At 42.2% G+C, this 113681-nt stretch overlaps 1 long non-coding RNA gene across 3 annotated transcripts; it reads right to left on the reverse strand.

Annotated features, from left to right (window-relative positions):
• Window positions 1-15148: 15148 nt before the first annotated feature.
• Window positions 15149-86158, reverse strand: LOC134479685 (uncharacterized). Of its 3 annotated transcripts, none has more exons than XR_010053294.1 (2): window positions 85108-86158; window positions 15149-15291 (listed from the first exon to the last, which is right to left on the reverse strand). It is a non-coding gene; the product is annotated as an uncharacterized LOC134479685 (long non-coding RNA). The 3 variants fall into 3 exon arrangements; XR_010053295.1 differs by lacking the exon at window positions 85108-86158 and adding an exon at window positions 16253-17243; XR_010053293.1 differs by lacking the exon at window positions 15149-15291 and adding an exon at window positions 82571-82864.
• Between the last annotated feature and the right edge of the window lie 27523 nt (window positions 86159-113681).

Below are 113681 nucleotides of genomic sequence, written 5' to 3' on the forward strand. Positions count from 1 at the left end.
GCTAGAAGCAGGAAAGGATTGGGGGAGAATGCAGGGCAGGCTGTTTAAAGTCAGGCTTAGAATGGGACATTTTGCCTCATCCACTCCTTATCAGCCAAAAGCTCAGGCAAAAAAAAACCCCAAAAAACAAAAACAAAAACAAAAAAACAAAAAACCCTGGAGGTAAGTGCTGGGCATTCAGTCGGGTTAAGGTTAAACACTGCATACACTGTTTGCTTGGGATAGACCAGGCATCTGTCCTAAGCAATCCCACATAGTAATTCATTTAAACCCCACAACCACCCTACAAATGTGGTACCATTATCCCTACATGTAGACAGGAGAATGAAGACAAGTGGTAAACCCAGGGTCACCCAGCTTCAAGTGGATTTGAACACCATCTGATAGAAATGCTCGCACACACACACTGTAGGATTTGACCTTTCAAGTCGGGGGTGGGGGGTGGTGAAACACAGCCAAGGAGTCTGGCTCACTAGGCATCCTATGTAATACAGTGCAGGACTAATTAGAGGCGAAAGGAAAGTTCCCAGAGGTCTGTGGACAGTTGTCTTAACCTTTTTGTTTTCTTTCTCTATTTATATTTTTATTAAAACCATTTGTGGTAAGCCTTTTACCATTAATTTTATTTTTTTATTTTTTCCTCCATCTTTATTAAATTGGGTATTTCTTATTTACATTTCGATTGTTATTCCCTTTCCCAGTTTCTAGGCCAATATCCCCCTAACCCTTCCCCTCCCCTTGTATATGGGTATTCCCCTCCCCATCCTCCCCCCATTACCACCCTCCCCCTAACAATCACGTTCACTGGGGGTTCAGTCTTGGCAGGACCAAAGGCTTCCCCTTCCACTGGTGCTCTTACTAGGCTATTCATTGCTAGCTATGAGGTCAGAGTCCAGGGTCAGTCCATGTATAGTCTTTGGGTAGTGGCTTAGTCCCTGGAAACTCTGGTTGCTTGGCATTGTTGTTCATATGGGGTCTTGAGCCCCTTCAAGCTCTTCCAGTTCTTTCTCTGATTCCTTCAACGGGGGTCCTGTTCTCAGTTCAGTGGTTTGCTGCTGGCATTCACCTATGTATTTGCCATATTCTGGCTGTGTCTCTCAGGAGAGATCTACATCCGGTTCCTGTCGGCCTGCACTTCTTTGCTTCATCCATCTTGTCTAATTGGATGGCTGTATATGTATGGGCCACATGTGGGGCAGGCTCTGAATGGGCATTCCTTTAGCCTCTGTTCTAATCTTTGCCTCCCTATTCCCTCCCAAGGGTATTCTTATACCTCTTAAATCTTCATTTGTAAAATTAAGATGAGAATTCCATCTACGTACTTGGAAAAGACAGGCTTCAGACAACTCCCATAGGCTGAAACTCTCTGAGCCCATTACTTCAAGCCATTCTGATGAGATGGGTTCTTGGGCAGCCTTGGTGAACTGAACTGTGTTCTATGTCTGTGTAAAACTGGGGCATGCTCCTGGCACAGGAATGACAGACCCAGGTGTCACTTCCTGTCTATTTCAATGCTGCTGACACCAACTGGGGTCAAAGGAAGGGATCTCAGCTCTGGTTTGATACTTCAGATAACGGGACACAGCCTACAGAGAAACGGAGCTGATCAGTGCTCCAGGAGCTGCTTGAAGATCAGCAGGATGTGGAAGATGAGAAGTCGGGGAGATACATTTCCTGCCAATCCTCTGCAAATCCCCAGAAGGACCACATTGAATTTTCATAGTCAGAGTTTGACAGAAGACTCATTCTTATTTTAAGGGCCTCTCTGCCTGGTCTCTCTACCCATTTCCTTACTCGTCAATGCCAATTTCCTTTACTGGAAATAATCTTTCAACTTTATAGTTCAACATGAAGCCACAAATCCAAAGGACTAGATGAGGTAATGTTTAGTTTGAACGGGTTTCAGCAAAGCGTCGTTAATGAGCCTTCCCTTGCTTTGATAAGGCAAAGGAGTGAAAGAACCGGAGGTCTCCCTGCAACTAAACAAGTCAAGTCTGTAAGGGTGAGAAGAACTACTAATGATGAAAACAGTTCAGCAAGATTATAAGAAGGAAACACTATCTGTATCCAGGGGAAACGCCACCCCATGTCTAGCGTGGTGTGCTGCCCCTTGGAGCTTTAGTAGAAGGCAACTATGTCACGCAAGCAAGCACAGCAGCTCTTCTCTCACTTAATGAACTTCTCCTGAGTTAATTTTCTCAGTTGTTTTCCGTTTGGTCTGTAATGGAGGCATTGATTGTAATGTGGTAGGATGTCTCCGCTATAAAAATCAAGTCTAGGAAATACAGCCCCAGTCTATCTTATAACTAAACGTTGTGAGTGTATTTCCCGGTTGATGTGACAACCTGTGCACTACGACGGAACAATGAGAAAGTAGAAAATTCACGAAAGACACCTCCTTCCTCAGAAAAGGCTAAGAAATAAAGCGCACATTATGGCCTGGAGGTGCTCCAGATGACGCACTTAGATTTTTTTTTTAAAGATTTATTTATTTATTATATATAAGTACACTGTAGCTGTTCAGACACACCAGAAGAGGGCATCAGATCTCATCACAGATGGTTGTGAGCCACCATGTGGTTGCTGGGATTTGAACTCAGGACCTCTGGAAGAGCAGTCAGTGCTCTTAACCACTGAGCCATCTCTCCAGCCCCCGACGCACTTAGATTTTAAAGGAAACTCCTGGGCCCTGGAGACTCAACATGAAGTTGGGAATTAGGCTCACAGGGTTAGGATCCCTGTGGCCTTTTGTACAGGATTTAGCATTTTTGACCTTCAGCATCTTCTGAGGTACATGAGGAGCTACAGGACCGGACACATAACCTGGAGAGATCTGAAGTAGGGCGACACTCTCTGCTTCTTCTTAGATGTTTGTTTTCGAAGCTAGGCATTAGGATATCAATTGGCCTGCCCCTAGAGGTATGGCAGGCATGGCTGCTGTGTCACAAGAACACAGGAACACAGGCTCTCCTCCCCTCCATTTTGTCCTTACCACTGGCAGCAGACAGGAGAGTTGGCCCTGATGAGGTCATGAGAGCAGGAGCACCAGACCTGCCCCTCACCGGCTGCAGCACTAGGGAGAGCAGGCCCGTACCTCACCTGGACAGCACAGTAGGAGCTGGTCCTGGTTGCAGAAGTTGCTGGTAAGGATGAGAGATGGGGAAGAGTGTGCAGGGCGGCCAGCTCAAACACCTCTCAGGCCCAGGTCCAGGGTTTTGAATTGGCGCACCCCGATATCTACTCTGTTGATGAACTGCTGGGGTGCATGAATGAGCAGGTCCTACAGATGCAAAACTACAGAATCTCCATGACACATGGAGACAACAGGATAGCTGAGAGGAGTCCCAGTGAGGTTTCGGTATTGATACAGTAGCAGAAGCCAGAGGCCTCTACTGGCCATTAAGTCATTGCAATGAACATTGGGCAAGCAAAAGTGGGGGACACTGTGACACACTACAACTTCCACAACGAGATGTTTTTTTCTCTCTGTTGTAAGGCAGATTGCAAGGGTGGAGGGCCAGTACGAGGTGAGAGATGTGTGGGATTGGGGTGCATGATGTGGAACTCACAAAGAACCAATTAAAAAAAATTTTTTTTAAAAAGAATACCAACTTCTGGGCCGGTGCGATGACTCAGCGGTTAAGAGCACTGACCGCTCTTCCAGAGGTCCTGAGTTCAATTCCCAGCAACCACATGGTGGCTCACAACCATCTGCCACGGGATGCGATGCCCTCTTCAGGCAGGTGGATGTAGATGCAGCAGAACTCTCATACATTAAATAAATACAATTAAAACAAAAAGGAATAACAACTTCTGTATGCCTAGGAAATTCCCTGTTATTTGAAAATCACGTATGTTTTAGTGTCTGAAATTTTGTGTGTAATTCAGTTTTGGGTTCTTGAAAGGTGTGTGATGGCTGCCATTGCCAGCACTTCGCTGACTTTCAGCCTAAGGATGACTTAGGAAGCGACTTAGTCTTACAACAGACGCAGGTGTCTGTTTATGAAAATACAAGGTGAGTTCAGTACCAGAGAGACGTAGATTATGGAGGCTGCAGTGTTCATCTTCTGGAGTTTCTAAGGAGTTGCTGCTGACATACAAGGTTCTGGAAGTGTGAGTCTTTCTCATAGCAACATTGCGGGGTGCATCCTTTAGCTTTCCACGTATGTCATGGCAGTTATAGCTTTAGCAAAGCTTATTCATCTTTCTAAAGATAGTGTTCTATTCTAGTTCCATATACTCTGAGACTCTGTCCCCTTTCAGCTCTGGTGAATAGCATGAATAGGCCAATCAGAGTCTCTGCCCTCTGCCACAGCACTCCCCACCCCCTCCCCATATACACATACTCCCTCTCTCTTTAGAATTAGTATGTAAATTATAATTATGTATCATGTGACCTCTTAAACTTTACAAGCTTAAGGAATCATGAAATTCCTTTTCATAACGGAAGAATCCAGTTTCACACGTTGGGAGTCCGTCCATTTTCAATAACTACTTCCACAAGATATGGAGACAGATCACCCTTCAAGAGGCCATGGTTCTGCCGGTTTGTAGTGGCACACACCTTTAATCTCAGCACTCAGGAAGTAGAGGCAGGCGGATCTCTGAGTTCAGGGCCAGTCTGTTCTACAGATTGAATTCCAGCATAGCCAGGGCAACACAGAGAAACCCTGTCTCAAACAACCTGAGAGAGGGGGGTGGGGAGATATGGATAAAGTGACAGGAGAGCTTCCAGGAGGGAATGATGAAGCTGTATCAGAATGAGAGTACCCGCAGTAGAAGGAGAATGCTCTGTGTCTTCTTCTGAGAGTTGGCAGTAGTAAAAATCTCTTTCTAATTGATATCATCAAATATGTAAACACTGTGAATGGAGACACTTCCTTAGTGATTCACGTTCCCACTTTAACTTAAAAATTCTTTCCTTATTAGCCTCACCGCTGTAATGGGAAAAAAGCCTCAGAAAATAGGAACATGCACACACACACACACACACACACACACACACACACACACACTCACTCACTAACATACACACTCACACACACACTCACATACACACACACACACACACTCACACACATACTCACACATACACACACACTCACACACAGGGCCCTGTTCAGGAGATTCCACTGTCTTTGTTTTAAAAGGATTCACCTCCTATATATTCATTGCCACCAATTTGAAAAATTGCTGGATAACTTTTTTAAAGGGCGTTACCTAAATTTTGTGGAACTTTGATAAAGATTCCAGTTAAACTTTGGTTTAATTGCAATCCAGAAGAAAACTTAAGGCGCTAACATTTCTCGGGGTTGTAAGCAGTGATTTGAACAACGCCAGGTTTCCCTTCTACCTCAGATATTGGAGAACATTAAATGGAGAGGACAAAGTTTCGGTGGACCGGGTATACCGGAGTTAAAGTGCTAGAGGAGTGTCACGGTGAACGCAATGTGGTCTGTGGTCATTGAAGATAAAATAAACGGTAACGTTACTGCAGGAAATACTGTAACCGCCACAGTGTTACATCCAAACAGTGCCAATTCAGTCAAGTAACACATGGTGCACCGGGGTGCGATTTAATGTTCCAGAAGATTTTCATGAACTTGAAAGTCAAATTGCCTAGACCCAAGAGGAACCAAAGATGTTTTGTTCGATATTTAAAAATATGGAATAATAGCAAGTTTGCCTGAGGAAATAGCACTCTTATAATTGCATTACGAAGTCCATTACAGAAGACAGGAAGGTGAAACACACTAGAACGCTTGGACAGTGTCAGCCATGAGGAGGCACTTACCGGGTGGGGACTCATACACGGCTGGCACAGGTGGGAGGTTCGTAAGGGAAGACAAAACAGAAGATAAAGAACGAGTTAACTCTCCTTTGCCTACTGTAGTCTGTGGTACAGATGCCACAGGCCAAGAAATAAGCAAAAAGTAGAACTTAGAAATAAGTAGTCTCCCCAGGCCAGCGGCAGCGAGCCAGTCAGGGGAAATAGGCCCCTTTCGGGTTATTCTTGGTTGTGACTGACCCTCCTGTCTCTAAATGTGGCAGATATTTCCTCACTGGGAAGTGCCCCAGAGCCACAGAAATGATGCCATTACTGGAGCTGATTGAGAAAATTCAAACGTGGGGGGGGGGCGTTGTTTTGTATCGCTAACGGTTACTTTCCATGGAAGAGAGTCTGCGAGTTATTCTCCCTGTACGCAGTGCGCGAGCATAAGGGAAACTTTTTCTCTCTGAGCATCCTCCCACTCATCAGTGGGCAGCGCGAACCTTGAACTTAGGGCCTACCACTTGATTTCCAGAAGTCGAAAGCGCGTTTTAAAGCCTGGGCGGCGGAACAACGAACGCTGCTGTCGTAGGGTTGATGGGTTGGGTAAAGCAAGCATCCTAGTGAAACACTGAAGCGCCTGTCCTAGGTGAAAAGGTGGGACCTGGGAAACTAATCGAATCCAGATGCAGTGTGAGAGGACGGCTAATCAAATCCAGATGCAGTGGGAGAGAATGCAGTGTCCTGGGCGGGCTGCTGTTGTAGCAGCGGAAGGACCAACGCTCTACAAAGAGGAAGGATGCCATGATGCAGGGACAAAAAGGGGGTCAGGGAGTCGGCAGGGGTGCTCTGAGCCACTGGGGGAACCCTCGTGCCCCAGCGGGTGCTGTACCGTTATTGTACTGTTGTCACAGGGTCGATTCATTGTCCTGAACACTCGGTCATGAGTCAGTCAGTCCAGAACAAAACCTTAGTGTGATCGCCATCCCCACATTCTAGACGGTTCACGAAGGCTCAGGGAGGTTAAATGAAGAATTACTGGTGTTGAAATGGAAGACCACGGTCTTAAACTTCTTGCTCCATCTCTCTTCATGCACGCGTTATTCCCGAAGGTGGGGACATTATGCCATCGCAGACAAAACCACTCTGTGAACTCCAAAGCATAAGGCTCTGATAGAATGAAGGCTATTATTCAGTGCAGTGCAGTGTCAGCTCAGTGTAGCTATTGTCACCAACCTGACACACCTTCCTCGAGCGTTAGCCCTATCCTGCAGGGAACTGGAATCCCAAGTCCTTGCTTTTAACTGTAGAGCATTTCTGTCTGCAAGTTAAAGATGGGGAGTGGGGGTTAATGGGGGATAAATTAATTGGCTTAATCCCTGGCTTATGAAAAACCAAGGTTGTTATAACCTAGTTAAATATTTTGAAAATTATTCACATATAAAATGAAACTGTCAGGTCTTTCTCCACCTCCCTTCTGAGTCAGGTCTGAAGGCAGGCAGGAAGCCACCGAGGAATTGTTCAGGACCCACAGCCTGCTGGCAGGCGGTCCCGGCATATACTTGCTGACACAGCTCAAACGTCAAACTTGAGTAGCGTTTTTTTGCTTCCAAAGGAGACCTTTAAAAATACTTCCCTTTAGCAAGTAACCACAGGAGAGGTTATACTTTGAGAAAACAAGCTGAAATAGAGAAGATAGGGTTTTCTGAAAATATTATTTTACTTTTTACAAGTCAGAAACCATATGGAATTTCCCCCCTCACACAGCACATGGATGACTTTGCCTGGCTTTCTGGAAACCTAAGCCCCTCCAGACTCCAAGCTCAGTAGCGTCTAGAGATGAGATGCTGTCTGGAACAGATTCTGCCAAGACGGGGCTGTCACCCAGGACCACTCTCAGGAAGGATGGAGGTCAGAGACATGGTATTTTGACCCATCGTGTCTTGTCCTGGTCTTGCAAAATCATAATTTATCTAGTGTTGGTCTAGTAAGTCATTCCTCGTGTCCTTAGCTTCTGAGGGTTACTGAGGATAGGAGAACAGCACACTGTTTGGCCAGACTGTGTCACAGCTCCCTACAAAGCAGGCAACCAGATTAGAACAATGAGGCACGGTGGCCACAGTCCTCATTTGGTGTCCTATGGCTTCCTCTATCTGAGGTATCTGTTGAATGCTAATTTTAAGAGGGCATGGCTGGGGGAGGGGTGCAAAGAAAGTAAGTTTTTTTTAAATTTATTTATTCTTTTTTTTTTTTTTTTTTTTTGGAAGCTGGGGACTGAACCCAGGGCCTTGCGCTTGCTAGGCAAGCGCTCTACCACTGAGCTAAATCCCCAACCCCTTTTATTTATTCTTTTATGTTATGTGTACACTTGCTGTCTTCAGACACACCAGAAGAAGGCATCAGATCCCATTACAGATGGTTGTGAGCCACCATGTGTTTGCTGGGAATTGAACTCAGGACCTCTGGAAGAGCAGTCAGTGCTCTCAACCGCTGAGCCATTTCTCCAGCGAGTAAGTTGTTTTTCATTGAAGGGTTTTTATTCACAATGTCAGAAGCAGAGTTGTATCTCACAAAGCCATGTAAGCTGGGACGAGCCGGCATGTATATCCAGTATTATATACCGTTCTTCCATATACAGGCATTCATATCTGTGGATGTAACCAACATCAGATAAGAAAAATTTAGAGCCAGGTGAGGTGGTGAAATCCCAGCACTCGGGATGTGGAGGGAAGCCCATCGGTACTGGTTTAAAGGTCAGCCTGGGCTTGCATGAGTTCTGGGACAGACTGGGGCTACAGAGTGATATCCTGTGTCAAGGAAGCAAGAGAGGGAAGGGGGAAGGATGGGATGGAGGAAAGAGAAGGGAAGCAGTAGATTGATTGCTGGGGGAAACTGCATCTGCACTAATCATGGACTGATGGCTTGCTTGCTACCCTAGGATAGTGAATGATGTTTATTTACATACCATCTGTATTGCACCGGGTGGTATGGGTACGCTGAAGGTGATCTGAGGCGTATGGAAGGATATATTCATCTTATCTTGTGAGTCTTGAGTATCTATAGATTCTGGTGTCTACAGGGACCTGGAACCAATGCCTCAGGTACCCAGGGAGAACTGTATAGTCCTGTGATGTCTGGGTGTGTTCTACGAATCATTCCTATAGCCCAGTCTCCAACCTGGCTCTAAATGCAAGGTTTCCCCTTGTATCAGCTAGAAGTCACTTGAAGCCCCATCACCCCAACTTTCAATGGCTTAAACCCTCTCCCTGTTATATAGGAAGGTCTGCCGGTCCAGCTGTGCTTGGCTGACTGCGCTGGGCTCTGCTCGTATGTTTGCCCTTAGCCGGTGGGTTGGTTAAGAGAAGGCTGGTTTTGGAAGGCCTCTGCTGACTGAATGTGCTCCATGTGTCATCTCACCTCCAAGCTCAGACATTTCCTCATGGGGAAGGCAGAAATCCAAAGCAGAGACAACAAGGCATGCGTGAGGACTCTTGTCACTAAGCTCTATCCCGATCAGTCATCTTTTCTGTTGCATAGCGAGTTATGTCACCAGGCTGGGCAGAGAGCTAGAGTTCACCAGCTGACGGGAATAAATTGTGAAGCTGGGTGGATTTGGGTTTGGACAGGTGGGGGGGGGGGGCTGAGCAAACTGAGCAGCATTTACCTGCAGTCTCCCTTGGCCTGGGACTGGATCCTGAAGGGAACAGTTTGTCTTTGGTGACTGACCACTTTCTCAAAGGTGGAAAGACTATGAAGAGATCATTGGATCTGGGGTTAAATGACCCAGATTTGAATCTCAGCTGTACCATTCCCTTACCACATGGTTTACTTTTTTTATGTTTCTTTTTTAAGTTTTTAAAAAAGATTAATTTGGTTGGGGATTTAGCTCAGTGGTAGAGTGCTTGCCTAGGAAGCACAAGGCCCTGGGTTCGGTCCCCAGCTCTGAAAAAAAGAACCAAAAAAAAAAAAAAAGATTAATTTATTCTATGTATATTAATACACACAGTTGCTGTCTTCAGACACACCAGAAGAGGGCATCAGATCCCATTATAGATGGTTGTGAGCCACCATGTGGTTGCTGGGAATTGAACTCAGGACCTCTGGAAGAGCAGTCAGTGCTCTCAACTGAGAAGCCACCTCTCCAGCCCATTTTTTCCAAAGCATTAATTTGCTCATTTTCACAAAGGCTTGACAACACCTGACCAAGTGCTTCCTCAGAGTTTTGCCATGTAGACACCCTCGTGTATTTAGTGAGGTAGGTTAAATGCTCTTTCTGAGTTCCCAGACCCTTCTGATGTCCCTCAGCACCCCCTGCATCCACATTTCTGCCCTCTACAAACACCTTCTGTTCCCCCTTTGTTTTCTTCTCAACTTGGTTTGGACACTTCCCAGTTTCCACTTGCTTTCCCTCATCAAATAGTAAGTCTAATTTTTTTTTCTCTCTCCTTGAAATTATTTAGAGGAAATTGACAAAGTACTTCAACAAAATCAGTGATGTTGTTTTGGGATAAAATTGGCATCTTGGCATCGATCTTCTGAGACAGCAGACACCTTCACACGCTGACTAAGCTCCCCCTGGGAATTCAGAAGAGTTTGCACATTCTGCTTTAATAATAAAAAAAACTCCCTCTTTAATGAGTTCCATCGAAGACTCTAGACACATTCTTCCTCCCCCACTCGACTAGAAATGAAGAGCCCTTGTGCTGGCACTGCCTGGGTGCTGGTTTGTTGTTGTTTTGTTTTGTTGTTGTTTTGTTTTGACCCTCCTCTATTATGCTTTATTGTTCTCATCTCTAAACTGAGGAGTTGATGAAATGTGACAAATTGGCCTCACCAGGCCTTTTCACCAGGCAAATTATGATATTCTAGAGAATTTACAAAGCAGAGCAAGACAATCTGGAAATAAAACTATTTCTCCATGGTGTGTTGTAGAGAGACAGTTATTCTGCAGCTGCCGGCAACAGAGATGGGAGGAAAATCTAAATCACAGGTAGCATAGCTGCTTGTTATCGAGTAGGGCCAACAAGGACAGTCCAGGCTGGCAGTGTGGCTGAGTAAGAAGAGGCGATGTCCCCAAAGCCTGATGATCTAAGATCAATCCCCAGGACATACAAGATGGAGGGAGAGAACAAACTCTCCTCTACAAATGCCATGATGTGTGCCTTTCACACACACTAAATAAGTAAAACCATGTAATTTAAAAAAAAAATCCTGGGCTGGAGAGATGGCTCAGAGGTTAACAGCACTGGCTGCTCTTCCTGAGTTCAATTCCCAGCAACCACATGGTGGCTCACAACCATCTATAATGGGATCCAGTGCCCTCTTCTGGTGTGTCTGAAGACAGCTACTGTGTACTCATGTACATAAAATAAATAAATAAATCTTAAAAACAAAAACTATTAAAAAAAATCCTTAGGAGGCTGAGATGGCAGGATTGGGAGTTCGAGACCAACCTGGGTTACATGGTGAGATCCCATCTCGAAAGCAAAACAGCTAAAAGCAATTAAAAAAAACCTTACTTTTCCATTTTGATTTCAGTTGTAGGGTTTTTATATTACCATGGACATTTAGGACCATATAGGAGAAATGCCTGTGTAGAAGAAGGCATCATGGAGAAAGAAAAGCTGAAAGGAGAAAGGAGAAGGAAAGATAGCCGTGTTTATTGAACCTTGCACGCCCAGAAAGAAATGGTCACAGAAGCCTGCCCTTGGCAGAAAGTGTTTAGTGTCTTCTGAATTCCTGGTCTCTTTTTCTCTAAGCTTTTCTTTTCAGCTGCCCCTCTTAGACAACACAAAACTGAAGCTTTTAGATATGCTCGATTTGGGGGTGGGGTTGGGAGTCCTTCCTCTTTACTAAACTTCTACAGCACTCATCCACTTTCCAGCTGGAAACTGGAAGGTGTTAGGCTAGTCTTAGATTAATTGAAGCATTCAGTGTCTGACACTGGAGACATCGCTAATGGAAGTTATCTAAGAACGCGCTACCCATTACAGTTAATGGATACATGTCACCAGTCAAAAATGATCAATGCGTGAGGAAAAGTTTGAACTCTGTGCTACAACCTTGGAAGAGCTTTGGAAACATGAAACACACCAGATAAGTCTTTTTAGCATCCATTCCTTTTCCCTCAAAGTGCAGTCAGTAGGGTGAAAAATTAATCCCTCAGAATGCTTGACTGATGGAGGTTGTTCTTGTCTTCACTTTCATTCTTGCACGGAACTCTTCAAGTCGAGCAAGTTGATGCTGGCCGGACAAGATGAAATACACTACATGGGATGAAAGCTCTTCTTTTACATTAGTGAAAATTTCCAATAGCAGGTGTTAGCATGGATTTGCTAGTCATAGGCTCAGTATATAACATGATCCATAGACATGATCCTTCTTACATAAATGACACTAACGATCATCTCCACATTCTCCTCTCCCCAAGTCCCTAGCAACATCCGCCTTCCTCTCTTCTGATGAGTTCGACTATTTCTGATACTTTGGGTAAGTAGAATTAAGTAGGATTTCTCCTTCCATTGCCAGTGTATTTCACTTACCATGACATCTGCCAGGTTTATTGTTGTTCTTCCAGCTTTCCAGGTACCCTTCTTTTTTGAGCCCAAATAATGTTTCGTTATATTTTATGTAGTCACTCATTAATCTTTATATCCCTTTACTTTGAATATTATAAACATTGTGGTGATAAATATGGTCATGTCTTTCAAGAGCCTGATTTTAGTAATCATTGATATTACCATGCTACAAACACTATGACCCACAGTAATAGCCACTTGCCTGCAAGATATACGGGTACAATAGTGGCATAAAGGTTACAAACGTTACAGAAGTAGCTGACCATGTTTTTAAAAGGCCCACTTCAAAAGATAGACTCCACTCCTGAAACTGCTAAAGTGACCTAGAACCTAAGAGTAGATAAGCCGAGGGGAAAACCTAACACCATTATTCTACTAAGGGAACATAGCGGTAGAATGACTACTGACATATTGCCATACTCTATAACAATGCCTTAGTCAACCCTCCTTAGAGAAGCGTCTCTGTGGTTCTGGGTTCCACCTCTCCTCTCAGGCTGTTCAGGCGCAAATAGCTCAGAGAGGACTGAGCAAAGGACGGAGTCCAAGGCCCACTTCTCCCTCCAGGGCGTCAAACTCTGTACTCCACTGCATGCTAGGCTGGAGGGGTGAAGCCGAGTCCAGGATGAATGAGGCCCACAGAAATGCCAGGATAGTATTAAACATCTTAGAAAAGGAGTAGAGGTCCGGTGGCTGGTGCAGGGTCAGGTGGCCTGTGCCTTGGGTCCTGGGCGGTGCGGTAGCAAGGTCGGGTCTCTGAACAATAGGAACTCGCTAGGCAGGTAAGTCAAAAGGACCAACGATGAGTGTTTACGGGGAGAGAGACCTCCTCCATGTGTTCCAGCTCAGTAAAAACAGACCGTCTCAGACGATCCTTGGTGAAATAGTTTATGCTCTTTATTCCAGGTGGACAGGGTCTATATGAGCCTTGGGGAGTGGGGTGGGATTTGGGAGGGAAATGCATTCTAATCGCCGGAGGCTAAGATGTTTGTGATGCTCTATTTGCATGGAGGGGAATTCCAGGTACTGGGCTATGTGACTGACTACCTGTGATCACCTGGTTGGGAGTTGCATGCTCTGAAACAGGCATGGAAGGAAGCAAGGAGGGAGTTAATCCCACTCCTGCCATCCTCAGGATGAGAATTAAATCTCAAATTTTGAGATTTCCGGTCCTTTGGGGGATGGTCCACGTGCTCCCCTCTTCTCCTTAAAGCAAATGAGATAAACTCAGATATCCACAGCTGAGCAGTGTACAAAGGGCACTCATCCCGAATGGGATGCCTTCACGAAACCCCTCCCCTCAAGGCTCAGGCATCTGGGAGGGAGAGGAAACAAAGATCAGAAGAAACAAAGGGTGTTGGGGGGTGGGGGTCGCTCAGGGCTGGAGAGATGGCTTAGTGGTTAAGAGCACTGACTGCTCTTCCAGAGGTCCTGAGTTCAATTCCCAGCAACCACACAACCATCTGTAATGGGATCTGATGCCCTCTTCTGGTGTGTCTGAAGACAGCTACAGTGTACTCGTGTACATAAAATAAATATACATCTTTAAAAAAAAAAGAATCAGAGGTGGTAGATGACTCCCCAGAAACGGTGTTTTCAGATAGAACAAGGGCTAATCTATATATGAACTCAATGTGGCACTATGCACAGGACATGCACCATGCACAGCCTCAAACCAAATGGGGTTCTAGCACTGTGAGAGAAGTAGACACACTGCTAGCCAAGAAGATAACTGCAGTTACTACTAATGGAAAGTCTCTAGGTGTGTTAACCTCTCTCCAGGGCAGGCACTGGGCCCAGGAGTTGGCCAACACAAAAAGTGTGTGTGGTAATGAGTGGAGCTTTGTTTCCATTTTTGGCATTTTACTTTATTGTCTAGTTGGTTTTTTGGGGAGGGGGTGGAGAGAGAGAGAGAGAGAGAGAGAGAGAGAGAGAGAGAGAGAGAGAGAGAGAGAGCTGGGCCTCTTTCACAGCCTTGGTGGGAGTATGTAAATGGTACAGCTACTATTTTTGTATGAAGTTGCCAACAAGAGAAAAAAGTATAGCCACATGAGATCCAGCAGTCCTATTTCTGGTATTTATCCTTCCTCAACTCCTTCCAGATCTTCCCTTCCATACACACACAAGAAAATCTTGATCTTTGAATTCCCCACTTTCTTTTGCTCTATCATCCGAGTGCCTGTGCCTGTGGTTTACGGCTTTGATTACTCTCGGTCGGATGCCGAGAGTAGAAGTAACTCTGCAGAAATGGACACGATGGGTGTCCTCACCTCGCTTCCAATCTCAGGGGGAGAGATTTTTGTGACTCGTTATTGTGACGGGTGTGATGGTCCTTGCTTACTGAGAACTCAGTGCAGGCAGCGTACTTGACCCACCGTCTTGTCTAATGTCAGCCCATTACAAACTCAATACCATCCTCATCTATTAATCAGAAACTGATTTGGGTGATTTAAATGACTTGCTCAGATCACAGAGCTAAAAGGCAGGAAAGATGACAGAATTGCCCTGGGATGGACCGTGTTTTAATAATGGATATAAAGAGACTTGACCTATAGGCTGTGCTAGACAGACCCTTAGGATGCTAATATGCAGACCTTAGAGTATGAAGTTAATCATAAAAGAAGTTAACTGCCTCCAGGAACAAAGTCCAACACTCTTTAATATCCAGTACTGGCTATTTCAAAATTTATAAGATAAGGTCTCCAAGAAGAAAACTATCATACGTATGAAGAAACAGGACAATACAACCCATAAAGAGAAACTAAACAAAAAAAAATCTAGAAATAACAAATTAAAGGATAGCAATTCATAAAAATGATTTATTTTATTTTAATTATATAGAATTTTAAATTGTGTTGGGGGGGCGGAGGTGTCCATGTGGAGTCCTAGGAGTGCATTTGCCCAGAGTCCAGAAGAGGGCATCATATCCCTTGGCAGTAGATAAGTCTGTAATAGCAAGTTTTTGAGTGACCAAACTTAGGATCTCTGTAAGAGCAGCACATGCTATAAACCGCTGAGTCAGCCATCTTTCCCAGGCTCAATATAGTAATGGTAAAAGCAGTTCGTATAAATATGCTCACTATGCTCTAGAATTTAAAAGCTGGCCTTGGCTCTGTTCAGGGTCAAAAGAAGAAATAAAATTCAGAAAAAGATAAACAACTGCTGCTGCTGGTGGTAATGGTGGTGATGGTGGTGGTGGTGGTGATGGTGGTGGTGGTGGTGGTAGTGATGGTAGTGGTGGTGATGGTGGTGGTGGTGGTGGTGATGGTGGTGTTGGTGGTGATAGGGGTGGTGGTGGTGGTGGTGGTGGTGGTGATGATGGTGATGGTGATGATGGTGGTGGTGGTGGTGATGGTGGTGGTGGTGGTATCGGTGGTGGTGGTGGTGATGGTGGTGGTGGTATCGGTGGTTGTGGTGGTGGTGGAGGAGGTTGTGGTGGTGATGGTGATGGTGATGATGATGAGGATACAGGTTCATAACAATCCTTGTCTATAAGATCCACAAAGTTTTAGAACCCAAAATCTTTAAATAGTGACAAATTCAAGCCTGAAACTATGTATCATAATATAATGTGTGTGAATGTTGACATGTCAGTGCAGAAATAGCAGTGCATTTGGTTTTGGGGTGCTGCAGCTATCATAGACAATGCATCTTATTCACCTTGTTTCTGTTTTGAAATACAAACTAAACCCCTCTGAATTAGGAAGTTCACATAGCTTTAGAGATCCCAGCAAGGAATTGGGGTACGACAATGTGACCAATTTGTAGTAAGGACTTCTAACATCCAAGAAGCTATTCTAAGCACTTTATATTTGTTTAATCACTTGACTAATTAGCATAATTATAGTGTTTCCAAAACTGAGGTGGTCAGGATCTACCATCCATGACCTCCCACAGGAAAACTTACACAAAAGCAAGCGCAGACAAGCGAGGCGCAGCATAGTCTCGGGATCCGTGCTCACTGAGAAAGACAAGCCTCAGATGGATCTACTGCTCAAGGGAGCACATTTTCAAATCCTTAACCTTCCTGAGGAGTGTCCTAGGCACACACAGAGAGAGGCAAGGAGGAGAAAGCATCCAGCTATTCCTGGGCTGTGTTCTTGTGACCCATAGGAATAAAAGGAAGATATGCAAAAGAGAAATAAAATAGAAATGCATTTCAGCGAATAATCATACCAGTGGGCAATCTCTAGTCTGTAACTCTAACAGGTCGCCTAGCAAGTATTCTTCTTGACTAACAAATGTATATTAGGATATAATAATCACTTGTACAAAGTGAAACTTTTTTGAAACAAGGTTTCACTCTATGTAGTCTTGGCTGGCCCAGCACTCACAGAGATACACTTTCCTCTGCCTCCAGGGTACTGGGGTTCAAGGTGTGTGCCACCATGCCTACTAAGTGAAACTTTTATCTAAAGGGAGTTTGCTTTTCTACAGAGTGCTGGTATTTATTGGTTTCTAAGGATACATGAGTGAGGAAAGAAGTCACATTTAATAACCACATTAATCCTTTATTTGTTTCCTGCTACACAGATCTAAATTAAATCAATGGAAAACAGATTTTCATGTCCAGCTTGAATAGTAAAATACCACCAGTTAACCTAATACCCCATATTCCTACCTGTGCAACGTTATGTAGAAAAGGACTCAGTTGAGAATTGTTTAGCTCTGTACCTCAGTTTTTATAAAGATTTATTTATTTTATTTATATGAATACACTGTAGCTGTTTTCAGACACACCAAAAGAGGGCATTGGAAACCATTACAGATGGTTGTGAGCCACCATGTGGTTGCTGGGAATTGAACTCAGAACCTCTGGAAGAGAAGTCAGTGCTCTTAACTGCTGAGCCATTTCTCCAGTCCTGTACCCCATTTTTAATAGGATTATTTGATTCTCTGGAGTCTAATTTCTTGAGTTATATATATATATATATATATATATATATATATATATATATATACATATATATATATATATATATATATACATATATATATATATATATATATATATATATTGCATATTAGCCCTCTATCAGATGTAGGATTCGTAAAGATCTTTTCCTAATCTATTGGCTACCATTTTGTCCTAATGACAGTGTCCTTTGCCTTACAGAAGCTTTGCAGTTTTATGAGGTCCCATTTGTTGATTCTTGATCTTAAAGCATAAGCCATTGGTGTTCTGTTCAGGAAAATTTCCCCTGTGCCTGTGTTCAAGGCTCTTCCCTACTTTCTCTTCTATTAGTTTCAGTGTATCTGGTTTTATGTGGAGGTCCCTGATCCACTTAGATCGATTTGCATTCTTCTACTCTTAGATCGATTTGCATTCTTCTACATGCTGACAGCCAGTCAAACCAGCACCTTTTGTTGAAAATGCTATCTTTTTCCCACTGGATGGTTTTAGCTCCTTTGTCAAAGATCAAGTGACCATAGGTGTGGGTTCATTTCTGGGCCTTCAATTCTATTCCATTGATCTACCTGCCTGTCTCTGTACCAATACCGTACAGTTTTTATGACTATTGCTCTGTAATATAGCTTGAGGTCAGGGATGGCGATTCCCCCAGAAGTTCTTTTATTGTTAAAAATAGTTTTCACTATGCTGGGTTTTTTTGCTTTTCCAAATGAATTTGCAAATTGTTCTTTCTAACTCTATGACGAATTTTAATGGGGATTGCATTGACTCTGTAGATTGCTTTTGGCAAGATGGCCATTTTTACTATATGAATCCTGCCCATCCATGAGCATAGGAACACTCCTCCATTTTTGGTGGGATTGCAGACTGGTACAACCACTCTGGAAATCAGTCTGGAGGCTCCTCAGAAAATTGGACACAGTACTACCTGAGGACACAGCTATACTACTCCTGGGCATACAACCAAAAGATGCTCCAACATATAACAAGGACACATGTTTCACTATGTTCACAGCAGCCTTATTTATAATAGCCAGAAGCTGGAAAGAACCCAGATGCCCTTCAACAGAGGAATGGATACAGAAAATGTGGTATATTTACACAATAGAGTACTACTCTACTATTAAAAACAATGACTTCATGAAATTCTTAGGCAAATGGATAGAACTAGAAAATATCCTGAGTGAGGTAACCCAAGTCACAAAAGAACATAAATGATATGTACTCACTGATGAGTGGATATTAGCCCAAAAGCTTGGAATACCTAAGAAAAAAAAATCACAGATCATATGAAGCTCAAGAAGGAAGACCAAAATGTGGATGTGTCGCGTGCCCAATGTCCCGCCAGCAAGAACGACTCGCGGCAACAGGATTCTTCTGCGAGCAAGCCTTTACTGTGTTACAGCTCTTCTCAGTGTTACAGCTCTTCTTAGTGTTACAGCTCTCTTGAACAGGGACCCCAAGCAGCAAAGTCGCTCGACTTATATACACAACAGTATGCTAATTATCTCTCAGGGATTGGTGGGGCATGGATCACCCCACTACTTGTCCTCCAGGGATTGGCGGAGAATGAATCACCCCATTAGCATGGTACCGCCCCTCATTAGCATATCAATGGCCAACTGACACCTGGTGCAAAAACCGCACATGTGCAGTACCGTTGTTCACCACTGGAGGGCGCCCTACATCTCATCATCGTATGGCCGCCCTAGCAAGGGGACAAGCCTGCACATGCGCAGTAAGTTGTCAACATCCAGACAAGGCTGGATGTCGGCGCCATCTTTGTTTCGCCGGGCCGCTCTCTACATCGATGCTTCAGTCCTTCTTAGAAGGGAGATCAAAATACTCATAGGAGAAAATACAGGGACAAAGAGTAGAACAGGGACTGAAGAAAAGGTCATCCAGAGACTGCCCCACCTGTGCCTCCATCCTATATGTAGCCACTAAACCCAGTTACTGTTACTGATGCCAAGAAGTGTTTGCTGTCAGGAGCCTGATATGGCTGTCTCCTGAGAGGCTCTGCCATAGCCTTACAGTTACAGATAAGGATGGTTGCAGCTAACCATCAGATTGAACAAGGGGACCCCAGTGGAGGAGTTAGAAAAAAGACTGAAGGAGCTTTATGGGTTTGCAACCCCATAGGAAGAACAGCACTATCAACCAATCAGACCCCACCAGAGCTCCCAGGGACTAAACCACCAACCAAAGAGTACACACGGAGGGACCCATGGCTCCAGCCACAGATGTAGCAGAGGATGGCCTTGTTCAGCATCAATAGGAGGAGAGGCCCTTGGTCCTGTGAAGGCTCATTTCTCCAGTGTAGAGGAATGCCAGGGAGCTGAGGTGGGAGTGGGTGGGTGGAAGTAGGAGCATCCTCATTGAAGCAGGGTGAGGTGGGAAGGGGATGGGAGGGGGGAAGGGGATATCATTTGAAATGTAAATACATAAAATATTCAATAAAAGTAAAATTAAAAGAAAAAAAGAGGCCACAGTTAGGTGACTTATCACCAAACCACACTGAGCCCACCCTTGCAGGCTTGGCATCCACAGGTAACATACGTCCTCAATTTTAAAACTGAGGTTAGAGTCGTCACTTCCCTTGCCCGCAACACAGTAGGAACAATAGGCAATTTATCATAATTGAGAGAGGAGGTGGCATTCCCTTTATTCATCCTTTGGGACTAAAACAAGTCCATGGTGAAATCCATCACTGTCATTCAATCCTTAACAGTGGTTTACACAAACAAAACAAACGTTGTTTGAAGCTGCAAGGCTAAATGATCTACTGGAGTTGAAACAAGAAACACAGATTTCCCATTCAGTATGTCAAAAGCAACCACTGACTCATGTCTTCTAATTCATTTAGTGCCCCAGTACAAACTCTTATTTCCAGTATACAAGAGAGAGAGAGAGAGAGAGAGAGAGAGAGAGAGAGAGAGAGAGAGAGAGAGAGCCAAATGAACCATGACACCCTCAACCCACTTGTGGCGGTTTGTATATGCTCAGCTCAGGGGTTGGCATTATTAGAAGGTGTGGCCCTGTTGGAGTAGGTGTGGCCCTGTTGGAGTAGGCATGGCACTGTGGGTGTGGGCTCACCCTAGCTGTCTGGAAGCCAGTATTCTGCTAGCAGCCTTCAGATGAAGATGTGGAACTCTCAGCTCCTCCTGCACCATGCCTGCCTGGATACTGTCAGGTTCCTGCCTTGATGATAATGGCCTGAACCTCTGGACCTGTAAGCCAGCCCCAATTAAAGGCTGTCCTTATAAGAGTTGCCTTGGCCATGGTGTCTGTTCACCCTAAGAGACCACCTATGAGCAAAGAGGTTTATCCAATGTAGGAAATATAGATGTTACATCATCAAATTCGGTTCAGGAAAATCATGTGGGATATTTAGAAAGGATTGTATTGCCTGCTGCTATACTAGATTCCCCTGCAGCAAACTCCCACATGAAGATCTCTGTGCAGGAACTGTTCTCTTGGGAGATGGGTTAAGGGGTCAGGGGCACAAAGAAGAAAATGAAGCAAGAAGGTTGTGAATTCGGCAGACTGATTTCAGTCTGATGCTACAAGGGATCTCTGGAGAATAGCTGCAGCCCCCACACTGTGTTCTAAAACAAGGAAGCTAACTCTAGACTCCCGAGGTGATCACTCACTAGCTTAGCTTCACACTAGAGCCTCAGTTCTCAATCTATGGGTTGCAACCACTTTGGGATAGAACAACCCTTTCACAGGGGCTGCCAAAAACCATCAGAAAATATATTTATGTTACAATTCATGACAGTTGCAAAATTACAGTTATAAAGTAGCAATGAAAATAATCTTATGGTTGGGGGTCAACACAACATAAAGAACTTTGTTAAAGGGTTACAACATCAGGAAGGTTGAGAACCATTGTCCAGAGGGTCACAGACCCTCAGGATCTTCTAGGTCTCTGTCTGTGGGCACGGCAGCCCCAGTAGACTGAGACTGGTGTTGTGAAGAGTCAGGGGAAGGCAGAGGAATTATTACATTAAAGCTGGAAGCAGGGTTTAGAAGCAACGGAAGAGGTCCAGGGAACTAAGTGAGAGGCAGCAGGTTCCCCACTCAGGAAATATGGAAGAGTGACATCATCCAGACAGCAAAAGAGGATGCTGCAACATCTGCTCCTGGTATAACCAGCAGTCTGAGTTGTTAGTGTGATTTGATTTAGATCTGTGCTTTAGTAAGTGGACAAATAAAGAAAAGAAATAAGGAACCAATTAAATATTTCCTTAGCCATCCATCTTTGGGAACAAGGAAACAATTACTTAGTAATTAATAACATTGCATTCACATACAAAAAATACCTTTAAAGAGCTTAGACACTCAGGTGAGAGATCTTGGATACGACAATAAAAGTACATTGAAGAAGCGTGAGGGCAGTGCTGTACTGTCTGCAGCGGCTTCCCTGCCCCCCCAAAGCCCTAGCAGCATAGCAAGGTAAGATACCTGTCTGCCCCAGAAGGGAGAATGAAGTGAACAGTCGACGTTGCTGTGAACTGGGGCTACTGGCTTTTCTCCTATAGCTTCAAGCATCAGAAAGAAATATACAGACAGAAGCCCTGCACCAACCCTTAAGATATAGGCTATAAACATGCCCCTGCCTGGCTGGCCCCTTTGCCTCAGGCACTAGGCTTTCTCTCACAGAGCTTACCCAGAGACAAATAGAACTCCAGCCTCACACTGGTCCTAGGATGGCACCAACAGCCTCTAGCTTTAAAATAGTCTGTCTCACCCTGGGATCCCTGCTGGCTCTGTGGACCCAGACTGACTTCAAGTCCTTGCAAAATGCAAGTAAGTTCCAGATACTAATTACCCAGTCCTGTGGCCACAGGTTTTAGTGATATCAGAAACCAGGTCAAAAGGCGAATAGTCGGGGTTGGGGATTTGGCTCAGTGGCAGAGCGCTTGCCTAGGAAGCGCAAGGCCCTGGGTTCGGTCCCCAGCTCTGAAAAAAAGAACCAAAAAAAAAAAAAAAAAAAAAAAAAAAAGACGAATAGTCAACTGTTGGGAGTCAACACCTTGGAAGATCCCAGTGTCAGTTTGGCTACCATGGACCCAGAGACCAGAATGACTACTGTATACTCAGGTTCTAGACCAGCTCTTGTAGAGCCAGGCCTGGCCCTGAAAATTCAAGTGACAAACCAAGAGGAAGTCCTCATGAGCTGGGTTCAATGACTATTCTGGTTCTAGGTCCGCCTCTGGGGATCTCCAGGCACGGGCAGGTATCCTTATGCATGTTCTAATGCATCCACAGTCTGGACAGCAGTCTCACTTGCCCACTTGGGTATCAGAACACCTTGCCCAAAACAAACCCACCACAGTGTTTTGAGACACGTGAAGGATGGTGACTGTCAAAACAAGTCTCTAAGACTGGCAGGTATGGTCTTCTAATATGCAGACACCAATTCATGGGAGTCTTGTCCCCTGTGGCAATACAGATGAACCTGGAAAGCATGATGCTAAGACAAACAAGCCAAGGAAACACCAAGACAAATTATTCTGTATGCTGTCACTTATGTCTTAGGAGGTTGCTGTGGTAACCGAGAGTACCATGGTTTCCTGGGATTTGAAGAGATGTATACTTTACAGTTATAGAATGAGTACATTCTAAAGACCTAATATACACTGACATGACCATTGTTAATGGCAATGTATTGTATAATTGATATACGCGAGAACTCAAATGTTCTACACACACACACACACACACACACACACACACGTAACTAAGTGATGTAATAGGTAACTTATCTCTACTGAAATTGATAAGTATCAAAACACACACTGTATACCATAAATATGTATCAATCAATTGTACCTCAGTCAAGGTAGAGACATGACATGCATTGTCATGCTGTATATATCCCTCCTCTTAAAATTCTTTATAAATTTTGATTCTTATGCCCAGGCATGGTAGCACAATGTCTTTAATCCCAGCACTCAGAGGCAGGCAGATCTCTGAGTCTGAGGGCTGCCTGGTCTTCACAGTAAACTACAGGGTAGTCAGAGACATAGGGAGCAATCAATGGGGAGCAGTCACGGTAAATTGAGTTTTTCTTTAAAGGAAATAGCAAAAGGTTACATGCGAAACTTGTGTATCTTTTACCATGAAGCAAGGCAAACACCTGCTAGTCTTAACTAGATAATGAATTGCTTAATGAGTTAACGTGGTGATGGATTACATTAGGGTAAGGAGGTAGTTTAGGACTGTAGCTGTCAAGGAGTAGTTAGCTGTCGATGTAATCAGAAATCTGGGAAGAATAAATTATAATCCAGATGTTGTAATGTTAAGTTTTATAAAAAAAAAAAAGAGCTAGGAATGTGTTCGATAGAGCTAGGTATGGTGAGTAGAAGAGGGTGGCTCTGCAGACCCATGCTGGGGCATTCCTTCCCCCTGAGTGTAGAGTGTAGAATGCGGTTTATTTAGGGCATTGGAAGGGAAGTTGAGAAGGGAGTAGAGGCATGGGGGAGGGGAGAAAGACAAGACAAGACAAGACAAGACAAGACAAGACAAGACAAGACAAGACAAGACAGACGTCTAAGACAAGAAGTTAGATGTCTCATATTGCTTAAGACAAGGTTGAGTCATTTCTACCATGTTCCCCCACAGGAAAAAGCTTCTCATCTTCTGAGCCTGATGGCCAGACTGCCTCTACCCAAGTTACGTTGGAGAACACAGGGCCTGGGAAAACTGTTTAGGTAGTGAACTGTAGACCAACCTCTGTCACTTTAATTAATATATGTGTTAGCATTCCTTCTAGGCTCTGTCCAACAGTTAACTGGCAACAGTCAGGTAGGCCTGGCTTACTATAAATGGGGCTGCTTGCATCCTCGTTCTCTTATTCTCTCTTACTCTCTTCTCTGCCTGACCCCTTTCTTACTCTCTCCTCATTCCCTTTCCTCTTTCCTCCAGAGCCATACTCACTAGCTGGCTAGAGCCTCTTCACCCACCTCTTAATTCCACAGTTTAAACAATCACCTCACTTCAACATATACTAAGTGAACTCAACGTGATCGACAAGTACAGTGGGTAGAGGAGATTGGGGGTAAAAAGGTGACAGGAAGTGTCACACAGATAGCTTGGTCCAGCAGAAAATCTGCAATGGCAATATCTGAACAAGGGCCAAGGAAATGAGAGCTTAGCCATAAACATATACGGAAAAAGAGAGTTAAGTTCCAGGAAAGTCAACAGAGGGGAAATGAGAGGCAGCAGGAGTTTGTAAAGAATTATTTTGCCTGCAGCATGGGGAGCCATTTAAAGATATGAAAACAAAACCGAAATTTGTTTGAGCAGAACTAGAAAAGAAAATCAAATACATATGTCTTAGATGTGCTCAGTTTGGAATGACATTCAGACTGATCTATCTAAAGTAGATACAGTTAAAGCAGTAAGATATATAATACAGCATATTTTTAGATTTTTTCTAAAGCACTAAGTCATATGCACATGGCATTATCTCAGGCTTGGGTGAATCCTACACCAAGTGTCATTCAGATACTTGAATCTTGTGGATAATATTTCTGCCCTTGACCATTTTTGCCTGACTCAAACCCTCCAGTAATAACTGTTTCAACACCATCCTCAGAAGCAGAGTACTACATACCAAGACAATTCTGACCAGTAGGAAATCTTCTATGTGAAGATTGTGATGGTCTAAATGAAAATGGCCCCCATAGGATCATGCAGAGTGGCACTATTGGGAGGTGTGGCCTTGTTGGAAGAAGTGTGTCATGGGGGGGAGGGGCTTTGAAGTTTCAAATGCTCAAGCCAAGCCCAATGTCACTCTCTTCCTGCTGATCCAGATGTTCAACTCTCAGCTGACTTTCTACTACCTGCCTGCAGCTATGCTTCCTGTCATGATGATAATGGATTAAAACCTCTGAATGACAAGCCAGCCCCAGTTAAATGTTTTCCTTCACAAGAGTTGCTTTGGTCATGGTGTCTCTCAAACCAATAAAACCCTATGACAATGATAATATATATCAGGGCCCTTATAAATTCTACCTGCTAGTGTTAGCTTTATCCTTTGGACCCTGCAAAGGTTATCTATCCAAGTATGCATTTACACAAAGAAACAGAAAAGAAATTTCAACTCCTTACAAGAAATATGCAAATTGAACTCTTCTAAATTAGCTTGAGCAGGCCAAGATGGAATGAAGCTATGAAATATAATTAGAGAGAAATCTGAGGATTCATGTGTCAACTAGATCTGTAAGGCCCTTTAATACTAATTGGTAAATATTTGTTTATGTTAATTAAACATAAACTACAGTTAATACTGGCTTGGATAATTGCTCTTTAAAATACTGTGTGCTTGCTCTACAAAGCAGAATTATGGTGAGTCCCACTTTATCATTAATATATTTTGAAGTCAGAAATATCACCTCTTCGGCTCCCTCCAGAAACAAAAGCATACAAGCTATGATCCAATGATAGGCACCCAGAAGGGGGAATAGATTCTTTGGTTTGGCCCTGATTTCAAAGTGGTCATTCCTTTTGAAAGTCGGGGAATGATTCTGCTTCCTTCTAGAACAACTGTGAGCCCTGGAAAGTTAACCTGAATCAAAAGTAGATGTGATTGTACTTCGAAATGGATAAAAATAAAATAAAATTATAGATGGAGCTGGAGCAATGACTCAGTAGTGAAGAGTGTGTACTGTTCTTGTACAGGACCTGAGTTCAATTCCCAACACCATGCTCATAACCATCTATAACTCTAGCTCCAAAGGGCCCAACACCTGACGATTCTCAGAGCACCTGCACACACACACACACTCACACACACACACACTCACGCACGCGCACACACACAGATATAGACATATAGACACACAGACATACAGACATGCAGACACACACACACACACACACACACAGAGAGACATACAGACACACAGACATACAGACATACAGACACACACATATACATGCATACACACAGATATAGACATACAGACACACAGACACACATGCATACACATATTGTTAAAACAAAGTAACACTTTAAAGTTATGGTAAATTAGCTGCTACATGTAGGCCCTGATGTTTTCAGATTACTGAGCTTGATCTGTTCAGAGACTCACATCAAACAGCCTATTTGTTCTTTTATAAACAGAACCAATGGCATAAGATGTCAGAATCCATATATTTATCCAGAGTCTTAAAAGGCTACTGTGTTCGCTTTCTTGCTACTGTTACAAAATGCACAAGAAGCTAGAGCATCAGGTCAGGAGCACAGTCCACCGTAGCAAACAAGGCCAGGTAGCCGAGGTGGGATGCAGTCGGCCCCATTGTATCCTTTCACTACTGGCTTACAGACCATTGCACTACACTCTTCCCGGGAACCCACAGCGACCTAGCAACAGCTCACGCCCACTTGCCACTAGGTGTGACCTATCTGGTCTTTTACAGGGACTGCTCCACTACCCCAGCTCTTTCTTTTTCCATCTTTTTCTCTCTGTGTCCCCACGTGTTCCAGGCTGTGCTCTTCCTCTCCTTCTTTCTTCCTCTCTCTTTTCTCTCTTTCTGTCCTCCTCTGTCTGCCCCACCCCCAGCCCCTTCTCTGCCTCTATCCCTTTTCCAGGTCCTCCTCCCTTCCCCGCAGTAAGTTTCCTCTTACACTGGGCCTGTTGGAAGGCAGGGTTGTTTAGGGTTGACATGGGCCTGTCCCAGGTCACTGAGGTGGTGATATTACACTGCCATCTTACAAAACACAACATTCACACACACACACACACACACACACACACACACACACGACAAAAACAAAAGAAAGAGCCCACGGATTTGAGAGCAAGGGTGGGGTTGCATGGGAGGATCTGGAAGGAGGAAAAGGAAAAAAAGAAATGAGGAATTCTAATATCAAGCAAGATTTTAAAGTAGATTTTAAAAGGGAAGCAGAGAGAGATGGGTGCTTCACTCGCTTTCTCTATTCTGTTGAGTTTGGAACCCAAGTCCATGGAAGGGTTCCACCCACATTCTGAAAGGAACAGCAGGTGTCTCGCCTCTCCAGTCAAAGCTTTCTGGAAAAGCTCTCACAGACACAGCAGAGGTTTGTCTCCTAAGTTGCTCTACCAGGCTGCCATCGAGATTAGCCATCACACTTGGACCAACTCATAAAATTATATTTCAAAAGGACTGAAGTGGTGGCATCAAATGTGTCCTTCGGATTTCCCATTTTAAGCCAACTAGGGATTTCCTGCATCTGTTTATGTATTCATAAACACCCAATAAATTTATTATGTGTTGTTACAGAGCCAGGCACCGAGAAATTTATTTTTTTACCTCTTTGAAGAAAAAAATAGGCTACAGAGTATTTCTTTTAAAAAGGAACTAGTGTGCCAATAACCATTGGGCACTCTCAGAACTATAAAAAGATCATTTTGGTGACCACATGCTGTGCATGATTATTCAACTATGGGGATAAAATAGGTTTCTGACATAACTGTGCAGTTACTACTCTAAAAGCTGAAGTGCAGAGTAAATTTCTTCAGGGTTTTATATGATGTGCTAACATATAAAATATGAAGATGGTAGTGTTTCTTTGGTCAACATTATACTTGATTCCACGTGCCCTGCTATGTGTAGAGTTGATTTCAAAATGCAAAGCATATTTGCGCAGACACGTTTCTATGTTTTCTGATAGGCAGTAATATTCTCCATTTTAAGAATTGAGTACCTGAGTCATGAAGGGATTTGTGTTGGATGCCACACGTACTTTGGCCTTCTTTAAATGGCTTCTGTAACTCTACCAGGACAGGAGAGGTTTGGGGGGTCATAAGGTGACTTTGCTCCCACAGTTTTGAAAGTACAGCAGCTGTTGTAGTAGAATTCCTCAACCCTCCCATCCTCAAATCAACAATTCCTCCTATAATCCCTTAGCAAATCAGCATGCTTTGTGACTGAGCCTTGTTCTCAGAAACAGGTGTGATGGTTTTTATTTTTGTTTTTAATTATGGGGAAAGAAAAACAAGGAGAGACAATACAAATGTTTACAGGAGGGTTTTGCCTGCTTCCCTTTCTACTTCAAAAGAGAAATTTGAAAAACAAAACAAAGACATGTATTTCAAAGGCATCCTTTGCCAGGAAGCCAAACCCCATCCAAAAGCTGAAGGAACTGGCTTTGTGGTTCTTGTTGACAAAATCCCCATGAGGCCAAGGCCTGGATTAAGGTTTCTCCTCCCCAGGTCCCAACACGTCCAAACAGAGAACTATGAGGAAGGAACACCAGGGGGTGACTCTCTTGGGTTGGGGTCTGCATAGTTTTACACTCCAGAACACTGTCTTCCAAAGAAGCCACACCAAGATGTCCCAAACACGAAACAAATTAAATGATAAAATGGAATACCTTGCTACTTCAAGTAGGATGACCAGAAGGGATGGGGGAGGGGAGGCTGAGTTACTGATTCCATTTTTTTCCCCTACCTTAGTCTTAAGACATCTTGATCATCATGTCATCTTGGTTTCACCTGAGGACGGACAGACAGACAAGCACCCACCTCATGGAGACGATGCTAGCCACAGTCATCATGTCCAAGTGGCATGAGGGAGCCCTGATTCTGACTTAAGCACAAAGCCTGACTCAGATTTGTTTTCTAGTGCAGACAATAGGACCACAGATGTCCTTGAAATGAGAACTATGTGGCTATCTTGAGCTTACAGTAACAAAGAGAGGAAGAACGGATTGTTAAATTTGTGCTTCCAGAATCACAATGTTTTAGTTTGGATCATGGCTTTAAATTTGTTACCCAGGTTGACCTTTGACAAGATTGTCAATTCTTTTTTTTTTTTTTTTTTTTTTGGTTCTTTTTTTCGGAGCTGGGGACCGAACCCAGGGCCTTGCGCTTCCTAGGTAAGTGCTCTACCACTGAGCTAAATCCCCAGCCCGTCAATTCTTTAAAAGACTACAGTCTAGACATCTATAACATGCAGATAATAAGCCAGGTATGAGCCGGGTGTGGTGGTACATGCTTTTAATCCCAGCAGTCAGGAGGAAGACGTGAGTTTGAAGTCACTGATCTACTAGTTCTGGTCTACTGAGTCTAGAACAATCAGCTCTGTTATATGGAGAAAACCTGAGAAACCCTGTCTTAAGGAAAAAAATAAACCAACCAAACAAACAAACAAAAACCAATCCAAGTATGATGACTCATTCTTGCAATCCTAGCACTTAAGAGGCTGAGGCAGGAGGACTGCCACCAACTCTAGGCCAGTTCGGATTGCATTGTGGGTTCTGAACCAGCCCTGGCCTTCAAAGTGAGATCCTGTCTCAAAACTAGAAATGAAAACATTAATAGTGCCCATCACAAAGTTGTTATAAATAGTGGGTGAGTGGGGTCCTTGGTATATAGGAAATTCTCAATAAACAGGTGGAGAGAATTAGTTATTGCTATTAAGAGACCACAAAGTTAAAACTCTTAGTTGGGGTGACACCCCAACTTCAGTGCAGCAAACTGGCATAGAACTTTCATGAACAATACACGGACAGAGCAAAACCCCATACGGAAGTGAGAGTGGAGAGCAGACTAAATCTATGTGACTGATAGAGTTGGGAATTTTTTTTTAAAGACTCTATAACAATTAGAGAAAGTGTTGAGGAAGAAAGAGACAAGGAGAGATGAGATCTGAAAAATCTCACCTTCCATGAGGTCAAGATTGGTCACTAGTTGTCACCAGATGTGTCAAGCTGACCATGCCAGGGCATGGTTAACACTAACCTCCAGGACTCTGTCCCCTCTTGGAGAACAGTGAGCAGAGACTAGACTGCTAAGGCAGAGACACTACTTAGACCGCAGAGATAGGACCAGGTGCTAGATATTCCCATAGGTGGAGAGAATTCAGAAGAACAATCTATAGAGACTATGGTAGACTGAGCACGGGAGTCTGAAGCAGAGCTTCTCCAAAAATAACCCTGAGTTCCTAGCCTGAGGAGTAGACAATACCCACCACTGCCCCCAGCGAGCAGCAACATGGAATGCAAAAAGTAATGGGTCACAAATATTATCCAATAAGAAATGTCAGGAGACATCGCTCAAAAAAAGAAGAAAAAAAATTCCAGGAGGATCTATTGTGCCTGTGGCACTGATGTTGTAGGAAGGACCAGACAGGCATGTGCACCCACAGGAAGCAGCTCTCTCTCTCTCAGCATGTGGTAATACATGCTTAAGATGTCACACATAGTCCCTCCTGTGCCTATTGACTTACCGACCTTTCGGACACTACTGGGGCCCCGTATGCATAAAGACAGAGGTTCTGAACAGCATGGTTGCAGAGGCTAAGCAATTTGCAGTTCTTTGTCTCATGGGTACTACAGGAGTGCCTGACTTTAACAAGACGCGCGAAAGGTATGATCCACGCACTGTCATGGTTTTCTTCAGGAACAAGCGTATCAAGATTGATTTTGGCCCTGGCAACTATAACAAGATAAACTGGGTCATTGAAGACAAGCAGAGGATAGTCGGCTGACATCATGCAGACTGCGCTGTCTGGTGGCCTGTCCCCAAGACTGCTCTGCAAAGTATAGATATCAGGAACCATGCAGTATCCCTTATAGGCACTGGGAAGGGGCATGCAGCAGCAGACTGCGGCTCGAGGGCTGGGGGATCCTGAGGATGTGTTACACAGCTTAACTGGATAAAGCAAATAAAATTATGGTGAACTACAAAGCTATGCAGAAAGAGACACCCCAACAGCAGCTTTTCTATATCGATAAATAATCTTTCTGAGAAAAAAGGGAGATAGAATATTCCATTCAAAATAGCCTCAAAATTACCTGGGGGTGCGGAGCTTGGCAAGGTGACTCAACAGATACAAGTGCTTGGCATGTGTTGCCATAAATGTTAAAATACCAGTCACTTTTTATCCCGCATTAACTCTGGTGCGCATGGAGCCGCATGGCACTGCCAGATACTTCTATCTCAGCGGCTCCACGCTGCCTCCAAGTAGTCCCAGGCAGTCCGCTAGCTGCAAGGTGCCACGCTGGCTTCTAGTGTTAGTTCCAGCACCCATGGGACCAAATGGAACTAGTCATAATTTATCTCTAGTATCTCTCCTGGCAGCTCTCTACTAGCCGCTACCTGGTAAAATCAGGGCTCTAAAAGTCCAGCACGGTCTCAGCTATCACGGCTCCTTGCCACGGACTCTGCCCACAGTCCCAACAACCTGATAGCTAAAGTATAAACTCCCAACTATCAAGTGAAATCATGACTCAATAAACTATAATTTGTCAATCAGATTTGTATGTTAAATTCTCAGTCCACAATACATCTTCACAATGAACTCATAACCAATTGATAAAGATATAAACCTCCCACCTAGATAAGATAAATCGACCTGTAGAAATCCATCCCTTAAGAAATATTCATACCAACCTGTTTCTATGCAGAGATGCATGGCAAGGAACATTTACATCTGCCTCCTTGTTGCTTCCCTCTCTCTTCCTCTCCCTCTCCTCCTAAAACCTCTGTTCCCACCTCTCTTCCTTCTCGTCCAATGACAAGCATTTATCATCATTTTACCTTGTGTCTGCCTTCACCTGCATAATGACAACAACCTATAGGCATGCAATCTGAGCAACTTGAGTTCAATCTCTGGAACCCACCTAATGGTGATCACCATGCCATCCCCTGGTCTGTAGGCGGCCGCCTTCCACAAGACCACATTCTGTTCACTGGTTGCAGAGCCATCAGTAAACCAGGCATGAACCAGGGAAGGCTGGTACTCTCCTGTCCCCCAGTGCCCTGGTGGTACCTGTTTCTGGGGAGTGGGTAGCATTTGGGATAATTGCTAATCCCTGTGGAGTCACCGGGCAGTCGGTCTGAATCATCGACTCTGATGCCTTTGGCACCGACCCCTTTGCAGACAGAGTACCAGAGCGAAGGAGCTCCACTAAGTACCATTTCCACTGTAGGACTTTCCCTTCCATGACTGGTGCCTTGATCCAATCTAGGATCAGAATGGTGGTCTGAATATTAGTTCGTTGTTTTGCAGCACACTGTGGCAAAGTTTTAAGGCCTCATATGCTGTCCAAATTGTTTTCTCAAATAGAATTTGTTTCCCGCCCATGGGCAGTGTTTGCAATAGAAGCCTACTGGCCATTCTCTACCATTTCCTTTGGCAAAGCCATTCCAGTTTCCACACTGTTTTATGTACAGTATGTCTAAATATACTTTATCATCTGGTTGGATGAATTGTGCCTTAGAATATCCCTTTATATATTCTAGCACTGTTTTTCACAGCTTGTTCTTGGGGTTCGCCCCAAATAAAGTCATTTCCTTTCCTTGTAATATTACACAAGGGTTGCAGAGAGACTTGTAAATATGTTATGCGTTGTCTCTAATATCCAAATAATCTTGTATATGATGTTTAACTCTGTTGTATTGGTTGGTGTTTTAAGCTGTTCTAACTTACTTATGATGTCTGTAGGTATTTCTGGTCCTATAGTGGACCACATGACACCCAAGATCTTGGGCTTTGTATCTGGTCCTTATAACTTATCTTTACTGATGGCCCAACCATCATCTCTCAGTACTTGTATGATTTGATCTACTGTTTCTTGTATATTTTCCTTTTCTTGTCCTATTTTCAAAAGGTCATCAACATATGAATATATAACAAAATTAGGTGCTGGTGTGACCTTATCTGGTGACCACCTTAGAACACTGTGGGCAATTACTGGGCTGTTTATGTCTCCTTGTGGTACTGTCTTCCTTGCCAAGTGAATATGGTGTATGCTGTGCTGGGTACAGTGGTATGCTAAGGAACATGTCTGACAAACCTACAGTTGACAGCCATTTTGGTGCTGCTTTCCTCTTTTTAGTATTTATTTATTTTTATGTATATGAGTACACTGTAGCTGTCTTCAGACACACCAAAAGAGGGCATCGAATCCCATAACAGATGGTTGCGAGCCACCATGAGGTTGTTGGGAATTAACTCGGGACCTCTGGAAGAGCAGCCAGTGCTCTTAACCACTGAGCCATCTCTCCAGGTTCAGTGCTGCTTTCTTAATCCTCATGAAAATATCTTCTACATCTGGTAATTGGCCTAGCAGTTTAGGGGACAATTCATTAATTCGCCTATAATCTACTGTCACTTACCACTTATCATTTTGTTTTAAAACTGGACAAGTTGGACCGTTAAGTTGAAGCTTTGAGTTGGTTCAATTACCCCCTCTCTTTAGTAGGGTTTTAATGGTTTCAGATATTTCATTTCTTCCTTTAAGTGGGTATTGTGGCATAAATGAGGGTTTAATTGTTGGTAGATTAATAGGTTCTATTTTTACTTCTGCTTGATTACATTTTACTTCAGCAATCTTTTTAAAATTTAGGAAATGAGGGATTGTTGAGAAGCCTAGAGTATTTTCTGGTGCACTGCAACATGCAAAATCCGTACCGTATTTTACCACATACCATTAATTCTAATTTACATTTTGGTTCTGTGGATTCTCCTACCATTGCTTGTGTAATTATTGTTTCCATACTTGGTATAGTGTCTGGTAGTCCTGTGTATATATTAACACCACTGCGTGTGTCAATTAGCCATCTAACATTTACCTTCTTATTCTTAATTTTTAGGGACGACATAGTAAGTATAGACACGATTTGACTGGCACCTAACTTGACTCCTGCTGAAAGGCTTATGTGTTTGCCTTCTCATAGTTTGGTGCTCATTGTTCCTTTGTACTGGTGGTCACCTTCATGGTGGCCTTCTGTTCCCTAAAAGTGGCTTTATTCACTCTAAAAATCCTATTCAGCACATCCTTCTGTGGGGTTCTGTTTACAAATGGCATTCTAGGTTTTCTGCCAATATTATAATTATAATAATTATAAATATTATAATTATATAATATTTGTGAATGGTCTAAAAAACTGGATATTTTCCTTAATTTAAATGGCTTCCTTCTTACATTTAATGTTACTATTTTTCTTGGTCTAGTTCCCTTATACCCTTTAAAAAACTCAATTACCTTAGAAATAGTTTTGCAATTTTGAAGTAGTCTTGCCAAATTAACTCTCATGTGTAGTGGTGTAAGGTCCAAAGATGAAAATGCGTATCTTCAGGCTGCAGTTATCCAGTCCAGGAGAGGGTGTACATCGCTTTGAGCAGTGTCCGTGACTCACTCTAAAACTTCCTCTACTGCTGGGGTTTCTACTGTTTTCATACTTTTCCTCATCTCTAATTCTGTGTCTGTTCCTTTTCCCCAGAGTTTATCATATAGGATGCATCCTTCATTCCATTCTGGGCATATTCTCAACTGACTTAATTCTTGAGGAGTGTGGGGTCAAATGTCTACTTATTACATGAGCAGCTCCTCCTCATCACTACCAAATAGCATGACTGTTCTAGGTGTATTAACCTTGGAAGATGTCACTGGGAAGGATCTGGCTGTTTTGCCTGGGCCCTGTATAGGGGTGGTTCTGATGCAAAGGTCTTGTTCTTCAGTTGGTTCTTGATCTACCATAAAGATGCCATGGGTCAATGGCTAAGCTGAAGTATAGGCAGGAGAAAAGCTAACGAGCCCTATGAGATCTCAAGTGGAGTGGACATGGGCTGCTTCTCCAAGCAGGAGGTTGGGATGTCAAGCTGGGACTAGAGGTAACTGAGCAACTGAAGGCAGGGCAGATTGAGGAGTGATGAGCTAAGAGTATTGGGAAGGGCATGCTAGCCACAGTAGATTGGAGGCACTCAGCAATTGAGCCAATAAGGCAGGTTGAAACCAATCAGTGTATGTGTGCCTTTAGGCTGTTAGTGTGGCCTGTTCCCAAAGCGTTAAGCAAAAGTTATACACAGCAGACGGTAAGCAAGGTGGAAGGCAAGAACCCACTATTAACTTAGGACTTCTTGGATGGATTACACACATACACAGTGATAAAAGTGTAGGAAGTGATAAGAGACTTTCTCAACAAGCAAAACAGAGTGAGTCATGTGGCTCCAGCATGTGGGAAACTTGAACAAAGAAACACAGGGTGACATTCAGAGTCTGCCCCACATGTGGCCCATACATATATAGCCACCCAATTAGACAAGATGGATGAAGCAAAGAAGTGCAGACCGACAGGAGCAGGATGTAGATCGCTCCTAAGAGACACAGCCAGAATACAGCAAATACAGAGGCGAATGCCAGCAGCAAACCACTGAACTGAGAATAGGACCCCCGTTGAAGGAATCAGAGAAAGAACTGGAAGAGCTTGAAGGGGCTCGAGACTCCATATTACAACAATGCCAAGCAACCAGAGCTTCCAGGGACTAAGCCCCTACCCAAAGACTATACATGGACTGACCCTGGACTCTGACCTCATAGGTAGCAATGCATATCCTAGTAAGAGCACCAGTGGAAGGGGAAGCCCTGGGTCCTGCTAAGACTGAACCCCCAGTGAACTAGACTGGTGGGGGGAGGGAGGCAATGGGGGGAGGGTTGGGAGGGGAACACCCATAAGGAAGGGGAGGGGGGAGGGGGATGTTTGCCCGGATACCGGGAAAGGGAATAACACTTGAAATGTATATAAGAAATACTCAAGTTAATAAAAAAAATATTAAAAAAAAAAGAAAAAAAAAGAAACACAGGGTGAGTTGCAGCTCAGAAATGCTAGGATCCCCTGCTGTGCAAAGAGACTGGATGGCCACTCTGAGGCAGAGAGCCATATGGTAAAAGCTGCCTGCTTCCTACAAGCAGATAATCAAAGGATAGACTTTTAAAATTTGATTTAATTGTTTTTTAAAGATAGAAGGAAATACAGATTTTGCCCACGCAACCTAAGGATTTCTTCCTGCAGTTCGAAACTGATACAAAACTTAACATGAGAAGCAGAGAGTCAGATGGTAGACACAGTCTGCTTCCTACAAGCAAATAATCAAAGGATAGGGATAATTAAAATTTGATTTGTTTTTAAGGTAGAAGAGCGTATAATGGCAACTGTTTTTTTTTCCTTTTCTTTTTTTTCTTTTTTTTTTCGGAGCTGGGGACCAAACCCAGGGCCTTGAGCTTGCTAGGCAAGCGCTCTACCACTGAGCCAAATCCCCAACCCCATGGCAACTGTTTAAATGCCTTAAGTATTCAGAGTTATTAAGCTCCACAGGAGGAAAAAGTTAGGGAGATTTAATGAAAAGAAAATGCTTTAGAGAAGATTTAAAAAGTCTTGCCAGGGCAATTTCTCAGGATCTTTGAACATGGTCTACTCATGTTATTTCTGGGATTTCTTTGCTGGGATTTCTACAACAGAGCTTCGAAATAGGCTTATACAGTAAGTAGACAGAGATATTAAATAATTTAGACCTTAATCTCAGGAAGGGTCGGGGCAAGAGACGGCAGAAGCACTATCTCATTGATTAATATTTGCTTAGATTGCTTTATTTGCTTTGAATTGTTTTATTAACACAATGAGTGGGGTTCTGAGTTTGGTAGTTACATTAAAATTCCTCTGGGAGAGAGGTCAAGCTAAACATTTAATGATTTCCAGTTATTGGACCAAGGACTTGTTACTTTGGAAGAAAGTGTCTGCATTTGGGTTGACAAGGAGAATAGGCTCTGAACCCTTTCCAGAGTGATATGGATCAGATATGACAGGGGGACCCCATGAAGAACAACTCAAGAAAATCAAACAGGACAGGTAAAGATTCTTCATACCACCCTTCACACAACATGAATGAAGACTTATTACAATTGGTTATTGATAAAATTAACTCATAAAAAGGACAATTACCTTTCACATGCTCTAACAAGGAGTAGCATTTCATCCTTAATCTGTGCACCCTACACAATCCATATGAAAATCTAAATGGTACTAAATTTTTGGTTGTGAGATTCAAATCTTACAGAGTGTACAGCTTTGGTGAGATTCATCCTCAGAGATGCTGAACCAACCTGCTTGACGCCCTGCTTCTGGTTGCAGCCCAAAACAGCTTTGGGGATTGCCACTGACTCCAGGTCATCTTGCCTCACCCAACCTTTCAGATGGATCTAGTCAGAACTTCAGTTAAGCCCTGACCCTCTAAGCATGCTGAGACTGGATAACAGATGCTAAAGCTAGCTTTCACAAATCTAACCAATTTTTCTATTTTCATACCCCCTTCCCACCCCTTTAAGGAACTGTTCATCACCCCTACTTAGCAGGAAGAAGTTATGGAGTGTTGTCAGCACAATTCCCTGGATTTGGGTGTCTGACTCAGTGGTTAAGAACACTAGCCGCTCTTCCACAGGATGGGAGTTCAATTCCCAGCACATACCTGGTGCCTAACAACCTTCCTTAACTGCAGTTCCAGGGGATTTGAAGCCCTCTTCTGGCACACATCTGGTGAACAGACATATGAACGGAAAACATCCATATGCATAAAATAAAAATAAGGAATAATTTAAACAAAGAATATATATTCAAATCGCCCAATGCAAAATGGCACGAGGCATGGAATGTGGTACATAGACATACTAGGCATGCACATGTTACACACATAGACATAAGAAAATACCTATATACAAAAAGTAAAATTTAAAAGAAAATGAGAAATGCTGGTGAGGATTTGAGTTGGGCGAGGACTCACTTGCTTTTGATGGAAATAGAAACAGATGCAGCCACTATGGAAATCAGTGTGGAGGCTGCACAAACAACGAAAATCAAACCCACCATATGCCCCAATTACACCACTCTCGGTTCCATGTCCAAGGGGCTCTAGACATATTCATACATTCATCTTTATTCCTGACTATTCATAGCAGTTAAGAAATAGAACTAGTTGAGATCCCTATCAGAGGGTGAATGTGTAAATAATATATGGCACATACCCACAACAGAATAATCTTTGGCTGTAAAGAAAAAATGAAATCACTTTGGTAAGGAAAGGCTAGATCTCAGAATCATTGAGTTAAATGAAAGAGGCCAGAGTCTGTGTCTATGTATGAGAGAATATGTGTGTGTGTGTGTGCGCAGATGAGTCTGTGTGTGTGTGTGTGAGAGAGAATATGTGTGTGAGTGTATGTGTATGTGTTTAACTGTGTGTGTGTGTGTGTGTGTGTGTGTGTGTGTGTGTGTGTGTTATGAAACCAAAAGGGAACCATGAGAGGGAAGAAGAGATCTTAATGGAGAAGGAGACTACAAGAGAGAGCAATATATAAGGCCTGAGAGCAGGAAGGAAATTCCTGGTGGGAGGGTGAAGGGAACTATTAACTGGATGAGGAGATGGAGGGCACTTGGAGAGAGGATGAATGACAGTAGACAATGTGTGAAAATGCTATAATGACACCCACTACTTTACATGCTACCTATAAAAAAATTGTTAAAACCCCCATAATATACCACTTTACTCTAGTTATAGTGCCTGTAATTAAAAAGACAAAAAACATAATAGATGATGACAAGTGAGTATATTAAGTTGTGGAAACTGAATAGAGACGTTTTAGGAAACCACAACAGTTGCTGTAACACTTGGTCCATCATTTTCACTACGGGGTACATAGGCAAAGCAAAGGAAAGCGCTATGACGAAGCGATGCCTGCACTCCATTCATAAGAGTCAAGAAATGGGATCAACCACAAGCCATTAGCTGATGAATGGGGAGAGAAATTATAGAACGTATGTTACTCAGCATGAACAGAATGCAATCCAGACGTTCATGGGAGAGGAGAGAAACTGGATCTTGTGAGAGTGAATGACATAAACCAAATGGAGAAACCCAAATATTACACTCAAATATCAGTCATAAATTGAACCTAAGAAAGTCTGCCTAGCAAAGTAGCTACAGAGTAGTGATTAGCAGAGGCCATGGGAGGAGGTGAGGAGGGATGGGTAGGAAGAGAATAGGAACCAGATACAGAGGTGTAACTAGTTAGACAGAATAGCTTTTAATTTCCTAGTAGTATAATTATGGCTGACAACAATTAATCACATAACTCAAAATAACTGACAAAAAAAGATTTGGATGCTCTCAAAATAAACTAAAAATATAAATATTTGGGGTGATGTACCAGTTACCACTATTTGATCATTATACAATGTATACATGTGTTAAAATATCACATCATACCCCAGCAGTAATTCTATGTGTCTTCTGACCTCTGTAGGCACCAGGACAACATGTGGTGCACTGATAAACATGAATGCACAGAAAATATTAATAAACATTTTTATACACCAAGTACCCCAAAGTATGTAGTTACAGTAATGTTAATTTTCAAAGAAAAAAAAAGTCCAGAAACTCAAACTTTGGCACCTGTGATGCCTGACACTTGTCACCAGCTGGTCTTCCTCCAGCAGGATGCACTGTGGCAAGTGCATGGTGGGTTTCGGCTGGAGTGAGAGGCTCCTTCACACGGCTTTGGAGAGTGCTGTAGCCCATCTACCAAGGCAGGAAAAGGTCCCTGAGCAAATGGAAAGTTTGGCCTGTTCAGAACAGCAAGGTGGCCACCGAGGCTGGCAAAGAATGAACAAGGGAGTTGGGAGGGCCCAAAAACAACTAAGACATAAGACAGGGTCCTTAAAGACAATCCTACAATTTTGGACTTTATTCTGGAAACCTATTGCAGCAATCTGTGAAGGAAAACTCATGAGCTCAGTTGAAATACTGTCTCAGCTAAGACCCTAACGGAAGTGGTCCACCAGCCCTGGGGCTAAGCAGTCATTCCCTCAAGGCAAATGAAGTCAACATTCTTCCTCACGATAGCCAAGCAAACCATATGCAGGCCATTCATTACGATCATACTGTAGATTTTGCAAATGTTTTTAGAGTATCCAAGTGAACTGTAGAAATCACTAGTGTCTGTATAATGATCAGACTTCTCTTAGATGCCATGTTCCAACTATTTTCTGAACTACCAAGCTGTGAAATATAGCTCAAGTATAAGAACCACAAAGCTGACTTTAAATTGGAAGCTTTGGACAGCCTGCACCACCCAAAGGTCACTGAAAACACCAATCCACCTTGAAGCAGTCCAAGTTTGATGAGGTCAGAGTGAGGGAGAGCCTGGAAATACTAGGAAACAGTCAGTGATGATTACTCCCAGACCAGAGATTGCATACATGTTCCTCAAACTCGTAACAGAAGCAAGCTGTCCAAAGGTAGGGTGCCTCACTCCCAGCAAGTATCTTCTTCCTGGACTTCATTTTAGCTTACTGCAACATGTCAGCATTTCTTATTCTGTGACTTTACACCCAAACCCATCAATCATCTTGAGGCTAGCTTTGTCCCAGATGCCTGAGTGAGCTGAGGTAATACTTGCCAAGAACAGACAGTCACACACCCTTTACTTTCTCTGTTGTGGGAATCTCTTCCAACATCTGGGTACTCCACCCAAGAAATGGTCTAGAATAAATGTTGCTAAGAACAAACAGGCCTGGTGCAGCCCAGTGATCTAAGTCTTACCCTCAACACTTGGGAAGTTGAGGCAGAAGGATCTCAAGTTCAAAGCCAGACTGGACTACACAGCTCGATCCTTCAAAAAAAAATAAATAAATAAAGGGGGAGGGGGGTACCAATGAAACATCTGTGATACAGCTCTTGCAAATGGACCTCTTTGAAAGTCCTTAACCAAACACAATGTTGTTAAGGCACCCACTATAATTTAATGACTACATCCCGTTAATAACTTAAATTGAATAACCATACAAGTCACAGAATTACAGTTTCAAAAGCTGAGACCCGAAAGTTGTCTGCCATGACTATAACTCATGTGCCCTTAGCTCAGGTTTCCTCTATTCAATGATGCCCTTTTCGAGGTCCTGAAAACCCATTAAGGGTCTATTGGCAAGTGACAGAAATCACCTTGGTAAACAGATGTACAGCAGGAGGACTAACTGAAAAGTTTGAGGGGAACCACCATTTAGAAAACAGAACCTTGAAACTTACAAAACCGTGGCAGAAGAGATGGCTCAGTGGTTGAGACGGCTGCTCTTGAGCAGGGACTGGACCTGGGCACCCTGCACATATGGAGCAGAAGTGCAGCTCAGTCTTTAAGCAGGTTCTCCAATGACTGGGACAGGGATGTCCCTGACTCTGTCGTCTGCCTGTGAATCCTGTTCCCCTAACTAGGCTGCCTTGTCTGGTCTCAGTGGGAGAGGATGCACCTAAACCCTGTAGTGACTGGATGCATCAGGGTGGGGTGATATCGGGGGTCTCCCCCCTTGTCAGAAGAGAAAGAGGGGGTAGGGGGAGGAGCTATGTGAGGGGGTACTGGGAAAAGAGGAGGGGGCTGATATTGGAATGTAAACTGAATAAATAAATAAATAAATAAATAAATGAGCAAAAAAAATCGAGAGAGATAGCTGTTCTTATAGAGGTCCTGAGTTCAAGTCCGACCACCCACATGGCAGCTCGAAACCATCTATAACTGTATTCCCATGCAATCTGATGTCCTCTTCTGCTGTGCGGAAGAGACAAAGCATCCACATACATAAAATACACACATAAATCTTTAAAACTAACAGAGTCGAGCGACCCTAGTAGGTCGTGCAGCAAGGACAGCTGTCGATGCTACCCTGGTACCACCCTTGGCATATAGGAACTCCAGCAGTTGTCTCTATGACCTTGTATACATTCCCTCAAGATTTAAAGTTGCCTAAGACTTGATAATATCACTGTACCTCTAGGCCTTTCCTGAGTGAGGACGCAATGGAAAGAACTTTCCGGAGCTCCAGGAAAAAAACACACTTTTACTGCCAACTGAGACTATACACGGTGGGGGAGACTGTGTAAGGATACAGATGTGTCCTTAGGTGTTAAGGGTACAGACAGGAAGGGATCTTGGCTCTAATCCACTGTCCTAATGGACAAAAGCAGCCAAATGTCCAACAGAAGATGAAAGGCACACGTGCCCAACTTGAACAAAACAGAGACTGACATTTTAGAAATCAGAATCTTCCTACAAATTTTAGTAATTGGGTAAAATTATTATATTGATAGACTGCATGCACATTATAAAAGGCACATAATAGTTAAGGGTTGACTTATTCACTGAAAATATGCTGAATTCAAAACCTGGTTAGAATGATTCAAACTCTAGGAAATGAAAGGAAAACTAGTAAATGTATAATCTCTGGTAACTATCTCAACTGCTTGACTACCACAAAGCAATAGGTGTTTTGTTGATAAAATTAGTCCAGAGACAGTGACGACAACTGGACATGTATAGGGTTGCATTTGTGGCTTTCAGAATCAGACAAATAGGACTGGTGCTGGAAATCAATTTATCTGATTGGTTAAAGTGCCAGCAGAAAGTGTCAGTATAATTCAGTTAAATTCAGTATATAACCACTGGGTGTCCATTGGTGAAAAAAAAACCATACACAACCATAAATAAAGCCTGACTCTTGCACTTAAACACTTACAATGGTAGTAAGACAAAACAAGGAACACACAACAAACAAACCCCTAAGAGTTACTGCTCCGTCTCCATAGCAGCACAGCCAAGGCTGGAAGCTTCAGTGGTTTATTCCGCTGGACCAGATGACTGGGTACTGTGCAAAGTTTTGTCTATGTCCCTAGTTCTGGTGCCAAGCAGCATACTCAAGAGCAGTGATTCTCAACCTATGGGCCTCAATCCCTTAGGACTGACACAAGGATTTCACAAGGCGGTAGGCTCCCCTCTCTCTCTCTCTCTCTCTCTCTCTCTCTCTCTCTCTCTCTCTCTCTGTGTGTGTGTGTGTGTGAGTGTGACATATCAGATATCCTGCATCTCAGATATTTGCATTACAGTTCATAACAGTAGCAGAATTACAGTTATGAAGTAGTAATGAAAATAATTTTATAATCAGAGGACACCACAACATGAGGAACTGTTTTCAAGGGCTGCAGCATTAGGTTGCTCTGGGGGAAGGCCCACACTCTCTGGAATCTGGTTCTGGCCCTATCTGAGTCTTCCAGGTCTATAGTCTAGATCTTGCTTGTCTCTCACTGTGTTGTTCTTGTCTCCCTTAGTTATTTCGATCTGAGAATCCTGGCACTTCTCAAATACCACTGTGTATTGACTTGAGCATCTCCACATGCGACCTTGCTGCTCAGGGTGCATAGGGACAGGCACTCACTCAAGGGTTAAAAAAAGGAACGCCCATTCAGAGCCTGCCCCACATGTGGCCCATACATATACAGCCACCAAACTAGATAAGATGGATGAAGCAAAGAGGTGCAGGCTGACAGGAACTGGATGTAGATCTCTCCTGAGAGACACAACCAGAATATGGCAAATACATAGGCGAATGCCAGCAGCAAACCACTGAACTAAGAACGGGACCCCCGTTGAAGGAATCAGAGAAAGAACTGGAAGAGCTTGAAGGGGCTCGAGACCCCATATGAACAACAATGCCAAGCAACCAGAGCTTCCAGGGACTAAGCCACTACCTAAAGACTATACATGGACTGACCCTGGACTCTGACCTCATAGGTAGCAATGAATATCCTAGTAAGAGCACCAGTGGAAGGGGAAGTCCTTGGTCCTGCCAAGACTGAACACCTAGTAAACGTGATTGTTGTGGGGAGGGTGGTAATGGGGAGGAGGATGGGGAGGGGAACACCCACATAGAAGTGGAGGGGGAGGGGGTTGGGGGAGATGTTGGCCTGGAAACCAGGAAAGGGAATAACATTTGAAATGTAAATAAGAAATAACCAATTTAATAAAGATGGAGAAAAAAAAGAAAAAAATCAGCTTTTCTTTTTTCTTTTTCCTTTTTTTGTCTCTGTGTCTTCTCTGTTACCCTTCCCCTGAGGGCATTAAACATAAAATAACTGGCTGAATGGGATAAAGACAGGGAGATAAGAAGAAATGGGAAACAGGACCCAATGGAAAATATTATTGCATTGCACGGCTGACTCATCAGTCATAACACAATGTCAAAAGCCAGAGTGACAGGCACAGAGCTCTAAGTGAAAGCCAGATAATCAGTCCAGTGTGAGACCAAGAAAGGCTTGGGAAGCCTGAGGAGCGAAGCTGTCAGAACAGAGTCTGAGAAATGCCTTCTGGGGACAGGATAGTTAAATTTGCTTGTCTGCTTTAAATTTGGGAAAATGAAAAATATAGGGAAAGACCAACATGAATAAACCCCCACCTGCAAACGGTTCATTAACTGTATTCAACCAGTTCACAGCCGACTTTCCTTTATATAACATCAATTCCCTGAGGACAAGTATTTTGAAGATTTAGTGTTTTGTTCACATGATATTAATTAACGATGTACTTCTAAACATTAAGAACGTTAAGAATAAAATCTCAGTGTTATCATCATACATAAACTCTGTTGTTTTTAAGAAAAACATTAAGTAATGAACTATTCAACAGTCAGGTTTCCCTGAGCGTGTCAATTTAAAACACATGTTGGGGCACGCCATGTACATGGTAAATAAGTAATAACTAAATAAACATAACCAAATGAAAAAATATGTGTAGCCAGCTTATACAAATTTGATCCTAGCTTTTGTTTTGTTTTGTCTTTATATTAAAGTGCTTTAATCTACAAGTTCCACAAGTTTTTATCCTTATAATTTATTTTTTCAAAGACACCAAATTGTCCTGTGTAGTTGCCCATAGTTTTGGTTTTACTGATTCGATGTCTGTTTTCCCCTCCTTATCTCTCAGTCCTTTCCCTCACTACACACTGGTAGTTAAAAATAAAATTTGGGTCTGGTAATAACTGATGATCCCCCTCCTTCCAATTTGCTTTGTAGGTGGTACTGTGAACTTCCTGTAGGAATCACACAATTTCTTGTTGCCCTTTAGGGATGTGAGCAACCACTGACGATATGTCCCCAGACTCGTTACCTCATTGGGGGCTTGGGTTAGCATTTGGAGGGCTTATACAATTTTAGTATATGTGCTGCCGAAGCGAGCACTGGAGGGCTTATACAAAGTCTTGCACACACACACACACACACACACACACACACACACACACACAAATCATGTTAGTCTTTGGTTTTCTTTTTGTGGACAGGGTTGTTTTTCTTGTTGGCACAGGTCCTCTATCACTCTAAGACTAGAGGAGTCAGTGAGTTGAGGAATGGGGACTACAGCAGATGGTGTGGAGTTTTGTAATAATGCTAGGTACAGTGGAGAGAGTCAGATGCACATGTGAGAGTAGTTCCTGTCCTTCCCTTTGTGCCCACTACAATCACATTCTTAGTTCCACCAAGAAAAACAAATCATTCACTGTGTTTCTATCAATTCTCATTCACTCCCCTAAATAGATACAATCCTCCCCACCCCCTTGAAATTCACCTGGTTGTAAATTTAATAAAAAAACAAAAAACAAAACAAAAAAAAAAAACAGATGGAGTCGTTTGTAGAGTCCCGCCAAGGATAGAACATGAACACCAATGGCTGCACTATGAAACAGAAGCATAGTCCTACCCAGGCCATCTGCAAGTAGTTAAGGTGTTATAATAATTCTTTTGTGTGTGTGTATTAATTACTGAGCCACCTGTTCGAGCATTTAGTACTACTCACTTGACAGAGCTGACAGAGGATTTATACCAACTGCTCCCAAGACTAGCTCTTTTTAAAAATAAGGCTGTGGCTAGATTCACTTCTTACTTAACAGGTAATAAAGAAGAACGACTTCATGTGATATTTACTTCACGGGATTTTGCTTTCCCTGTATACCTGTTTCAAAGGTAAGATTTCAAAGTAGACAACAATCAGAATCGTAATCCCCAAGCCAAGTGCTGGGGGGAGGGTAGCAATTATAGAAATGACACACTCACCAGTCAAAAAGTGTGAACACCCTAGGAGTTTAAATTCACCACTTGACATCACATCCAAAACACCCACGTACATACAATGGGTCACATTTTTTTTTCTTCCTCCCCCCCCCGCCCCCCCCCCCGGGGGGCTGGGGACCGAACCCAGGGCCTTGTGCTCACTAGGCAAGCGCTCTACCGCTGAGCTAAATCCCCAACCCCTTGGGTCACATTTTTTTAAAGGCCCATGCTAGCCTTAACTGAGAGTAGCTGTTTCTTAGATTCTGTGACTTTACAGTGATTTTACAGCTTTTACATTTCAGAAGTGAATGTAGAAAGTAGCAGCAGGATGGTCACGGCGTGGTTATTTATAGGCTGCCTTGTTCAGGAAGGACCGAAGACACTGGGTGCTGCAGTACAAACCAGAAATCAATGAGGAAAAGGGTCAAAGAGAAAGCAATGAAGATAAGATAAGGTCGAAGAGGTAAGGAAGCTAGATTGGCAGGGCTTGTGTGCAACTTGTCTTGGAGGGTACTACAACGGAGAAGGGTCTGCTCTCAGGCTCAAGGGCATCGCTCAGCGGAACCCAATGGAATTGACGTCATGTCGTCGTGACTGAGGCCTCTATCTTACCATTACTGCCTCCTGAATTTTCATTAACTCTGTGACTTTCAGAGTTTTATTATAAAATGCAACAAACAACAAAACAAAAACATGATTATATGTTTCAGGTCAGGGATTCTTCTGGATTGCTTTAGAAATCTGCCCCAACTCTGATGGGCAGTAAAAGGCCCAATTTAACATTATAAACCCTGTTTTGCTTTCACACTCCATTTTATGATTAACTTGCCATTAGAATAAACTCAGCTACTGGAAAAATCCCAGCTCCAGGGGCCATGTCACCCTGGCAACAACCACAATTCCCCGAAATAAAAAGCCACACCACCCCTAACAACAACCAACCGGCTCTTAAGGAAAAAAGTACCCAACATCTCAAAGTAAATTGATTAAGCTAGCAACCATTGTTCACATCAAGCTAAAATCACCACTAGCCAATAGAAATATGCCAAGCAAATGTCACCCAATCATGTAACTGCCAAGTTAAAAAGTCCCTTACCCTGCTATAACCATGATAAAAAACAAGGCTTGTACCAGCTCAGTACCTACAACACCATCTACTGTGTTAGAAGTTATAGGGTCCTAGCTCAAGCTTAAAGACTCTCTGATTTTACATGGTAGTCTACGAGGACTCTGTGATCTGGACATAAGAGGCAGTGGTGACACAGGTCTTTAATTCTAGTACTTGAGCAGTAGAGAAAGGTGGATCTCTGGGAGTTTGAGGCCAGCCTGGTCTACAGAGTGAGTTCTAGAACAGCCAAAGCTACACAGAGAGAACCCATTTGAAAAACAAAAAAATCTGACCTAAATCTAAGGATAATCTAAGTACTGTAAAACAGCACAGGAAAATCTTTGGGCCACCTCATTTTCTTCCCAAACATTCAAGGATGCATCAGATAAACTATTTTATCGTAATTTCAGGACAACAAAGAAGTTCTCTGCATTATAACCTACTCTTTCCTATAATGGGTAGTAATGGTGGCACCCAACCCTCATGCATTAATCCATTGCTTTACTATACATTAAATATGAAAGTATAGATTGCATAGTCTCCTTCTAGAATTGAATTATACACTGGTGGTTTGAATGAGAATGGCCCCCTATATGCTCATGTACTTGGATGCTTAACCTCCAGAAAATAGAACTATTTGAAGGTATGGCCCTTAGTTGGGAAGGTGTGGCCTTGTTAGAGGACGTAGGGTGAGCTTTGAGGTTTTAAATGCTCAAACCAGGATGTGGGGCTCTCAGCTACTTTCCAGCGCCATGTCTGCCTGTATGCCACAATGCTCACTGCTATGACAGTAATAGACTAAACGTCTTAAACTGTAAACCAGCCTCAATCAAATGCTTTCCTTTTAAAGAGTTGCTGTGGTCATGGTGTCTCTTCACAGCAACAGAACGTTCATTAAAACTTACATATGAAGGAAGAATTTAACATATGTTCTATATAAGGCATAGAGCAACAGGAGGCGTTCCCAGGTCCCTTATTTCTTATCTATGACCTCCATGAGCTTCTTGGGCATCCTTAAAGCCTGGCACCAATGAAGGATGAAATGTACAAAAATCATCAGCTCCAGGTGTTGGAAATCTTCAGCAAAGAGTTGGGGTAGAAACTTGAGCTCCACGAAGAGTTATTGAACCCATGTCAGCAGCTTGCTGCTTTTGCTGTGGTGTTTGGCATAGAAGTAAAAACCCTGTTTGTTGAAACTAATGGAATCTAATTCTCTGTTGCCTGCAGCCTAAAGACTTCTAAACCAAAACAAGCTTACACGTCTATTTGAAGCATTAGACATGGATAATCACAAAATGAAACACAGTACAAAGAGAGGAAATGTGCTCAATTCCAATACATCATTTCTATCTAGGGCATGATAAAGGTAGGAGAAGGTGTGGTGGTGGGAAGGGAGTAAAATATATCAGCAGTTTTGGAATTGTGTGTGTTTCCCCAGTGAAATAGCTTCAGAAAACCAAACAAGTGACTCATTACCACATCTGAACTATAAAACATAATACTCTATAAAATTCTGTCTTAGTGTTGTATTGCTGTGAAGAGACACCATGTCAACAGCCACTCTCATAAGGGAAAATACTTAATTGGGGCTTGCTTACAGTTTCAGAGTCTTAATCCATTATCATCATGAAGGAACATCCATCCCTTCATGGTGGCATGCAGGCATACATGGTGCTGGAAAGTTGAGGGTTCTACATCTGGATCCAAAGGCAGCAGTCAGAGAGCACACTACTGGGCTTGGCTTGAACTCTTCAAAACTCAAAGTTCTCCCCCAGTGACATACGTTCTCCAACAGGATATAGTTCCTCTACCCAGGCCACACCTCCTAATCCCCCTCAAGTAATGCACTCCCTAATGACCAAGTATTCACATATATGAGTCTAAGGGGGCCGTTCCTACTCAAACCACCACACTCAGTGACATGATGGTAACGTGAACACTTTGGAAGGAGAAAGCAAGGAGCAAAACTACTCTGTACAAGAAGCTCTGGCAGGGTTGGGGATTTAGCTCAGTGGTAGAGCGCTTGCCTAGCAAGCTGCCTAGCAAGCGCAAGGTCCTGGGTTCAGTCCCCAGTTCCAAAAAAAAAAAAAAAAAAAAAAAAGAAAAAAACAAAACAAGAAGCTCTGGCAGCTGCTCCAGAACTGGAGTTTTGGAGAGGAGGCAATTTTTAAGCTTTGATAAATGTCAAACAGTAGACTGACTCCTTCATTTCTGTTTCACTCAAGTGATGTGTGTAGTTTTGTAGTCCTCAGAGAGGTTGCTGTGCATCTCTATAGAGTGAAATACTGTGCAAAGCAGAAACATTAGTCAATTTGAGGAGGACCACAGTTCTTGACTCATCGCAGTAAGCCTACGAAACAGCTTCTAAAAAAGAGGAAACTGAGGGTCAAATGACTATGGTACTGCCTCCTCCTTTACCTTGAGGAAGTTGCATAGTGAGGAATTGCAGTTTGCCAGTTTTCAAAGAATCTTTTGCTTGCCATTGTATTAGGGAGCCTAGAACAAAAATGGAAATGGTTGAGAAGAGGAAAAAGTTCCTTAGACAGGGATCTGTGAAATTCAGTCACACAAATAATTAGAAGTTTACAAAAAGATTTGTAGTCTGTATGCAAACAGTGCTCTTAGGGGAAATGTCACCATACCAATAGTCAGCTTGGAGACCTTGAGAAATATATTTTATATCTCTGGGCATCTGCTTTCTCATCTGTAAGACAAGCTACCAAGAGAATGCCACCAGACAATACATCTGGAGTCTTCAGCTGCAAGGACAGCTTGACCAGACAAATAAAGTCTTATAACTGTGTTTGTCCTTAGGATTATCCTAATCACCATTTCTTCTACTTTGAGCAATGGACAGCTACAAGCAAGAGTTTTCTACTTTGTTGTTGTTTGAGGAGATGGATTCCCAATTGTTACAAAATGAGAAACAAAGCCGGAGTTGGTGGCACACATCTTTAATCCCAGCACTTGGGAGGCAGAGGCAAGCAGACCTCTGACAGATCTCTGAGAGTTTGAGGTCAACCTGGTCTACATGGTGAGTTCTAGGACAGACAGACCTACTCAGAGAAATCCTGTCTCAAACACCCAAGAAGCAAAGGGGGGTGGACACAAAAGTTGCCCGTGGGCAAGAGAAGAACCAGACCAGCCCGCAACTGGAATGATCTTGGGCCATCACCAAGATCATCGAGCCATCCCTCTGTGGCCAATAAATACTCACACCACTCTGACATGGAGAATGCTTCCCTCCCTCGCTGTGTGGCTACAAGCGAAGTTATCAACATAGGAAACTAAAACCAGAAGGTCACAAGGGAAAGTCTCCCGCTCTCTAAAAAGGATGAAATTTTATCAATCATTCCTATCCTTGGTGTTTAAACATGCTGAGTGAACTCTCTTCCCCAAAACAGCATCTGGAAAGGTCAGGATTGCTCTCTGTACTTAGCTACATTGGAAGACTTTTCCTAACCCTGCCTAAAGTGGATTTCCAAAAAGTATGTAAGACTTTTTTGTTTTTTTGTTTTTTTTCTTTTGTTTTTTTTTTTTTTTTTTTTGTTTTTTGGTATTTGTGATGGTTTGTATATGCTTGGCCCAGAGAGTGGCACTACTAGGAGGTGTGGTCATGTTAGAGTAGGTGTGTCACTGTGAGTGTGGGCTTAAATCCCTCACCCTAGCTGCCTGGCAGTCAGTCATACACTAGCAGCCTTCAGATGAAGATGTAGGGCTCTCAGCTCCTCCTGCACCATGCCTGCCTGGATGCTGCCATGTTCCCACCTTGATGATAACGGACTGAACCTCTGAACCTGTAAGCCATCCCCAACTAAATGTTGTCCTTATAAGACTTGCCTTGGTCATGGTGTCTGTTCACAGCAATAAAACCCTAACTAAGACAGTATTGATATCTAAACTGGTAACAAGTACATCAATTTTTTGTTGGTGTCCTAGGAATTAGTACTTTAAAACATTGATGTGATTGTAGTTATTGGGTTATAGACAACTGAATAACTTGTCAAAACATGTCCAAAAAGGCAAGCACTGGGAACTTAAGTGAGATGAAGGTGGATATGTAATTCCTCTGTATTAGACAGAGGTCTTATCAGAGAACCTTAGGATACATCCCCAATGAAGTGAAGTTTGATACAATGAGGAATCTTGTAGAGATGATCACTGAGAATAAGAACACGATATTTGCTGGGCTGGGGTGGTGCTGGGGCCCCCTGGGCACCAAGTAAGGCCTTTGAGGCTCAAACTAATGGAGGCCTGTGAGGCTCGGAATCTGCAGTGCTGGAGAATTGAGAATTAGCTAACAGTGTTCTGCAGTCTTGGATCTGTTCCACCCCTGGTCTTCTGGCTGTCCTTCTCTCTGGCTTCTGTCTCTGAGTCTGAGACATGAAACCCAACCCAGTGTGAACACACACAGTCATTTGTCAAGACAGACTGCTTTAGATTTCAGATGTGTAATTCCGGGGCTGAGGAAGGCTTGGGAGGGGTGATGTGAGGCAGAACAGCCATTTCTTTACTCAGATGCCACCAGCACTGTGAGGTAAAGAGCAGGACTGCCACCCTCAGGCTGTGGGACAGGCAGTGATGAGAGCGGAGGGTCCCTGGGAAGGGAAGAGGAGGAGCCAGACACAGAGGAGGAGTGGCCTCAAGCTGCAACTGAGAGGGGCATCTATCTGGGAGACTTTCTCAGAGTTGCTAATTCTAAGGCCAGTCTACTTCCAGCCTAGATTTTCGCTTGCTTGGTTTTGCTGTTTGTTTTAAAGGTTTGTGGGTTTTCTTTTTAAGTGCATGATATTTACTAGCATGTATATATTGTGAGTCTAGATGAAGGTATGGGACCCATATTGCTACAGACCACATAAGTACTGAGAACTGATCCTCTGCAGATGCAGCAGGTGCTGAGCCATTCTGGTAAGTCTCAAACTTACCAAACTTACCAGGCCTGGCTGGACTCAAACTCGTAGTAATCCTCATCTAAGTTAGATTATCCCTTAAAACATTCTATGTGTGACATAATATTAGATAGAGAAGTGGACCATTCTCTGTCCTTGTTCCTGAGTCTTACATCCTCAAGCAGTTCACTGATAATCGTAAGAGAATCCACCCTCCCATATTCCCAGCTTAAGCAAATAGCAGGTCCACTCCCTCCCCCATGCCATCTCCATATATAATACATAACTGTTATTGTTGGCTTAATACTTTACACCTTACAAAGTGGTCATGTTTCATGGATAAGGTTCTAGAATCTATCAGCCTGAGTAATCAATGGTCATGTAACAAGACACAAAATTCATTCATCCATTCAACAGATATTCACTAATTCATAATGTAGTAACTTAGCAACAAACAAAACAGAGCCCCTGACTACATCATGTATCTTCTGTTCTAGAAGAGGAGCCAGGCTTGCAATAAACAAATAAATGAATGTATACTAGACCATAGAAAGCAAAACAAACATATCCACCAAGAAAGCCAAAATAATCCTGAACAATAAAAGAACTTTGAGAGGAATCACCATCCCTGACCTCAAGCTGTACTACAGAGCAATAGTGATAAAAACTGCATGGTATTGGTACAGAGACAGATAAATTGATCAATGAGCTCAACTCAAACACCCAGAAACAAACCTGTGCACCTATAGAAACTCGAGTTTTGATAAAGAAGCTAAAATCATACAGTGGGAAAATGAAAGCATCTTCAACAAATAGTGCTGGGCTAACTTGCGGTCTGCATGTAGAAGAATGAAAATAAGTCCATATTTCTCACCCAGAACAAAACTTAATTCCAAGCAGATCAACAACCTCAACATAAAACTGGATACACTAAATCGCATACAAGAGGAAGTGGGAAATATCCTTGAACACATTAGTGCAGAAGACAAGTTCCTGAACAGAACACCAATGGCTGTGCTCTAAGATCAACAATCGACAAATGGGACTTCATAAAATTGCAAAGCCTCTTTCTGTAAGGCAAAGGACACTGCCAATAGGACAAAATGGCAACCAACAGATTGGGAAAAGATCTTTACCAATCCTACATCCAATAGAGGGCTGATATTCAATATATACAAAGAACTCAAGAAGTTAAACTCTAGAGAGCCAAACAACCCTATTAAAATGGGGTACAGACTTAAACAGAATTTTCAACAGAGGGACCTCAAATGGCAGAGAAGCACTTAAAGAAATGTTCAAAGTCCTTAGTCATCAGGGAAATGGAAACCAAAACAACTCTGAGGGTCTATCTTTTTTTTTTCTTTTTTCTTTTTTTCAGAGCTGGGGACCGAACCCAGGGCCTTGCGCTTGCTAGGCAAGCGCTCTACCACTGAGCTAAATCCCCAACCCCTGAGATTCCACCTTACACCCATCAGAGTGGCTAAGATCAAAAGCTCAAGAGACAACACACGCTGGTGACGATATGGAGAAAGGCGAACACTCTTCCATTGTTGGTGGGATTGTAAACTTGTACAGCCACTTTGGAAATCAATTAGTCATTTTCTCAGAAAACTAGAAATAGTTTTACCTCAAGACCTAGCTATACCACTCCTGGGCATATACCCAAAAGATGCTCCAACATCTCACAAAGACACTTGTTCAACTACGTTCATAACAAATTTATTCGTAATATCCAGAAACTGGAAACAACCTAGATGTCCCCCAACTGAAGAATGGATCCTGAAAATGTGGTACATTTATACAATGTAATACTATTCAGCTATTAAAAACAAGGCATCATGAATTTTGTAGGCAAATGGATGGAACTTGAAAATATTATCCTGAATGAGGTAACCCAGTCCCAAAAGGACTTATAAGTGGCTATTAGCCATAGATTACAGGTACCATGTTATACTCCACAGACCCGAAGAAGCTAAACAAGAAGGAAGGCCCAAGAGAGGAAGCTTCAATCTCACTGAGAAGGGGGAATAAAATAGTCAGAAGAGGCAAATGGAGAGAGTGAACTGGGAGGGAATAGAGATGGGGATGAGAATGGGAGATTTAGAATCCAGTGTGGGAAAGGACAGTCTTGAAAATGTGGCTAGATGGTCTTGAAAATGAATGGAAATCAGCAACTCACAGGAGTAAGGAGGTGGGAGGCATCTCCAGGATGAGAGAGACCCCAGGGATAAGGAAAGTGTCCAAGAATCAATGGGGGTGACCTTAGCTGTAACTCACGACATTGGAGATATGGAACCTGAAGAAGACACCTTGTGTAGTCAGACAGCAGCCCCAGTGGAACGATAGAGACACCAACCCACCTCCAAGTCTTTCAATCCAAAATTTATCCTGTCTACAAGTAACGCAGGCATCGGGGATAGAGCAGAGACTGAGGGAACGGCCAACCAATAACCGGCCCAACATGAGACCCATCCCATGGACAAGCCCATCCCTAACACTATTAGTGATTCTGCTATGCTTGCAGACAGGAGCATGTTGTCCTCTGAGACTCCACCCAGCAGATGACTCAGAGAGAGAGAGACACGCACAGCTAACAGTAGATGAAGCCTGGAGACTTTCATGGATGAATAGGAGAAAGGATTTCAGACCCTGAAGGGGATAGGAACTCAACAGGAAGACCAACAGAGTCAACTAACCTGGACCCTTGGGGCTCTCAGAATCTAAACCACCAACCAAACAGCATATGGGCTGGACCTACTCATATGTAGTAGATGTGCAGCTTGACCTTCCTGTGGTCCCAAACAACTGGAACAGGAGCTATCACAAAAGCTGTTCCCTGTATGTGGGATATGTTTTTCTAACTGGGCTGCCTTGTCTGGCCTCAGTGAGAAAGGAAGTGCCTAGCCTTACAGAGACTGGAAGTGCCAGGGCAGAGGGATACTTGCTGGGTGGGTCCCACCTGCTCAGAGGAGAAGGGATGGGGGATGGGGGATGGGGGAAGGATTATGGGAGGGAGTGACTGGGACTTGCGGGGGAGGGCAGTGATTGGATTATAAAATGAATAAGTAAAAAAAAATTAAAAATAAATTCACAAGCTTCAGAAAGTTTAATGACAAAAATTTGTCATAAAATCTGCCTACCTTGGTAGCTTAGCAGAGGGAGAGAAAGAAGCCGTGGTGAGGCAGTGAGAACTCAGAGATTATTTCTGCCCACACCCACGGTAGAGTGCCCTCACCCACCCACCAGCATGCCCCCACCCCTTCCCTGGAAAGCTTAATGTATGCTAACACTCATTAACAAAGATAATCTTGGATTAATTAGCATCTAAATTTATACATCCTCTCTTGTAGAGATAAGCCCTCAGAAATCAATAAAAATGTCTTCTAATTTATGCAAATCACTATAATTAGATTTGCCATTAATTCTCTGTTCATTAAGTTCCTATTTTAAAAATGAAGAGAGTTTGGCTAAGGCCAGAACAGACACAAATCTAAGCCAGACAAAGAAATTCCCATTACTAATAAAAGTGGGGTGGGGAGCAGGGAAGCTATACACAGGCCTATGGCCTTATATTGGCTTGATAGCTTGTGAAGCTAACAAGGTTGTTTTCAAATTATTCTGTTTCTTTTTCCAGTGGGGCTGAATCTGAAGGATAGAGCCAGATACATGGGAGTTGTCAAAATGTCAAAGGGCGAACCAGGGAGCCCGGCCAGTGTCCCTGTGAGCAAGTTCATTTTTACTGGAATGAACATTAGGATAGGAACATCTCCAAGGAACCCAAGGTGTAAAAATCGCACTAATTGACATTTAATCGTTTTGCCTTCATCCTTAATGGATGACTAAATGTCTTCCAGATCGTTACTAATAAAGCAGTACTGTGGGTTTTTTAAAAAAGATTTGCTTTACTAAATGTAATTAGGGGGTTTGATCTGGGGGAAGGGGGGGTCTCACATCTAGCCCAGTTTTAATTTTGATACATCAATGATTCCCTTGACTCTGAGCAGTCACATCTGTTTGCCTAATTGACAACGTGAGAGGGAATTGTTGTAATTTGTTTTCTTTGGACTGCATCAAAAATCTATAAAGCATCCATAGCCATATGGTACCAAGGACAGCAGTTATGTAATTCCACACCAGTTATTTCGCTGAGAACTTAGGATTTCAAGTCATTACTGGTTTTTTCCAACTAATATCTGCAAATGTGAAACTTTCCCGCCTGGAATTATCCTAAACAATTCTGAGAAACTGTATCTATGCTACGGGGAGCCTCAGCTCAGACTAAGTAACGACAGCCAGACTATGTAACGACAGCCAAAGAAGAAGAGAAAATACATTCTGTTGTTGTTGAACCAGAAAATTCAAATCAGTCATCCAATGTGTTGTTTTCCAGAAAATAACTTGTCTAAGAATTACAAAGGAAAAACTCTCTCATTTTCTTTTCCCCACTTTGGCCAACGGGCTTGTGTTAAAATAAATTTATGTAATGTTTATAATTATCTGTAAATATAAACATGGTTTCTCTTCCCCAAGAATCATTCTTTACATATTAAAAAAATTAGAATAAAATGATTCAAGTAGGTCTGAGGTAATATGAAGCAACTGGTTGGGACCAGATGTGTGAACATGATTGGTGGTATGAGTATGTGGGTATTAGTATGAGGAGGATATGTGTTCATGTGTGTGTGTTTATACAGGGTATTAGTATGGGGAAGAAAACACGTTTATGTGTGTGTGTTTATACATGAATATGGGCACACCTGTTAAGATATCCAGACATCTAGTGACATACAGTGTCTTGAAAATTTACCTATAACAATGGTTCCCTGATAAATCCAGTGGTTGCTCTAGCCAGGCCTGGACACCCAGCATGTGCCACTAGTGACTGTCACTCCCTAGCGGCCCGCAGCAGAAGCAAAGGCAACCATAACTGGGGCACAGATGGCCTAGGCCCTGGAATTACAGGCATCTGCAGTGGTTTTTCACATGCCAGAGACACAACTTAACCAACATACGCCCCCAGACACCGTGGTTGGCACGCTTTATTACTCTGAGTTACTAAGAGCCCAACACACGAGGGCTATTAGGATTGTTAGAACATCTGTGTTATCTGTCTCCAGGACTCGCTGTGGCCTGATAGATGCATGGCTCCATCCTTATCGAGAAATGGACACCTTAGTTCCACATGGTGGCTCAGGACCATAATCCTATCGTTTGGGGCACTGAATAGGAGGAGTGCCATCAGTTCAAAGCCAGCCTGAGCTACCTAGTGAGTGCTGGGCTAGCCTGGGCTACAGAGCCCAAGCCCATCTCCACAAAACCAATGACAAAGAAAGCAAAGGAAAAAACAGAAAGAGAATAAGGAAAGAATGACTGAACAGAGAGTCCTGTGCCTGCTCCTCCGTACTGATTCTCCATACAGTGGGAAGGGTCCATGAATGCATTCTGAACAGCCAGTTGCCTCAGGAAATAGAAACAGAAATGAAATTGTGTTTCAAAAGGCAGTGATGAAGCATGAGCATCTTTAGAACATCCTGCCAAATATCCCACAAAACAGGACTCCCCTATGGTACTGTACCTCAATAAGATTCAAACTCAAACTTCTTTCACATTGTCCAGTATTACCCATTTCCCCAATTTTGTTCTTTGTAAAATCAGATGGACTCAAATAAGCCCACAGCTGTCTTCAACTCAGTGTCTGCAGCAAAATACCCTTCAAGTCAAGAAGTACAAAATCACTTGAAATAACGCACATATACATCCACGATATTTATCCTTAAAGCAATTGATATACCTTGGAAAAGAGTGTCCATGGTATCTGTAAAAGTCTCTGTGAATGTAAGTAATTTGATTAATACAGAAAGCTTCAAAGGAATGGGTCTGAGGTCCTAATGATTAATTACGCAGATCCCAAAGTGAATTCATTCAAATGATGTGTTAGTCATTGAAGCTCACCCAAATGGAGCTCCTGCAGAAATCAGGTAAAATTACACGGGGAAGTATGATCCTTCACAAGCTAGATCGGTTATCCCTGGTTTGTGTGCATGTCCAAGTAAATTGCACCAGGAAAGTCGAAGATAAAATAATGGAACTCACCATTCTCCCAACACGTAATTCACATTTTCATGTTTTTAATCTAGCAGAGAAAATCAACAAGAATTTTTTAGGAAATTACAATAGTTTTCAGGCCAGGTGGTATAATAATTCATGTTGTTGTATATAGCAAGTACCTTCTTATATATCTTTCTGAACTCTTAAATATGGGCAAAATTTTTCCAGAGTAAAAAAATAACATTTTGCTTAAACACTTTTTTTCTACTGTTCTAAGGAAATCAAGTCTGAGTCCAATGTTTATTGGAGAGGACTAGGGTCTTTCAAAGGTGTTTTGTTTCCTTTCAATTTTAATCCTGTCTGTTTTTGAACTGTAGGCTCAATACGTATTATTTTGTCTGTCTGGTTGGTTAGTTGATTGGTTGGTTTGATTTTGATTTCAGGTTTTCCAGACAGGGTTTCTTCTTGTAGCCCTGGCTATCCTAGAACTCACTCTGTAGACCAGGCTCACCCAATACATGGTTTAACACCTTGAGATATATGTAATTTGCACTGATACGATTCTGGATCCATGCATAACACCTAAGGTCTATGTACATGTTTACACTTACCAATTTTAAATGTTTTCTGCCACTATTTATTTGTATTGTGTTATGAATGGGTAAATGAACATTATCAGTTAAACTTAGTGGCTTTCTGCCTATTGGGTACTAAATAAAATAAGTATACTTCCTACTTTACATAAAAGATACATAAAAACAAAACAAAACAAATCTTGATTGTCATACATTTGATGCCCTAAGCTACATATTTAATGTGTAACAATTTGATGTGATTGGATATTTGTGTGTCCTTTTGAAACCAACACTGCACTCATGACATGATTGAAATATCTATTCTTTGGTTGGTGGTTTAGTCCCGGGGAACTCTCGGGTGTCTGGTTGGTTGGTATTGTTGTTCTTCCTATGGGGTTGCAAACTTCTTCAGCTCCTTCAGTCCTTTCTCCAACTCCTCCATTGCAGTCCTCATGCTCAGTGTGATGGTTAGCTGCAAGCATCCTCATCCATATCAGTAAGGCTCTGGCAGAGCATCAGGAGACATCCATATCAGTCTCTTGTCAGCAAGCACTTCTTGGCATCAGCAGTAGTATCTGGGTTTGGTGACTGCATATAGGATGAGTCCCCAGGTGGGGCAGTCTCTGGATGGCCTTTCCTTCAGTCTCTGCTCCACTCTTTGTTCCTGTATTTCCTTTAGACAGAAGCAATTATGGGTTAAAATTTGAGAAGGGTGGGTGGCCCCATCCCCAAACCAGGGGCCATGCCTAACCTCTGGATATGACCTCTACCGGCTCTCCCTCCCTCTTGTTCTTTCAGCTAATCTCATTCCTGTTGGTTCCTGGGAGCTCTTGCTTTCCTGGCATCTGGGACTTGCTAGTGGATACCCCCAGTTCCCCATTCTTCATTGTTCAAATTCCTGACCCTCTGTATATCATTCCTGTCTCCTCTCATACCTGATCCTGCCCCCCCCTTTCCCCTCACCCTCCTCTCTTTCTCCCAAGTCCCTTCTACCCTCTACCTCCCTTGAGTATTTGTTCCCCCTTCTAAGAAGGATTGAAGCATCCACATTTTGGTCTTCCTTCTTCTTAAGCTTCATGTGGTCTGTGAATTGTATCTTGGGTATTCCGAGCTTTTGGGCTAATATCCACTTATCAGTGAGTGCATACCATGTGTGTTTTTCTGTGATTGGGTTACCTCACTCAGGATGATATTTTCCAGTTCCATCCATTTGCCTACGAATTTCATAAAGTCATTGTTTTTGATAGCTGAGTAATATTCCATTGTGTAGGTGTACCACATTTTCTGTATCCATTCCTCTGTTGAAGGACATCTGGGTTCTTTCCAGCTTCTGGCTATTATAAATAAGGCTGCTATGAACATAGTGGAGCACATGTCCTTGTTGGAGCATCTTTCAGGTATATGCCCAGGAGTAGTATAGCTTGGTCCTCTGGTAGTACTATTTCCAATTTTCTGAGGAACCGCCAGACTGATTTCCAGACTAGTTGTACCAGCTTGCAGTCCTACCAACAATGGAGGAGTGTTCCTCTTTCTCCACATCTTCAACAGCATATGCTGTCACCTAAACTTTTGATCTCAGCCATTCTGACTGGGGTGAGGTAGAATCTCAGGGTTGTTTTGATTTGCATTTCCCTGCTGACTAAGGATGTTGAACATTTCTTTAGGTGCTTCTCGGCCATTTGATATTCCTCAGTTGAGAATTCTTTGTTTAGTTCTGTACCCCATTTTTAATAGGATTATTTGGTTCTTTGGAGTCAAATTTCTTGGGTTCTTTGTATATTTTGGATATCAGCCCTCTATTAGATGTAGGACTGGTAAATATCTTTTCCCAATCTGTCAGTTGCCATTTTGTCCTACTGGCAGTGTTCTTTGCCTTACAGAAAGAAGCTTTGCAATTTTATGAAGTCCCATTTGTCAATTATTGATCTCAGAGCACAGCCATTGGTGTTCTGTTCAGGAAAATTTCCCCTGTGCCTATGTGTTTGAGGCTCTTCCCCACTTTCTCTTCTATTAGTTTCATTGTATGTAGTTTTATGTGGAAGTCCTTGGTCCACTTGGACTTGAGTTTTGTACAAGGAGATAAGAATGAATTGATTTGCATTCTAAACTACCAACCAAAGAGTACACATGGAGAAACCCATGGCTCTAGCTGCATACGTAGCAGAGGATGGCATTGTTTGGCATCAATAGGAGGAGAAGCCCTTGGTTCTGTGAAGGCTCTTTCCCCAAAGTAGGGGAATGTCAGGGCGATGAGGTTGGAGTGGGCTGGTGGGTGTGGGGGTAGGGAGGAGCATCCTCATAGAAGCAGGGGAAGGGGGGATGGAGGGGAGAATAGAGAAAGGGGATAACATTTGAAATGTAAATACATAAAATATACAATTAAAAAATCAACAAAATAGAGAAAAGCAAAAAAAGAGAAAGAAATATTGTCTACATTGTTGCAGTGAATATTAAAAATATATTGACAGAGTACTTTCTCCTTTTAACAATAAAAGATAAAAATCAATATAAAGTTTGACCTATAGTAATGAAATATACTAGCTACACTACAGACACACTGTAGAACTCCATCTTGAAAGCATCTGCTGGTGATATAGTCAAAATAATTCCACAGAGTTCCACAAACAGGCTTCCTCCAGCTAAAAATGAAAAACTATAAATTGCGCTTGTGTATAAATTCGTCTGGCTGGATTGCACTTCATAAAGAGGGAAGTTACATTACACCAGGTATGCATATCGAGAGGCACACCAAGGCTTAGACTGCAGTTCTATTATTTTCTTAATCACATTATGATGTCCAGCTAGCCTTTGATGGCTTTAATTCCCTATGTGACCATCCATTGAAGCTCCTGGTAGCCAGTTTCTGTCTAGGCTAAAAGGAAGAACTCCACCATCCTAACCAATGTGTTGTCATGATCATGTGTTGATCATGAGATTAAGGCGGTTTTCAAAACTCCAGTATTGAAGTAAAATGGATCGTGAACATGTGATGGCTGAGTATTTATCTCTTGTACTGAAATTAATCTTATCTGCAGCCTGTTTTAATGGCCTATAAGCCATTAAATGGACTTTGTTTCTGAAAGTGCTATTTTTGAGAGGGAAAAAATGCTATAGGAACAACATGTGGCCTGCTTATAAATCATACTCTTAATAGAAAGGGTCCTTACATTAGTATCTAGATGACACAATTGCAAGCAAAAGTCTGGGTACACTTCAAAATAGTTTTTCACCTGTTTCCTGAATTTATATAATGATGTTAGATGTTTGTACTAATAAATATTTAAATGTTTACATTTGCTTGTTTTTGTTTGTTTGCTTGGTTTTTTTTGTTTTGTTTTGTTTTGTTGGTTGTTGTTGTTCTTTGAGTTTGTTTTGCTTTGTTTTTGAGAAAAACCTCACGATAGAGCCCAGGTTGGCCTGGAGTGTGCTACTAAGATCAAATTGGCCCGCACTCCCAGAAATCCTCCTCTTTATACCTCCCCAGCGCTAGAATTAAAGGCCTGTCCACCACTCAGCAACAACTTAAGCTTTAACACAGTATTTAATACAGCTTTAATATAGTAATGTACAGTAATCTGCACACATTTGAAGTACATGATTTCTGGGTGTGATTTCAGGACCTGAGCACAGGGACTTTGAGGGACCTTAGACACCCTAGGCAACAGCTCACCCATTGGGATGCGAGATAGCAAATGAGAAGTGTCCTAAAGATTCTGTCATTCCAAGATGCAAAAATGGTTTCTTCCTTACAAAAGTATCCTCTGTTCTCTGAAACCTAGGCCTCCTCCATCCTTGTTCCTAGACTGTGCTGCCTTCTGGCAAATACGTTTTATTGCATTTTTAGAATGTAATCATAATAATCCAGATAATCCTTACTTTTCCTGTGGCTTCCTTTGTTAAGCTTGAATTGCAATTCATCTATTTGGGCCATGCATTTTAGTATTTTCCACTTCATTGCAGGACAATATTCTACCATATGGACACACAGAGTGGGCTGAGCTATGTGCTTTCTGATAGGCCTTTTGCTAAAGCACATAGAAACAAACTTTCTTAGTAACACGGTAACCATATGCTTACTTTTATAAGGAGTACCGAAGTGTTTGTATGTTTTATACTCCTTACCACAATCCTTATACCACATTCCTGACACTCCTTGCTGTCATTCTGCAGTGCTACCTGTGTAATGGTCTCTAATCGTGGTGCTAATTCTAATTGTGGTGCTAATTTGCATTCCCCAGGATCAGTGACTGAAGGATGTCCCACCTCAGGAAACCCAGTCAAACTCCTTCAGTCTTTTTTACTAGACCTCAAGCTTCCTCTGGAAAAACTGTACTTGGTATAAATGACTTCTTCAGACCTGCCATAATGAACACTGTCGCGTGAACGCTGACCTAGTGCTCAGCAAAGAGTCACACACCCTTAGGATGACCTTCCCTTAAAGTCCCTGCCTGGGAGAGCTCTGCACTGCTGGAAGAATTTACTATCTGTTCAAGGTAGTAAAGCAGATAAGATCCCAGACTGACCACCCCAGAGCTACTTCAGAGAGCCTGCAATTATCTTCCCTCCCTCTGACCTCACACATGTTTGACTACCACTTGAAATTGTTTTCTCAAAGATTTGGAAGCCATTTTCACCCCCTCAGGATCTCACTAGCCTGGCTAACCCAGAACTTGCTCTGTAGATCAGGTTGTCCTCAAACCACAGATACTCCCTTACCTCTGACTCACCAGTGTGAGAGCTACCGAAGTGGAAAGCCTTATTCTCAGACTCCGAGGGAGGAGGCAGGCTTGATTTTAGTGGGCACTGTGGTGGTTTGAATATGCTTGGCCCACGGGAGGTGGCACTACTCAGGGGTATGGCCTTGTTGGAAGTATGTCACTCTGTGTGTGTGTGTGTGTGTGTGTGTGTGTGTGTGTGTGTGAGAGAGAGAGAGAGAGAGAGAGAGAGAGAGAGAGAGAGAGAGAGTCGGGGGGAGAGATTGATTGATTGATTCTCCTCCTGGCTGCCTTCTGACCAAGATGTAGCGCTCTCAGCAGCTCCAGAACCAACTCTGCCTTCATGCTCCCCACCATGATAACAAACTGAACCTCTGGAATTGTAAGCAAGCCCCAACTAAATGGTCTCTGCACAGCAATGGAAATCCTAAGTCAGGCACTTAAAAAAAAAGATTTATTATATATCAGTACACTGTCTCTGTCTTCAGACACACCGGAAGAGGGCATCAGGTCCCATCACAGATGATTGTGAGCCACCATGTGGTTGCTGGGATTTGAACTCAGGACCTCTGGAAGAGCAGTCAGTGAGCCAGTCTCCTATCAAAGAGGCATGTGTTTCTTCTGGTTAAGTACAATCAACTCTCACACCTCCCACCTTCTGTAAACCTGCACTTCTGGCTCTAATAAAGCTTCTGCTACTCCCCCGCCCATTCTCTCTTTCCAAATGCCAGTCATCTCTGCATACCCCAACTCTTCACGGGCTTACAGACCATTCACGTACCTTCTTTGGGAAACTGTGTTCATAGCTTGCCCACTTCTCACTGTTTTCCACTTATGGAGTTGTAAACACTGCTAATATTCTGAACACAAATTCTTCTCCATATGCCTGTACATAACCATATGTGTGTATATGAGATATACACATACATCAAGCAACTTTGTCTAGGCTATGATATACCTTCCATTTTCTCTGTGCTGCTGAGAAAAAGTATAATTATGATGAAGTTTATGTTTGTCTTTTATGGTTATAGTGTTAGGAGGAGAAAGGAGAGAGGAAGGAAAAGGAGGAGAGATAGAAAATGTAGCTGGGAGAATTTATTGTCTGTTAATGGTGCTAAGCAGACAGGACCCCAAGCTGCCTCAGAGCTACTTTAGAGAGCCTGGAATAATCACCCTCTGACCCCACACATGTACGTCTACCACCTAAAATTGTTTTCTCACACTTGGAAGCCATCTTGAAAGAGAGATCCTGAAGGTATAACAAGCACATTTACTTCAATCAGTCAAACTCTGCGGAGTTCACCTCCCCAGGATCAGCACACACTGAAGTAAATTCGCCTTTAGCTCCCCCACCAATGGGCCAAGTTCATTTTTGGCTGAATAGTGGCAGCAAAGGAGAAACACTAGGAAAACAGATAGGAATCTTGGAGCCAGGCCACCTGGTGGGACTGCTTTAGAGATGTCAGAAACCAGACCATGAACGTGGGCTTTCTATCAGACCACAGTGCCACAAACATCTCAAGCCTATAGAACACTGGGCTGATTCCTGTAAATAACCTGAGAGTGGGAAAACTATGTGACTTCTAGGAAGAAATCCAAAAGGCACGTTGCAGAAGAGGCTCTCCTTGCTTAGATCATAACCCTAGATACTGCAGAAATGGAAAAATCAATCAAGTACACACCCTTTAAAAACAGTGGGAAGGACTGGTTTTGCTCTACAAAGGGGGAAGGATTTTCTAGCTGCAGTGTGTGGAACAGTGAGTCTGAGGGGACCGCAGTTCAATGTCAAAGATACAATAACAGAACTTTCTGTGTGCGCCACTGACAGTCATCGTGTATAAGTAACATAGAGTTGAATTAAGATGTTTTAGATTGAGTTTAGTGTTCCTTCTGCCACAGATGCAGAGTGAGTTGCCAAAACAAAAAACAAAACAAACAAAAACTGTGAACCCCTCTCTACTGCCCACTATTAGATAATCCCTCCTGCAAAGACACTTTCACCTGAGTTATTTTAATAAAAGGAGACTAAATACTAAAGTGAAAGGATTTTAATTGAAAGTTTTTAATGAGTAATAGGAGTTGAAAACCTCAGAAGATACAACATCTCTGTTGTACTGGTTAGAAGGTGTGATGGTTTGCACATGCTTGGCTCAGGGAGTGGCACTACTAGAAAGTGTGGCCTTGTTGGAGGAAGTGTGTCACTGTAGGGGTGGGCTTGGAGACTCTCCTCCTAGCAGCCTGAGGATGCTTAGTCTGTTCCTGGTTCCCTTGGGTCAAGATGTAGAATTCAGATCCTAATGCACCATGCCTGCCTGGATGCTGTCATGCTCCCACCTTGATGATAATGGACTGAACTTCTGAACCTGTAAGCCAGTCCCAATTAAATGTTGTCCTTTATAAAATTTACATTGGTCATGGTGTCTTTTCACAGCAATAAAACCCTAAGACAGAAGTTGGTCCAGGGAGCGGGATATTGTTGTGATAGGCTGATCATGCTTTTGTTTGGAAAAATATAGATTTTGGGACTTTGGATTTGGAAAGCAGTGGAAGGCTTTCAATGGGGCTTAATGAGCTATCTCAGTAGGAATGCAGAAGACGTTGTTACTGAGAGTAATTTGAACTGTTCAGACCTGGCCCAAGATGGTTCAGTGAAGAGTTATTTCAGTATGTGACCTACAGACTGTTTTTATGGTATTTTGGGGGGAAATGTGGCTGCTTTTTGCCATTGTCCAAAGAGTGTGCCTCAGGTTAAGGTAAAGAGATTTAGATTAATTGCTTTGAAAAAGGAAGTCTCAAAGCAGCCTGGTGTAAATTCTGTTGTGGGGTTACTAAAATTCACTGTTATGAAGAGCATTTTAATGAAAAAAGGGAAGTTGAAATAGGAAAAATACAAAATATATGGGAACACCCAGAAGTGAAATGGAACTGAATCCTGTGTTTAAGTATATTAAATTAAATTAAGGGACAGGCATACAGATCTCTAAATTCAATGTCAATCTACAGAGCAAGATCCAGGACAGCCAAACAGAGGCAGTGAAGGAGTTAGAAAAGAGGAAGCTAGTGATAATGTAATAGAACAAGGGGGGCATGTTCCAGCTCCTACATGTGTCTCTGGCTTTATATTCAAGAGGAGAAGGAGACAATTGATGCTGGTTAGCTGGAGCTAAGAAAGAGACCAGCATCACTGAGGTGAAATCTTCAGGGAAGTGTTTTCTGAGAGCTGTCGTCCAGAGATGCCAAGGTTGTACCTCGTGCTGTGGCTAGACTTGGTAATGTGTAAGGGTCACCCAGGTGGTAATGGTTTTGAAGGCATGAAAAGGTCATGAAGAGCAGCTGAGGCTGGGCACTGTGAGAGGCCATGGAAGGCCATTGGTGAAGGTGCACCCTCAGTTGCAATTGATGGCCCAGGCAAAAGAGTTGAGGCGTGGCACCATAAAGAGAGCCTAGGATAGGTTATTGGTGATGCCTAGTTGCAATGGAAGACCCCAGTGTATTGGTGACGCCAGTACCATGGGATGATCACCAAGAACAACAGCAACAGTGTAGTGTGGATCAACCTGAAGTTAAACTGCTACAGAGGTCAGAACCAGAGAAGTGAAGTCAGCCCTTTGGAAGATCATGTGTGGATCCCAGACATTGAAACAAACTGTAACATTGAAGCTGCCTTGAAGACCTGTCTTAGTAGGTAGTTAGTAAACTTAATAAAACCATCCAGTATTCCTAGGTGGCCTACAAGTCTCCTGGGTGAGAATGAGGAGCTCCTGCAAGCTGAGAATTAGCACTTGGTGGCTTATGATTACAAACAGTGCTCTATCTGCATAGTTTTAACCTATATAGTGACAGATTACTTTTATTTGAATTAGTTGTCAAGGAATTTCACCCAAATTCCTCTAATTTGGAGCCCAGTGAAATGGCTCACTGGGTAAAGGTGTTGGCTGCTGAGGCCATAACCTGAGTTTGGTCCCTGGAACCTCTGCTGTGGAGGTGGAGAGCTGACTCCTATAAGCCCTCCTTGACCTCCTCTTGTCTGCTATGATGAACACATAAAATGTAGCAAAAAGTTTACAATTTATTTCCTTAAAAAGTGAGAAGCTAGATACTGGCCCACATTCCCACATGGCACTGTCTGACTGAAACTGGACTGCAGTCCTCTCGGAACATTGTATCCAGTTTACCAAGGACTTGACTTTCTCTCACTGCACTAACAACTTACTCTCTCAAACTTTCCCCTCCTTCAGCTCCGACCTCAACTAGTTATGACCATTTTAAGTCCTAGAGATCCCAAGTGTTTCCACTCAGTGCAACACATACATTTCGGGTGTATGTGTTGTCAGGTGGACAACAGAACTTAAGATAAATATAAAACCTTTGGTAATGTGTTTGTCTTATAAGGACAAGATTTTAATTCAAATCCCAGGATTATTAAAAAACAAAAAGCCACTTGACATAGAGCCAATAACACTGGGGACAGACAGGAGTGTCCCTGGAGTTTGCCGACCAGCCCATCTTGCCTATTAAGCAATCCCAAGCCAATAAGAGACTATCTCAAAAATCAACACCCTAGGTTAGACACACACAACACACACACACACACACACACACACACACACACACACGGTGAGGGGGACAGACAGACAGACAGACAGAAAAATGTTCAAGTGTGCTTCTAACCTAGACCAACCTGAGGTCACTGGGATTGACAATTCAGTGGGCATCCTTCAACATCAGTGGTTACAAGTGAATCTAATGTGGTTACTTTGAAAGGCAATTTGGTAAGAGCTGTAAAAATCTGAATTACACAAACCCTTCGATACAGCCATTACACACATCAGAATGACTTTCAGGTAAGCTTGGGCACACAGGCACACTAGTAACAGTCACAGGTTAGACCTGGCCTAAATGTCTGGTTAAACAATAATGCATACATACTGAGCACAGAACATTGGAATGCAGCACAGGAAGAGAAAGACAGAGGCTGCTGGGAAATAAGAGAGCGATGTCTGAAGCAATGGCTTTAACACGTTCTTTTTTGTAATTTTACATTGTACTATTTTTTCCACTAACCCCTTGAGGTTATATAACTCAGAGGCTATTTTTGGTAACATACAAAAGCAAACGCCTCATAGGGCAAGCTGTGGGGATGTAGCCTTGGTGACTGAGGTTGAATGAGAAGGCTTACTTCACTGCATATTCTTTTATGCTGGATGACTTTGGTTTTCCATACAGATAACAGGAAAAAAGTGGGACTTTTTTTTTTTTGCGAATCTGATAGAGGGAAATTTAACTCATTTAACTTTGAATTTCCCCAATGGGATTAGAGATTAGATGCTTCCATTGAATCAGGCTGGATGCTCTCTTGAAGTTTCAGAGCCTTTCGTAGTTAGTCTCTTTGATAAAATGAAATCCAAATTATGTGCTACTTTCTTTTTTCAAAAAACTGTATTAACTTGTTTTTTGAATTTCTTTAAACATAGGAAGTGGTTCCTTAATTTATCAAATAGATGGCAAATATATTTTCCCAGTGTAATTTCTTTCATTTTATACAGCTAATAAATTTTTCTATTCAAAGGGGTTTTTGATATCATATATGTAAATTACTCTACTTCTTGAATCTACTTTTCCCCCTTGCTTTAGAGCTTTTCAAGTTGTAAGTCTGCTATTTTTAATATTTAAGCCTTTTATCCATCTAGAATTTACTTTGTGAAGCATAAGAGCCAACTGCTCTCTTCAGGTATATAGTTAGTGCCAACATTTTCAATGATTCACCTCAAATTCCAACTGTCACAGATCAGGTTTGTGTTTGGGGTAGTCTTCCGCGGTCCCTTTCCATTCCCAGCCTAGCACTGTATCCCTGGGAGCCCACACTAGTGTCTCCATCTCCCAGGCCCACACCCTTCCTCGTGTAAGCCTGACTTTGGTCAATGGGAAGCACTAAAGGGCAAAACAAGAGCGTGTGGACAGACTCGGTCTTGGGGTTTTATTGCTGTGAAGAGACATGACCACAGCAACTCTTACAAAGGGCAACATTTAATTTGGGACTGGATTACCGTTTCAGAGGTTTAGTCTATTATCATCATGGTTGGAAGCATGGCGGCCTCCAGACTGACATGGCGGCGGTAAGGGAGCTGAGAGTTCTACATTTTGATCATAGGGAAGGAACATAATGAGGAAATACTGGACCAAAGCTATTGCCAGACTTTCTTAGATCTGCCAGCCACCAGATTATGACATGGAGTTTTTTTTTTTTTTTTTGTTTTGTTTTGTTTTTTTTTTTTTTTTTTTTTGTTTGTTTGGTTTTTTTTTTTTTTTTTTTTTGGTTCTTTTTTTCGGAGCTGGGGACCGAACCCAGGGCCTTGCGCTTCCTAGGTAAGCGCTCTACCACTGAGCTAAATCCCCAGCCCGAGATTTATTATTTATAAAAAGCTTACAATAGAGCAAGTCTACCTCCCAGCTACCTCTAATTTAATTAACCTGTTTATTCTAGGTCACACGGGCTCTTACCTTCCTCTGGCGCACCCAACCTCCTCCATGTCACACGGTGAATCCTCACATTCTCTCCTGGAGACCCTTTCTCTGCTCTGAAGTCACTCACAGCTGCTTCCTACTCAACTATTGGCTATCAGATCTTTATTAAAGCCAATCAGAGAATGCCTTAAGTAGGTGAGGAAGGACAGAGACACACGTTCTCACAGTGTACAAAAATGTTAACCTAACACAGAGCAAGACAAAAATCCAGCTGAGCAAACTCCAAACTCTGTATCTCTGTGTTTGACGTCAAAACATTCTTCAGAGCTCCGTCTCCTTTCAACTTTGCTGACTGCAATGCACCCCCTTCTCTTGGGCTGATTCCACTCTCAGTCAGCAGCTCTCCTTGGCAGGGATCCCACTGCTCTGGCGTCCCTAACCGCTTGTCTCTAAGGCTATCCAGGCTTCACCTTTTAAGCTTCACACACGTGACCTCTCTGGGACTTCATACAGGGACATCCCTGCCACATGCCTGCCATCAGCATCTTTCTTTAAAAAGAGGAGACTCCATGATTCCTCTAAAGCCAGAACCACATGGCCAAAGCTACCACATTCTGTTATTTGCTTGGACTGGAACATCATGGAACCGTTGTTCAATTACATCTTCACCAGCTTTCTATTTTCCATGGTTTCCTTCAGTGGCTAAGCTTGGCTGTCCTGGAACTTACTCTATAGATTGGGTTGGCCTTGAACCCAAGAGATCTTCATACCTCTGTCTCCCGAGTGGTGGGACTAAAGGTGTGCACCTCCATGCCTGGACCTAAGCTTTTCTTTAATTTCTTTTCTCAAGTTTACCTCGGTGAGGTGTTCCCTTGAGGTCACTGCTCCCTTTATTCTATTTTTTAATCTGTTTATTCCATTTCTTAATCTCTTTGAACACAGGATTTAGGTCCATTCCACATCCTGGTGCCCCTTTCCTCTTGAACCATACATTTTGTATTTTTTCATACGCAGCTTGCTCCTTTTCATCAAAATACTATTTGTAAGAGATAACAGTAGTAACCATACAACAGAATCTATACTAGGCTGGTTTGAGATTTCCTTTGTGAATTCGAGTAATGCAGAACCCTTCACTTTAGCCTCAGGCAAACTTTTGGACAAGGGCAAAAAGCAGCCAAATTCTTAACCAAACTATCTCCAGAACAACTGCCCCTGAAACCTCTTGAGCCAGGCCCCCAAAGAACAAACCACCCCTCAGACAGTGGTCTTCTATGCGTTGACTAGTGTAGTCCATTAAGCAATACTTAAAGCATTCCACTGCTTTTCTAATCCAAACTCTCAAAATCCACACTCCTTAAAACAAAAATTTGGTCAGGCCTATCACCCCAGTCCCTGACCCAACTTTTGTCCTGGGTTTTATTGCTGGGAAGAGACAACATAGCCACAGCGACTTTTATAAAGAAAAAAAAATTTAATTTGGGGCTGACTTAGTTTCAGAGGTTTAGCCCATTTTCATCATGGTGGAAAGTATAGCAGACATGGAGCTAGAGAAGGAGCTGAGAGTTCTACATCTTGATCCTCAGGCAGAATGATTCTGTCACAATGGGCATAGCTTGAGCATAGGAGACCTCAAATCCCACCCCACCCCCATAGTGCTACACTTCCTCCAACAAGACCACACCTACTCCAATACCTAGTACTGCCATGTGTGTCTATGGGGGCCATACCTATTTAAACTACCTTAGCCTCCTTCCTGGATTAGTCATGAAGTACCTCAACTTCCTCTCAGGTTCCCCAAGCCCTGAACAGGACCCTGTACCTACACTCCATCAGCACTTTCCTTCTCATTTGAATATTCTTTTTGTTCTTATGTCTATTTGATACAATAGGATCATGAGTTTGAATGCATATTAATCAATACCCAATATAATATCTGATTAAGTATTTCAACACCATTCTTCTGTTTCAACATTTTTTCTGGAAATGTTAAAATGTTGAGTTCTTTTTAACATGAAATGATGTAATTCTCAGAAAAAATTAAAATTTTGATCTATTTTACACTAAATTTGGTTTTAAAACTATCATTTTTAGGATATAGATTTTTACCCTTATTAAACTCAGTATTTTCAAAAATTGATTTCAACCTTTTTCATATACAAAAAGTTTATTTTTTTTTAATTTTTAAAATTGACCAGTATTCAATTATCCATGTTCAATTCTAAAGTCATTTTTCTATTTTTAGTTCTCCACATTCAAGTGGTTGGCAAATTCTGCTATTAGCTGAAATGTCGCAAATAAATTCTATTTATTTGTGTGTGTGCTTGTGTACGTGCCTCTGTGTGTGTGTGTGTGTGTGTGTGTGTGTGTGTGTGTGTGTGTGTGTGTGGTATAAGAGAGAAAGAATGTACCTGAGTGTCTATGTACACATGCAGAGACCAGAGGAGAATGAGAATATGAGAATGATGGGTATTTTTTCTTATCCCTCTAGGTGAAGGTCTCATTTGTGTTGTTATGATAAAATATCTTGACAAAAATCAACTTAGTGGGCAATGAGTTTATTTTAGCCTATGATTCTGAGGTCCAGACCATAAAAAAATCAGGGAAATCACAGTGGTAGAAGCTTGAAACAGCTGGTTGTATCAAGTTAATAGTCAAAATCAGAAAGAATTGAGTGTATGCATTCTTACATTGCTCAGCTTGCCTTTTCCATACACAGTTCAGAAACTCCCCTAGGGAATAGTGCTGCCCACAGTGGGCTGGGTCTTTTAACATAAATTAACTTGAAAATTCCACCAGGGATACACAACCAAGCCAACAAAATGTAGGCAATCCCTCATTAAGACTATCCCCAGGTGATTGATTCTAGGTTGTGTCAGGTTGATAATTACAGGTAATCATAGAGTCTATAACTAAGCCAGAAGCACACTACTTTGGCAACACTGCTTGGCCAGCAAACTCCTGGGATCCACCTGCCTCTCCCCCCAAGAGCTTGGATTACAGGCATGGGCAGCCATTCCCTGTTTTTATGTGGGTGCTGAAGATTAAACTAGGTTCCTAGCATTACACAACAAGCATCCTTAGCCACTGGGCCATCTCCCCAGACTTCAATCTCGATTCCTTTTCTTCCCCTCAGAGTGACAGATCCATATTGTGTCTGTCTCTTCAAAGAATTGACATTTAACATCCCTTTGTTTCTAATCTCTAGCTCTTCTTCAATCTATTTTTCCACACTGCTCCAGAACTGACTGGTTTTAAAACACATACATGAGCACATCTTTCCTATAGTGGAAACCTTTAATAGCTCTACATTAATAAAACCAAAACATCTTTCTGTAGCCAGCCTTATGGTGCATGTCTTTCATCCCAGCAGCTGGAAGGCAGATGAAGACCTGGTTACTTAGCAAGTTCCAGGCCAGCCAAGACTACATTCTAAGACCTTGTCAAAGAAAAACACCTTTCATAGTCTTTCTTCCTAATCCTTATCAGTTGTCAATCACTCCCCAAAAATGTAGAAACACGAGCGCGCACACACACACACACACAAACATGCATCCATTACTTCTGTGTTGCTCATAGTAAAACGGAGGGGAGGAATGATGTATTTTGACTCACGGTTTCAGAGGATCATCTTAGTCTATCAGCACATGGAAGACATGGGAAGAGGGAGCATGTGGTAGAGACTCCTCACATCACAAGGTCCAGAAAGGCAGAGAGGGCAGGCCGAAACTAGGGGCTAGCTACAACCTTCAAAGGCTAACCTCTAATGACCTTTCGCTAACCAGATCGCACTTCTGAAAGGCCCCGCAGCTTCCCCAAATAATGCCAAACAATGAGCCCGTGGGAGGCATTTCAGATCCAAACTATGACACATACATTTATTGATTTTTTTCCCCACATCCTCTGTTTTGTCTTTAATTCTTTCTAATCCTTTGCTAACTGATAATGGTAGCTGCTGCCAGCCATGTGTTTGGCTTTTGTGTCCAAGTCGAGATCTCATTTAAACGCAAAATAGATATTAGAGTTCAAATTATTTGTATTAAAATCTGATGAGAAATATTTCATCAATGTCTTCTTTGGGCTAGAGAGATGGCTCTAGAGAGATGGCTCAGTGGTTTAAGAGCACAGACTGCTCTTCCAGAGGTCCTGAGTTCAATTCCCAGCAACCACATGGTGGCTCACAACCATCTGTAATGGGATCCGATGCCCTCTTCTGGTGTGTCTGAAGACAGCTACAGTATGCTCACAAACATAAAATAAATAAATCTTTAAAGAAAAATGTTTTCTTTGAAAGGATTGCATGTCAAAAAGATATTAGAATGGATATGTAGAATTAAGAAAAATCTATTATTAAGTTAATTTCATCTACTTCTTTTTCTTTTAATATATGGGCATCTGAGATTTCCTCTGTGACTCACATTACATTTTTCTTGGACAACATCATTTTAGGTCTTTTATTTATTTTTCCTGCTTCTGAGGAAATCTGACTTGTGCTTAAAGCGCTGTTTGCACTGTCACCTCTTGGGAAACCCTTGCCAGCCCCCTACTTCAGGTGTAATTAATCCCCCATGCTATTTCCCCGGAACACGTGTCAATCCCTGCAGTGTCCATGTCTCCACAAGTGTATATGTCCTTATAAACCTGTTTCTTTAATCTCCAAACTGGCCAAGTACTGGGTCTAATTATATTGGCCAACTGGGAGGATGAAGTACAGCTATTAAAAGCTAAGTTTAAGAACTAAAAATAATCACAAATTTTACCCTTAAGCTTACTGCATTAAAGCCAGGAAAGGAAAATTCCTTTTATAACTATGCTTACCAGAAAATGTTCGGTTTGTCAGGAGACCAAACTTCATTCTCTTTTAGGAGGGATTTGCCATATTAAACAATCTGAGCCACTGAGCCACACAGAACATCTCAGAGGGCTACAGATAATACAGAAGTATGCCTTATATGGCCATGTCTGCTATCAAGCACACTCCAAGAGGAAAACACGGTATCAAGGACCGGATAAGCGAGCATTTATAGAATCAAGTCAGACGGTCCAAACAGAGCTCTCTTGAGTGGTTGTACTTGATAAAGAGAACACAGAAGATACAGGCAGATAGTTTACAGTGTAGTCTAGCCATCTGTCTTCTAGCCGGGTTGTGAATTCTATTTGTACTTATTAAATCTACCTGTGCTACTGGATTCAATTTCTGTCCACACTATTTTGGTTTTCTATTTTCCCTGTCTGGGTTCTCAGTCGTTCCTATATTTCTTCCCCTGGATTTACCAAGCATCTTATTATTCAATCAGCTTTTTCAGTAATATATTCCTTTTCTCTTTCTGAGTCTGTCTGACTATTAAAACATAAAGTTTGCTTTAAAATATGCACTATTGATCGAAAATCAGTTAAACGTTGAGGCATGGAAAAAATTCATAGACAAGGAGTGGAAAAGACATAATGAAAACATACCAACCAGAAGAAAGCTGCTACAACTGTATCAATACCACAGACAGGAATACACATGGTGGCAAAGAAACAATTTGCCTAAAACTGCAGTAATTTGGGGCATGTAATTACTTAACTCTATAGCCAGAATATATATGTTAAGAACATTAGGATATTTTTCAAAAAGAAACCTACAATTCCTAAACTACAGTGGCTGTAGTGGTTTGAATAGGAATGGCCCCCATAGACTCGTGTTTAAATGCTTGGCACATAGGGAGTGGCACTATTAGGAAGTATGGCCATGTTGGAGTAGCCTTGCTGGAGGAAGTGTTTCGCTATGGGGTCAGGCTTTGAGGTCTTCTGGGCTCAAGCTATGTCCAGTGTGACAGTCTCTTTCCAATGCTTGCGGAAGATGTGACACTCTTAGCAACTTCTCTAAGCACCTGCATGCTTAATAATGGACTGACACTCTAAAACTGTGAGCTGGCCCCAACTAAATGATTTTTTTCCCTTTTAAGAACTGCTTCGGTCATGATGTCTCTTTACAGTTTACAACCAAGTCAGTGGCTGTCTTAGGGTTTCTGCTCCTGCACAAACATCATGACCAAGAAGTAAGTTGGGGAGGAAAGGGTTTATTCAGCTTACACTTCCACACTGCTGTTCATCACCAAAGAAAGTCAGGACTGGAGCTCAAGCAGGTCAGGAAGCAGGAGCTGATGCAGAGGCCATGGAGGGATGTTACCTACTGGCTTGCTTACCTTGACTTGTTCAGCTTGCTCTCTTATAGATACCAAGACTACCAGCCAAGGGATGGCACCACCCACAGTGGATTGGGTCCTCCTGCCTTGATCACTAATCAAGAAAATGCCTTATAGCTGGGTCTCATGGAGGCATTTCCTCAAGGAAGTCTCCTTTCTCTGTGATAACACCAGCTTGTGTTGAGCTGACACACAAAACCAGCTAGTACAGTGGCTATGAGAACATTATTGATTTAAACAAAGTATTGATAAAATCGTGTGACCTAATGTGGGTGAGAGCAGCTTCCCTTGGTGTCTGTAAGGGATCTGTCCCAAGACTGCCCCCAAAGATCCCAACTCCTAGGATGCTTGTCTCACATAAAACAGGGCAGCATGTGTGTATCATCTACACATGCTAGATTCCTTATGATGCCTAACAGAACTCATGTGCTCTGTGAATAAGTGTCACATGTATCATTTGAGAAATAATGACAAAGAGAATAAAAGTGCATATGCTCGGTAGGGTTAAAAATTTTTTTAAAAATATTTCTATTCACAAGCGGTTGAGTCCACAAAGAGCCTATAGATACAGGTGCCGACTGCATATGAATCCTAAGCACAACTTTTCAAACACAGAAAAAAAACTAAAATGCCTGACCTTTTACAACCCCTCGGTATTACCCTCCCCACCTCCTTCAACAAGAAAGCATATCTACGGCTCGTTGAGGAGGAGAATATTCACAAAACTGGTAACTTTACAAATACCAACATTTGGAAACTTCTATATATGATTGTGAGGAATCTGAGGAGAAGGGGATAAATCAAAATAGAAATTTAAAAATACAATAACCATAACATATCCTGTATGAAAATACAGGGACACAGGAAGCTTCCTCTAACCAGGGACATAGGAGGGCTGCCATAATCAGAGACAGCATTGCCTGCCTCCTAGGAGGCCTGCTCTAACCCAGGTCACACAGCTCTACCTGACTTGAAGGAGACACCAGGCCAGTTAACACCAGATATAACCAGATGTTGAAAGGCAAGTGTAAGAACAGAAGCAAAGGAAGCCAATGCAATTTAGCACCATCAGAGCCCGGTTCTCCTACCACAGCAAGCCCTGACTACCCTAATAAACCTGAATAGCAAGATTTTGACCTAAAATCCATCTCAAGAAGATGATAGAGGCCAAGAAACAAGCAGGAGTTGCTATCCTAATACCTAATAAAATAGGCTTTCAACCAAAATCAATTCAAAAGAGACAGGGAAGGATATTTCATACTCTCCAAAGGAAAAATCCATCAAGATGAAGTCTGAATTCTGAAGATCTATGCCAAATGCAAGGGCACCCATATTTGTAAAAGAAACTTTACAAAGAATGCTCAAAACACATACTGAACCTCATACAGTAATAGTGGAGACTTCAACACCCCATTCTTTCTAATAGGTCATTGAAACAGAAAGTAAACAGAGACACAGTGAAACTAACAGAAGTTATGAGCCAAATGGATTTAACAGATATCTACAGAACATTTCAACCCACACTAAAAGACTATATCTTCTTTTCAGCATCTCATGGAACCTTCTCCAAAACTCAGTGCAGAATTCTATATAATCGGATACAAAACAAGCCTCAACAGACACAATAGGATGAAATGATCTCGTGCATTCTTATCAGATCACCACAGATTATGGCTTGACTTCAATGAAAACAAAAACAATAGAAGGCCCACATAATCATGGAAACTGAGCAACCTTTAGTCAATGATAACTTGGTCAGGGAAGAGAAAAAGAAAGAAACAAAGAAACAAAGAAAGAAAGAAATAAAAGACTTTCTAGAATTCAATGAAAATAAAGGCACAGCATACTCAAACTTATGGGACACAATGAAAGTTCTGTTAAGAGGAAAAGTCATAGGACTAAGTGCCTTCATAAAGAAGTTGGAGAGATCCAATAAGAGCAACTTAACAGCACACCTAAAAAGCTCTAGAACGGGTTAGGGATTTAGCTCAGTGGTAGAGCGCTTGCCTAGCAAGCGCAAGGCCCTGGGTTCGGTCCCCAGCTCCGAAAAATAGAAAAAAGAAAAAAAAAACTCTAGAACAAAAAAGAAGCAAACACAACCAAGAGGAATAGGCTGCAGGAAATAGCCAAACTCAGGGCTTAAATCACTCAATTAGAAACAAAGAGAATAATACAAAGAATCAACAAAACCAAGAGCTGGTTCTTTAAGAAAATCAACAAGATAGATAAACCCTTAGCCGGACTAACCAGAGGGCACAGAGACAGTATTCAAATTAACAAAATCAGAAATGAAAAGGCAGGTATAACAACAGACACTGAAATTTTTCAAAAAATCATCAGATCTTATTACAAGAGTGTAGACTCAACAAAAATCTAGATGAATTGGATGATTTTTCTAAACAAATACCACATACCAAAGTTAAATCAAGATCAGGTAAATTATCTGAATAGTCCTATAACCCCCAAGGAAATAGAAGCAGTCATTAAAACCTCCCAACCAAAAAAAAGCCCAGAGCCAGATGATTTAATGCAGAATTCTACCAAACCTTCAAAGAGCTAATACCAATTCTTCTCAAACTATACCATAAAATAGAAACAGAAGGAACACTACTTAATTCATTCTAGGAAGCCATAGTTACTCTGATACCTAAACCACACAAAGACTCACCAAAGAAAGAAAACTTCAGACCAATTTTTCTTATCAACATTGATGCAAAAATATTCAATAAAATGCTCACAAACCAAATCCAAGAACATATAAAAACCATCATTCACCATGATCAATAGGCTTCATCCCAGGGAAGCAGAGAGGGTTCACTATACAAAATTCCATCAACATTATCCAACATGTAAACAAACTCAGAAAAAAAAATTACATGATCATCTCGTTAGATGCTAAAAGAGCCTTTGACAAAATACAACACCCCTTCATGTTAAAAGTCTTGGAGAGATCAGGAATTGCTGGCACATACTGAAATATAATAAAACCAATATACAGCAAACTAACAGCCATCAAATTAAATGAATAGAAATTTAAAGTAATCCCACTAAAATCAGGGACAAGGCAAGGCTGTCCAACCTCCCAATATCTATTCAATATAGTACTCAAAGTGCTAGCTAGAACAATAAGACAACAAAAAAAGATCAGGGGGATACAAATTGAAAAGAAGTCAAAATATCACTTTTTTCAGATGATATGATAGTATACATAAGCAACCCCAAAAATTCCACCAGAGAACTCAAACATCTGAAAAACAACTTCAGCAAAGTAGCTGGATAGAAAATTAACTCAAACAAATCAGTAGCCTTCCTTTTTACAAATGATAAACGGGCTGAAAAAGAAACTAGGGAAACAACATCCTTCATAATAGTTAAAAATAATATAACATATCTTGATGTAACTTTAACCAACAAGTGAAAGATCTGTATGACAAGAACTTCAAGTCCCTGAAGAAAGAAATTGAAGAATACCTCAGAAGATCAAAAGATCTCCCATGCTCATGGATGGGTAGGATTAACTTAGTGAAAATGACCATCCTACCAAAGGCACTCTACAGATTCAATGCAATCCCCATCAAAATCTCAACACAATTCTTCACAGACATGGAAAGAGCAATTCTCACCTTCATATGGAAAGAAAAAAAAAACAGAGTAGTGAAAACAATTCTCTACAATAAAAGAACTCCTAGGAGAAATCACCATCCCTGACCTCAAACTGTACTACAGAGCAATAGTGATTAAAAAACATGTAGTATTGGTACAGAAACAGACAAGTCAATCAATGGAATAGAACTAAAGACCCAGAAATGAACCCACACACCTATGGTCACTTGATCTTTGACAAAGGAGCTAATGGAGAAAAGACGGCCTTTTCAACAAATGGTGCTGGTTCAACTGGCTGTCAGCATGTAGAAGAATGCAAATTGATCCACTCTTACCTCCTTGTACAAAGCTCAAGTCCAAGTAGATCAAGGGCTTCCACATAAAACCAGATTCACTGAATCCACTTGAAGAAAACATGGGAAATAACCTTGAACTCATTGGCACAGGGGAAAATTTCCTGAACAGAACATTAATGGCTCAGGCTACAAGATCAACAGTTGATAAACAGGACCTTATGAAACTGAAAGCTTCTGTAAGGCAAAGGACAATGTCAATAGGACAAAATGGCAACCTCCAGATTGGGAAAAGATCTTCACTATCCCTACATCTGATAGAGGGCTAATATCCAAAATATATAAAGAACTCAAGAAGTTAGACTCCAAAAACCCAAATAACCCAGTTAAAATTGGGGTAAAGAGTTAAAGAGAGAATTTTCAAGAGAGGAAACTGGAGTGGTATAGACGCACTTAAGGAAGTGTGCAATGCCCTTAGTCATCAGAGGAACACAAGCCAAAACAACCCTGAGATTTCGTCTTACACTCATCAGAATGGCTAAGCTCAAAAGCTCAGGTGACAGCAAATGCTGGGAAAGGTGTGGAGAAAGAGCACTCCTCCATTGCTGTGGGATTGCAAACTGGGTACAACCACTTTGGAAATCAATCTGGCAGTTCCTCAGAATGTTGGAAACAGTTCTATCTGAAGACCCAGCAGATACTCAAAAGATGTTCCACCATACAAGGACACATGCTCCACTGTTTTCCTAGCAGCCTTATTTATAATAACCAGAATCTGAAAACAACTCAGATGTCCCTCACTCAAAGAATGGATACAGAAAATGTGGTCCATTTACACAATGGAATACTATCCAACTATTAAAAATGAGGGCATTGCCGGCCCACAGCTCCCTGCTCCCAAACCCTGTGGGAGAGAGAGCTGATCACCCAGACATGTGGGCAATCCTGAGACTGCAGGGCAGGAGAGACTGCCACTTCTGCCCACCTTTGCCCACATCCCTGGCCCAAGAGGAAACTGTATAGGGCCTCTGGGCACAGGAAGATAGGGGCAGTCAAGCTGCAGGAGCCCTGGGGTCCAGACTGTGCCTGGATCTGAATGGACCCTGTCAAACAGCTCCCTGCACCCAAATCCCGTGGGAAGGAGTGCTAGACCTTCAGAGAGGAAGACACACCTGGGAAACTAGAGGAGACTACTCTCTGCCCACATTTCTGACTCTAGAGGAAAATGCCTAGCACCATCTTGGCCCCGTGCGCACAGGGACCCAGGAGAAGGAGGGGCAGGCCTTTCTAAGAAACCTTACTAAAGCTCAAAGCACACATTGCACCTCACACGATAATAGTAGGAGATTTCAACACCCCACTCTCATCAATGGACAGATCATGGAAACAGAAATTAAACAGAGACATAGACAGACTAGCAGAAGTTATGAACCAAATGGACTTAACAGATATTTATAGAACATTCTATAAAAAAGCAAAAGGATATACCTTCTTCTCACCACCTCATGTACTTTCTCCAAAAATGACCATATAATCGGGCACAAAACATGCCTCAACAGATACTGAAAGATGGAAATAATCCCATGCGTCCCATCAGACCACCAAGGGCTAAAGCTCGTCTTCAATAACAATAAGGAAAGAATGCTCACATATACATGGAAGTTGAATAATGCTCTACTCAATGATAACCTGGTCAAGGAAGAAATAAAGAAAGAAAGTAGAGACTTCTTAGAATTTAATGAAAATGAAGGTACAACATACCCAAACTTATGGGGTACAATGAAAGCTGTGCTAAGAGGAAAACTCATAGCTCTGAGTGCCTGCAGAAAGAAACAGGAGAGAGCATATATCAGCAGCTTGACAACACACCTAAAAGCTCTAGAACAAAAAGAAGCAAATACACTCAGGAGGAGTAGATGGCAGGAAATAATCAAACTCAGAACTGAAATCAACCAAGTAGAAACAAAAAGGACCATAGAATCAACAGAACCAAAAGCTGGTTCTTTGAGAAAATCAACAAGATAGATAAACCCTTAGCCAGACTAATGAAGGAGGACACAGAGAGTGCGTCCGAATTAACAAAATCAGAAATGAAAAGGGAGACATAACAACAGAATCAGAGGAAATTCAAAAAATCATCAGATCCTACTATAAAAGCCTATATTCAACAAAACTTGAAAATTTGGAGGAAATGGACAATTTCCTAGACAGATACCAGGTATCGAAGTTAAATCAGGACAGATAAACCATTTAAACAACCCCATAACTCCTAAGGAAATAGAAGCAGTCATTAAAGGTCTCCCAACCAAAACGAGTCCAGGTCCAGATGGGTTTAGTGCAGAATTCTATCAGACCTTCATAGAAGACCTCATACCAATATTATCCAAACTATTCCACAAAATTGAAACAGATGGATCACTCCCGAATTCCTTCTATGAAGCCACAATTACTCTTATACCTAAACCACACAAAGACCCAACAAAGAAAGAGAACTTCAGACCAATTTCCCTTATGAATATCGACGCAAAAATACTCAATAAAATTCTTGCAAACCGAATCCAAGAGCACATCAAAACAATCATCCACCATGATCAAGTAGGCTTCATCGCAGGGATGCAGGGATAGTTCAATATACGTAAAACCATCAACGTGATCCACTATATGTCAATGAAGGTGCTGAGGGTACCTGGAAGAGAATGGGGGACAAGAGACGTGAAGAAGGACGTAAAGACAAGAGTCTGATCAAGGTGACAATTTTATTTTTTCCCCAAGGCTGAGTTTATACCATAGCAGGGGTAACAGAGAGAGTGGGCAGGTGGGAAACATTTACGCAGGCCAAGGACACAGTATTCGTGTGTCAGCTGATGTCAACAGGATGTTGGTTTTTCATAAAGGTTACAGGTCATCACATTGGGTATCTTGACCTCAGATGTATTTCTCAGCAAGGTCAGAACTTTATCATATCATTATTCATCTTGACCATAGGATTTGCATTAGTCTTCTGCAGCTGGCTGGGGATTTTCCATGAACCCTTAGGAGCAGATAGGGAGGCACAGTTTTGAACAGAGGCTAAAGTAACACCCATTCAGAGCCTGTCCCACATGTGGCCCATACATATACAGCCACCAAACTAGATAAGATGGATGAAGCAAAGAAGTGCAGGTTGACAGGAGCCGGATGTAGATCTCTCCTGAGAGACACAGCCAGAATACAGCAAATACAGAGGCGAATGCCAGCAGCAAACCACTGAACTGAGAACGGGACCCCCGTTGAAGGAATCAGAGAAAGAACTGGAAGAGCTTGAAGGGGCTGGAGACCCCATATGAACAACAATGTCAAGCAACCAGAGCGTCCAGGGACTAAGCCACTACCTAAAGACTATACATGGACTGACCCCGGACTCCAACTTCATAGGGAGCAATGAATAGCCTAATAAGAGCACCAGTGGAAGGGGAAGCCCTTGGTCCTACCAAGACTGAACCCCCAGTGAACGTGATTGTTGGGGGGAGGGTGGTAATGGGGGAGGATGGGGATGGGAACAGCCATATAGAAGGGGAGGGGGAGAGATTAGGGGGATGTTGGACTGGAAACCAGGAAAAGGAATAACATTTGAAGTGTAAATAAGAAATACCCAATTTAATAAAGTTGAAAAAAAAATGAGGGCATCATGAATTTTGCAGGCTAATGAATGGAACTAGAAAATATCATCCTGAGTGAGGTAGCCCAGACCCAAAAGTACATGCATGGTCTGTACTCACTGATAAGTGGATATTAGCCAAAAAGTACAGAAACCCATGATACAACTCACAGACAGTAAGAAGTTTAACAAGAAGGAAGGCCCATGTGAGGATCCTTTATGGATCACTTAGAAGGAAGAACAAAATAATCATATGAGGCAGAGGGAGGGGGCTTTGGGTGGGAGAGGGGAGAAGGAGGGAAAAGGGGAGGCAGGATCAGGTATGGGGGGAGACAGGGGAGAGAAGCCCAGAGGGCCAGGAGAATGGATGGAAATGTGCAGCTGTGGAGGTAGGGGTGGGGGATGGGGTGAGGAGGAACTTCTGGAAAGTCCTAGAGACCTGGGGATGTGAGAAGCTCCTAGGACTCAATGGGGATGACCTTAATTGAAATGACCAAACAGTGGGGAAATAGAACCTGAAGAGACCAACTCCAGTAGATAGACAGGGCACCCAGTTAAGGGATGGGGTCAACAATCTACCTTCAAAATTTTTGATCCAGAATTGTACTTGTCTAAAAAAAAAAAAAATACAGGGACAAAAATGGAGCTGGGGTTGAAGGAAAGGCCATCCAGTGACCAGCCCAACTTGGGATCCATCCCATGCACAAGCACCAAACCCGAACACTATTAATGATGCTATTTTGTGCTTACAGACAGAAGCCTAGCACGGCTATCCTCTGAGAAGGCCTACCGTCAGCTGACTGAGACAGATGCAGATACTCACAGCCAACCATTGGATTGAGGTCAGGGTCCCTATGGAAGAGTGGGGGGAAGGACTGAAGGAGCTGAAGTGGATGACAACCCATTAGGAAGAACAAGAGTCTCAACTAACCCAGACCCCTGGGAGCTCCCACAGACTGAGCCACCAACCGAAAAGCATACATGGGCTGGTCTGTGGTCCCTGGCATGCATGTAGCAAAAGACTGCTTGTCTGGCCTCAGTGAGAGAGGGTGAGCCTAATCCTGTAGATACGTCATGCCCCAGGGAAGGGGGATATGACGGGGGCGGGGGGGTGTTGTGTTTGATTGGGGGGGGCACCTTCTCAGAGGCAAAGGGGAATGGAGTAAAGAACTCTTGGAGGAGGGACTAGAAATAGGGGCAACATTTGGAATTCAAATAAATAATTAAAATGAAATAAGTTAAAAGTGAGCACCAGAGAACCAGGGCTGATAGTTTTTATGAAGCTTATACAACAAAAACAATGAACAAATAGAAATCCTGGTAAGCATATTAAGAGGAAAAAATATAGAGTGCGCTAGTGTATTAGGAATTTTTAAAAGGGACCTGTAGACTTTTTTCTTTAAATCATCTGTGTTACTTTTTGGCTATTTTTGATTAAAAAAAAAAAATCAGATCAAACGAAATCTCACCCCAACAAATGCTAGACTCTCTGAGCCATATTAGAAAGTTTCAGGGACAGGCAATTCAACCTAGAATGATCCAAAGCTTTTATTACCCTAACTCAAACTTGACCCTGTTTCTCTCCGTCCTACACATCTATTTCCCTCGTGTTAGTTCCACGGCTGTTAAATACTCACCTAGATGGATGTCATATCTGGAATTTCTCCAAACTCCATTCCAGTGACTCCAGGGTCCTGGTGTGTTATCGCCTCTGGTTGGCACCTGAGCCCCTCCTCACTCAGTAACTGTGCGCGAGGCTTTGATTGGCTGAACCCTGTATCATTCACATTCTGCTACAGGCTCACCCTCTAGGTAACCAGGCTGAGCAAGTTACCGTGACTAACTGTCTGGCAAACCTAACAGCCATGTGCTTGCCTACCGCTTTGGGCAAATATTTGATTTCAAAGCAAGCCCCAAAGCTATTAGCTCTCCAAGAAAATGTGATCTTTTACAGGGAATGATTCGATACTGTTCCGGGAATTCGAGGGAGTTCCTTCTGTCGCGTAATAATACAGGGGAAACTGAGGCCATCACTTTAGGCTCTTAGTTTCATTGGTAAAATGATTTAAGAATGGATTCAAACAGAAGCGCAAGGACAATTTTATGAGAGTTTAAAAGAAAAGCTCCCAGGGCAGACGAGCTGCAAATCTCAGCAGTGACCCAGAGGAGGGTGACAGAGAAACCAAGGGGCTGTGTAAACTGGTACGGGGCTTACGGTGGCAGTGCGGCGCAGACGGAAGCTTTAGGGAAACAGTAAGAGTGCCCAAAGCATGAGAGAAGGCATGCTTAGGTTATGGCCAGCATCAGAGACAGGAAAAATGAAAAAGGAAAAAGAGGTGTCTTCCTGACTCAGGCCATAGGCAGGCACTAAAGGAAAGTGTATTCTGCCTATCTCTTCAGCCTGGCTTAAGGTGAGCCAGCCTGCCTGCCTAGGGGTGGGTCCTCCCCAAGACAATTGAATTGACCTCACTGGAATGTGGAATGTTGGCTCTGCAGTCAGCCCAGAGAGTCTGTTCTCTTGACCAGGGCTTTTTCTTTTAATGAGTTTTACTGCTACCCTAAACAATACTCCCCTGTCTACCTAAACCCAAGTGGCTTGCCAGACTGTTTGGATTTGGTTAAATTTGGTTCTGAATTGTTTTGAAGACGTATTTGCCAACAAAATGTTCTCAGAGTCGAATTCTAAAAGTCACCGTGTCCTTTTCAGATTTGTTTATAAAAACATATTCTACTTAAAATCAGCCCGGTGCGCTATGAAGTTTGTTCTTTGTGTACTGAAATCTCTCCCTCTAGTGCTGCTTCATCTGGGGGGTTACATTTTCAGCTGGGAAAACAAAAACAAACCTTTGCTATTTGGGGACCAGCGTGGGGGTGGGGCGTGTGTTCTAGAGGACACCCGGACAGATTACTAGGGAGTGAGAAGTTTATTAGCAGAATTATTAGTGCCATGGACAGACAGACAGAAGTAACAGTGTGGTGGAGAGCTCTGAGGGGTACTCAGACCAGAGCAGCAAAGATAGACAAACATGCAGAGTCTCTGGGGAATCCAGCCACAGCCAATGTGCACAGGAGTGAGCTTCTTCTTACAGCTTGCATTCTCCCTCTGATGGGGAGAAGGGTTTCCCAGCAGGAGCCGGCAGCCAGGCTTTGGGATTCCCTTGCAAGATACAGGGAAGGGGGCAGGGAACAAGAAATGTGATGTTTATGTAAACTTCTCAGATAAGATGGCCTGGCTCCAGGACTGTCCTGTCATGGCGGGACAGTGTTTCAGTAGAGTGCCTGTCTGGACCTGTGAAGGGAGGAGGGGGCTGCTTCGGATACAGTGGCCTAAGCAGAGCCTGAATCCTTACTTTGCATTCTTAAAGCTTCGATCTTTGCCCTCCCTGAACTGAAGGTATGTCCAACTGTCCAGGGACTAGAATCACTCCTAACAGTTCACACTGCAGATTTCATGGGTCGTTAATCTGGCCAAGTGAGAACATTTTGTTCCAGTGGGAAGCTCCGCGGTCACTGTGAAATGTGACTTTGGCATTTAGCCCCACTTCCTTGGAGAACTGGGGGAACTAGAACAATTTGTCCAGCCTGTAAATTAGACCCCAGCCCACTCCCAAGTGCAACGTAATAGGCTTTGAAGGGTGGGTGGTCTGGGGGAAGAGAACAGGCTGAGAAAAAGGCCCAGGAACTGGAGACATAAAAAGAGCCGTAGAAAGTTAGGGAATGGTGGGTGAAAATTGAAAAAGAAATGGGTGACAGGTTAAATTCTGCCTTCTGAAGTGTGAATAAATGCCCATCTGTGTGCTCATTCAGAGTTCTGGAAGGACGCCTCCTTCGAATGGTTCAGTAAATATCTCAAATGATCTTCAAAACTTTGAACAAAAGCACTATTGACTGAAGACACAGAAAACTAATTTTATGCCATCTTGACTCAATTACTCCATATAAAATTTCATGTTATATTCATGGCATACTTCTTAGCTAAAAAAGGGTTCGTTTTAGTATTCGCTTACATACTTGGCTAACAAATGATATTTGATTTAAGAAACAAAGAAAAGAAAATCAAAATGTAAATTCTAATGGTGGAAACTATGCATTTCAAACAAGGAGAATAATTACATATATACAACCTAAAAGGCTAAAAGGCTAGTTGTTGAAGAATACAGATGATGGTTGAAGTAAAACATTCCTACCAGTAAACAACAGATCTCTTTAAAATGAAAAACAGTGATAAATGCAGTTTACAGTTCTCAGCAAACATAAACAAAATGTTCCCAAAGCTATTCGTTATTAAGAAATCAAGACAAATATGGGCAAAGTACAATTATAAACACACATGTACATCCACACTAAAAAGTCATAATGGTATGACTAGGTGTACGCCAACTAAACTCTTTTTTTAAATGTCAGAAAGCTGCACCAATATGAGGAATAAAATGTAAACATAATATCAAAGAAAAAAAACGCTTAGATATTCCTGCTTGAGTCTCTTTAGAAAGTAGAAAGCAGTTGAGTTTGTAGAACCCGAGTAAAATGGTTCCCACAGGTGAAGCTGTTGTGTCTGCACCAAAGGGAGATGGTGTCTCTATTTGGAACAGCTGTCAGTATTTCCCTTCAAGCATCCTTTAGGGCTACTCCACCTGGCCTTGTCTCTCTGTCTCAGCTACAGCTTTGCCTTTAACCACTGCTCTGAGAACACGGGCCAGCTACTGTTCCTCAGGACTATACCATGTGTCCCTCATCTCTGCCGAGAAAACCCGTTCAGGTTACAACATGGTTCTTCCCATCCTCCAGCACCCGCTGAGGCCATGCCTAACACTCTGCTTAAAACAGCAAGCCCTCCCTACCTCAGATGCATCCATGGGTATGATCCCATCCTGACTCTAGCTAGCAGTATTCAAACTAGCAGCGTGGCTTAACCATTTGAGCTGGAATCTGAAGGTGAACCCACAGATTTCAGCCATCCAGTAGATCACCTCTTAGTAAAATCAGCCTCATTCAAAAAATCCTCTTGGAGCAGATCTTGAGATAAGGGTGTGGGTGCAGGCTGTCTGCTCACAAGGTGACTCCAGCCATCAGAAATGAGGAGCAGAAAGGTGTGAGATAAACCAGAGTCAGTGAAGCAGACCAGGGAGGGAGCCATTTGTCAGGGCTGATAAAAGGGACAGTGCCCTCAAACCAAACCACAATTAGACATGCTAGATAAACAAGCAAGAATGAAGGTCTGAGGTCACCATTAACCTTGATGGCCCAGGCCTGGAGGAGAGAGTGGGCGTGGTTGTTCCTTGTTTGACTAGAAGGCTGGAGTAATCACTCAGAAAGGATTAACCCAAAGGTATGGCGGCTTCAAGAGCCTGTAAGTATAGGGCTCCTGCTCGCTCTAGTGTTCTGCTTTGTCTTTGAGTTTTGTCCTTGAAACAATGTTTCTAGTGAAGTCCAGTGGAGCAAGGACACCTGAGAGAAGAGAAAAGCAAGCGGTTCCAGGAACAGGAAAAGCTCTGACTGGGTAACAGCTGAAGCAGGAAGCAGAGCAGTCTCTGACTACGGGGCACCAAGGACCCCTGGAATAGCTGGGCTGGGAGCTGGGCCTAGACTAGCAAGGGCAGCAGATGCAACAGGAGATACAGCCTCAGTGGACTGGCGACAGTTTTAGAAAGACCAGAATGCTCTGAGGCAGAAGCGCGCCCCCCACGACGCTCCTCATCCCAAGGCCTGTCCTGTGGTGGCTGTACAGATGTGAACTCTTCTTCATGCTCTAGTCCTGGGATAAGAGCCAGCACTATGGTGCTGAACTGTCAAATAAATGACTACACGGGCTCGGAAGCAGACCATGTTGGAGCATTGTTAGAAGTAATCAAAGCGTTAAGGACCTCAGGTTTCATAACCTCTGGAGCATAATATCAAAGTATGTGCTCAGAAACCAAACGACCATCCCACGCCCCCCACAATGCTTTTTCTGCAGTTTGTAAGTTTACTGTTACTTGTCTTCCTGATTCCTTTATTTTGTTTTACAATTTTTTTCTATTTCAATACCTTTAATGGCACCTTCTTTTAAAAATATTTTTATTGGGGTTGGGGATTTAGCTCAGTGGTTAGAGCGCTTGCCTAGGAAGCGCAAGGCCCTGGGTTCGGTCCCCAGCTCTGAAAAAAAAAAAAGAACCAAAAAAAAATATTTTTTTTATTTTGCCCTGGCCCCCATTAACTATGCAGCTGACTCTCAGAATAGGCATTTGGAGCTGGGCATCAGTTTGAGGTGTGGTGGGGAAAGACACTCTGGGCAGGAAATAAAACATATGAAGGATGGAGAAAACTTGGTCCCAGACTGTGGTCCTTCTGTTTGTCTTTATTTTTGAAAGATATTAACTGACAAGAGGAGACAAATTATCTCATATATATATGTATATATATATATATATATATATATATATATATATATATATATATATATATACATATATATCTTACAAAGCTAAAATTGACAGGCCTTGATAAAAAGTGTCAAATGAGTAGTTAAATTCTATTTGCAAAATTGTATCACTGCTCAATAAAGATCTCATTAAAACCAGGGTTAAATGTACAATAAAGTTTAAAATCAGGTCAAATAACACATTAGAAAGTTGATCAAAACCAAATAGTAGAGTGCTACAGGAGATAAGGTATGGTCACTGGGGATGTGATTAGTGAATTTCTCTTTTCTTTAAGATTTATTTATATTTATTGTTAAGTGTATGTGTATATGACTATATGTGGATATGCACCCATATATGCATATGAGTGCAGGTGCCCTCTGAGGCCAGAGGAGTCAGATCCCCTAGAACTGGAGTTACAAGATGGTTTGTGCTACCTGATTGGGCACTAGAAAATAAACTTGGATCATCTTGCAAGAGCAGCACATGCGCTTAACCGCTGGGCCTCTTCTCCAGCCTTCTTTCTCAGTTTTCCTTCCTAGTCACCATGAACTCAATGGCTTCACTCTGCCACATACGCCTATGCCTCCATGGCCAACAGCAACTGGAAGAACCAACCAGAACACTATGAGTTGAAACAAACTCCCAACCCAACCTCTGCTGTCTCTTTTCTCCCCAAACCAGTGAAACATAAGCTCTCACATAGCCCAGGATGACCCTAAACAGCTTGAGTACTGGTGTTACAGTCATATACTGCCATGCCTGGGCTTTGGCTTGGAGTTGTTTGAGACAGAGTTTTAAGTCCAGTCTGGCCTCAAATTCACAGTGTAACTGGAGATGATCTTGAACCCCTCATCTTCCACCTTCCCTCCCAGGCTCTGAAGTTACAAGCATTCATCATCGTGCCTGGTTTCTATAGTTTGAATCCAAGTCTTCATGAAAGCTAGACAAACACTGTGCCAACTGTATATCCCCAGGCCTCAATTTTAATTATGCAAAGTATCTGTTACAGTAACACAGAGTAAACAGAGCATGGCACCTAAACATTGTTGCTTGCCCCTAAGATACAAATCTGTAGTTACGATAGATACATTTCACTAGGGTTGGAGATTAATAACTCCTGCCTCCAAGAGACTGTCTAATCAAGTCCCTGTTCTATTCTACCTACATCAGTCATGTGTGACATCCCCTCGTGCATCTGTGTTCAACAATGTACATTGCATCCATGTGCAATACATGCCAGTCATAACATGCATTTTAAAGTATTGTTTAAACTGCTGCTGCTTTCCCTGGAGTGGTTGATAAAACTTTGAGCATCTAAGTAATGCTTCCCCAGAGTTACCTGACCAGCAAGGTATCTCGGGTTACTCAGAAATATTTAGGAACAGAATGTGTAGTCTGGGTGTGGTCCTTAGTCTTCATCCCACTCCCTTTCTTTTGTGTTCAGTACGCCATTGGTTTCTTATCTCCTGCAGTTTGTCTTTTTTTTTTTGTTCCCAGCTGGACTCCATGCAACATATGAGAAGAGCCTTGTGGGTTCTACTCACCTCCATAGCTCAAGGCCTGGAACCTAAGAAATTCTTGATAAACCCTTTTCAATGAACTAGGGAGAAAGGGAGGACACAGCAATAGAGAAAAGAAATAAAAGGGTAGCTTCTGTGTCTGAACTGAAGTTATTATTCCTCTTCTCTATGAATAAAGTCAACTGATGCTTCAGATGGCATTGAATCCAAACCAGGAGAGAGAGCCAAGGATAATTTAAACACTTTTCTTCTCTACGAACAGTCCTTGTTTTTTCTTTTTGTTTTGTTTTGTTTGTGTTTGTTTTTCCAGACAGGATTTCTCAATGTAACCAGCACTGGCTATTCTGGACTCACTTTATAGACAAGGCTGGCCTTGAACTCAGAGATCCATCTGCCTCTGCCTCTGCCTCTGCCTCTGCCTCTGCCTCTGCCTCTGCCTCTGCCTCTGCCTCTGCCTCTGCCTCTGCCTCTGCCTCTGCCTCTGCCTCTGCCTCTGCCTCTGCCTCTGCCTCTGCAGCACTCGGAACAAAGGTGTGAGCTACCATACTCAGCTATAAGCTGTTCTTTATTCCCATCTGACACCAAACATGTGGGCGTTTTTCTTCAGACCAACACATCCTTCAGCTTATCAGAGACCATCTAACTTCACTTCTGTTCAGTTCTGACACTGACCGCCCAATGTTTCCTCAGAGCCCACATGTTAAAATCTCAGTCCTTCAAAACCATCGCTACCTCAGACACTACGTCAACGGCTGGTTCCATCATCTACCTCTAGCTGGTCAGCTAAAAACTGAGGGTTCCCATAATTCTCTCCTCATGGTCAAACATTTGCTAGAGCAGCTCACAGCACTGAGGAAAATGGTTTCCTTGGAACCAAGTGGAATCCATACAGATACAAAGCGCAGGAACAGGGCAATAGAGCTTCCCAGCCTTCTTGGGACTGTCACCTCCATAGTCTTCCATGTTGTCTACCAGACCAGAAGATCTTGGAGTGTTATCATTCAAAAGAAAGACTTTTTTTTTTTTTACATGATTAAAGCATTGGTCACTGGTGACTAAACTCAACTTCTCAACTCACCATGATCATGCCCCATTTCTTCTGGCAACCAGCAAGGTACTTCAAGTCACCAAACATATTGCTAGCAAGTAAAAGATACTTGAGCATTCTGGATATTTTGTGAATTTTAAGTGCTGTGTGCACGCCAGGAAATGGAGAAAATTACCAAATATCTGTTTCCATCTTCCCACACCTCCATCCACCATCACGCATCCCTGCTAGCCACTAGACCCATCGTCACCCTATTCTCTGATGAGTATTCTTAACCTTAAAGTGCTATGCAAACACATCTCCAAACCAAGGATCCCAGCCACTGCTGCTCCTTAAATAGCATTTTTGGAACCATGTAAGGGACTCAAAGCGCGCTCTCTCTCTCTCTCTCTCGCTCTCTCTCTCTCTCTCTCCCCCTCTTGCTCTTGCTCTCTCTCTCCTCTTGTCCCTCCTCCTCTCTCCATTCCCCTCCCCACTCTCTCTCCATGTGCTCATGGCTGACCTCTACTCTTCTCTCTCTCTCTCTCTCTCTCTCTCTCTCTGTGTGTGTGTGTGTGTGTGTGTGTGTGTGTGTGCGCGCGCGCACGCGCGCATGCACGCGTTTCTTTCAACTCCCCTCCCCATGCCCTGAATAAACTCTATTCTATACTAAAAAAGAAAAGAAACTCAAAGCTCTGCTTTAGTTTAGCAAGTGCCATGGCATCAAATGAGGAGACTAAATGATTTGAGGATGTCTGTCTCTATTGGTGTGCTTGAGCCTCTCTACTCAGTTCCTTCTTTGACCATCCTTCTATACACCCTGTAGACCAAAGCCAGAGCTCATCCACGTGATAGTTTGTCCTGAGCTTCATGGTGACTAAAGTATGTAACATGTATGTTTACACTTGATGTCCTCAAGGGTGAGAGCCATGTTTAATGAGATATTTTGTGTGGTAATCAGCTGTGATGTCACTGTGACAAGATACCTGAGACGATTGCCTTATAAAGAGAAAAGGGGGGCTGGAGAGATGGCTCAGTGGTTAGGAGCCATCCAGAGGCCCTGAGTTCAAATCCCAGCAACTACATGGTGGCTCATAACCATCTGTAATGGGATCTGATGCCCTCATCTAGTATGTCTGAAGACAGCTACAGTACACCTATATATAATAAATAAATAAATCTTTAAAAAAGAGAGAGAAAAGTGTTATGTCAGCATTTTGCGCTGGGCCTGTGGCACATAGTATATGATAGAATAGAGATACTCGTCTTGTGCCAACCAAGAAGCAAAGAGGAACAGGAAGTGGCCCTATGTCTCTGCCGCTCTCCAAACCCTACCTCCCTTCCAATAGGTCCCACCTTCTAAAGGTTCTTCCCTCTGCCAGTGTGGCACAAGTTGGAGATAAAGCTTTCTGAATGCATACCTTTGGGGAACAGTAGAATTCCAATCTACAGTAGTGTCTTTACTGTAAACATGTGAAGTACATGTGATGCTTTGGGGCATTTATTATATCTAAAGATATCAGAAGGCTTAAGGAATAAAGTTGGGGCTGGAGAAATATCTCAGCAATGGAAGCCACTGGGGTTCTTTCAGAGGGCTCAGTTCAGTATCTGGTACACACATGGTAGCTCAGGACCTTCTATAACTGTAGTTCCCGGGGATCCACTGTCCTCTTCTAGTCCCTGTGGACATCAGGCACACACATGGTACATAGATACACATGCAGGCAAAACATTCATACACATAACATTTTAAAAATTAAGTAAATAAAAGAAATGAAATTATCTTGGTTTTCTCAACACCTAAAAAGGTCCTAAGCGGTAGAAAATTCCAGCTTGTAATGATTTGGTCTATAGTTTCTACTTTGGAATCCAGTTTAATAATGTCTAAGCTAGTCTGCCTACTGTACATTGTTGTTAAAAGCATCAAACACAGAAACATCTTTAAAATTGTGTTGGGGGCTCCACATCAAAGCGTTAGTCAAGACGTGTGAGTTAGAAGCTGGCGCCCACATTGGCCAGCTGTGTGACTTTTGCCACCAAGTCCTTGCCCAGATTGTAAATACAAGGGCTCTCCCACTTGTAGCTCTAATCCCTGCCAGCTATACAGTAGAAAATAAGACCATCAATACTGCTCACTGTTAGAAACTCCTTCCTTGTTTGTAACAAAAGGGAAAACCAAACTGGTCTTATCAAGCATATGATATGGAGTTAAGAGTTTTCCAGGAACGCCCTTCAGGAGCCTGGCCACCAGGTTAAGTGGAAAGGAAGGTAGCAGTCTGTTTATCAGAATGAATTTAGGTGGCAAGTACTTTATGGGAATACGGTTTAGAACTTCAAATCAACCAAGTATAGTCAATGTGGATCCTTGCATGTCATTTAAAGCATAGCACCAAGAAAGGAACGCCAAAAGAGAGAATTTCAGAGATGCAGTGGATTCGGGTAGATAATTTGGGTAGCTATCAATTACGGGGAAGAAGAATGCCTGTGTCTAGTTTGACAGATAAAGACAGAAAAAGGGCAGGAGGTCCACTTTTAAATCTTTTTCAAAATTTATTTATATTATTTTAATTATGTGTATGTGGGGGTTGGGGTTGTGTGTGTACATGAATGCAAGTGTCTGCACAGGTCAGAGGTGTCAGATCCCTCTGGAGCGGGGGCTGCAGGCAGTTGTAAGCCTCCTGCTGTGGGTGCTCGAAACAGTACTCAGGTACCCAGGTAGTGGTACCTTAACCACCAAGTATGTGCTCTTAACCACCAAGCTCCCATTAAAACCGCTTTTAAGTAAATAATCTCTCCAGTTTCTTACTTTTTGCTGTTTTATGTTCTTGAGACAAAATCTCTCTTTACAATCCAGGCTGTCCCGGAACTGCAGTGTAAGCCGGGCTAGCTTTGAACTTGTAGTCCTATTAGCCTGTCAGGTGCTGGCATCACAAGGACTACTTGGGCACATGCCGCTCTTGCCCATGTGTGAATCTACCCCTTCCAAAGTTACTCTTTCTCCAAGCCGCTGTTGATGCAATGCCATGAGACCTTACATCATGACATCACAAAAGCCAGGGTCTCCTCTTGGGGTCTATCACCTCATTAATAAAAGAATTTAGAATGGACTGGAACAGAAGCCCAAGAATGTTATTAGAGTTTAAAAGAAATACTCCCAGGCCACACAAGCTCTGCAGATACTTTGGTAGCTGCCAAAAGGAGAAAGGAGACGAGAGGTAGAAAAAGAGCCATGCATTGAAGTTGGTCCAGAGGTCAGAGACAAGGAGGAAAGGTAGACCCATGGTGGGAGAGGAGCCCCACATACTAGCAAAAGTATACTTTTGTCTGGCCAACATCCAAAATAAAGACTCAAAAAAAAAAAATTCCACCTTCCTGGTGGCCACAGTGAGGTGGCCAGACCCAGCCAAGCTCAAGGGACTTTGCTAGGGGTTAGGAAATTTGAAGTGAGATCACAGTATCTCACTGAAGGACTGATTGTTGTGTCTTTAGCATGCATTAAGGTGAGTCAACCTACCAGGGGTGGTTCCTTGGAGGGCAGGTGACTGACCTGGCCCAACAGCAATGTTAGGTTCCACCCAGGCCACCATTCTGTCCTTTTGACTGCACAGAGCACCCTTGATGGGACTATAGTGCTATTCTAACAACAGCATGGGTTATGCTTATCCCTGATTCCTATCAACTAACTCTGTTAAAAGGCAACAAATCTTAGCTGCACAGAACATGCAAAGTCAGTACTCCAGGCAATCACACTAACTAGGCACGAAGAGTTCTGTCTTGGATATTATCTCTAGTTATTAAGTCAGATAGTTACGCTTCATAAATGGATGGATTATGTGATGGTGTCAGTTGAGCATGATGATAAAGATGATTTCCGTGATTATGATGTAAAGGAACCCCAAATCTTCTTACTCCTTAAGGGAAGAGGAAAACAATAGCAAGATTACACCATCGGCTGTCATTCTGATCAAGGCCAAAATCCCAGGAGTCCGCTTCAGGACGCTTAACCCACCCATCCACCATTGTTTGTGATTAAAACAAATTGCACCTCAGTAGATGAAGTCCCAGGCCCAAACATGTTGGATTTGAATGATCAAATGTTTTAAATGGGTTCTTAACTGACTTCTTTTAGAAGTGGGCTGTCCAGGAAACTCTCAACCTCTTCTCTCTTACCCCACCTTAAACACAAGTCCATTTCATTCACTTAGATTTCCTGCTTAGCCCCAGGAGACAGGAATTTTCCAGACCTGCTAAAAGACGCAAGGTCACAAGGCTAGAATCTGTCTTTGTGGGGATTTCCTTTATTTACTGAGCAGTTTAAACTGTTTTCCTGCTTCTGAGTTTTTGTCTTAGTATGCTATGGCTGGCTCAACAGAAATAGACTACAAAAAGTTAGTCTTTAAATATATGCTAGCAAAATAGGCAATGCAGGAGCAATAAAATTGCAATTGAAAAATATATAATATATAAATTTAAGGGGAAAATTCATAAATACCCCCAGCAGGCTCAGGAAACTTGTGATAAATCAGTGAGCAGAGGATATAACTCAGTGGTAAAGCAACTGTATGGTGTGTACAGGGCATAGTTCTGGTTTTAATTGTCTGCAACACACATAACCACTCCACTCCACAAACACATATACCACACATACACATACCTACAGGCACACCCACCCACATACATACCACACACAGTTACACACATATCATATACACATACCACACACACTACACACACACATAAACCATATATATATTTACTACATATACACACATACCACACACATATACCACATACAAACACCTACACATAAACCAAACATCACACACACACACACACACACACACACACACACACACCTGCCAGACACACATATACCACACATACCACATACACATACCTACACATTCACACCTTACACACACATATCCCACACATACACACCACACATATACACCACCTATATACACATAAACACAGACCACACACACATATACCACACCACATATACACATACACATACACACATATACCACATACAAAATTCTTTTTTTTTTTTTTTTTTTATTAACTTGAGTATTTCTTATATACATTTCGAGTGTTATTCCCTTTCCCGGTTTCCGGGCAAACATCCCCCTCCCCCCTCCCCTTCCTTATGGGTGTTCCCCTCCCAACCCTCCCCCCATTGCCGCCCTCCCCCCATAGACTAGTTCACTGTGGGTTCAGTCTTAGCAGGACCCAGGGCTTCCCCTTCCACTGGTGCTCTTACTAGGATATTCATTGCTACCTATGGGGTCAGAGTCCAGGGTCAGTCCATGTATAGTCTTTAGGTAGTGGCTTAGTCCCTGGAAGCTCTGGTTGCTTGGCATTGTTGTACTTTTGGGGTCTCGAGCCCCTTCAAGCTCTTCCAGTTCTTTCTCTGATTCCTTCAATAGGGGACCTATTCTCAGTTCAGTGGTTTGCTGCTGGCATTCGCCTCTATATTTGCTGTATTCTGGCTGTGTCTCTCAGGAGCGATCTTCATCCGGCTCCTGTCGGTCTGCACTTCTTTGCTTCATCCATCTTGTCTAATTGGGTGGCTGTATATGTATGGGCCACATGTGGGGCAGGCTCTGAATGGGTGTTCCTTCAGTCTCTGTTTTAATCTTTGCCTCTCCCTTCCCTGCCAAGGGTATTCTTTTTCCTCATTTAAAGAAGGAGTGAAGCATTCACATTTTGATCATCCGTCTTGAGTTTCGTTTGTTCTAGGGATCTAGGGTAATTCAAGCATTTGGGCTAATAGCCACTTATCAATGAGTGCATACCATGTATGTCTTTCTGTGATTGGGTTAGCTCACTCAGGATGATATTTTCCAGTTCCAACCATTTGCCTACGAATTTCATAAACTCGTTGTTTTTGATAGCTGAGTAATATTCCATTGTGTAGATGTACCACATTTTCTGTATCCATTCCTCTGTTGAAGGGCATCTGGGTTCTTTCCAGCTTCTGGCTATTATAAATAAGGCTGCGATGAACATAGTGGAGCACGTGTCTCTTTTATATGTTGAGGCATCTTTTGGGTATATGCCCAAGAGAGGTATAGCTGGATCCTCAGGCAGTTCAATGTCCAATTTTCTGAGGAACCTCCAGACTGATTTCCAGAATGGTTTTACCAGTCTGCAATCCCACCAACAATGGAGGAGTGTTCCTCTTTCTCCACATCCTCGCCAGCATCTGCTGTCACCTGAGTTTTTGATCTTAGCCAATCGCACTGGTGTGAGGTGAAATCTCAGGGTTGTTTTGATTTGCATTTCCCTTATGACTAAAGATGTTGAACATTTCTTTAGGTGTTTCTCAGCCATTCGGCATTCCTCAGCTGTGAATTCTTTGTTTAGCTCTGAACCCCATTTTTTAATAGGGTTATTTGTTTCCCTGCGGTCTAACTTCTTGAGTTCTTTGTATATTTTGGAAATAAGGCCTCTATCTGTTGTAGGATTGGTAAAGATCTTTTCCCAATCTGTTGGTTGCCGTTTTGTCCTAACCACAGTGTCCTTTGCCTTACAGAAGCTTTGCAGTTTTATGAGATCCCATTTGTCGATTCTTGATCTTAGAGCATAAGCCATTGGTGTTTTGTTCAGGAAATTTTTTCCAGTGCCCATGTGTTCCAGATGCTTCCCTAGTTTTTCTTCTATTAGTTTGAGTGTGTCTGGTTTGATGTGGAGGTCCTTGATCCACTTGGACTTAAGCTTTGTACAGGGTGATAAGGATGGATCGATCTGCATTCTTCTACATGTTGCCCTCCAGTTGAACCAGCACCATTTGCTGAAAATGCTATCTTTTTTCCATTGGATGGTTTTGGCTCCTTTGTCAAAAATCAAGTGACCATAGGTGTGTGGGTTCATTTCTGGGTCTTCAATTCTATTCCATTGGTCTATCTGTCTGTCTCTGTACCAATACCATGCAGTTTTTATCACTATTGCTCTGTAATACTGCTTGAGTTCAGGGATAGTGATTCCCCCTGAAGTCCTTTTATTGTTGAGGATAGCTTTAGCTATCCTGGGTTTTTTGTTATTCCAGATGAATTTGCAAATTGTTCTGTCTAACTCTTTGAAGAATTGGATTGGTATTTTGATGGGGATTGCATTGAATCTGTAGATTGCTTTTGGTAAAATGGCCATTTTTACCATATTAATCCTGCCAATCCATGAGCATGGGAGATCTTTCCATCTTCTGAGGTCTTCTTCAATTTCTTTCCTCAGTGTCTTGAAGTTCTTATTGTACAGATCTTTTACTTGCTTGGTTAAAGTCACACCGAGGTACTTTATATTATTTGGGTCTATTATGAAGGGTGTCGTTTCCCTAATTTCTTTCTCGGCTTGTTTCTCTTTTGTATAGAGGAAGGCAACTGATTTATTTGAGTTAATTTTATACCCAGCCACTTTGCTGAAGTTGTTTATCAGCTTTAGTAGTTCTCTGGTGGAACTTTTGGGATCACTTAAATATACTATCATGTCATCTGCAAATAGTGATATTTTGACCTCTTCTTTTCCGATCTGTATCCCTTTGATCTCCTTTTGTTGTCTGATTGCTCTGGCTAGAACTTCAAGAACTATATTGAATAAGTAGGGAGAGAGTGGGCAGCCTTGTCTAGTCCCTGATTTTAGTGGGATTGCTTCAAGTTTCTCTCCATTTAGTTTAATGTTAGCAACTGGTTTGCTGTATATGGCTTTTACTATGTTTAGGTATGGGCCTTGAATTCCTATTCTTTCCAGGACTTTTATCATGAAGGGGTGTTGAATTTTGTCAAATGCTTTCTCAGCATCTAATGAAATGATCATGTGGTTCTGTTCTTTCAGTTTGTTTATATAATGGATCACGTTGATGGTTTTCCGTATATTAAACCATCCCTGCATGCCTGGGATGAAGCCTACTTGATCATGGTGGATGATTGTTTTGATGTGCTCTTGAATTCGGTTTGCCAGAATTTTATTGAGTATTTTTGCGTCGATATTCATAAGGGAAATTGGTCTGAAGTTCTCTTTCTTTGTTGTGTCTTTGTGTGGTTTAGGTATAAGAGTAATTGTGGCTTCATAGAAGGAATTCGGTAGGGCTCCATCTGTTTCAATTTTGTGGAATAGTTTGGATAATATTGGTATGAGGTCTTCTATGAAGGTTTGATAGAATTCTGCACTAAACCCGTCTGGACCTGGGCTCTTTTTGGTTGGGAGACCTTTAATGACTGCTTCTATTTCCTTAGGAGTTATGGGGTTGTTTAACTGGTTTATCTGTTCCTGATTTAACTTCGATACCTGGTATCTGTCTAGGAAATTGTCCATTTCCTGAAGATTTTCAAATTTTGTTGAATATAGGTTTTTATAGTAAGATCTGATGATTTTTTGAATTTCCTCCGAATCTGTAGTTATGTCTCCCTTTTCATTTCTGATTTTGTTAATTTGGACACACTCTCTGTGTCCTCTCGTTAGTCTGGCTAAGGGTTTATCTATCTTGTTGATTTTCTCAAAGAACCAACTTTTGGTTCTGTTGATTCTTTCTATGGTCCTTTTTGTTTCTACTTGGTTGATTTCAGCTCTGAGTTTGATTATTTCCTGCCTTCTACTCCTCCTGGGTGTATTTGCTTCTTTTTGTTCTAGAGCTTTTAGGTGTGCTGTCAAGCTGCTGACATATGCTCTTTCCTGTTTCTTTCTGCAGGCACTCAGCGCTATGAGTTTTCCTCTTAGCACAGCTTTCATTGTGTCCCATAAGTTTGAGTATGTTGTATCTTCATTTTCATTAAATTCTAAAAAGTTTTTAATTTCTTTCTTTATTTCTTCCTTGACCAGGTTATCATTGAGTAGAGCATTGTTCAATTTCCACGTATATGTGGGCATTCTTCCCTTATTGTTATTGAAGACCAGGTTTAGGCCGTGGTGGTCCGATAGCACGCATGGGATTATTTCTATCTTTCTGTACCTGTTGAGGCCCGTTTTTTGACCAATTATATGGTCAATTTTGGAGAAAGTACCATGAGGAGCTGAGAAGAAGGTATATCCTTTTGCTTTAGGATAGAATGTTCTATAAATATCCGTTAAGTCCATTTGGCTCATGACTTCTCTTAGTCTGTCTACATCACTGTTTAATTTCTGTTTCCATGATCTGTCCATTGATGAGAGTGGGGTGTTGAAATCTCCCACTATTATTGTGTGAGGTGCAATGTGTGTTTTGAGCTTTAGTAAGGTTTCTTTTACATAAGTAGGTGCCCTTGTATTTGGGGCATAGATATTTAGGATTGAGAGTTCATCTTGGTTGATTTTTCCTTTGATGAATATGAAGTGTCCTTCCTTATCTTTTTTGATGACTTTTAGTTGGAAATTGATTTTATTTGATATTAGAATGGCTACTCCAGCTTGCTTCTTCTGACCATTTGCTTGGAAAGTTGTTTTCCAGCCTTTCACTCTGAGGTAGTGTCTGTCTTTGTCTCTGAGGTGTGTTTCCTGTAGGCAGCAGAATGCAGGGTCCTCGTTGCGTATCCAGTTTGTTAATCTATGTCTTTTTATTGGGGAGTTGAGGCCATTGATATTGAGAGATATTAAGGAATAGTGATTATTGCTTCCCGTTATATTCATATTTGATGTGAGGTTATGTTTGTGTGCTTTCATTCTCTTTGTTTTGTTGCCAAGACGATTAGTTTCTTGCTTCTTCTAGGGTATAGCTTGCCTCCTTATGTTGGGCTTTACCATTTATTATCCTTTGTAGTGCTGGATTTGTAGAAAGATATTGTGTAAATTTGGTTTTGTCATGGAATATCTTGGTTTCTCCATCAATGTTAATTGAGAGTTTTGCTGGATACAGTAATCTGGGCTGGCATTTGTGTTCTCTTAGGGTCTGTATAACATCAGTCCAGGATCTTCTGGCCTTCATAGTTTCTGGCGAGAAGTCTGGTGTGATTCTGATAGGTCTCCCTTTATATGTTACTTGACCTTTTTCCCTTACTGCTTTTAATATTCTTTCTTTATTTTGTGCGTTTGGTGTTTTGACAATTATGTGACGGGAGGTGTTTCTTTTCTGGTCCAATCTATTTGGAGTTCTGTAGGCTTCCTGTATGTCTATGGGTATCTCTTTTTTTAGGTTAGGGAAGTTTTCTTCTATGATTTTGTTGAAGATATTTACTGGTCCTTTGAGCTGGGAGTCTTCACTCTCTTCTATACCTATTATCCTTAGGTTTGATCTTCTCATTGAGTCCTGGATTTCCTGTATGTTTTGGACCAGTAGCTTTTTCCGCTTTACATTATCTTTGACAGTTGAGTCAATGATTTCTATGGAATCTTCTGCTCCTGAGATTCTCTCTTCCATCTCTTGTATTCTGTTGGTGAAGCTTGTATCTACAGCTCCTTGTCTCTTCTTTTGGTTTTCTATATCCAGGGTTGTTTCCATGTGTTCTTTCTTGATTGCTTCTATTTCCATTTTTAATTCCTTCAACTGTTTGATTGTGTTTTCCTGGAATTCTTTCAGGGATTTTTGCGATTCCTCTCTGTAGGCTTTTACTTGTTTATTAATGTTTTCCTGTGCTTCCCTAAGTGTGTTCAGGTCTTTCCTGAAGTCCTCCAGCATCATGATCAAATATGATTTTGAAACTAGATCTTGCTTTTCTGGTGTGTTTGGATATTCCATGTTTGTTTTGGTGGGAGAATTGGGCTCCGATGATGGCATGTAGTCTTGGTTTCTGTTGCTTGGGTTCCTGCGCTTGCCTCTCGCCATCAGATTATCTCTAGTGTTACTTTGTTCTGCTATTTCTGACAGTGGCTAGACTGTCCTATAAGCCTGTGTGTCAGGAGTGCTGTAGACCTGTTTTCCTCTCTTTCAGTCAGTTATGGGGACAGAGTGTTCTGCTTTCGGGCGTGTAGTTTTTCCTCTCTACAGGTCTTCAGCTGTTCCTGTGGGCCTGTGTCTTGAGTTCACCAGGCAGCTTTCTTGCAGCAGAAAATTTGGTCTTACCTGTGGTCCCGAGGCTCAGGTTTGCTCGTGGGGTTCTGTCCAGGGGCTCTCTGCAGCGGCAGCAACCAGGAAGACCTGTGCCGCCCCTTCCGGGAGCTTCAGTGCACCAGGGTTCCAGATGGTCTTTGGCTTTTTCCTCTGGCGTCCGAGATGTGTGTGCAGGGAGCAGTCTCTTCTGGTTTCCCAGGCTTGTCTGCCTCTCTGAAGGTTCAGCTCTCCCTCCCACGGGATTTGGGTGCAGAGAACTGTTTATCCGGTCTGTTTCCTTCAGGGTCCGGCGGTGTCTCCGGCAGGGGTCCTGCCGCTCCTGGGCCCTCCCCCACGGGAGCCCAGAGGCCTTATACAGTTTCCTCTTGGGCCAGGGATGTGGGCAGGGGTGAGCAGTGTTGGTGGTCTCTTCCGCTCTGCAGCCTCAGGAGTGCCCACCTGACCAGGCGGTTGGGTCTCTCTCTCACCGGGTCTGGGAGCAGAGAGCTGCTGCGGGCCGGGATCCGCGGGTGTGGGACTTCCGGTAAACACAGAACGTGCCCGGTTCTAGAGAAATTCTGCTTCCGTGTGTCCCAAGCTCACCAGGCAGCTTTCTTGCAGCAGAAAATTTGGTCTTACCTGTGGTCCCGAGGCTCAAGTTCGCTCGTGGGGTGCTGCCCAGGGGCTCTCTGCAGCGGCTGCAACCAGGAAGACCTGTGCCGCCCCTTCCGGGAGCTTCAGTGCACCAGGGTTCCAGATGGTCTTTGGCTTTTTCCTCTGGCGTCCGAGATATGTGTGCAGGGAGCAGTCTCTTCTGGTTTCCCAGGCCTGTCTGCCTCTCTGAAGATTTAGCTCTCCCTCCCACGGGATTTGGGTGCAGAGAACTGTTTATCCGGTCTGTTTCCTTCAGGGTCCGGCGGTGTCTGTGGCAGGGGTCCTGCCGCTCCTGGGCCCTCCCCCACGGGAGCCCAGAGGCCTTATACAGTTTCCTCTTGGGCCAGGGATGTGGGCAGGGGTGAGCAGTGTTGGTGGTCTCTTCCGCTCTGCAGCCTCAGGAGTGCCCACCTGACCAGGCGGTTGGGTCTCTCTCTCACCGGGTCTCCACATACAAAATTCTAAAGTTTCAGAGAAACTAAATGTCCTTAAGTTCAAATACCTGAGAACTTACTAGTAATTTGTAAAGCAAGACAGTTTTATATAAACACACAACTGTCATATTTTGTATAGATATACATATGCATACACATATAAAAAAATAAAATGGATATAAACAATGAAGCCCCAGAAACAAAACAGTTAAGGGCTGGGACAGCATCTACCCAAACTTTAGTCTGCAATTCCAGATCAGAAGTTGCCAAACCTCGAATCATCTCAGAAGTTTACAAATTAAAAAATGCTGGTGTCCAAATTCACTCCAAGCATTCAGACTTAGTTGGTGTAAGGTATTACCTAGATGTTCATTTTCAAAAGTTTCTTATATGTATCTAAAATTAGACAAACAAGGTATGATGGCAGACAGCTGTAATCCCAGCACTTTGGAGGAAAGGGCAGGAGGCCCAATAGTTCAAGGTCTTCCTTAACAATTTAGGGAGTCTGATGACAGCCTGGGCTACAAGAGACCCTGTCTAAAAATAGATAGATAGATAGATAGATAGATAGATAGATAGATAGATAGATAGATAGATGATAGATAGAGGACAGATGATAGATAGATAGATAGATAGATAGATAGATAGATAGATAGATGATAGAGGAGAGATAATAGATGATAGATAGATAAATAGAGATAGATAGATAGATAGATAGATAGATAGATAGATAGATAGATAGATGATAGAGGAGAGATGATAGATGATAGATAGATAAATAGATAGAGATAGATAGATAGATAGATAGATAGATAGATAGATAGATAGATAGGGTCGGCTATAAAAGACAAGGGGTTACTAAAGGAAGGGGCTGCAAACCCATCGTTCCCTTTCTGAAGTAAAACAAGCGTACATCATAGACCAGTTCCCTGTTTCAGCACCTGTATCAGGTACTTAGTGGCGTAAACAATACAAATTTGTTATTCCATAGTTCTGTGGGTTGGAAGTCTGACATGAATCCCAGAGGGCTAATACCAATGTGGCAGCAGGCCACCTTTTCTTCCCTGGTTCTGGAGTACATTTTGTGGCCTTTTCCAAAAGGCTGTCTAGTCCTTAATTCTTGGCTTCCCTCATCCACCCTTAAGCAGACTGCTTGGGCTACCAGCTCCCTCTCTCCTGGTTCTCTCTCCCCGTTAAAAAAGTCATCTCTCTGGCTAGTTTTTGTTGGTTCTGTTTTGCCTTTCTCTTCTACTTTTAAGGACTTTTGTGATTTTAGTGTGAACATAAGGTCCTTTCCCTACTTTTATCTTAAACGATTTGCAGCTTTATTTCATCCATCCCCTTCATTTCACTTTGTCACATGACCTAACATAGTTACATAGTAACAACGATGCAAAGACTAGTCAAACTAGATTGGCCATCGGATAGCAGCCAGTGAACACCCAGTTCTCAGTTCCTTCAAGCTGACTACTACGTTTCAAGTCCAAGGACTGTTATATAAGCATCCTTGGTTGGTAGGAGGTGCATTAGTCTGCCCTATTACATTAAAATTTTGCTTCCTTAAAAAGAATGGGATGGAATCTTCATCTAGTATATGAAATTCGGAGTGCTGATCCAGTACATCTGGTTTTCACCATCATCTATGCTTTTATTTTTGAAACTATTTTATTATTTATAATAACGCATATGTGTGTAGTCTGCTGTGGTATATGAACGAAGGTGCTAGTATTTAATGGAGGCCAGAGATAACAGGTGCCCCTGGAGCCAGAGTTACAGACAGGTTTGAGCCATCCAACATGGATGCTAAAAATTAAACCAAGGTCAACTTTAAGGGAAGTATATGCCCATAACCCAGGATTCTCAACCCGTGGGTGACCATTGGAAAACACAGATATTTACGTTACAGATCATAACAGTAGCAAAGTTACATTATGAAGTAGCAACAAAAATAATTTTATGGCTGGGGGGTCACCACAACATGAGGTGCTATATTAAAGGGTCATAGCATTAGAAAGGCTAGGAACTGCTGTCTTAATCAATGGGACATCTCTCTAGCCTCTCTATGCTGTTAAATAATCAGCTCTTTATGCTTAGATCAACCCCATTATCAACAGCATCATCACACTGAACTGTCTTGAATGTAATACTCATTTGTTTATGTGTCAAAACTCGTACTGAATGAGTTTTGGAGTTTTGAGTTCTGGATTGCAAAAGATTTTTTTTTTTTTTCCGGAGCTGGGGATCGAACCCAGGGCCTTGCTAGGCAAGCGCTCTACCGCTGAGCTAAATCCCCAACCCCAAGATGGTTTATTTTCAAATGTGCTTTATGTCTAGTTCAACAAACCCACACACGTGTGCTAACACCTATTAAAATTTTAATTCACCTGAGAAGCTAATCAGGATCACTGTTTCCTAAAGACATTAAAACAGCAAAAACTGCCCAAGGCAAGTAAGTATTCACAAGGCACGTATACTTCCCTTTCCTCTATGCCTGCTCAACAGCAGACATTACTAATCAATCAGGTGTAACTTTAGAATCCTCCATTGAGCTTGTTAGGTAATCAAACACTGGGAATAGCCAATCAGAACTGAAATGCAAACTGAACTGGTTTCCTTTCTGTGTAGGAAAACTTACAGCAGGAAGAGACTTTCCCAAGGCCTTTCTAGAGCTGTTGTTATTCTAAAACAAAGCACCATTGCATTTTATAAGTATGCTACAATGAAAATTGGTGGGAAAATTGGGAGAAAAGAAGAAAAGCAACAAACACATTCTACCCTCCAGAAATACATTTTCTGTTTTTCTACCAGCTGTGGTTGCCTAGTTCTAGTTCTGTTTTTGGTTTTGTTATTGTTTTCTTCTACTTGTTGTGATAACATATTCTCCCAAAAACAACTTAAAGGAGAAAGGGTTGGTTTAACGCACAGTTCCGGATTGCAGTCTATCAGAGCAGGGAAGCCACAGCAGGAGGAGCCTCAGGGGGCTGGTCATGCTGAGTCTGTAGTCAGGAAAAGAGAGCAGTGAATGTACACATGCTCACTTTCTCCACTCTTACATGGTTCAGAATCCCCTGCCTAGGGAAATGTGCCACCCACACTGAGTGGGTCTTCCCACCTCTGTTAACATAAAGAACATAACCCTTTCATAGACAATTCTCAGAGGCTCATCTCCCAGGTAGGTGCAGATTTTTGTCAAGTTAACAATTAACATCAACCTTCACAATGAGAGAGAGAATTTTAAATTAGCTCAAAACACAGCAACAAGATCTGACTCAGGAAGACAGATGGTTAAAACTGCAGAAGAACTGATACTGACCCACTGACACTTCACTTATCACTGGTGTGAGTAGCTGTTCTACCCCTCTGTGATATTTGTTTAAGCCCCCATTGTGCCTTGCAGAGAGCATTCCAGGAAAACAGCCAGCCCAAAGCCTAACCAGATGTGTTTTAGATGCAGATGCTTCATCAACTCTGACACACATTTACTCTGACAGGACAAGAGATAAGATTTGCTCTCAAAATAATGAGGACCTGAGGACCCAACCCTTCTCCAGATTTAGTAGCTATGTTCCAGGAACCAAGGGGCCATAAAACCCCTTATCTCCTGGAGCCATAAAACAATCCTATAACTTGTGGTATCTTTGGCATTTCCCTTTGCATCCCCTCATCCCCTGGGGCCCACAGCCTCTCCCTTTAAAAAGCCCCTCTCCCAGCCACTCTGGTCGACACCTCTGTCTCCTGCATGAGATACGTGTTGGTCCGGAGATCTCCATAATAAACCTCTCCTTTTGCATATTACATTCAAGATCGGTCTCTCGTGTGTCTGGGGTCCGAGACTTCTCGATACTTGAGGGAGGGTCTCCCTACAGACATCTTTCAACAACAGTCATTCATTCTTTCCTTCAACATATTTTTACTGAGAAGTCCTCTAGGCTTTAGAGGTATAAAGCTAAATAAAACAGACAAAAAAAAAAAAAAATCAATGCCCACAGCAAGCTCAGATACATTAAAAAAAATGATTAAAGGTCAAATACAACATCATAGTTTTATATGGAGTGTGTAACTGGCTTGTTCTGTCATAGTTTTTAGAAGCACGGCTCTAACTTTGTCAGGCTCTTGTGGTTTTCCATAACAGGCTAGACTGAGCTAAGAGCTAAGATTATTATGATGTGCTTATATGATCAAAAGAAACCCTTCTCCCTCGGTGACTGCTGTAGACCACAAAAGCCTACTTAGGACACTAAAGAGAACACTGTTTCTGTTCCAATAACTTGTTACCACATAATGTGTCCCACCAAAACTTAGTAGCTTTAAATTACAGCAAGTTGGGGAGCAAAGGGTTTATTTGGCTTACATTTCTATGTCACTGTTCATGATTGAAGGAAGTCAGGACAGGAATTCAAACAGGGCAGGAACCTGGTAGCAGGAGCTGATGCAGAGGCCATGGAGGGATGCTGCTTACTGTCTTGCTCGTCGTGGCTTGCCTAACCTGCGTATAGAACCCAGCACCACCCATAATGGGCAGGGCCTCCCACATAAATCACTAATTAAGAAAACATCCCACAAGCCAATCTTAAAGAGGCATTTTCTTAATTGAGGTTCCCTGTCAAAGTCTAGTGCATTGGGGGCCCTGGGTGCAGTCACACAACCAGGACACAGGGGGGTGCAGAGCAAAGGCAGAAACAACTGCATGCAGTTGCAAACTTTATTAATCCTGATATAGATATGAATATGCATTATCTCAATTTCCATTTTGTCAAGATACCATAAGATCATTATTCCCACGATACCAGGAAAAACTGAGGCAAGACTAAACAAAGGCTTCTCAAAATATTCACATAACAAATCACCCCTCTTCTTCTTATCAAAATATACTCACCATTACCAAGAGAGTATGAGAACTGCTTCCACAGAAACTGTACACAGCAGAACATAGCTTAAGGCCAAGTGAGAAAAACATTTCCTTCTCCAGGGCAACATTCTAGCTCCTACTTGCACCTGTCACCAGTCCTTACTTGATCCTGTCTTGAAGCTGTCTTTATGTTTCAACAATTCCTTCTTTTTTCTTTTGTTCTAGAAGTAACACTTTCCATAACATAGCTCAGTGCCTTTGTAGGGGTTTAATCATGCAAAAATAAAGCAACATAATACATAATGCACATAATATTATGGCAAAACTAGCTCCTCCCAAGCTATGGAAAATACTTTGAAGCCAAGCTTTGGGAACTAATCCTGTCAACTGATCAGCCAATAATTTAGCCATTTCCTCAGGGGTAGTATCTTCTAGCTGTTTACCAATAGACATTTGAACATCTTATTTCAAGGCATTAATTACTTTGGTAGCACTATCATTACCTTCTAAATAGGCTTGACTTCTAATCCTGTTCTGCATAATTATACATATATTCAGCAGCACAAAAAGTAGTAGAATTCCAATCACATCTTAAATCCACATATTTTTCAACAGATAACATCGTTCGACCCAACCATTCTACTGTTTGTTTTAAAACGTCTACTTTATATTGAAGTCTAGTATCAATTTTAGTTTGTTCTATCCATAACTCATGTGAACCTTTATGCCAGTCTTCAACAAAATGCTTTGTCCGAATCGAGGTTTTTAATGCTATGCTGGAAGCTGCTGCCAAAGTAGCAACAGAAATAAGGCTTAAAACAGTAGCTACTATGACTCCAATAATTCTTTTACTTCTCTCCAGCAGATTATTAAAACATTCAATAATCACATGACTAAGAGGATCTTGAGACAATGGCATCCCAAATAATAGGCATCCATACATATAATGTTTGCTGAATATCATAATAGAATCTTGATTCATATTAAACTGAATAGATGAATTAATACATGAATACAAATGACAGTTAATACATGAAAACAAATGGCAGTTAATACAAGCAAATCCATTGGTAAAATTAAATCTACCTATTAAAAATATGGCATAGGAATACAAGTAGTAACCTTTTCTTTCTTAAATGTGGTAAAATTATACTGAGAGGCAGATTGAGCAGTCCCAGAAAAGCTTCCATTAGCAAGCACAACTTTTAATGTAGCAGCAGTCTTCCACAAATGAGTTTGAAATGCAGTAGGATCTTCCACAGAGGCCAGTCGGTTATCAGCAATGCCACCATCTCCCCATACCATCAGCAAGGATCCATTAAGGTATTCATTCTCCTCTCCGTTCATCTTGGTAACATTAGACAAATCACAAGTGGTAACATTCCATTCTGAACATGTATTAATAAATTGACTGTAAGGACCCCAATTTATCCATTTATCTTGATAATTTTTCCAAACGTGCCAAGGCAATTCTTCCAAATGAATGGGTGATATTTTAAGCCTATATAAGTAAATTGAGCACAAATAGAATATACTGACTCGCTAACAAATGTAATGTTATTCCAATTTTGGTTTATAGACCAAGCTGTCAATCACTGCAAGTAAGTCCTGGAGCCTGTAGCATTTATTCCTGGTAATAGCCAACTTTGATAGCCCATTTGGAGGCATGGTCTCTGTCCTAAACATAAAGGCATCTTTGAGCCAGCATTAAGTAAAATTATACAATCATGCTTATTCAAATAAGTCAAATTATTCCAAGGAGATGATAAAATGTTTGGACTGGTGTATAATACCACATTTGTTTCCCCCCACCCCCCAAGTAGCAGGCTCAAATAAAGGTGGTTTAGGAATACAAGCCCAATAACTCACATCGGCCTCAGCAGAAGATACTGTGAGTAAAGCACACATTGCTAAAAGGAAATGCTCATCAGTAAAGGACTTTCCTGTACAAGACAACATGTTTGTCCTTCAGTGGTTAAACGCTTCACCTGACCCCATGTAGGCAATGGGGTTGTCACTGCACTTATCCTTCTCTGTTGTCATTTATCAACCTTAAGAGAAGCCATGGCCTCAGTAACGGAGGATACCTCCTTCATCTCTGAAGGACTTCCATCAGGAGAAAATCCAGCTGGTTTAATTGGATTCCTGTGGGGTAGAGCACAGTTCTTATCAGTCCGTGCTTGGATCCATCTCCTGGGTAACCAGAATTATCTCCCATCCTGTAATGAGACAAAACCCTATCCCCTACTTAAATACAGTTATGTCCCTTTCTGCCATTCAGCATCTCAGGCAATTTTTATCCATACTGAGTTCAGGGGGAAGATCAATAAAGTGTCTACCTGCTCTTGATAAAACTTCACTTTGTGGTAAATTAAGAAAATTAATAACAAATAATGCTTGTGCCAATATAGCTCTGGGATTAGTCTGCAAACTCCTTTCAGGCTGTGTAAGGTCACCTCTTTTCCTCCTTTTTAATTTTGTTTTAATTTGTTGTTTCAGGGTATGGTATACTCTTTCAACAAAAGCTTGTCCTTATGAATTGTATTCTATACCAGTAATATGTACAATATGATATTGTTGACAAAATTGTTTAAATTTATATGAAACATATGCTGGTCCATTATCTGTTTTATTTTTAGAGGGCAGTCCCATAACAGCAAAAGTTTCCAATAGATGCTATATAAGATGAGCAAGTCTGTTCTCCAGGCAATGGTGTAACCAATACAAATTTTTAAAAAGTACCTATGCTTACATGTATATATGAAAGGTGACCAAACTCAAAAATATGGGTTACATCCATTTGCCACAATTCATTAGGTTGCATTCCCCTGGGATTAGTGTCAGATGAATACATGTTATATGTAAAGGCTTACAAATAGGACAATTAGCAATAATTTGTTTGGCTTGAGAATAGGGGATCTTATATTTAATATGTAAATATTCTGCATTGGCATAATTATGACTATGTTCTTCTTCTGAGGTAGCAAATGCCACTAATTGATCTACCACATGATTGCCAAATGTTAAACGTCCTGGCAATTTTGAATGTGATCTAATATGTATAATAAATATTCTAGAGTTTTGTAATAACAATAGTCCTTTAATATGTGAAAATAACATTTTTAATATAGGCTTAGATGTAGAAACAACAGCAGTCACAATATTCTGTACTACTCCTGCAATATAAGTTGAATCAGCTATAATGTTTACATCATGAGTAAAATCCTGCAATACATTAATTACTGCTAATAACTCATTTTGTTGTACTGACCCAAAAGAAGATTCTTGTTCCCAAAATTTATCTTCGATCCAATAAGCACTCTTGGTTTTAGAGCCATCAGTAAATACAGTAAGGGCAGATGGTAATGGATCAACAGAAATTAGTGTATTTGTCACAAATTTTTGTTTTCTAAAGCAATCCCACAATTTACTATGGGGAAAATGAAATTCAATATTTCCAGTGTAAGATATCATGGCTAATTGAAAAACTTCAGACATCTGCATTAAATATTCCACTTTATCTTTACTTTATGGGAAAACAATAGCAGCACAATCATATCCCGACAGTGTAACGGGTCTTTGATGCCTTGCTGAATAATTAAAGAAATTTGTTCCTCATAAGTTGTTAATGTTTTACTAAATTTATGTTTAGGATGTATCATTCTAAAGGCAACTCATCTTGAGCTAAAATGCCTGTATAATATCAAAAGTATTTAAAATATATAATTTAATATCTCTATCTGGATCAATACATGCCAAAAATGCATCTTTCCATTTTCAGAAAAGATATCCTTGTACGTCTTTATATAAGCATTAATATCTCCAGTCTCCTTTATAGGTAATAATGCTCTCTTTTAGTCCTCATTAGCATTTTCAAAAGCAAGCATTTTCAGCAGTTGTCCTCTAGCTTCCTCTCCTACCACTGTTCTTTCCAATCTTAATCTTAGTATAGATAAAAACTTAACATATGTTCATATAAAATTACTGCCTTTTTCACCCGACCAATATCATTCTTTATAATAAGTCAGTTGGGCCACACCTTGAACTGATGCTGGCCTAATTATAGGAAAAGAAAAAGCAGGTAATTCATTATCATCATCACCTGAATCTATCTTTAACATGTCATCCTCAGGAAATGATGCAGAAAAAACTGCTTCAGGCTGTGGTGCAGACAGCAAAACTTTCACTGTCGTCTTAATGAAGCTGTAGCTTCTTGTTCTATATTGGTTATTGCCCTGTCTTCATTCATGGCCTTGAACACAGTAAAAATAACAGCCCAAATAGACCAGAAACGAATTGGAAACTTTTTGCCTTGCCTGACAACCTTTTCCACCTTAGCTTTCACTTTGACCCAGATATTAGAATCTCTGGAACCCTGGTCAGGGAA

This window comes from Rattus norvegicus, chromosome 7 (assembly GCF_036323735.1).
Source record: "Rattus norvegicus strain BN/NHsdMcwi chromosome 7, GRCr8, whole genome shotgun sequence".
Classification (NCBI taxonomy): Eukaryota; Metazoa; Chordata; class Mammalia; order Rodentia; family Muridae; genus Rattus; species Rattus norvegicus.